Source organism: Coenobita brevimanus, chromosome 92 (genome assembly GCF_032717465.1).
Source record: "Coenobita brevimanus isolate Jiangsu-jjx chromosome 92, ASM3271746v2, whole genome shotgun sequence".
Taxonomy (NCBI): domain Eukaryota; kingdom Metazoa; phylum Arthropoda; class Malacostraca; order Decapoda; family Coenobitidae; genus Coenobita; species Coenobita brevimanus.
This window is the reverse complement of record NC_137045.1, coordinates 29654968-29799146: the sequence shown is the minus strand read 5'-3', so window position 1 is coordinate 29799146 and position 144179 is coordinate 29654968. Positions and strand designations below refer to the sequence as shown.

The following is a 144179-nucleotide window of genomic DNA, read 5'->3' as shown; positions in this document are numbered from 1 at the left end:
AATAGGAACCAATACCATTACCATAAACGGAAAGCACCAACACAAAAGAGGCACTGTCAGAAAGCTATCACCAGCCCAAACATAAACCTCAACAATCACCAAAAACACAGCACGACCAACATAAACCAATCACACACACACACACACACACACACACACACACAACCACCATCACCACCGAAAACAACACGACCACGAGAAGAGACCATCATAAACACACAAATCAACATAATAACACCGTCACAAAACAACAACCACCATAACAACCTCCTGCTTCTGCCTACGTAACCTACACACTTTCATTACTGCAAGTTCAGGGTCGAACAGGCTCGTAATTCCACCAACATTATACTACAGCCTAACTCAGTGCGGAAGCAGGCGAATTAAAACTTTGGCAGCTTTAATGAGAACTTACTGGGAGTTTTATCACGTGTACGACAATTCATTCCCGTTATAGCTTTAATTCCTTGCTAATCATACGTATTAGAGGAATTCGACTATGATGAATTTTAGTAATCATGTTGAAATAAAGAGAAAAAAATGTAGATAATGGGGATAGAGAAGGGGTTAACAGATGAAGGGGAGGAGATGATGGAGACATGAGGGAGGGCCTAATGGAGAAAGGAACGAGGCTGGTAAAAGATGGAAAGAATAGAGTAAAAATAAAAGGTCAGTAGAGAAAGGGAAGAGTTTATATAAGAAAGGAATGAAAGTTAATGGAAACAATGGAGAGCTTAATAGAAAATAGGGGCTGGAAGTGTTTTCGTAGAATGGGGATGGGCGGATGGAGGGTGGAGAGAGACTGGTGAAAGAAGAGGGAAACACCTCTGGGGATATGGTGTGTATGCCTGGTATAGTCCCTCTTCATACTATTCTGCCCTGCAGTTAAAAGTTTGATTTAGATAAAGTGATATTCTATACTCTGTTCGCTTTACCTCAGCGTAAAATTGTCATCCCTTTATCTTCAGTGCTGAGTTACAACAACAGAGTAACACTAATATATGATGCTAGTTACGAAGTAGTTCTAAAGAAAGGATGTATAGTCACATCAGCGTACTTTTCTGCCGATGGGCTGGGTGAAATAACCTGAAAAAAGATGAAAATTTGATCCAAGATAAGGTGAATAGACTATAAAGATTCGACAAGACTACATTCTAGTACTCAGTATGAGGGTTGGTGGACGGTGAGGAAGGCACTGGTGGAAATTGGAAAGTGTTAAATTAAGAGCGTGAACGAGTTTGTGGAGGAAGGACAGGGGTTGATGGAGAAAGTCGATGAGCTGGTGAAGACAGGGCAAAAGTTAGTAGAGGACAAAGATATGATTGGTGGAGAAGGAGGAAAGGGAAAGGGCAGAGTGATGAGTGGGAAAAGGAGATGAGAGAGAGAGAGAGAGAGAGAGAGAGAGAGAGAGAGAGAGAGAGAGAGAGAGAGAGACAGACAGACAGACAGACAGACAGACAGACAGACAGACAGACAGACAGAGACAGAGACAGACAGACACCCAAAGAGGGAGGAGGGGGACAACCAAGAAAAACAAGGAGAAAAGTGAGTGAGCAGCGGATCGACATCAAGTGAATTTTACCATTAACTTCTGATTGGTCAAGTTTGAGGGTTCAAATAAGAGACGCTAGAGAATATGGAGGAGGGGGTGACGTTAATGGAAGAAGCTGAAAAATTTTTCAGTTAATGATATAAGGTTGAAACTCAGCTGCTATACTCACCTTCCATCCCTTCAGTCCGATGGCGTTTTATGTATTTTATTCTAGCTACTACTGAACAGTTATATTCAGCTTATGGGTGACTTTTCTAACTGGAGGGGTTAGATACAGCTTTCATTAACTCCTTCACTGTTGGGTCTAATGTCAAAGTCGAAAAAAATTGTCGGAGCGTAGCAAGAATAAAAAAGAATCATACGTTACCATTGTGCAGAGGTTAACACTCCACAGCAAAGACGCCCTTTTCATGAAATTCCTCCAACCATCAACACTGTTCTTTAGTTCTGGGCAGACCGTCCTTCCAAGGACCTTCTTATAGCAATCGCAGGATTAGCTAAGCCTCGAAGTTCAGAAAATATGTAATGGATTATTGTGTATCTGCTCCCTTAATTACGTACCTCTTAGCTCAAACTACGAGTAAAATACACTTCATTTGTGCGTGATCCACAGGAAAAGATATTTAAGCAAACCATCAGTGAGTAAATGGATAGTACAGTTATGCAGACCTATGACCCAAAAGAAAAAATCACATATTCCATTTAATTAAAGCCATAAGTAAATACAACACCTGCATTACCTTACGACACAACAAAGAATCTCTCTCTCTCTCTCTCTCTCTCTCTCTCTGTACGTATGTCTCAGTCTATATGTAGATCTGTCTCTCTAGCGACCTACCTATCCGCCATTTCTCTCTATATATCGTTCACCCATCAACCAATCTATCTATCCTCTCTATCTCTGTCTCTTTATCTATCTATAAGATATTCCATGACACTGCATCCTGCGAGAAAGCAGACACAATAGTAAAAAAAAAAAAAAAAAATAGCAATAGCACTCCAACCCCAGACATAAGCTTCTATATGTTACTTTGTGTGGCTCCTCCATAGCCGCTGCCTATAATTACACCCTCATGCACCACTTAAACACACGGCTGCCTCATCATGTCCTCATCCCCACTAATTACCCTGTATTAGGCCTGCCACGATGATAATTACAATAGGCCACACCACGAACATATTTATTTTTTCAGTTTTATCCATGCTCCGTCCCTTCCATCTCGCGCCCCTCACCATCTCTTCCAACTTCGCCTCTCCTCGCCTCACTTCTCGTCTCTCCTTATTCACTCGTACAATCATCTCTTCTTTCCACTCCATCACAATTTTGTCTATCTTAAACTGACTTTTTATTACAGTTCTATACTCTCTCTCTCTCTCTCTCTCTCTCTCTCTCTCTCTCTCTCTCTCTCTCTCTCTCTCTCTCTCTCGCTGCCTTTACAGTAAGTTCTACACTTCGAGTATATTTTCATCGTCTGTTAACTTTTCTTATTTCATTCCCGTTTTAACTCTATCCCCTTTTGATTTGACTTCGATTTTACACTTTCATATTTCCAGACTATGCACACACACACACACACACACACACACACACACACACACACACACACACACACACACACACACACACACACACACACACACACACACACACACACACATACACACACACACTCATCTATCTTTCTATTTATGTATACATACTGTATATATATATATATATATATATATATATATATATATATATATATATATATATATATATATATATATATATATATATATATATATATATATATATATATATATATATATTGTTCTCATTTCTATGTCTCTGTCCTTTCCTGTTTGTCAGTAATTATATTTTTCTTCGTTCACTTTTCACTCCCACTACTCTTGCTTACTGTGTCACTAATTTTTGTGTAATCGTAAGAATGCTGACACTGTTTTAGCCTTTAATAATACCCCTTTTCTAGTTTCTGGTGTTATTATGTTTTCTTAGGTCTTCACTTTCCAATTACATTCGCTATTAATATAACGTCATATATTCTTATACCGAATGTGAAAACCAAAATATACCTTCTGACACATTCCCGCTGTTCCATTGTTTTCCTTCTCTTTTCCCACTCTTCAAAATTTGCCTTTATAACTCTCAACATTCCCAGCTTTTTCCAATATCTCCGTTGTTTACGGCGTTCCTTGCCCATTTTTTTTTTTTTCACCTAATTTTATTGTATACGTGTAATGAAGTCTGCACTTTCTTTTACTCTTCCATTCTTCCCATTCCCATTTACTTTCTTTCCTCCTTCCTGGTTTTACCCCGTAACTACATTTTACCGACTCTCTTGCTCATGGTCTGTTTTTCTATATCCGAATCTGAATTCAAAATGCCTTACCTTTTTTTTTAATGATTTTCCTTTGTTTTCTAGTTCACATTAAGCGAATTCCAGCCTTTACATTACACCCTTACTTTCTTTTAAAACAATTCTACTCTGTTCTTTCAACTAGTTACACTGCCGTCCTTTTCATCTCCTAAATCCAAAAAATTTTGCGTTTCACCTTTCTCTAAGTTACTTATTAAGCTACTTTAACTCTAGTTACGTTTATGCTTTTTTCTCTAAATTTCTTCTACGCTTCTTCTTCCTCTATTACCTCTGCTTTACCATTTCACAGTTTTTTCTTCTTCACGTCCTCCTCCCCCTCCTCCTCCTCCTTTTCCCTCTACTTCTTCGTCCCTCACTCACGCATTCTTCATCCTGTGATCCGTCGTCATGCTGCCATTCTCATTTCTCTTCATTGCCTCCATTTTCAGTTACCAATCTTCATTTCTTACCGCGTCATTTATCCTTTGCCATACCTCCGTTTATGATCCCTACCCAGTGTTGAAGAATGACTCAGGATGTTTTGAAGGAAGACTGCAGGATACTATTATGTTTCTCCTAACCAGAGAAGGATTAGATTGGTTTTATTTGCCTACCCCTTACTGAAGGTGAATTATAATGATTTATTTCTCCATTTGCTTTACTTCCCTATATCATTTCTTATAAAAATTCCATTTATTTCCGTCTTTTTCTCAAAATAATTGTCTCCATTCCTTTCCTTCATTTAATTCTCTTCAGCTATGCTCGATAATTTAAGTTCTCCCTTCCTCTGCCCTTTTTTCCCCTTCATATTTACAGTAGGTGTCCACACCAAAGTATGGAGAGATACTGTATTTCCTCAGTTTCTTTTTCTTCCAAACGCTGTAACACTTTGGCGCCATTCCTTTATTTCTTCATCAATTCGCTTCAAACTTGGAAGTGTTTTTTTTTTTTTCTCTCTCTCTGTTGTTGTTTTTCTTCCTAAAGCCTTTATATCAGGATTTATGAGATCAATCATCAAACCATATAAAGAATTTTAATCCTGTCGTCTTGTATGTCTGTTAATGATAGTGGTAATTTCCACAGAAGCGTACCGGTGTACTGTATCTGTTTGCAGACTATCTTTCATTTCCCGGGAATATGAGTATTTCTCTTATTTTAATTTTGTATTTTACATAATTTTTTCCTGCACTATTACGATCTGCATGTTCTTATCTGACTTATTTTGTTCATCATGCTTCCAGTTCAATTCCCTGCATTTTTCTGTCATTTTCATTCTCTGTATTTTTCAGCATAATCCTCTCCACCTTTCTTTTTTCATTTTCATTCTCTACATCTTTCATTATATTTGCCTGCATTTTTCATTTTAAATCTTTTCCATATTCACTTAATCAGACTAACGATAAGCCAGACGACTTGTAATTTCCTGCTCGTGTAATTAGTTTGACGAGAGAGAGAGAGAGAGAGAGAGAGAGAGAGAGAGAGAGAGAGAGAATTATTTCTGTACCGTAAATCTTGCTAGCAGGCGTAACTACTTATTTACTGCAAAAGATCAGTAAGACCAACCTATACTCTACTACACTGTAAAATTTACTATGTACCACCACATTACTTCATTTCATCAATAGAGTTACAATGCTTGTATGCTATAAATATTGTTCGTATTGCTTCAGCTGTTAAATGGTAATGACAAAATAAGTAAATATATTCTTTCATCACTATTTCCTTTCACATGTTATCATCATAATAATCTTTTTTCTCTACAGTTACGGCGTTCGATATGACCTTCATTGAGCCTTTTAGTACAACAAGTTCTTACCTGAACCTAAATGTGCGAAGATAACATAGGCAACGCTACGCTGTTGCAACGCTCTTTCTGACCAAGCACATACCCTTCACCTCCCTGCACACCTAACCAAGCGCATAACGGCTCTCATTCCCTCCCCTCAGCTTTTCTTTTAAAGGTGGGCGTATGGAGAAGACCTTGAGGACACATAACTTGGGTCTTTCAGATTCCTGGTGCAGGTTGCATTGAAATCTCCGGATTTTTTACTTTTCATTATAAAAAAAACAAAAATACTGAAGACAGTATTCTACCAATCAAAAGACACCAGTTCACCATAAGACACATAATCATGTGAAATTTGATGACTATAGCGAAAATTGTCTGAGTTCTGGCCTGGAAACGAAATCTCTATGCCTGTCCAGCCGCCCTGCCGCCCACCTGTACGGAAGGACACCTATTGACCCCAGTGATGACACTATCCTCTGGGTTTGTCAGGTGGAGGTTAAAAAGTCCTTGTGGTGACGGGGTCCACTACAAATACTTACTCAATATTTTACATACCAGGCAATCTCCAGTTCCAGAGCATCTTCAGTCCCTTCAGTAGGGTTACATTTTTTTTTTTTTTTTTGAGGGGGGTTACCGTCAGATTATAGGATTGAGATTACAAAAGACGTTTCAAATTATACGGCTAGATATAGCTTCCCTTTGATTACAGAAAATCTTTTAACTTGAATGAAATCGTCTGGAAATATCAAAATAAAAAAATAACATAATCATCTTCGTCAAAGTGTTAACGTTCGCACCATATTCCAGCTTCCTGATGATTTCATCCCCTTACATGCATTGCAGAAACTATGAAACTAAAGCAGAATCCAAAACCAAATAATGATGACGAATGAAAAGTATCCTAAATATCCACAACACGTCACGTGGTATGTTCAGAAAATATTTGACGTGGGTTATGATCTTCTAGGAAAATTAACATGGGAGAGATGTGTACAGTCAAGACAATAATGATAATAATACGAGTAAAACATACTGTCATCACAAGGTTACGGACACACGGTCTGCTTGTTACTTCGCAAGTCTCAAGTTTGTGTTACCTAGGTGGCGGTTGTGAGTCAAGGGGTAAGGTAATGGACTGCTTTTTAAATGGGGGATGAGGAACCTTTGGGGGTTTTAAGTTTCTTGGAAAAAAAAAAAAACTCAACCGATCTTGCACAAGGCCCATCAACACGTCATAAAAAAGGTTCCCATAATACCTTACGTAGTCCTCAACTGAGGCAGCCCGAACACACAATCAGTATGAACTGTATGGTTCTGGAGCCAACAGTGGCAACTGAAGGTGTATGATGCCATTTGTTGCGAGCAGAACTGCTGGGTCTCAGGAACGGACTGTCTAGTTTATTCCTCGGGTCTGACACATAAAAGAAACTAACTCCACCTGCTTCTTCGACGTCCGTAATTGCGTTTAAAGACATTCTAAACACAACTGTTACACGTCAGAATAAATAATGGAACTCCTGCGAGACCATAGTAAAAACAGTATTTGTTACTACTAAATAAAGTCAGTTAAGGTATTCCATTGTAATCAAAAATGTGTGAACTGATCTAAATTTGTGTGTACTTGAGACAGGCGTCCATAGCCCTGATGTCGTATTTACATAAGATCCTAATTTTTACGATAAACAGTCTCCATAACATAACAGTAAACTAGTATCACACATCGCTTGTGCTCGTATTTTCTCACTTATATATCCACTCCAATTTGAGTATGAAGTGCATGGTGGCTTTATGAGAAGGTACACAAATTAGCAAGCTATGTTATACTTGATTTACGCTTACAAAGTTATAAAATAGGGGCCTGAGACGTGTACAGTACACGTATCACTCTCAGGCATGGGTCAGTGTGAGTCGTGAACCAACAGGCTGTGTGGGTATTGGCAGGCTGTGGCTGTGGTGAGGATAAACACCAGGGGCAATACTCCGGGTCCCCAGTCAGCGTCAGTCAGAGAAGAAATGGTAGGGGTGTGAGGCAAGCAATGACAGGGCCGGGATGGAGCCAACACCCATCCTTCTCTTGACACCACAGTGCCAGGGGAAAGGGAAGCAGGAAGAGGGGCAGACAGAAAGTGAGAGGGAGGAGATAATATATGAGGCTGAAGGAGACAGAGAAGAATGAGTGGGAGAGGAGATGGAGATGAAGACGTAGAGCGGGAGGAAGAGGAGGAGGAGGAGGAGGAAGTAAAAGGAGGGAGAAGGAAAAGGAGAAAAGAGGAGGGTGAGATGAAGAAGGAGAGGGAGGTGGACGGAGATGGTAACATGGAGAACTGATAAGGAGTGAAGAGGAAAGCGATAGGAGAGGGAGCTGGGGACGAAGAGGAAGGAGAGTGAGTAAGAGTAAAGACAGGAGGGACAGGGAAAGGAGAGGAAACCGCGACAGTGAGAGGGCTGGAGCGAGTAGGGAGGGGATGGGTGGCAGGCGGAGGGAAGAGACGGGGGTGGGTGCCAGGTGGAGGGAAGGGATAAGAGGGAAAGTGATGGTAAGGGAAGAGTAATGAAGGGGATATAAGAATGGGATGAAGAGGATGGAAGCACTAAATACTGGTCTTGGCAAAACGAATGGGATATGGGAAGGGGGAAGAAGACGAAAGTGGAGAAAAAGGAAAGAGGTGGTGGTGGAGATGGGGGACGTAAGGACGAGGAAACAAGATTGAGAGACAGAGAGGGAGTGACTACGGAGAAGAGGCAGAGGGGAGAAAGAGGAGGGTAAGTGATGGGGAGAGAGGGCGATGAGAATGGGAGAGGGAGCAACGGGATAGTTAAGAAAGACTTAGAAGAGACGAGACGTAGGATGATGTGAAATGAAAATAAGAGGGTTAAATATGGAAAAAGGGAGAGATGAATGATGGGCAGGGAAAGAGGGAAAGAGGAATAAGAGTGTGTGAAAGAGAAAAAGAAGGGGACGATGTAAACGAGGAGACAAAGATAATAAACGAATGATGGTAAAAATCGTTTATGGAGGAATATTAGCCTCTACTGTATGGTGACTTCTTTTGGTCCTGCCACCACCTGACGGTTTTCTTCACACTGAGAAAATTTCCGAACCGGGGGGATTATCTGTAACGTTTATTAATTCCTTTCACAACCCGTTAACCACATTAAATCGACTGTTCGAAAGCCACTAGCCAAGAGACAACACACCATCGTAGCGAAAGGGTTAAAGTCAAGAGAATGGGAACGAAGGAATAGAGGGAGATGGGAGCAGAAGGCGAGGATAAAGCTAAAAAAAAAAAAAAATAGAGAGAATCGTATGTATGGAGAAATGAGGAACTATAAACTGGTCTGATGCGAAGAAAAACAGAATGGGGAAAAGATTGGAAGGAGCGGGATAACGAAAGAAGGAAAGAAATGATGAATCGGAGTGAAAAGGTAGGTCAGGAGGCAGGAATAAAGAGAAAAGAAAGCTAAATGAAATAAGAATGAAAGAACGATGAAGAGAGAACGAAAATGGCAGGAAAGGAAAAGAAAGGAGAGAGAGAGAGAGAGAGAGAGAGAGAGAGAGAGAGAGAGAGAGAGAGAGAGGTGCATTCAATTATGCACGCTTAGTATACACAGTAGGGAGAAGGAGGAGGAGGAAGTCTGATCGAGACACTCTGGGAGGAGGGAGGGAGGAGAGAAGGAGGCGTGGATAAATCGGAGGAGCCTGGACGGAAGGAAGGATCGACGGAGACTGCAATACATCCAGTGTGTGCGTACACTACATGCAGCGTGTGCATGAAAGGGAGGGAGAGAAGGAGGGAGGGGGAAGAAAGGAAAGTGAGAAGGTACGAGATGAGGAGGTAGAAGTAGTACGAGAGAGGTTTGATCATTTATATACATGTAAGAAAAGAGAGAGAGGAAGGAAAGAGGAGGACGAAGAGGAAGGAGTAAGAGATCTGATCTAAAGTGATGTACGTGTAGGGAAGATTAAAAGGGAATAGAGAAGTAGAGACAGGAACTGGCTGGAGAAGGAGGAGGAGGAGGAGGAGGAGGAGAAGGAAGTTACGGCTGAAGATGAGAACGAAAGAAGAATGAAGAAATTGGAGAGTATGAGTCGAAGAAAATGTCGAAATGGAGAAAATTAATGAAGTTAATGAAGATAATTTAGGAACTGGACATTAAAAGAAGAGGAAGAGACTACAAAAGAATTTGGCAACTAAATGAAGGTCCACATTCATGTCATACAATGTTGTAAAACATAAACAAATAATAAACACTGTACAGTACTCTCGTTCCAGGTAATTCAGAGAGAGAGAGAACAACCTGAGACTGTTTACCCAACTCAGAAATTAATTTTGCTAAAACCGTCATCATGGTCTACCAAAGCCCACCGAATGTAACTATAAAAACCATCTTTATGCCTCCGCCCACCAATGGTGGAGGAGGAAAAAAGTGAATGGTCTGTCCGTCCGTGCGTGCGTGGGTACCTGCTTGCTTGGGTCCGTGCTTCGGTGCATCCGTAACACTATTGCAGGCGCTATGTCTCCTGAACCCATTGACAGATTTTGACCAAACTTTGGTCAGTGATGCAGAATGCGGAGACGATGAACTGATATAGGTCAGATAGGTCAGAGGGTTAAAGGTCAAGGACTTATGGGTGTGGGCGCGATATCTCCTGAACCCGTTGATGAATTTCGACCAAACTTTTGTCAGTAATACAGTATGAAGGGATGATGAACTGATTAGGTCAGGAAGGTCAATGGGTCAAAGGTCAAGGTCATATGATGTAGACTTAGTTCATCATTGTGGACACGATATCTCCTGAACCCCACGACGTATTTCGACCAAACTTTTGTCAGTGACACATAATGAAGGGACGATGGTCTTGGAGGTTTTATGGGCAGCTTGTGCACAAGGCTTGGCAGAGGCATACCAAGCAACGATTTGCGTCGATAGCTCGAGACCAGAGTTCTCTGAGTTTCATTCCTAATACAGTCACACCATTACTTTCAGTGTGCAGTCCACCGGGTTCTCATTCAGGCGAGCCTGGGGTCGTAACAACAGCACTTAATGGGGTAGCCCAAGCATGTCTCAGTGTAAATGGTAGAGTGAGAGTCCCAAGTTGTTGGCATGTGAAGGGGTTTGAAGCCATATGTTGGTTCCTGGTGGAATGCTGGCCTAAGTCAACTAACTGCCAAGACTACATCATGCATCAGTGGCAATAGAATACAAGGTGACCCAGAAAAACCTTCCACATTTCAAAGGTAAATGAAAAAAAAATGGTTAAAGATAATCAAAATATTATTTGCACACATGAAACTTCATTCAGTACAGTTTTTATTCATCATGTTTTAAAGATGACATCCTCCAAATGGTGGCCGTCATTGTCAATACACGTTTGGAGGCGATTTCTGAAGGCTGCCATGGCTTGACGGGTCATGTCGGGTGGAACAGTGGCTATCTCCTGCTGAATAGCAACCTTAAGGGCTTCAAGAGTTTGGGGTCGATGAGTATATACTCGTGATTTAAGGTAGCCCCACAGAAAAAAATCACAAGGGGCAAGGTCAGGGAAATGGGCCGGCCACCCAACATCGCCACCAATGAGATCACCCAGTCCGGAAACATTTCCCTCAGCACTTGCAATGATCTTCGAGCTGTGTGTGTCATAGCTCCATCTTGCTGAAACCACACATCGAGTTCTTCAAGCTCAAGGTGTTCGACTTGTGGCCTTAGAAAGTTTTCGAGCATATCAATGTAATGGTCAGAAGTTAAGGTAACAGTTACACCACCCTCTTCAAAGAAATAAGGACCCATGATGCCAATATCAGCAACAGCGCACCACACAGTCACTCGATCGGAATGCAATGGTCTTTCATGTAGCATGCAAGGGTTGTTTTCAGACCAATAGCGAAAATTTTGTTTGTTTACAGAGCCACTCAAATGAATATAAGCATCACTGCACAAGAGAACAGCATCTTCTGGAACACGTTATAGAATGTTCTCACATAACTCCCTGCAGCTTGTCCAGTCTTTCGCATTGAGTTCTTGCACAACCATCACTTTGTATCGATGGAAGTGAAGGTCTTTGTGTAAGATCCTCCTTGCAGTTTCCCGGGATATCCCTACAGCTAAAGCATGCTTCTGCGCAGAAATTCTCGGAGATCGCCTCAATGGTTCAATATTCTTAGGCCCACGAGCGCTCCTAGGTCAACCAGATGATTTTCTTTTTAAAGCTGAACCTGTTGCCCTGAAATTCTCAACCCACTGCAAGATGGTTTTCCGATCTGGAACGTTTTGGTTCCGTGGAATATTGAAACGTCTTCGAAAGGCCCTCTGCACGGTGATCACGGAACGGTTGTTGGTGAAGAACGCTTCGACAGCAAACGGACGGTGTGCTCCCGACCACGTCATGTTGGCGACTGAGGACGGTTGAGGTTGGGCTACCAACAGACCCTAGCCCCGCCCCTCCCGCCTCATTACTGCCAGTGCTACAGCCTTTCGAAATGTGGGAGTATTTTGGGGGGTCACCCTGTAAATTACTTATGATCCTATTGATCACACACAACACACAAGAGCATCCAAAATATGACAGTCTCAAGCACAAAATCAAGATGGCATCACTGCTGCACCTTTGTCATGTCAAGAGACTACGGGACATCAGGGATACAAATTTGCCACATTCTAGATTCACTGGCACATGATAGATTCAGTTAGTCAAAGTTCAGAATGAGGAGTGTATGTCGGATATAGGGATCTAATTTCTCCCACATATTTCGCCTCTGCACAAAGAACTCCCACGCGCTAGTACCGCTCATCTCTCTCTCTCTCTCTCTCTCTCTCTCTCTCACACACACACACACACATATACCAAACCAATCAGCAGTAAACAAGGGTGCATAAAAGTGTGGTGTGTGTGTTGTCTCAATGATCGGGGAGTGAGGGGGTGGTGAGTCAGGGCGGCAGGAAGTAAAGCTTCTTGTGTTGGTAGTGGGAAAAACATGGGAGAGAGAGAAAGTGTGGAAGAGATGGAGGGATAGGCAAGAGGAGGATGGGGAGATGGTAGGATGCAGGAGAGAGAGAGAGGGGGGGGCGGGGGGAGGCGGAATATGCATGTAGCCAACCAAAATAAGCGGAGACAGGGAGACATTGTCGTATGATGGATGACAATAATATTTATGGGTGAAGGAGAGAAAAGATGAGGAGGAACAGATGAAAAGAAGAGTGAGGTAAGTGAAATAAAGAAGTCGGAAGACAAACGAAGGACAGAGCACAGCTTAGGAGAACGGAAATAAAAAGAAAATGGGGGAAGCAAGCAAGAAGGAAGAATGTTTAAGACGGCAATAAAATAACTCAAAGGATTGAGGAAGGCACGAGGGTAAATGCTAAGGGGAATGAAAAAATGTGGCAGTGATAAGAAGGATGATATGGAGGCCAGAGGAGTGAAAGAGGAGGGGTGGAAAGACTGGAGGAGGAGAGGAAACAACGAGAGAAGGGAGAAAGGGATGAGGGAAAAGGAAAAATGAACGATATGAAGGTAGGAACAGGAGGGACAGGAGGAGCGATAGGAGAGGGGGGGAGGTGGAAAGGAGGAAGGAGAGAGTAAAGTAATGCAATAGAGGAGGAGAAAAGCAAAGGCGAAGGGAGGGGAGGAGAGGGGGGAAATGAAAAACAACGTAGAAGCAGTATGGATAGATGAAAAAAGGGAGAAAGGACAGACAAAGAGGAGAAAGACATGACGAAGGGGAGAAAGGCAAGACTGGGCAGAGGAAAGACACTTAAAATTTCGCCGTGACATGGACAGAGGAAGGAGAATAGGATGTGAGGAGGGTGGGAAAGAAAAAGAAAGATGTTGAGAGTATGGAGGCATGTGATGGAGACGGCAAGAAAGAGGAAGGGGAAGGGGAAATATGAGGGGAAAAGAGCAGAGTGACAGTAATGGATGAAGGAAGAATAAGAACGTACAGGAAGGAAGAACCGAAGAAAAAAAAGGAAGCAAGTAGAGAGAGAACAGGAAGGAATGGATGAAAACAACAATGAACCGTAAAGAACGATACTGAATTAAAGGAGAGAGAGAGAGAGAGAGAGAGAGAGAGAGAGAGTAAAAAAGCAGACAAGCAAACACGTGAACGAGTGAAAAAATGGAAGAGTAAAAGCAGTCACCTGGGCGAAAATGTTTCAGAGAGAGGGAAGTGTTGATGAAAGACGAAAAAAAAAAAAAAATGATGCAGAAGAAAATGAAGAAACGTTGGATACTGGGACGAAAATGAGGAAGAAAAGAAGTGGTACTCAACTACAAGAGCCTTCCTTCAAGCCGAATAAAACTGCCTGTTACTACAACGAGTAAACTGATTCATCTCGTTCGTTGACTTCACACCTACGCATTGCCAGTATAACAGTCAGCGAGCAAAACATTCAGAAAAAATATTTATATAAACAATTCAGTGGGAGCAAAACTGAGTTGGGCGAATGGAGAACTAAGGGCATGAGGGACTGAGTTAATTGATGGTGGGACATGGTGCAAGGAGTATAGCCTACCATGTGAAAACGGGAGCTGTATGTGGGACTGCGTTGTCGGTGGTAACAAGAGTTCTACTTTATATACAAGCACACACGTGCATATATATATATATATATATATATATATATATATATATATATATATATATATATATATAGATAGATAGATAGATATATATATATATATACACACACACACACACACCAGTACCTACTTATGTTTGAATAGTCTGTGATAGGCGGATAGTGGTGGAATGATTATGGGTGGTGGGGAAGGGCGAGGGCAGTACACCCAATGAATACTGCAGCTACTGGTTTCTCAATACGGACGCGGCGCTGGTTCATTTCAAAGCTTTTTCTTAACAAGAACGTGTAAGAACGCGTCACAGTGATATACTTGGTGTCATTCAACGAAGTTCTAATCCCTTCACTTAAGATGAGTAGGCCTACAGTTCATTCGTCTGATGACAGGAACACTGGAATACTGAGGCTGTCACTGTACTGAAAGAGTTATCACAACATGTTCTTCAAACAAGGTGTCATGTATAACGTATTCGAATATATGAGTGAAGGAGGTCATAACTCTGTAAATCCGAGACTTCCGATAAAGTTGGTTGCGTGTACCAAATCCATCCTAAACAGTACACTGGACTCCTGGCCGTACCCACAACATTTGCAGTTCGCAGATCTGGGTCTCTATTCTCGTCAGTAATGGATAGAGGGATCCGGACATAAGAAGAGAAGGATGTAGATGGGAGGAAAAGCGTGTGAGTGGGACCGTATGGAGAGAGAGAGAGAGAGAGAGAGAGAGAGAGAGAGAGAGAGTCACATCGTAGAACCAAACACTCTATCCAACAATATTATTACAAACTTCGTCATATGCCAGCATCATCAAAATGTAATATCCTCTTCAACAACAAAGGCACCCCGGCATATAATAATAAAAATTAAAATTTTCAACACCTACACAGTCTAGAAGTTCGAAGTTCCTATAACATAACCTCAGTTTTGAACCTCATAGGAATTAACCCTAAAAATAGAATTTTTCGAAATGTAAAATGCCAAATCCACAGTCCTTTTCTACTTCTAATAAATTTCATTGTCTTATTGTTTTATTTTTTTGCACTTCTGTTCCAACATTTTCCAAAATGGGAAAGTATGTAGCTACAATTACCCTTGCAGCTAATAACTCCGGTGCTCCAGTTCCAAGTTAGACAAATTAGGTTGCAGCAAATACTCCTAAATGTTAAAATCAATTACTCTACTTCAGATTCAGTTTCTAAGTTTAACAGTTCTTCATGCAAAGACGTGCAATGCTGAAGTTTCAGTTCCTTCACTATAATCCTTCAGTTATCTGGCTGGGCAAATAAATAGCACAAACATATGAGTGTTCCATAGAAAAAAAAATCATTGCTCGAAAGGATCATTAACTTTCATTTAACGTTTCATCTAAGCTGGACAACTTATTCCACAACAAATAACATCAAGAAAACAACTAACTGCTCCATAGTTTTAGTTTTCTCCAGCTATCAGTTGAATTATTTTATAGCAACACATTGTTCATAATATCTATATCTATCTATCTATATGAAGACAGACAGATAGATACAAATATATATAAAGATAGATGGATAGATAGATATAGATTCAGTCTTTTATGCGAGGAAGAAGGAACCAAAGGCTGAGCCCACAAGACAGTTCCTTCCAGGAAAAAACAAAAACAATACGAAACAGAGCCAAATTCAAGATCCGTTCATTTCGACATGCCTGGAAACACTGCGTTTGAAAGACTGGAGATCATAGGAAGTAGGAAATACAGACAGAGGGAGACAGTTCCAGAGCTGACCTGTTGCATAAATGAATGACTGGGAGTAACGATTAACTCTTGCATTAGAGAGTTGGACAGAAAAGGAATGAGAGTTTGTTGCTAGACGGTTGCTACGCACCCGTCGTAGAGGTGGAGGGATGCAAAGAGACAGTTCAGAGGAGCAGTGACCATTGAAGTAGCGACAGAAAAGAGATAAAGAGGCAACAGTGCAGCAAAGAGACAGAGGTTGAAGGGAGCCAGTAAGAGGAGGAGAGTTGATGAGACGAAAAGTCTTTGACTCCACCCAATTGAGAAGAACTGTATGTGGGAAGCCTCCCCACACATGAGAGTTGTACTCTAAACAGGGGCGGATAAAACCCGTGTATAAAGTCAACAACTGTGCAGGGGTAAAGAAGGCACGGAGTCGGCTTAGCACACCAAATCTCTTGGAAGCAGATTTTACAAGAGATGCAATATAATCTTTCCAAGATGAGTCCCGAGTGAATGAAACCCCAAGCATGTTCTAGGATGATGCAGGATTGAGCTGGATATTATTAAACATTAGTGGGTATTCCAGTGGAAGATTTTGACAGGTTGATAGGTGTAAAAACTGAGTCTTTGATGCATTAAAGACAACAAGATTATTTTTACCCTAGTCAGAGATATGAGCCAAGTGAGACATTAGGTGTGCCATAGCCTCATCTCTTGTTTGTTGAAGTAACTGCTGAGATGGACGTTACAGAAACCGAATGGAAAGGTGAAAGGTGGAATCATCAGCGTACGAGTGAATAGGGTTAGATGTACAGCTTAGAAGATCATGGATGAATAAAAGGAAGAGTTGGTGATAGGACAGAGCCCTGAGGAACACCACTGTTGATAGATCTAGGAGAAGAACGATGGCCGTCTACAACAGTGGCTATAGAATGACCAGAAAGGAAGCTATAGATGAAGGCACAGATAGAAGAATAGAAACCATAAGGGGACAGTTTCAAAATTAAAGATTTATGTCAGACTCGGTCAAAAGCCTTTGAGATGTCAAGTGCAATGGCAAAGCTTTCGCCAAAGTCCCAAAAGGAGGATAACCAGGAGTCAGAAAGGTAGGTGAGAAGACAGCCAGTGGAACGTCTCTGACGGAACCCATACTGACGATCAGAAAGATGGTTGTGATAGGAGAGATGCTTTAAAATTTTTCTGTTAAGAATAGACTCGAAAACTTTTGAGACACAGGATGTTAAAGCAATTGGACGATAGTTAGAGGGTTGGGAATGGTCACTTTTGGGACTGGCTGAATGAGACCAAACTTCCAGCAAGAAGGAAAGGTACAAGTTGACAGAGAAAATAAAAGAGTTTACCTAGGCAGGGCGTAAGCACAGAAACACAGTTCTTGAGGACAACAGGAGGGACTCCAAGAGGCCTATATGCCTTGTCAGTACTGAGGCCAGTGATGGCAGAAAATACATCAGCTGAAGAAATTTTTATGTCAGCCATGAGGAAGTCAGAAGGGGGAAGTGATGGAGGAACAGCACTGGAAAATCTGAGTGAAGAGATCTGCTTTATCAGTAGAAGAAATAGCTACAGAGCCATCAGAGTAGAAAATAGGAGGGAAGAATGATGAGGTAAAGTTGTTAGGAAGTTTTTTGGCAAGGTGCCAGAAGGAGCAGGAAGAATTCGAGTTGAAGAGATGAGAGGATTTAGTAATGATGAAATTATTTTTAGTACAACGAAGAACAGACTTAGCACGATTCCGGGCAGAAACATAAAAAAGATGTGATTCAGGGGTGGGTTGGCTCTGGTACCTTTTATAGACCCTCTCCTTGTTGTGGACAGCATTAGAACAAGCATGATTAAACCAAGGTTTTCTTGCATTAGTCGAAGGATATGAGAAGGGAATGTATGCTTCCATGCCTGAGAGAATAACCTCCATAATGCGCAAGGCACACTCAGATGGCTCCTGGCAATGGAAGCAATAATTATTCCATGGAAAATCAAAGAAGTACTGCCTGAAGGCTTCCCAATCCACGGCTCTAAAGTACCAGAGACGACGTTTCTTTGGAGGGTCCACAGGCCGTACTGGAGTGATAGGACAGATTAAGGTAATAAGGTTGTGATCAGAGGAGCTCAACGAAGAGAAAAGATTAACAGTGTAAGCAGAAGGATTATTGTAAGGAAGAGGTCAAGTATGTTGGAGCTCTCTTCAAGGCGATCAGGGATACGAGTAGGGTGCTGTACAAACTGCTCTAGGTCATTAAGGAGAGAAAAGATGTAGGCTTGTTCACCAGGTGGATCAGTGAAAGGAGAGGAGAGCCAAAGGTAGTGGTGAACATTGAAATCTTCTAGAATGGAGATTTTAGAGAAAGGAGAGATGAACAGAATGTGTTCCATCTTAGAAGTAAGATAGTTGAAGAATTTTTGATAGTCATTAGAATTGGGAGATAAGTAAACAGAGCAGATATATTTAGTCAGAGAAAGACAGGAGAGCCGAAGCCAGAGAGTAGAGAATTCAGAAGAATCAAGTTCAGGAACACGAGAGCAAGATAGGTCACTGCATACATATACACAACAGCCCCTTTTGGCTTTGCACTAAGTATAGAGGAAGTAGGAGGATACAGAAAAGGGTTTCTGTTAGTTGCCTCAGACAGCTGAGTCTCAGTTAAGAAGAGGTGAGGTTTAGAGGAGGAGAGGTCGTGTTCAACAGATACAGAGTTAGAGGAAAGGCAGCGAATGTTGCAGAAATGAAGAAGAGGTGAGTCAGACAGTGCTTCCAGGCACATCGAGTCATCACCGGGAGAAGGGCGGATGGTGGGGGCGTTTATGGTCCTCCCTTCCCCCTTGGGGGGGAAGTAGTGCGCCATTTTTCTTTTTTTCTCTCTCTTTTAGAGCGAAAGATGTAGATTTACACATAGATCTATTGATATACATATTTGGAACCATGAATTTCTAATTTTTATCTTGGACAATATAATTATTAGTAACAATAAACATCCAACGCAAAACTTCAACTTTCTGGTTTTATTAACCTGCCCCTCAGAGCTTTCCAGTGTCCTCTCCAGGTAGTTTTATATAGCGAATTACAAACACTACTCTCTTCAAGGTGATAACTACTCTGGTTTAATTTTCTTGCAGTTTCTAAGCTGTACAGTTTAAAAAGCAACAAAAAACTATTAGTGTGACAACTTTAATCTTATAAAGTTTCAACATCCGACCTTCCTAATTCCTTCAAGGTTGATAATCTACATAAGAACTAATACTCTTTGATGGTATGGTTAAATATGCTCTAGTTTCAGTCTCCTGCACCTCAAAGTTCCACCGGTTTCCAGGTCGTATAGCAAGAAGTATTGGAAGCTCCCTTTCATAATTCTGGAGCCATTCTGACGCTTACACTCACCTTTCGCTTCATAGGTCCAGTTAATTCCCTGTTCTCCGTACAAGGAAGTCTCTCTCTCTCTCTCTCTCTCTCTCTCTCTCTCAGATCTTCTATATGAGGGTGAAACTCTCTCTCTCTCTCAGATCTTCTATATGAGGGTGAAACTTTAGCTAGGGCCTCCATCGAGGTTATTGCAACACTGAATATACCATAATGGAAGGTTGTGCTAATGCTACACATAACACTGCTAAAGAACACAAACATCTGTGCTAGACTTAAGGCTTTAGCTCAGTTGTACTGTATTAGGGCTACGTCCGCGTCGCTGTGAAAATCCAGGCAAACCTTTCAGTACATTAAGCTTTATATTTTGTTTGTTACATACATATTTAATAGGCAAAGGAGAGACTTCTCGTAATGAAGGGGTTGGATATAACCTACAATAATCCATCCACTTCGATGAGGCTGTCATAATCTGAATAAAATCATCTGGCAGCAGTTAAAACTAAATAAGAGACGTCCAACTGGTGAAGGAATGAAAGAAAAGGCTATAGACTACCCAGTGTCCTTTACATTCTAAAATACCTGAAGAAAAGCTTGGACAGATTTTAATGTATACCTGTACTTCATTATATTGTTATAACAATAGTTTAAGTAAAGTTATCTGGCAATTAAACAATCTTTTTTTAACACACACACACACACACACACACACACACACACACACACACACACACACACACACACTACTGAAGTACAGCTTCATCGACCACACGAGTCGCGATTCACCATTTGTTACCCGTGCTGAAACAGACTCAGTAGATCATATTATTCCCGTGAATTAACCCTTCAGCCCAGTGACTCTTTGTCTATTTTGTTCTCGCTGCCTCCAGACGATTTTATCCAGCTGTGGAGAGACCTACTGTAGTGAAAGAGTAAATGAAGTTCTACGAGTACCTAACCTTTCCAGTTCGATGTGTAAAATAGTCTATTATGCATAATGAAAAAAAAAAAAAAATAAAAGGATTAATTCAGCTATCTAGCACCACTTCCTTACCAAATTATTTCTGTGCATGGCATGTACGATGATGCCTTGTATTTTAGTCGTGTTATGTCGAAAGGGTCTGATGTTACATGTTACCTGGGAAGGATCTTTTGAATTGATGGGGTTATCGAGGGCTATATCTGTAGTTCGGAAAGTCTCCTCTAAACTGAATAAAATCGCCTGGATATCTCACATACTTGTTATTTATGTAAACAATGTCGATATTAAAATGACATACACAACACAAAAGAGAACAATAAGGTGTGGTGGAGGTTGTGTTGTGGTGGTGGCCCAAGCAGTGGTATCAGCTCCTTGGTATGCTGCAACAGTAGGCTATGTTGTTGCCCCATCACTGTGCTTTACCCGTTTGTCTGGTGTTCACATCGTCGTCTTCTCACCGAGCACCAAATTCCAAAACTGCATACTCAGTTTGGCCACTTCAGCTTTTCTACGTTGGGTTTTATCTCTTAGGTTACGTTAGATTAGGTTAGTCTGTTGAGAGGTGGATACTGGGTTAAAATAGGTTAGCATAGTAAAGTTACATTCGATTCCGGTTTAGATTAGGTGGTCACGTTATGCCATGGCAGCCTGTCGACCATTTTATTGGTTTAGTTTGGTTAATTTAGGTCAGGATGAGCTATGATGCTACACTTCGGTTCGGTTAGGTTAGATAAATATACCAATAAATGGAGCAGAAGCGCTCATCTTGGAAAGGGAAAATTTATGGCGCCGTGGTAAAGAGGCTCATAGTATGGAATATGCGTTTTCTATCACTCGAATTTTTCTCATCCCTCCTCCTTGCCTACCTTTTCGGCTTTGACAACGGTCATAGATATTCAGCTATTTTTTTCTTGTCCTCTCCCCGCCTGTTAGCTTGGCTTGCCTGCTTTCCTTTCCTGTCCCACCATCTAGGTAGTTTCTCTCATCCTCTCTTTAATCACGTCAGCTCATCCTCCTGCATGCTTCTCATCATAAAATCTCATCTTACCGTGCCTAATTCATCCAGCCCCTCCTGGCTTGTTTGCTTTCCTACATAAGTCGCCTATTTGTCCACCTCTCCACCCGAGTTACCTACCTCGTTTGCATCCTGATTAACCATCTCGCCTGCCTGCCAGTCTCCCATTACCAAAACTTACATTATCTCTCTCACAGAAAAACCTACAATGCATGCAGTGGTTTCTACAGACTCTCTCACCAGGTCGAGGCATCCACTCCTGGAGATGGGACTAACAGTGGGGTGAGGAGAAAGGGTATGAAAGGACGAATGGATGTGAGGGAAGGGGATAGGGGAGGTGAGGAAAATCGTCAGGGAAGGGGGATGGTTTGAGAGACCATACAGTCGAGAGGGAAGAGAGTGCAGGGGAACCTGGGAGAGGGGAAAGTAGTGGTAGACAATGGAGAGAGGAGGGGAGTGAATTGGTGAGCTGCGAGTACAGACGGAGATGGGGGGACAGAAACGATAGGGATCGAGTGGGAAGACAAAAGAGCAGTGCCCAACGGTGAGAGGGTGCGTGGACAAGAACAGTATGAATAAAAGCAATAATGTGTATGGAAAAAAATGAGGCAATGTGGACAAGGGTGAAAGAAAGATATGAAAATAGCAGTAAGGGTGTGTATGGCAAGGCCAAGTGGATATGAATAAAATATATATATATATATATATATATATATATATCTATATATATATATATATATATATATATATATATATGTGTGTGTGTGTGTGTGTGTGTGTGTGTGTGTGTGTGTGTAAGGCAACGGGTGAATTCCAAGAACTGATACAAGCGAAGTGAATGTGTACGAGGAAGAGTACCATACTTAAGTAAAGTGAGGTGAGGGAGCGATAAGAGGAAGCCTTGTCTCCCTGGGGGCCGATAAGTGTGGCCTATCTGTGCTGAGAGGCCAGGATTATCATAGTGTTACTTCTCAACCTTCCAATAGAGCATACGGTTTTGTGAGTGTGTGTGTGTGTGTGTGTGTGTGTGTGTGTGTGTGTGTGTGTGTGTGTGTGTGTGTGTGTGTGTGTGTGTGTGTGTGTGTGTGTGTATCTTCTTTCTATACTACAGATACAAGAACAAGTGAATATACCGTGTTATAATAAGGTCTCTCTCTCTCTCTCTCTCTCTCTCTCTCTCTCTCTTTCAGGCTAACCTGCTTCCAGTTCAGCAAAATTTTCCACGTCTTTTCCGACACGCCTCGCTGCACAGCGATATGAATGGTCCTGCGAAAAACACGGCCAAGTGGCAACAACTTAGATGAACTTGGGAGACAGAATAATCCTTGCTTTTAGATCCTCATAACGATGAAGTCTTCAATATTTGCATATGTTATCCTCAGCTGATATTATCGAGTTTAAGAGAGTGTTTCAGAACTGGAGGGGAAAGAAAAACAAAAGCCTTCACTGTCCTTATCAAAACTAGAACGTGACTCATGATTATTATCATACTAAATTTGGCCACCTCAGCTTTTATACATCGAGTTGCGTTAATTTTGTTAGGTTACGTTAAATTAGGTTAGTCTGTTGAGAGCTGGATACTGGGTTAGATTAGGTTAGCCTGGTAAAATTACATTCGGTTCAGGTCAAGTTAAATTAGGTTAGTTACGTTATGCCAAGGTAGTCTCTCAAGCATTTTCTTTGGTTTACTTTGCTTAATTTAAGTCAGGATGAATTATTATGTTACACTTCGGTTCGGTTAGGTTAGACAAATTTACCAATAACTGGAGCAGGAGCGCTCATCCTGGAAAGAGAAAACTTATGGCAGTGGTAAAGAGGCTCATAGTATGGAATACGCCTTCGCCATCACTCGAATTATTCTCACCCCTCCTGCTTGCTTACCTTTTCGGCTTTGACAACGATCAAAAATTTTCAGTTTATTTTTCTTTTCCTCTCCCCGCCTGTTCACTTAGCTTGTCTGCTTTTCTTTCTTCTCCCACCATCTATGTAGGTTCTTTCATCCTCTTTTAATCACGTCAGTTCATCCTCCTGCATGCTTCTCACCATACAGTCTCCTCTTAACCTGCCTTCTTCACCCAGCCCCTCCTCGTTTGTTTGTTTTCCTGCCTATCTCGCCTATTTGCCTACCTCTCCACCCAACTAACCTACCTCGTTTCCTCCTGCCTACTCACCTCGTTTGCCTGCCAGTCTACCATTACCAAAATTTGCATTATCGCTCACTTAGAACAACCTTTAATGCATCCAGTGGTGTGACTTATGCCCCCACTTAACCACAGACTCACCAGCTCGAGGCATCCACTCCGGGAGATGGGACTAACAGTGGGGAGGTGAAGATGGGTATACGGGAGGAGGAATGGAGGGGAGGAAAGGGGGATGTAGGGGGAGTGGAAAGAAAATGGACTGGGGTGGTGAAGTGAGATGGTGGGGGGGCCCAGACAGCCAGAAGGAAGAGGGTGCAGGGGAACCTGGGAGCAAGGGAAGTAGTGGGAGGACAGTGGAGAAGGGAGGAGAGAAGGGGGAGTGACGCGATGAGCTGGGGTACAGAAGGAGACGGGGCAACAACAAAGAGAGAGAGAGAGAGAGAGAGAGAGAGAGAGAGAAATAGTGAGTGGGTATGTGGACAAGGACAGTCGTGAATAAGAGCAAGTGTGAATGGAAAAGAATGGGGGTATGTGTACAAGGGCGATAGGAGGGTGTGACAATAACAGTAAGGATGTGTATGGCAAGGACGTGTGTGTGTGTGTGTGTGTGTAGCCTACGTTGTATCTTCTTTCCATCCTACAGATACAAGAACAAGTGAATATATATTATATAGGTCTCTCTCTCTCTCTCTCTCTCTCTCTCTCTCTCTCTCTCTCTCTCTCTAAGGCTAACCTGTTTCCAATTCAGCTAAGTTTTCCACGTTTTTTTCGACACTGTTCGCTGCCAAGTGACATCATTGGTCCTGCGAAACACACGGGCCAGTAGCAACAACCTAGATGAACTTGAGAGACATCGAATAAACCTTTCTTTAACATCTTCATTACGATGAAGTCTTTAATATTTTCTTTTATCCTCAGTTTATATTATCGTGTTTAAGACAGTGTTTCAGAAATGGAAAGCAAAGGAAAACAAAAGCCTTCACTGTCCTAATCATAACCAGAGCTCCAACCCAAGGTTATTATAATCATCTGACTCAAAATAATAAACTACAGATGTCATCGTACTGAAACGGTTAATGATGGTCTGCCTGGGTATTTCATGAAGGCTAACACCAGATTATTTTGTTCCGGAAAGAGAGAGAGTCCAGCAGTAACAGGGTTACAGTGACTCATCCAGCAGTCACAGGGTTACAGTGACTCATCCAGCAGTCACAGGGTTACAGTGACTCATCCAGCAGTCACAGGGTTACAGTGACTCATCCAGCAGTCACAGGGTTACAGTGACTCATCCAGCAGTCACAGGGTTACAGTGACTCATCTATCAGTCGGAGGGTTAGTGACTCATCCAGCAGTCACAGGGTTACAGTGACTCATCTATCAGTCGGAGGGTTAGTGACTCATCCAGCAGTCACAGGGTTACAGTGACTCATCTATCAGTCAGAGGGTTAGTGACTCATCCAGCAGTCACAGGGTTACAGTGACTCATCCAGCAGTCACGGTTACAGTGACTCATCCAGCAGTCACAGGGTTACAGTGACTCATCCAGCAGTCACAGGGTTACAGTGACTCATCTATCAGTCACAGGGTTACAGTGACTCATCCAGCAGTCACAGGGTTACAGTGACTCATCCAGCAGTCACAGGGTTACAGTGACTCATCTATCAGTCACAGGGTTACAGTGACTCATCCAGCAGAAACCATGGCCACCTCACCCAAAATTTCCCTGGCTTAGAGTCGTCCAAAAAGCAGGGATTTCTAAGACGGTAATTTAGATGGCAGAAGAGGCTTCGTTACATATTTTTAAAGCGATTTTTTTTCTTCCACAGTAGGCTACATCCAAAATTCTTTAGTTCGTTATTCATATCGCTTTAATATCGGCAGAGCGTCGATAGCATACAAGGGGATACCGAGGTGTAATAGTCAGAATAAATCGCTCAGGAAGAGGTGCTACGGAACTTCCAGAGTCACCTGAATCAATATCCCTAGTCTGAAATAGATTACCGCTGACAAGAAAATATGATGACAAACTGCATATTTTAACTATATCATTCTTCATCTTCACTCTCTTTTTCAACTAAATATGGGGTGAGGCAGAAAGAAGAAACAAAGAAAGAGAACGTACAAAGTTGGAAGACAAGCTCAGGAGACTGGACAATCATCAATATATTATTCAAGCCCTCGGAATCCTTGATCCATCTCTCACCAGCCTAACCATCTGCACGTATCTATGAGATTTTTTTGTTATTCATATTCATTATAACTCTGTTTCTCGCTCACGAAAAAAAAGAGAACGTTTAATTTATTAGCGTTATCGGAATGATGGGGTTTACTTGTGGATTATATGAATAGGTTCACGGTACTGCAACGAACAGTGCCTGAGATTTAAGGAAGGAATTTGTGTATTGTGTATTATCGGTCATCATCCTCCACACTGCAGCACGGAGGAGGCAGATTCTCTCTGAAGATGAATATGGTAATCCCTTCTTTGCATTACTTAGCCTATTCTGTTTCTGCTATTGTGTTTCCTTTACGCCTTCACATGCCTCACTAAAGTTGTCAAAGCAGATTCACAGAGGACTATAAACTTCGTATGAATCCATGGGCCGTATTCTAGATGGCATAGGAGGCTTTGTAGCACCTTCTTTGCGATTACACTTTAACAGTCACTGTATACCGCCTCCTTAACAATGTAATATACATACCGGTATTAAACCTTTACTGTAATATTCTCTTGTTGTGTTATTAATATCACTATAAAATGGACCAACTTTGCATGAATAATACGCAAGAGCATACTGAGGCTTAATATGAAGAACCTATTGTTAATGAAAGGTGCTATGCAATCTCCGAATGCATTCAGACGACCACCCCGCGTCTAAGGTGTTGGTGGCTAGGGGTGAGGCTAGTGATACAGATGTACGGTGGACATTGGTGGTGGGGATGTCATCAGTGGCTAATACGTGTGGTTAGGGAAATGGACCATGTGTGTGCTAAATGACCGTCCAACCTGCACAAAGACCCGCACCCTGATGTAAATACCAGAGTCGCTTAACCCTGCTAACATACACCAAACCACTACTTATATTAGCCTATAGGTTCCATGTGAATTCAACCCCTGGTGAACTCTACCCCAGTCGACCCAACCCCAGTCAACCCAACCCCAGTCAACCCAACCCTTGTCAACTCAACCCCAGTCAACTTAACCAATTGTCAACTCAACCCCAGTCAACTCAACCCATGGTCAACTCAGCCACAGTCAACCCAACCCCGGTCAACTCAACCCATGGTCAACTCAATCTCAGTCAACTCAATCCATGGTCAACTCAACCTAAGTCAACTTAACTCCAGTCAACTCAACCCCAGTCAACTGAACCCCAGTCAACTCAACCCCAGTCATCTTAACCCATCGTCAACTCAACACATGGTCAACTCAACCCATGGTCAATTTAATCTGGGTCAACTCAACCCCAGTCAACTCAATTCATGGTTAACTCAACCCATGGTCAGCATAACCCATGGTCAACTCAATCCCAGTCACCTCAACCCCAGACACCTCAACCTCAGCCATCTCAACCCAAGGTCTACTCGCCCCATGGTTAGCTCAATCCTTGACCAACTCAACCCCAGTCCACCCAATCCCAGTCAATTCAGCCTGTGGTCAACTGAACCCCAGTCAACCAAACGCAGTTCAACTCAACCCATGTAAGTTCAACTCCGGTCAACTCAACCCATGATAAGCTCAACCACTCATACTGTATGCCAAATATCGAACGTATGATTGATCTACTGTATAATATTTTTTGTAATATTTCATATATGTTTAATCTACAATATTTTTGTAATATTAAACACTCAACATGCTCAAATCTTTAAATATACTTAATACTAACAGTAGTATGAAAAGTAAGTGAAGTAAGCAGAAAGTCCATTCTTTGCGAAAACAACATTAGCACCGTTTAGTTGTCCAAATAAAGCATGAAATTGTCTCATTATTAGTTCTCCTTTGTGGAAGTGATGAGTTTTTAAAGCCATTTTTATTGCACACACGAGAGCTGCAAGGCTTGGTGGATGAGTTTGGGAGTGTGTGTAAGAAATGGAATTTAAAGGTGACTGTAGGGAAGAGTAAAGTAATGGTCTTCGAGAAAGGTGAATCCAGTGAATATACGGTGAGGTTGGATGGTGAGGAAGTGGAAAATGTGAGTACGTTTAAGTACTTCGGTAGTGTGAGGAGTAAGATGGAAGTCTGGAGGGTGAAGTGCTTGAAAGGGTACAACAAGGAAGAAAGGTTGCTGGTTCCTTGAAGGCAGTGATAAGAAAGAAGGGAAGTGGGCATGGAAGTGAAAAAGTTATTACATGACAGTATTGTGATACCAACTCTGACGTATGGAAGTGAAGCCTGGACGTTGTTGGAAGGACACAAGTCAAGAGTGAGAGCAGTGGAAATGAGTCATTTAAGGAGAGTCTGTGGAGTCACATGAAGAGACAGACTGACAAATGAGGAGGTGAAGGAGCGTTGTGGTGTGGACGTGGATGGGATAGGAAGAATTAGGAGAAACACACTGAGGCGGTTGGGCCATGTTGAGAGGATGGAGAGTGAGAGACTGACGAGGAGAGTGTATGTGAGTGAGGTGGAGGAGGAGAGAGGGAGGAGAAGGCCAAGGATGAGATCGAGGGATGGAGTGGAGAGGTATATGAGAGAGGGGTGTGTGAACTGGGACAAGGGCAGTGAAATGGCAGGGGACAGGGTGACGTGGAGGCGATTTGTTTGTGGCCACCCTGTATAAGGGATTAAGGCGTCTGGCAATGGATAGATAGATAGATAGATTTTAATTTTTCCCGCTAGTGCCTAATTTTGATTGCCCACTAATCATTCAAAATAGATGTAAGCACGGCTTTAGAAAAATTCATAATTAATGTTAATTGTTTTGTTTTGATTTTCGGAATCCACCATTTATATGTCCAGATAAACAATGATATGTTCTCATTTAGAAGTATTAGTTCTGGTTTGTGGATGTACTGAATTTTGATAGCCATTTTTGTTCATACGCCGTTATCGGTATTCCAGAAAGTGCCTTAATTTTGATTGCATACCAACCCTTCAAAATGGATGTAAGCATGACTTAATAATTTCCAATAGTTTGTTTTGATTTTCGGAATGAATGTATATGATTAAAATCACCATTTCTCATACATAATTATATGGATTAGAACCCTATGATAAAAACATTAGCTTTGCATCTGATTTTCAAATTTATCAACGACACTATTTTTTTTTTCTCAAAGACCTATCGTCTTCTTGGCCCTTCCCCTTCCTTAAAAAAAAAAGAAAGAAAAAAAAAACATAAAAGGTCCGCCAAGCACTCCGACTCCACGTGTCGCAGGACTGGGGATGGTAAGAACCGGTGCTAATATTACAAAAAATATTACAAAAAATATTATACGAGTAGATCAAACACGTTCGATATTTGGAATACGGTATGAAAGGTTAAGTTTATCATGGGTTGAGTTGACCGGGGTTTGGTTGACTTGGGTTCAGTTGGCCATGGGCTGAGTTGACCATAGGTCGAGTTGACCATGGGCTGAGCTGACCATGGGTTGAGTTGACCATGGGTTGAGTCGATTGGGGTTGAGTTTACCATAGGTAGAGCTGACCATGGGTTGAGTTGACTCGGGTTGAGCTGACCATAAGTTGCGTTGACAATAGGTTGAGTTGACCATGGGTTGAGTTGACCATGGGTTAAGTTGACCATGGTTGAGTTGACTGGGGTTGAGTTGACCAGGGTTGAGTTGACCATGGGTTGAGTTGACTGGGATTGAGTTGACTGGAGTTGAGTTGACCATGGGTTGAGTTAACTGGGGTTGAGTTGACCATGGGTTGAGTTGACAGTGGGTTGAGTTGACAGTGGGTTGAGTTGACTGGGGTTGAGTTGACCATGGGCTGAGTTGACCATGGGTTGAGTTGACAATGGGTTGAGTTGACTGGGGCTGAGTTTACCATGGTTTGAGTTGACCAGGGTTGAGTTGACCAGGGTTGAGTTGACTGGGGCTGAGTTGACCATGGGTTGAGTTGACCAGGGTTGAGTTGACCATGAGTTGAGTTGACTGGAGTTGAGTTGACTGGAGTTGAGTTGACTGGGATTGAGTTGACTGGGGTTGAGTTGACTGGGCTTGAGTTGACCATGGGTGAGTTGACCATGAGTTGAGTTGACTGGAGTTGAGTTGACCATGGGCTGAGTTGACCATGGGTTGAGTTGGCCATGGGTTGAGTTGGCCATGGGTTGAGTTGATCATGGATTGAGTTGACCATGGGTTGAGTTAAACATTGGTTGAGTTGACTGGGGTTGAGTTGACTGGGGTTGAGTTGACTGGGGTTGAGTTGACTGGGGTTGAGTTGACTGGGGTTGAGTTGACTGGGATTGAGTTGACTGGGGTTGAGTTGACTGGGGTTGAGTTGACTTGGGATGAGTTGACAGGGGTTGAGTTGACTGGGGTTGAGTTGACTGAGATTGAGTTGACTGGGGTTGAGTTGACTGGGGTTGAGTTGACTTGGGTTGAGTTGACAGGGGTTGAGTTGACTGGGGTTGAGTTGACTGAGATTGAGTTGACTGGGGTTGAGTTGACCATGGTTGAGTTGATCATGGTTGAGTTGACTGGGGTTGGGTTGACTAGGGTTGACTTGACTAGGGTTTGGTTGACTGAGGTTGAGTTCACCAGGGGTTGAACTGACCGGCCACCTAGCTTATATTTTCCAGTAACTCTATTAGTATGGTGACATTTTGTGCATTTTATTCACTTACCTCCAAGGAGACATGGGACCACATTATTTTGCATTTGTTTTTTATATCATTCGTGATTTTTTTTTTTTTCTGGGTGCGTCTTTTAGCTTCGACGTTACTTACTGTTTCTAAATATCGCTTATGATGCAGGCTTTGTATGCGGTGTCGAAGACAGACTGACGCCATCTTATGCATGAAAACTGACAGTCAATCTTAGAATGCCATTTCAGCATGAATCTACCTTCATCAGTGCCGATTTTTCCAAACCTATCCCAAATTATCCTGTTTTAACCAGCCTCATTAATTCTAGCCTAACCATACCTATTTCATAGCTTTACCTAGCCTAATTTATCCAGAGAAAACCTCATCTAACCTACTGTATTTATCCTAACCTAACCAAACTTGGCCTGCATTCATCTATACTAATCATGATAGCTTTGCTAATCCAAAAGCGAAGCTGTACTTGCTAGCCAAGATAAAACAAGAACGAACATTCACTTCCATCACTCTTCTCCTGTCAAAACAATCACAACTAAAATGGCGGATGCTGAATCAGATGCTGAATACGGTGCTACATTAGAATGATGGCTGAAAGAGATGACGAAACCTTAACCCCTTAACCACAGGGCGTCACTTTCGTGATGCTTGGGAGCAAGGGATCATACCGCGGGGCATCACTTTTGTGATTCTGTGTCATTTTGAATTCGCCTGGGCTTTCAAGTGGTGCTTGTATCATCTATCAGTACTGCCAATGTCCAACACTAGTCAGCACTCCTAATCTCATCTGTACTCCCATCCATTGTTGACAATTTAGCCATTTCTCCCCGTTCTTGACTCCCCTCCCTACCTCCCCTCCATTACCCTCTCCTCTAGCCTGCCCGGCTGTGCTACGCTAAGTAAATCTTCCCTGGAATTTTCCACTGATTTCATCCATTGCAATAAGCCCTATGTCCTATTCTTATACCAAATGATATATAAAAAAAAGAAATAAGGTAAGTGATAGTGCCATACACCTGGAATTGGCTAATAATCACCTGACAACACCTCACGTGCACTCGTTCGCTAATTTTCGCTGTTTATTTCCCCTTGAAATATGCCGTATAATCTATTCTCGTAATAAAAATATATATAAGAAAGGAAAGGAGAAGCCTAAGTGATATTTATATTCACCTGGAACTACCTAATTTATTATGTATTGTCTAGATTTCCTGCCAATCATTTCATAGCGTATATATTAGCAGCTTTCATCCCGCTGACATTGGCAGCATTCCACTTCCCCGTAGGCAGGCCACCACACTGTATTCAGTTTACTGTCGTCTTTCAAGGTGAGAGCATGTCGGATTCGCGCCTGCCCAATTCCACAGCTTTTTAGCCCCATGCAAAGGGCCCTGTGACCTCTAACCCCTACTAAACCTCGTATGGAAAGCGGTAAAGAGCTAAGTGACTGCTGTGGTACGTGAACTGGCTAATTTGTCAATGAAAATGATAGACAGTGACTACAATCTATCTGGCGAGTAAAACAGTGCAAGTGGAAATGTAAATACTGTAATGTGTAAATAATGTGTAAACAGCAAGTGAAAGCAATGAATGTAAATATAAGTGAACAGTGGAAAATAGTTTTATAAGTTACTGCAAGTGACTGCATAACACAGTGTAAATAAAATAGAAATGTAAATAATATAAATAAAATAGAGAATGTAAATAGAAATGTAAATGAGTAGTAATATAAGAATACGAGTATATATACTAGGAGTAATGAAAGTGAAAGTTTCACTCTAGCATGTATGAATACTATGAGTTATGAAAGTGAAAATGAAAGTGACAGATTCACTCTCAACGCTAGTATACAGGACGAGAAAGTGAATGCTATGTATTTTACTGAAACAGAAATTGAATGCCTACAGTGACAATAAACTACTATTACTGTAGGAAACTTATGGATAAAGACTGTAGATATATATAAGAGTTATATAGTAATAGCAATATAAATCGCGAGTGTTTTTATGAATAATAAATGACAGAACACCAGCGGCGAACGATCACAAGTGGGAAGGTCATACGCGCTCGTAATTTTCATTGCTTTCGTTTTTTTTTTTTTTTTGGAGTATGGATTCCAAACTATTTGAGAATCATAGCATAATGTTTCTAGTGATAATATCAGGCTGTGGTAATCATATTACGGGTTGTCGTTAAGTGTAAAGTGGAGACTTCGTTACCCAACTTCAGAGGTCTCCACAAGTCCTACGGTACTCGACGAAGGCTCAACAAACATCCCAGGAGAAAGCTGAAGGTATGTGCCATAAGCTTATTTAATTATAATATTCTAGGACTAATAACTGATTTTTGGCAAATATTTTTAGAGAGTCTGTCGGAGCGTGAATATGCCCGTGAGACATGCAAGTCAGGCAAAAACAACCCCGCGGTTTAGGGGTTAATGGGAACATACTCGTCTTTATGAATAAATGACGCTTGAAACCTTTTATCCATGACATCGATGAATTTTAAATAATACTGGAAACCAACCTATCTTTAGCATTAATGATCACGGTAGAAGAATGGTTGTTTGTGATAAAAATGATGAGAGTAATGGAAGAAGAGCGGACACGAAATTGCGTACAGACACACTGACATACTATGGTCCTTTCACCGCAAGAAGTCCGTTCAGGGTGGGGCCCACCTGGTGAATCACCTATAGCGATGCTGCCAATTCAACCGTAGTACATGCCTCTCTCTCTCTTATTTCCTATCTATGTGCTATTTGAAATTGTTTTTTATATTCTGTATATAGTAAAGGAAGCTATATAGTACACTGAGTATCACTTTTTAGAATTATAACAACGATTTGAATGAATTCTATGACACGTGGCAGTGCTTTTTTCCCATGTTGCCACGCCGTAGAATTGCCAATTTGACCACCAATTATCGGATTATCACCTACCCCCATCCCACCTGTTTCTCTCTCCCTCTCCCTCTCTCTTTCTCTCTCTCTCTCTCTCTCTCTCGTCAATATAACAGAAAGTTCTGATGACGAAGAAAATTATGATTGAAGATCAGAGAGAGGATTAGGCCGACAGGGGAAACCTCTTAAAAATAAAACACGCCTAGACTTTTACCTCATAAGTGGTGTGGAAAAAAAATTGGAAATAAATAATATATATACAATATATATATATATATATATATATATATATATATATATATATATATATATATATATATAGAGAGAGAGAGAGAGAGAGAGAGAGAGAGAAACAGGTGTGATAGGGGTAGGTAGTGATAATCCGATAATTGGTGGTCAAATTGGCAACGTCGCACTCGGGGGAATTCCAAATTCTGCCACACCCTGAACGGACTTCTTGCAGTGAAAGGACCATAACGGAACAGCGCAAACCTATAGTCCCCGACCTGTTTGACCAGTAGAGTACAAATAAACAGAATATGCGATGGGACAACGTGTGACACATCTGAAAACGGTGTACATTTGTCTCTGTAATGGTCATAGCTGACTGATTATTAAACCAGTTCTGAGGAACAACTCAAGCAGTCTGAACAGATGTGGAAAAAAAACCTTCTTAGCGTTGCAATAGACTGTTGTTGTATACAATATGTGTAAACAACGCACTTTTGTGCAACTGTATGAATTTTGGTTTTCTGTTGCTGAAGGCATTGAATAAGTTATTCCGTCTGGTATTGAAATAATATCTATTTGTAATGTCAACAGTGAAATGTTCTCTCAAGAGAAAAGCACGAATGTTTATTGTGCAGTGGTGGACATAAATGATGCACTTTTATATTTATATAACGAGGAAGTGAACTGTGACATTCCATGCCCACTAAATCAGTCTTCGTAGTCCAGCAAACCTATCAGAATATTGTGTATGAGTCCTGATTGCTTAACTAAAAATTGGAGCAAAATTCTTGCCTGCAACTGTTCATGTGTTAATCTCATTTGTGGTAAGGTGCATGCGTACTAATCCAGGGTGTGTCAGTACAGAAATAATGCTATGTTAGTGGATAGTGTGTAACAGTAACAGGTGGGCTTGGCTGGGCTGGGCTGGGCTGACCTGAGCTGGGCTAACCTGAGCTGGGCTAACCTGGCCTGGCCTTACTAACCACCCGGCACTGCAGAGGATAAAATTCCTGTCTGACCCCCCTCCAACTAGACCCTGCCGTTCATTACCACAGCACAGCCTCGTTACCGGCAAGAACTACACCCTCTGTTTACATATCCTTGTGTCAGAACCACCTACCACCGGGGTTCTGGTACATTGTTAGAGGCTGGACCCAGGCAAATGGAAGATGGAAAATAAATCTGTCAATTGGAAGGAATAATGATACGAGGGAATACAACCCTGCCATGATGATATTTGAATATGGTTGAGAGAAAGTGGCAGAAAATTTATTTTAAAACAGTTACAGGAAAATTAAGTCAAGAAAAGCAGCAAAATTTTGTTTCAAACCATTTGGATGATAATAAACAGAGATAAACAAAATTACAAGGGTAACTGGAAATTTATCAGCACACTGCAGCACTCATGTGTATAGTCCATGAGGATGAGTGTTCCGGGAATATTTTATCAGAGAATATTATTGGGTCATCCCATACCAAATCACCCAAATCTTGAAAAGTGCCCCAGGTCACCATCTAAGAAAATTTGGAAAGAAATGACATATATAGTACCATAAAAGTTGTCCATATATCCCACCAAGTTAAGGTGAACGAAGAAAACTCGCTAGGAAGGTTATGGACAGGATGCACAGCCGTAATACTGTCTTAGTCTCTCAGTGAATTACGAGAAATAAATCTGCGAAAGGAAAAAAACTCCGTCAGCTTTAGGTGGGCGGACTACATCACAGCTTCATCCTCAACCTGGTCAAATACTGGGCAGTTGCGAGAAGCGTGTGTGTAGGCCAGTCATAAGCCGTGGCGATAATGACACGTCCGCCTCCTCACACCAGAAGGTCTCCTTGGTTTGCAAATTCCTCCCCAGCGCCTCCTTCACGCTCCCCCAAACCGCTGATTCACAAACTCGTAAACCCGTCCAGCGAATATACAGTATACCTTGCTTCCACGATCTCAGTTTTTTCGTCCCTTCCCCCCCCGGTATATATATTTCATGAGTCGCAAATTTTTACAGCAAGGCTTCTCGGGAAAACATGGATTCCTTGCAGAGGGAAAAATGTCCTCCTGCTGCTCATGATTCTGCAGTGTGAAGGTGCAAGATCCTTCGAACTAAATGTACGATGGTAAAAGAAGAAAGTAAAACAAAATAAAGTCACGTCATAAATATTTTAGTTTGTGGTGGTTTTCCTCAAGTCACTCAGCATACGGGAAAACTGACGAGTAATACCGGAACATGAACATCATTTATCAGACGTATTCCCATTGAAATACATTAGTTAATAAGAACATAGTGAAAAATATATCACAATATTAGCTATGTAGCAAATGAAAAAACTCATGACTACACGTCGCCTTACAAGGCCCCGAAATTTCTGTGAGAATGCAGATAAAGGTGTATAGGATGGTGACGATGAAGGATATGACAGTGCAGAAAATTATGAATGACATATGGAAATACAGGAGGATGCAGATAATAATATACTATACAGTACTGCAAGAAATTTTACGTTATGATACACTGAAGAAGGCGAGTGTTCGTATACTGAAGTTTGAGAGAGTGTGTGTGTGTGTGTGTGTGTGTGTGTGTGTGTGTGTGCAAATAATGCAACAAACATTGAGGCGAGTCCAAGCTACTTTGAAGGAGAGAATGCATGCAGTATTGACTGTGTGACTATGCAATAATGAAGGAAGGAAGTTAGATAAATCGTGCAACCCTGAATGTGGCGAGAGTGTAGTCCTGCGCAATATATAAAGGTTGTGAGACTATGCAATACCGAAAGAAATGAGGGTCTTGTTGCAATATTCCAGGAGGTGTGTAAAATACTGAGGAAGATGAGTGTTTATGCAATATTGAAAGAGTGACTGCAATACTGAAGTGTTTGAGGACGTTGGTGCAGTTCCTGTGTGGTTCTGTGGTCCGTCCTGACATCATCCCTGCACCACCATATATTAAACATTTATATTCCTGCTGCCTCATCATTTTTTAACCACCTTGCCCTTCTGCCTCGCCCTCACCTACCCTTCCCTCTCCAAGCTCATCCCTTTGCGCCACCCTTTCCTGGCTCCCCCCTTCTTCCTCCATCGCCTGCACACTCCTCTGCTCGTCCTTTCCTGCTTCTCCCTCACCTGCCTCACCCCTCTGTCTTTTCCTCACTGGCCTCCCCCTAATCTGTATCACCCCTGCTTAACTTCTTTTCCTCTCCCTCACCTGCCTCACCTCTCTGCTTTACCTTCGCTTACCTCACCTTTCTGCCTCACTCTACCCTTCCATATCTCCCTCTCACTCTCACCTACCTCACTTCTCTTTCTCACCCCACCTGCTTCAACTCTGCTCCTCCTGCCTCACCTCTGGATCTACAAGAGAACACATTCCCTACGGTAGCTTAAATGATCTGCTGCTCAGTGGTGCAGATCGCTGAACATACCGTGTACTTTTAATATTAACTGGTTTTCTTAACACTAACAAATTTGTTCACTTTTTATACGTGCTTACTTACTGTACTTGCAGCTAACAGATCCCTGTGTGAGGGGGAGGGAGGAGTCTTGCAACATATAGCTCTTCTATACAGTGTAATGCCAAAGACTTTTCGTTCAATGAATTGGGCTTGAAAAAGTCAGCCAGCACGAAAGCATGAATGCCACAAAATTTGGGGCAGTCATCCAGTTCTCGAACACATTTTCGAAGAAACAGAAGGCAAAGATATATTTAGCACAATATTTTACTTTCAATAACCATCTGTGATTTTTAAAAATTCACCTGCAAAATTACCCTGAATGTGACTTTTGTTTTTTGTAAGTCTGATTTCTTAAACCCTTCGTTGTGAAACAATCAAAACGACAGTACAGCTGCGGACTCTTAGAAAGAAGTATTTTGGGTGTGAAAACAATAGCAGGCAAGGAGGAAAATACTTCAAGCCCCGCGCATCACCTCCCCTGCCACAAACTTACACCACAGATTCAGTCTCACATCATTACACCCGTGCCACATCCCGCAGCTACATCTATACCCATAACTACACAGATCCATCTAGGTCACAACACCTCCAGACCTGCCCAGGTCGCCTAATAGTAATACAACGCTTGTCACCCACCACATGCACCTTCCTCCTTCCCCCAACATCCCTCCCCTAACCCTCCCCAACACCCTCCCGCATTTCCACGTCACATTTACACAATGGATTCGTCCACATTTTTTTTTTTTTCCTGCGAAATACCTACTGTTCACTTTATTTAGACTGAAGACAAAAGATTTTACAGTACTCAGAAGAAAGCTTGACCACCAACACTGATTAAAATATTGCATCAACAAACGATTTTACTGAGCTCGAATGAAACATAATCACCAAAAGTGCTAATAATATCATAATTAGCATTCTGGCTATGAGTAAAGAACTTTGCATTTTATTTTAACCTACAACGAACAATTTAGGTCAGCTCACAAAAACTCACCGCAATCAAAGGAGTTGCCAGCCCGAGATAATTTATTTCTTCCCAGCTTATCTCCTGTAGTTCAGTGCCAGAATAAGAAACACTAGGGCTCTACAGGCTTTCCAGTACAATTTTTCGTTATCTGCACTATACTTATTTAATTTCTTGTTACAATTCAGCACTTAAGATGTCGAGGTACTAACTTCAGGCCAAGTTAAAGTGGAAACAGTATAGCAAAATGCCCTGCTTCTAACCAAAACATTTGGTCCCTGGCAGCTGTCAAATTCTAAATGGATTACAAAATATAAATAAGAGCGAATATGATAATTACTTTGGGTCCAGCTGGCACCCGTGTCAGTGACAAGACCAACAGCCAAAGAAATGAAACAGGACGAGGGACTATTTAACTTTCCCGTGGTCTCGTCTTACCTTGCAGTTTACTACAGCTTCCGCCAAACGATCACATTCAGTTGAGTGAGTCATAACAGACAGAATACTAATACTGTCACCACTAACCCTCTCAAGGTCAGGACAACTTTAACACTGTATTCTATTCCGGATAGCGCCGAACGATTCTCATCAGCTAAGTCTATAAAACCCTAAATGGTAATACGCTCAAAATACTGCAAATCTATCTCTACCTATTGCCAGACACCTAAATCCCGTAATGGGTGGCCATAAACAAATCGCCTCCATGTCGCCCTGTCCCAAGTCTACGGACAAAAAATTAAATATTTCAAATGTTTCATTGCAAACTGACAAAAACAATGAGGAGAAGAAACAAACAATGACAAATTTTATTGGAAGCTGCCCACCATAAACTTATAGTGCTTTAATTTGCAAATATAGCAGCAAAAACCTATGGACCTATATCTGATGACCAGGCAATGAAGTCAGAGGCGATGGCGAACGAAACACAAACAGGAAAAAACATCACCACAAAAATGAGTATATATTTTTTATGTTCCACCTCAGAAAGCCCAACTCGAGTAAACAGTTTGCCTGTTTTGCTCTGATCCCGCAAACTCTAAAATTGCGTACTTGTGCAGGGAAAGTTTATGAAGGTTACATCAGCTGAAAATATGTCTTCATTAGTGCGATCAAAACAGATTTTTACACAGATCACCGTATTCAAGAACTACTTTAACCTGACATAGAAATCTACAGCAGTAAAAATGAGTTTCAAAATCAAATAATTCGTTCACTACACATGGTATATCTTGTGCTAGTGACCGAAAATAACTACCACTTAGGAATAGGTTGGTAAACATGAACAAAGTTTAAATAATTGCACATATAAATATATAAACAACCCATGAATAATGACCAATATAAACAGGCATTAGAGATATCAATACACACACACACACACACACACACACACACACACAGGGATTCAATCTAGGCGGACGTGTGACACCGGCGCTCCGTACCAAATCATCACGGCCAGTGGCATTACCTAAATAGTATCTTTGTATGAGTCAAGCTCAGTGCCAGGTTAGACTAAATGATTGTTCATTAGAAAAAGGAAAAAAATAATAAGTTTAAACAAGACTTGTAAAAACAGGAAATAGAACCAAGACGAAAGAATACGCTGAGTCATCTCTGAGGTTTGTTTAGACTACAACAACACGGAGATTGTAAGTACATGCATTGCACTTTAAGTATTGCAAAATGGATACATACTTCAGTAAAATAAATTTGGAAAAGAAAAGGGATAAAGGTAAAAAGCAAAATGATTTCTACCAAGAACTGGTTGAAGTAGAGACCCACAATAGACTGGTTGAACGTGTAAACAAACTAGAAATGGCTTTCAAAAATGAAATTGATGAAATAAAGAAGCAGATGCACTTGCAAAAGGAAGAAATAGAAAAACTAGGAAGGGAGGCCAATAAGAAAGACACAACTATCAGTGAACTAACAGTGGAATTGAGTACACTTAGGAAGAAAATGAGTGAAATGGCAAGTACAGTAGTCAATCACGAGAGTGTTATGGAAGAGTTCAAAAATGACACAGAGACAATTAGGCAAGTTAGCAGTCTTATTGACCAGAGCAGTGATATTGAGGAGAAGATAACACAAGTGAATGAAGCTGTGCAAAGCTACAAAAATGATGTAGAAACCACGTATGCTGAAATGGTGAAAGTAAAGAAAGACTTAGAAACAAGGGTGGAGGAAAAAAGCATTAAAAAGGAGGTGAAAAGAATAATCCAAAACAATCCAAAGTTAGTCAGAGATTCAGTAGAGATAAACAAATCAATAATAATCACTGGTATAGAAGAGGAAAAAGTTAAAAACAAGATCACAAGAGACAAAAAGGAGATGGCAAATGTAATGAGCTTACTGAAAGAAGTATCAGAGGAAATCTGTAGTAAAGACATAGAGGAACACAAAAGGTTAGGGAAATACGAGAAAAGCAAGACAAGACCTCTAAAGGTGACTTTCCAGAGTGTAAACACTGTGGAAGAGATACTAAAAAATGCAAAGAATCTTAAGGAAAAAGAGGAGTTCAAAAATGTATGGATAAAAAGATGCCTAACACAAGAGGAACTGGAATTACTGAAAGAGAAAAGGGAGGAAGCAAAAACAAAAAATGAGGGAAGATCAGAAGAGGAGAAGAAGAATTTTTTTTTTTTACAAAGTAATAGGATTGCAGGTACGAAAGTGGTACACAAATAGGAAAAAGGAGGAAGGTAGTAGAACCATGTCATGACAAGTATATAAACAAGATGATAAAGTTGATGTACTCAAATGTGGATGGAATGGTATCTAAATTACTAGAGATGAATGATTATGTCAGAGAAAATGAACCACAAATAATATGCCTAACTGAAACAAAATTAATACCAAGGATATCAAATGACATACTAAACTTAGAGGAATACAATATATGGAGAGGAGACAATTATTTAAAAAAAGGAGGAGGAATTATAATATTAACTAAGAAAAATCTAAAAGTCAAGGAAATAAAACTAGATATACCATCACAAGTAGAACTGATTGCAGTAGAGATCGACACATCTGAAGGTAAAGTAATTGTAGCCAATTTGTACATGCCACCCAGATCAAACACATGGGAAAGAGACGAATATGAGGACCTGGCAGAGAGTACAATTCAGAGTGTAAGATCATTGCTACATAAAATGGAAGAGAAATCGGAAAGAATTATACTAACTGGGGACTTCAATACAAATATAAATTGGAATACTCTAGATATAAATAGCCAAGAAAGCTGTTGGGACCAAAAGCTCCCGGATCTCGTACAAGAGTTTTTCTTAACGCAACATGTGAGGGAAACCACCAGAAAAAGAGGACTTGATGTACCTTCAGTGCTAGATCTAATATTTACAAGGCAAGAAAATGATATTGACAGTTTAATATATCACCCTCCACTCGGCAAAAGCGATCATGCAGTACTAAATTATAACTTCAGGATAGCATATGACATAGTAAACAGCAATGATAGTTACAAAAAGAGCCTAATCTATAAAAAGGGAAATTATCAAGACCTAAAGAAATATTTCTTAGAAGTTGATTGGGAAAATGAGCTTAGAGGACAAGATTTAAATGCTGTATATAAAATTTTTGTGAATTTTATGAAATAGGAGTCCAGAAGTACATCCCACAGCACAAAGAAGCAGATAAGAAAATACAGAAATGGTTCAATACAGAATGTAAAAAATCAAAAGAAAGAAGAGATTTGTTGTGGAATAGATACAGAAGACACAATAGTGAAAGGGCGTATAGTAATTACAAACAGGCAAGAAACGACTATACAAGAATAAGGAGGGAAGCCCAAAAACAGTTTGAGGAGGATATAATAAATAAAAGTAGTGATCAACCAAAGCTATTTTACAGCTATATCAGAAGCAAAACTAAAGTAAAAGATATAATACAATCCATTACGGACGAGGGAATTACTTATACACAAGAGAAAGATATTTGTGAAACACAAAATAAGAATTTCCAATTAGTTTTTACAGAAGAAAAAAATTTTGAGAGGGACTATGTGGAACACGCATGTCCACACATACTACCAGATATACAAATAGCAGAAAAAGTAATACAGGAGGAGTTAAGTAGATTAGACAGAGGAAAAGCAAGTGGTCCTGATGAAATTTCATGTTGGGTATTACGAGAATGTGCAAAGAAGTTATGTAAACCATTATTTTTAATTTTCAAGAAATCCTTGAGTCAAGGTAAACTACCTGATATTTGGAAAAAAAGCAAATATTGTCCCCTTATTCAAGAAAGGAAATAGACAAAATCCACTCAACTACCGACCAGTATCACTGACCAGTGTTGTAAGCAAGGTATTAGAAAAACTTATAAGAAAAGCTTGGGTAAATCATCTAGAAGAACACAGTATGATAACAGAGAGACAGTTTGGTTTCAGAAAAGGAAAATCATGTGTTACTAATCTGTTGAGCTACTATGACAGAGTAACAAACACAATACAGGAAAGGGAAGGATGGGTGGACAACATCTATTTAGATTTCAAGAAAGCTTTTGACACAGTACCACACCAAAGACTTTTATGGAAACTGTACCATCAAGGAGGAATTCGAGGCAAACTGTTTTGTTGGATGCAAGACTTTCTCATAAAAAGAGAAATGAGGACAGTACTAAGAGGAAACTACTCATCATGGAAAGAAGTGACTAGTGGAGTACCACAGGGTTCAGTGCTGGCACCAATCATGTTTTTAGTGTATATAAATGATATAAACAGTAACACTGGAAATGAGAGCTATCTGAATATGTTTGCAGATGATGCAAAAATACAAAGGAGAATTACTAACACAGACTCTTGTAAAGAGCTACAAGAAGAATTAAATAAACTTCATGAATGGAGTAGTACATGGCAAATGGAATTCAATGTGGACAAGTGTCATGTAATCAAGTTTGGTAAAAGTGGAAAAAGACCTGATTGGGATTATAAGTTAGGAAATAAAACCCTATACACATCAGAAAGAGAGAAAGACCTAGGTGTGATTATCAATAACAGACTATCTCCGGCTGACCACATCAGCGAGAAGGTACGGAACATGTATACACTGCTTGCAAATATGAGAATAGCATTCACATACATAAATGAAGACATGTTAAGAAGGATAATAACATCATTCATTAGACCAACCCTGGAATATGCATCAGTAGTCTGGAGTCCTCATCTCAAAAAGCACATAGACAAGATTGAAAAAGTACAAAGGGCTGCTACAAGATGGATACCAAGCTTAAGGGACCTAAGCTACGAAGAAAGACTAAATAAACTGAATCTACCAACACTACAGGAGAGAAGGAAAAGAGGTGACATGATAATGCATATCAGGAAAGGAGAAAATAGACATAAATGATTACTTAACATATGGAGAAGCATCAGCAAGAGGACACTGCAAAAAATTTGCATAAGAAGAGAGGTGATAAAGATGTAAGGAAATTCAGTTTCCCAAACAGAGCAATTGATCAGTGGAATGCACTACCGAATGAAATAGTGTGTGCCAAAACAATTCACAAATTTAAGGATATGTACGATAAATACGGTTTAAGACACGGGACAGTACGAGCTTGACTCATTCCTGTAAAGATACAATTAGGTAAGAACAATTAGGTAAGGTAAGAACACACAGGCGAATATACAGTATTATCGCCTCGCTAGATGGACGATAACAACTGGCAGGTTTGACCTTTCACTTGAAGGCCTGCTTCGATGTGTGTGTGTGTGTGTGTGTGTGTGTGTGTGTGTGTGTGTGTGAAACAGAGAGAGAGAGAGAGAGAGAGGGAGAGAGAGAGAGAGGAGCCATGAGATGTATGATAGAAGAAACAAAAAAGAGGGACAACAAAAGGGAAAGAGAAGCGAACTGAAAAGACGTGTAAAGAGAAAGAAACGGGAGGTGAGGAGAGGAGCGAGGCAGAAGTGAGAGGCGCAGAGTGAGGCAGTATAGGTCGAACATCACAACAGTCTGCACTAACGGTGGTTCCAGCATCCACCAGTGTCACGGTTAGCAGGGAAGGAGCAGAGGGAAGGAAGAGGGAAAGAAGGAAGACATGGAAGGAGAGTTAGAAGCAGGCAGGGGAGGTAGGGGAACGACAGGCTAGGTGAGAGGAATACAGGTTAGGTGGGAGGAAGACAGGAAAGGTGGGGGGAAGGAAGAGAAGGTGGGAGAAAGGCAGGGAAGGTGGAAGGAAGACAGGGAAGGTGGAAGGAAGGCAAGGATGGTGGGAGAAAGGTAGGGAAGGTGGAAGGAAGGCAAGAAATGTGGGAGGAAGAGGGAAGTACCCTAGAAGGTTGACTGGCAAGGAGAGATGGGAGTAGAGGAAGGAGGTAGGGGGGAAGGAAGAGAAGGGAAGTAGTGAGAAGACAGGGAAGGAGAGAGTGGGCTACAAAATGGATATGGGATAAGGCAACAGGAGGAGAAGGAGAGATGCAAGAAAGAAATTAAACTGAACAGTATAATGGAAGTCCAAGAATTAGGAAAGGAGAAGGGTAAGGCATGAAGACAGCATGAAAGAATTATTGCTTGGAAGAAGGGAAGGAAGGAGGGTAGTTAGAGGGAAGGAAAATGAGAAAACGACGAAAAGGACGCAAAACGGGAAAAATAAGCTGCAGGATGGAAGGACGGAGAGGAAGGAGCAGGGTAAGATGGAAATGAGGTCAGGAAAGACAACAGGAAGAGAGTAGAAGGATGAAACGAGAAGGGTAGGAAGACTAAAGTGAGGAAAGGGAAGAAAGGAGAGATTAAAGTTATGAGAAAATGAGGCAGGCAGCAAGGGTGGAGGGACGAAAGACGACGAAAAATAGGAGAGACGATGAGGAAGATTGAGGAAGAGAGGTTTGATAGAGGAGGAAGAAGTTAAGAAGAACTAAAGAGAAAATGATGGAAGGAAGACTGGAAGTAAGAGGGCTGGAAGGGGATACGATGAACGGCAAGAGAGACGGGGGTAAGTTGGGAAGGTGAAAAGTTGCAATGAAGGAAAAAAAGACTATCTATCTATCTATTGCCAGACGCCTCAATCCCGTTTGGGGTGGTCATAAACAAATCGCCTCCAAGTCGCCCTGTCCCCCGCCATTTCACTGCCCTGCTCCCAACCCACACCCGTCTCTCTCATATACGTCTCCACCCCATCCCTCCATCTCATCCTCAGCCTCCCCCTCTCTCTTCCCCCTTCCACCTCACTCACAAACACTCTCTTCGTCAGTCTTTTACCCTCTATCCTCTCCACATGGCCAAACCACCTCAGTGTGTTCCTCATAACGCTTCCTATCACATCCACATCCACACCACAACGCTCCTTTATATCCTCATTCGTCAGCCTGTCTCTCCATGTGACTCCACAGGATCCTCTTAAATAACTCATTTCCACTGCTCTCACTCTTGACTTGTGTCCTTCCAACAACGTCCAAGCTTCACTTCCGTACGTTAGAGTTGGTATCACAATACTGTCATGTAGTAACTTTTTCACTTCCATGTTCACTTCCCTGTTTCTTATCACTGCTTTCAAAGAACCAGCAACCTTTCTTCCCTGCTGTACCCTTTCTCGCACTTCACCCTCCAAACCTCCATCTTTACTCATCACACTACCCAAGTACTTAAACGTACTCACATTTTCTAATTCCTCACCATCCAACCTCGCTGTACATTCACTGACTTCACCTCTCTCAAAGACCATCACTTTACTCTTCCCTACATTCACCTTTAGATTCCGTTTCTTACACACTCTCCCTGACTCATCCACCAAGCCTTGCAGCTCCCCTTCGTCTTCACTCAACAACACAGTATCATCTGCAAACAACAGTACAGGGAGTTTCCAAACACTATCCTCTCTCACCAGGGCCACTCCAACATCCAATACCCTACCTTGTACCACTTTTATTACCCCATCCATGTAAAGATTGAACAACCATGGAGACATGACACATCCCTGTTTCAACCCAACTTTCAAAGAGAAAAATTCACTTAGTTCACCATCCACAGGCACTGCAGCCTTCGCACCATCGTACATACTCTTCACAGCATTCAACAACTTCCATCTACTCCATATATTCTTAACACTTTCCACAATCCTTGTCTATTCACCCTGTCATATGCTTTCTCCAAATCCATGAAAGCCGCATACAACTTCTTTCCCTTCTCTAGAAACTTTTCCACTAAAGATCTAAGAATGAATATCTGATCTACACAACCTCTTCCCTTCCTAAAGCCTCCCTGTTCTTCTCCAACTAATTTCTCTGTTCTTTCTCTAACTCTGTCAATAAGTATCCTACCATACACTTTTCCTATTATACTAAGAAGACAAATGCCCCTATGATTACCACACACTTCTTTTTCCCCTTTTCCTTTGTACAAGGGAATAATTATACCTGACTTCCAATCCTCCGGGACTCTACCTTCCTCCCAGGCCAATCTGCACATCGTCCACATCCATTCTACTACTATCTCTCCCCCATGCTTCAGCATTTCACCACACACTCCATCAATTCCTGGGGCTTTCCCCGATTTAACTTTCTTCATTGCTTCCACAACTTCTATCCTACTAATTTCTTCTGTCTTCTCACCTCCCTCCTTCTCCCAGCCATTCCCCAGCCACTTATACTCGCATTACTTCCATCCTCTATGTTCAACAATTCCTTAAAGTGTTATCTCCATCTGCTCACTTTTTCTCCCTTCTCCACTAGTAATCTACCATTTTTATCTTTCACTCCCCTGCTAACTTCACTTCCACCCTGTCTTACTCTTTTCACCTCTTTCCAGAACATTTTCTTAAAGTCCCTCCACTTTACACTCAGATTCCTTCCAAATTCCTCATCCACTCTCTTCTTACTCTCTCTTACTAATCTTTTCACCTCTCTCTTTCTTTCTACATATAACTCTCTCTTCCGCCTCTCAACCTCTTCCACGCCCCTATTTCTCATCCATTCATTGTATGCTGTCTTCTTTTGTGCCACAGCCTGTCTCACCTCTTCAGTCCACCACGCTGTTCCTTGCACCCCCCTCCGTCTTCTCTTCCTTCCACACACCACATCACATGCCGCACATATTTCTTCTGTAAATATCCTACACACACCTTCCACGTCTCCCATCTGCTCCAATTCATATTTGCCCAATCGTTCCTCCACTTCTCTCTTATACTCTGCCTTTTTCTCATCCTCTTGTAACCTTTCCACTCTCCTTGCAACTACTCCTTCCTCTCGTCTTTCCCTTCTTCTATTTCTCCATCTTACTTGAATTCTAATTCTGGCCACCACCAAGTAGTGGTCAGAAAGTCCACTCCCCCAACCTCTATGAGCTCTTGCATCCATTACACATCTTCGCATCCTTTCATCCACACACACATAATCAATCATTGCCTTCCTTTTATTTAGTTCACCACCCACCCTTCTCATCACTCGCCATGTATACCTGTGGATTATTTTATGCCTGAAGAGGATATTGGCTATCACCAACCCCCTCCCAGCACAAATGTCCACTAACGCACTCCCATTCTCATCTATCTCAGCAGGCACACCCCTCTCACCAACTATTCCATCCACCTTCACATTCCCAACTTTACCATTCATATCACCAATCAAAAACACTCTCTCATTCCTTCCAAACTTTTCCTTGCACACTTCTACATTTGTCCAGAACTCTTCTCTCACTCTTCTAGCACGATCTTGCATTGGCGCATACACACACACACAATCGCCCACATTTGTATTCCAACTTTCAACTTTACCCACACAATCCTTGACCCAACTGATCCATACTGTCTTATGCTCTTCTTCCATCTTTTACTCACAACTATACATACTCCTTCCTTTGCCCTCTCATTCTCACCTACTCCTGCACATATACCCCATCCATACTCCCATTGTCTCACAGTTTCTCCTCTCCATTTTGTTTCAGTTATTCCACATACATCCACTTTCGCACCCTCAGGCACCTGGACAATCTCTCTCTCTTTCACTTCATCATTCGCTCCCCTTACATTCCACGTTCCGATAACCATGTTATTTGTCCAGTCCTTGGTCGTCATCGTTTGGTCAGTCCTTGTCCCTGTGGTGGGGGGGACACAACCTGGCCGCACTATGGGGTGGTACTACTACTCTGCGGCCAGGTTGTGTTAGGAAGAATACTGCCACCGTATTCCCTGCGTGTCGTAAAAGGCGACTAAAAGGGGCGGGGTGAGGGGACTAGGGACCCCCTCCTCTGTTTTTTAGTTCCTAAAAAGAGACAGGCCAGAGAAAGGGATGGGGGATGGAGTTATCCCCGTACCCTGAAGATTGGGTCTATGAATGTGCGTGGATGTAGTACGATTGAGGCTAAAAGGGAGGAGATTGGGAGAATGTTTGTGAGAAGAAAGTTGGATGTGTTAGCTTTGAGTGAAACGAAGATGAAAGGGAAGGGGGAATCTATGTTTGGAAGTGTGAATGGAAGATTGTCAGGTGTTGATAGAGGAAGGGCAAGAGAAGGTGTGGCCTTGTTAGTGAGTCCGGAAGTTCAGCAAGGTGTGATTGAATGGAAGGAGGTGTCATCGAGACTGATGTGGGTGAAAGCGAAATTTGAACGTGAGTTGTGGGTGTTTGTGAGTGCATATGGGCCTGGTAGTGAAAGGGATGAACAAGAGAGGGAGTCTTTCTGGAATGATGTTGATGAGTGTCTGCAGAGTTTTGAAGCGAATGTGAATGTGGTAATGATGGGAGATCTGAATGCTAGAGTGGGAAATGTAGCAGTTGAAGGCGTAGTTGGTATGCATGGTGTGCCTGGAAGAAATGAAAATGGGGAACGAATGATAGCGATGTGTGTTGAGCGAGAGATGGTGATTGGGAATACGCTGTTTGAGAAGAAAGATATTTATAAGTATACATGGGTGAGACAGGAGGGTGGAAGGGTTGTTGATAGAGCCTTGATGGACTATGTGGTTGTGTCTAGGAATGTAATAGGAAGATTGTTGGATGTGAGAGTTCTGAGAGGGGAGGGTGGAGGTATGTCTGACCACTACCTGGTGGAGGGAAAGTTAAGAGTAGGTAAGAGATGGATGAGAGCTAGGAGGGTTAGGTGTGGCAGGGAGGTTTTGAAAGTGAGTGAGTTGGATAAAAGAGAGAAAAAGATAGAGTATCAGGAGAAATTGAAAGATGAGTGGAACGCAGTGAAAGATCGGGAAAATGGCAGCGTGGAGGAGGAATGGCAGTTGTTTAAGAGTGCTGTGGTGGGGCATGCAGAAGAGGTGTGTGGTGTGAGACGTGTGGGTGGTGGTGTAAGAAAAGGAAGTGAATGGTGGTGCGAGGAAGTAAGTATGGCTGTCGCTGAGAAGAGACGTGCATATGAAGTGTGGCTGCAGAGGAAGGATGAGATGTCATATGAAAGGTATAAGGAGAAGAGGAATAGAGCGAGAAGGGCTGTGCGTGATGCTAAAGTGGCAGCAGATGAGAGGTGGGGTAGGCGGCTGACAGAGAATTTTCAGCAGAATAAGAAAATGTTTTGGAAGGAGGTGAAAAGGGTGCGAAAGGGAGAGTCTGGGAAGGAAGAACGAGTAAAAGCAGAGGATGGAAGGATGTTAATTGAGATGGATGCAGTAAGGAAGAGATGGGCAGAGTATTTTGAAAGATTGTTAAATGTAGAGGAGGAAAGGGTGGCTGAGATTGTGGCGGATGGAAGGGTGCAAGGAATAAATGTGTTGGGAGAGTTGAATGATTCTTTGATCACGAAGGAGGAAGTGGAGAAGGCAGTAAAGGAGATGAAAGCAGGGAAAGCTGCAGGTATGGATGGGTGTGCTGTGGAATGCCTGAAGGGTGGTGGAGTGACTATTGTTGACTGGTTAGTAAGATTGTTGAATGTGTGCTTTGAGAAAGGTATGGTGCCAATTGACTGGGCAAGTGCTTGTGTGGTCCCGTTGTATAAAGGCAAGGGTGATAAGTATGAATGTACTAGCTTTAGGGGTATAAGTCTGTTGAGTGTTGTAGGTAAGGTGTATGGTAGAGTGTTAATTATGAGAGTTAGAGAGGGTACAGAGGGAGTAATTAGTGATGAGCAGTGTGGCTTTAGGAGAGGGAGGGGATGCGTTGATCAGGTGTTTGCTGTGAGACAAGTGTGTGAAAAGTATTTAGCGAAAGGCAAGGATGTGTTTTGGGCATTTATGGATTTAGAGAAAGCGTATGATAGAATTGATAGGGAGGCTTTGTGGACTGTTTTAAGATTGTATGGACTTGATGGTAGGTTACTAAAAGGGGTGAAAAGTTTTTATGTAAATAGTAGAGCGTGTGTAAGAGTGGGAAATGCTGTGAGTGATTGGTTTCCCGTGAGAGTGGGGCTGCGACAGGGATGTGTGATGTCGCCTTGGTTGTTTAATATTTACATGGATGGTGTTGTAAGGGGAGGTGAATGCAAGAGTTTTAGGTGGTCTGAGTCTGGTAAATGTTGATGGAGGAGAGTGGAATCTGAAGCAGCTGCTGTTTGCAGATGATACTGCACTGGTGACTGATTCAGAGGAGAGATTGAGAGAGTTGGTAGAGGAGTTTGGAAGGGTGTGTGAAAGGAGGAAATTGAAAGTAAATGAGAATAAGAGTAAAGTGATGAAGTGTACGAGGTTGATAGATGGTAGGGGGATGAATATAGTTTTGAATGGTGAGTTGCTTGAGGAGGTAGATTGTTTTAAATATCTAGGGTCACATGTTGCTGTGGATGGAAGAATAGATGCAGAAGTGAAGTTTAGAATAAATGAAGTAGGAAAGGTGCTGGGAGGAATGAAAAAAGTGTTTAAATGTCGTTCGCTTAGAATGGATGTAAAGAGAAGGCTGTATGAGGGTGTTGTGGTACCGACTGCATTATATGGGTCTGAAACATGGAATATGGGTGTAGCAGAGAGGAAAAGTTTGAATGTAATGGAGATGAGATGTCTGAGGAGTATGTGTGGAGTGACACGTATGGATCGGGTGCGAAATGATGAAGTGCGAAGGAGAACTGGAGTTGTTCGGGAGATGGCTGGTAGAGTTGAGCAGAGGGTGTTGCAATGGTTTGGGCATATGGAGAGAATGGATAATGAGCGATTGGTGAAAAAGATAACTAGATCTGATGTGAGAGGTGTAAGGCTGAGAGGAAGACCACGAATAGGATGGATGGACAGTGTGAAGAGAGCGCTGGATGCGAGAGGGATGTCTGTTGAGCAAGGAAGAGTGGCTGTGCGTGACAGAAGTAAATGGAGAGAAATTGTGAATGAATAAGTGATGACGCAGCCCTGAGGGGATATTCTCCCGCATTTGGTCTGATCAGCTAGTCAGGTCAGGTGCGGGTAAGGGGATGGGTCTGTTATGATGTGGCAGGGGTAAACCAGTTCTGCTGTCGGGCCCTGCTGCGGATGTCACTGATTGCATTGCCCAGTTGACCCTTGTGCGGTGTGGTGCGGTGAGGATCTGTCCGTTCTCCCCTTTGGGGCTAAGATGCGAATGAATGTGTTTGAATGGATGAGTAAATGGAGAGTGAGTCGTCCTGTCTCGGCTACCTCCCTTTCCTTGGGGGAAGCAGCCTAGGTATATAGATAGATAGATAGATAGTTTTCCGGGGAGGGGCACTAACCCTCCGCCAACCCTTTTAGTCGCCTTTTACGACAAGCAGGGATACTGGGGGAGTATTCTTGAAAAACCCCCCTACCCCCAGGGACGAGGGAGAGAAATATGTTACAGAGAGTAAAAAGGGAATGAAAAATGATAACTGGGAACCAAAATGGAAAAGAACAAAAGAAATGAAAGAAGTAACAGGGGGAAATAGTGCAAAGGAAGGAGAATGTGAGAACGAGGGGAGAAAAGCAAAGAGTTGAGGAGGGGAAGAAATAATTGGAAAAATAAATGGGAAGGTATGTATTTAATGGAAGTGGGGGTGAAGAATGGAACGAGAGAGGGAAGGACGCAATGGGTGCAAGGAGAGGGAGAAGGAGGATGCAGATGGTAAGAAGAAAGAATGAATGACAAACAAAAAGAAAAGCATAAAGAAGCAAGAAAGAGAAGAGAGGAGACTATAAGAAAACGCGAATGAATATGCCGAACATTAAGGGAGACTGGGAAGGAAAGTCAGCCTTATAAGAGGAATAGAAACAGAAAATAGAAGCTTAAAAATGTTAAGTAGGACTATTTATCCCTTCAGTACGATATCTTTTTCGTGTTTGCTGCTGCTGGGCGTACATTTTCAGCTTGAGGGAAATCTGTCGTGAAGGGAGTAATACAGCCACATCTAACCCTTCTGGTGCGAATTGTCTGTCCTAAACTGATTAAAAAGAGAAAGTTGGCATCCGGAATATAAAAAGATGTCATGGTACTGAAAAGGTTAGAAGAATGATAAAATGGAAGACTAGGAGTTGTATTCCACTCGGTAAACCCATCCAGGCAGAGGACGCCATTTTGTATTATATTCCTGCTGCCACCAGGTTACTGTACTCAGCTTTAGCAGAGCACCCTGGTAGTGAAGGAGTTAATGAAGGCTGTATCTAGCCCTTCGTCTCTAACCCCTCCAGTCTGATAAGTCTCTCCTAACTTGAATAAATTCATTTGTAAATAAGAAAAGTAAACTTAAAAAGACATCATCTGGTTCAAGGGGTTAATGAGACTCACCTGCATCTCTTCCTTACCAGTTTATTTGTACACATGACACGTTAATATTCTCGTAGTGTTATTTGTTTAGCACATCGATACAGAAATAATAATAAACAACAAGGAGGAGAATAATGCGTTGTAATATGCATAACAAATCGATAACTGTACTTTCAGCTGAATAAAACTACACCACGTTAGTTGGAATGGAATACTAGAGTTGTTCCAAAAATGCAAGTGTTTAGGGTGACATTATTAATTTCATCAGGTCACCATGACTCACTTTCAATTAAATGAAATTGTCTGACATTAGCAAATTTAAAATACTAGTGCTGTTCTGACCATGAGAGGTCTAATCTGTTCTTATACTGTATATGCAATATACTGATGAAAAATAAAACGAGAATAAATCATCAAGGGAGAGATATTAGCTTTCTAAGCTGACGAGAATACGGTCGAAGGACAGAAAACGAAGAACAGAAAACAAAGCAAGTCAAAGGCAAGAAAAATGTGTGTGACGTTTTTTTCAAACTTTTGTATAAACTTAAACGAAATAAACCAGACAAAATAAAAATTTTCGAGGAGATATTGACAGAACTGAACTATCGGGGAATATAGATTTAAGTGATTATAAGCTTCAGTGAACAGAAATCGGGGAAAATATGAACTCAGGGAACATGAAATGTAGGGGTGGGCAATATGGCGAGGGTGGTGGAGCAGGGCAGGATGACTACTCGTACATCCTGTGAAGGTGGTCGTTGTGTGAGGGACTATGTTGGTGGTGGGAACATTACTACTGGCAGGGGGATGTAGGAGGGGTGGTGACATAAAAATGGTGGACTGACGGGAGAGGGACTGAGCAGGACGGGTGGGAATGGTGTTGGCAGGCTAATAATACTCCCTGTGAAAATGTGCGTGGTAGGTTGGCCAGTATGAGCGTGGCGATGGTTATATTTCAAACTTTCTCCAAGCAAGACAACAACAACAACAACAACAACAACAACAAAGTAAGCAGGCACCAATCTTGTATACTAGGTGTCTCGTACGCCAGGTAAAACCACTCATTTCTATTTGCGTATGCAAGTACAAGACTGTAAATACGGCAACTCCAACAGTGCCACGTTACCGACGATGATGATATTAGACAGGAGTAATATTTAAGGCCCACCCACGACCCAATATTTATAGGGTCAGTCTCGTCATTACCTTCACGCAATGTACGTTGGTCGCTGGGAAACATATTAATTTCGTCTATTTAGCTTCCAAGTACTCCCTTTCCTTAACTTCTGCTTGACGGCAATTTATCCAGGACTTCTACCTGATCCATACCCTGCATGAAACTTAAATCCCTTTTGACAATGACCTCTATTTAACCCTGGCATCTATTTTACCGACATTTATTGGACCCATCCAACTGGTCTTGACATCTAACTGAGCCTGACCTCTGATTGACGTCAACCTCTCTCTGAGCCTCGCATCTATAGGAGGGATGGATGACTAGGACACCACAGTAAAGCAAGTGGGAGAACACGGAATGTGGATGTAAGGGCAAGATAGATGAAAAAGTGGAGAGAGAGAGAGAGAGAGAGAGAGAGAGAGAGAGAGAGTTGACGAGAATAATAACGAATATGCGAGAAATATGAGGCATTTAAAGATTACATTGCAAAATTCCCTGTCTCCGCTGTATAAAGGTAAGGGTGATAAGTATGAATGTACTAGCTTTAGGGGTATAAGTCTGTTGAGTGTTGTAGGTAAAGTGTATGGCAGTGTTGATCAAGAGAGTTAGAGAGGGTACAGAGGGAGTGATTGGTGATGAGCAGTGTGGCTTTAGGAGAGGGAGGGGATGCATGGATCAGGTGTTTGCAGTGAGACAGGTGTGTGGAAAGTACTTAGCGAAAGTAAGGATGTGTTTTGGGAATTCATGGATTTTGAGAAAGCATATGATAGAACTGATAGGGAGGCTTTGTGGACTGTTTTAAGTTTGTATGGACTTGATGGTAGGTTACTAAAAGGAGCGAAAAGTTTTTATGTAAACAGTAGAGCGTGTGTAAGAGTGGGACATACTGTGAGTGATTGGTTTCCCGTGAGAGTGGGGCTGAGGCAGGGATGTGTGATGTAGCCTTGGTTGTACCCGTTAACTGCTCTATACAGCCTATGCTGTTCCGAGTGCGACTGCTCAATATTTTTTTGTTTTTTTATGCGAGGAAGAAGGAACCAAAGGCCATGAGCCCGCAGTAAAACAGATCCCTCCAAGAGAAAAACAAAATACAATAGAGAGCCAAATTCAAGATCCGATCATTTTGAGATGCCTGGACACACTGCGTTTGAAAGACTGGAGATCATAGGCAGCAGGAAATACAGACAGAGGGAGACAGTTCCAGAGCTGACCTGTTGCATAAATGAAAGACTGGGAGTAACGGTTAACTCTTGCATTAGAGAGTTGGACAGAAAAGGGAGGAGAGTTTGCTGCCAGACGGGTGCTACGTGCCCGTCGTAGAGGTGGAGGAATGCAAGCAGACAGTTCAGAGGAGCAGTGACCATTAAAGTAGCGATAGAAAAGAGATAAAGATGCAACAGTGCGGCGAAGAGACAGGTTGAAGGGAGTCAGTAAGAGGAGGAGAGTTAATGAGACGAAAAGCCTTTGACTCCACCCTATTAAGAAGAGCTGTATGTGGAGAGCCTCTCCACACACGAGAGTTGTACTCCACACAGGGGCAGATAAAACCCCTGTATAGAGTCAACAATTGTGCAGGGGTAAAGAAAGAGCGGAGTCGGCTTAGCACACCCAATCTCTTGGAAGCAGATTTTACAAGAGATGTAATATGATCATTCCAAGATAAGTCCCGAGTAAATGAAACCCCAAGCATGTTCAAGGATGATGCAGGATTAAGTTGAATATTATTAAACATTAGTGGGTATACCTGTGGAAGATTTTGTCGGGTTGATAGGTGTAAGAACTGAGTCTTAGATGCATTAAAAACAACCATATTATTTTTACCCCAGTCAGAGATACGAGCCAAGTCAGACATTAGGTGTGCCATAGCCTCATCCCTTGTTTGTTGAAGTAACTGTTGAGATGGGCGTTGCAGGAACCAAATGGAAAGGTGAAGGGTGGAGTCATCAGCGTATGAGTGGATAGGGTTAGTTGTACAGCTTAGAAGATCATTGATGAATAAAAGGAAGAGAGTTGGTGATAGGACAGAGCCCTGAGGAACACCACTGTTGATAGATCTAGGAGAAGAACAATGGCCGTCTACAACAGCGGCTATAGAACGACCAGAAAGGAAGCTAGCGATGAAGGCACAGATAGAAGGATAGAAACCGTAGGAGGGCAGCTTGGAAATTAAAGATTTATGCCAGACTCGATCGAAAGCCTTTGAGATGTCAAGTGCAATGGCAAAGCTTTCACCAAAGTCCTGAAAGGAGGATGACCAGGTGTCTGAAAGGTAGGTGAGAAGATCGCCAGTGAAGCGTCCTTGACGGAACCCGTACTGACGATCGGAAAGAAGGTTGTGATAGGAAAGATGCTTTAAAATTTTTCTATTGAGGATTGACTCGAAAACTTTTGAAATACAGGACGTTAAAGCAATTGGACGATAGTTGGAGGGTTGGGAGTGGTCACCCTTCTTTGGGACTGGCTGAATGAGAGCAAACTTCCAGCAAGAAGGAAAGGTACAAGGTGACAGATAAAGACGAAAGAGTTTGCCTAGGCAGGGTGTAAGCACAGAAGCACAGTTCTTGAGAACAACAGGAGGGACCCCATCAGGCCCATATGCCTTGTTAGTACTGAGGCCAGTGATGGCAGAAAATACGTCAACTGAAGAAATTTTAATGTTAGCCATGAGGAAGTCAGAGGGGGGAAGTGATGGAGGAACAGCACCGGAATCGTCTAAGGTGGAATTGGAGGAGAAAGTCTGTGCGAAGAGATCTGCTTTATCAGTAGGAGAAATAGCTACAGAACCATCAGAGTAGAAAAGAGGAGGGAAGGATGATGAGGTAAAGCTGTTAGACAGATTTTTGGCAAGGTGCCAGAAGGAGCAGGAAGAATTCGAGTTGGAGAGTTGAGAGCATTTAGTATGGATGAAATTATTTTTAGTAGAGTGAAGAACAGACTTAGCACGATTCCGGGCAGAAACGTAAAGATGATATGATTCAGGGGTGGGTTGGCTCCGGTACCTTTTGTAGGCCCTTTCCTTGTTGCGGACAGCATTAGAACAAGCGTAATTAAACCAAGGCCCTGGCTGCGCAGGTGTGGGTCAAATATAGCTCCACGGTGACCAAGGCTGACGCATGCAAGCATGTTGGAGCTTTAAAAAATGAAAACGAAAACGAAAACGAAAACTATACATTCCAATATGGTTTCAGGCACTTCTATGTTCTTCCACGGCTTTACCAAGGTAAATATTAAGCTAATATTTCGTTACTATATGCATCAGCATGTATTCTCTCAATTCCTAAAACAAAATTGGGCCTTTGGGAAAGTTCAGTTTTACTGCTATGTGTGAGCACCACGGACACCCCCAAAAAACAGCCATTAGCAGTTAATGGGTTAATATTTATATGGATGGTGTTGTAAGGGAGGTGAATGCAAGAGTGTTAGATGGAGGCATAAGTCTGGTGAATGCTGATGGTAGAGAGTGGAATCTGAATCAGCTGCTGGTTGCGGATGATACTGCACCGGTGACTGATCCAGAGGACAGATTGAGACAGTCGGTAGGGGACTTTGGAAGGGTGTGTGAAAGGAGGAAACTGAGAGTAAATGAGAATAAGAGTAAAGTGATGAAGTGTACGAGGTTGGTAGATGGTAGGAGGATGAATATAATTATGAATGATGAGTTGCTTGAGGAGGTAGTGTTTTAAGTATTTAGGGTCACATGTTGCTGTGGATGCAAGAATAGATGTAGCAGTGAAGTTTGGAATGAATGAAGTAGGAAAGGTGCTGGGAGGAATGAAGAAAGTGTTTAGATGTTGTTTGCTTAAATTGGGTGTAAAGAGACGGCTGAATGAGGGTGCTGTGGTATCGACTGCATTATATGGGACTGAAACATGAAATATGGGTGTAGCAGAGAGGAAAAGTTTGAATGTAATGGAGATGAGGTGTCTGAAGTGTATGTGTGGAGTGACGCGTATGGATCAGGTGAGAAATGATGAAGTGCGAAGGAGAACTGGAGTTGTGCGGGAGATGGGTGATCGAGTTGAGCAGAGCGATTGGTGAAAAAGATTACTGGATCGAATGTGAAAGGTGTAAGACTGAGAGGAAGACCACGAATAGGATGGATGGACAATGTGAAGAGAGCGTTGGATGCGAGAGGGATGTCTGTTGAGCAAGGAAGAGTGGCTTCATGTGAAAGGAATGGGAAACTGTGAATGAATATATGATGATGCAGGCCTGAGGGAATATTTTCCCACATTTGGTCTGATCAGCTGATCAGGTCAGGTGCGGGCAAGAGGTTGGGTCCAATATGATGTGGCAGGGGTAAACCAGCTCTGCCGTCGGGCCCTGCTGCGGATGTCGCTGATTACACTGCGCAGTTGACCCTCGTGCACTAGTGCGGTGAGGATCTGTCCCTTCTCCCCTTAGGGCTAAGATGCGAATGAATTGTGTGTGTGTGTGTGTGTGTGTGTGTGTGTGTGTGTGGAGGAATATATTAGGAATGTGTCGTCCTGTCTCGGCTACCTCCCTTTCTTTGGCGGAAGCAGCCTAGGTATATAGAAAGACATTGCAAAATAAAAAATGCAATTAAAACACAAAAACTCTACATAATGCCAAACACCAAGAGATTATTCATTTAAAATTAATTATTCAGTTTCAATTATCTGGCATTGCGAAACCACTGCAAATACTTGAGAGGAAGAAAAAAGTGGCAAAATGCAATAGATTACAAACTAAAAAAAGAAAAAAAAAACAATAAAAAACTGTATCAGCTCACGAGTTATATTTATCATATGTGAGAATTGTTACCTAGTTGCTATAGTAGTTATATCATAAATGCTCAAGTAATTTATACCGTATTATCATCCTGATTTAATAATGGCTAATTCTGTGCATCTGCAGGTCAGTATACGATAAACTTCTAAAAAATAAGTGAAAATGCTGTTATTGTTAAGCAAAGATAACATCCAGTACAACCGACTTTGGTACTGTACTGGGTGTACTGTCAAGTGATTTTACCCAACAGAGGACTACCAGGTAAAGGGCTAATTATGTAATAGCTCAACCCATAACCAAAGCACGAAAGGCTTTTGCACGACTGACAGAAAGACAGCCTGAATAACTGCACTACAATAATATGCTGTGAACCGTAAAAAGAATACCTATGGGCAATAAACTGCCGCAGAACTGACAAGCAGCCATTAGGCCAGCTGTTCACTACAATTAATGAGAAGCAAGATCAAGGTGTGAGAACCATGTAAACCTTGTGTACAGTATGCCATATCCGAAACTAGGACAAAGCCAATGTGAAGTGAAAGTCCAGTTACACTGCACCATTCGTGAGGAACAACTACCGGTTCTTGGCCGTTTCAGTTAATAATTGACAACTCCATTCAATCCTGTCACTGCCACCAATAACATGTGAATACACGAGTCAAGGCCGCCACGTGTATCAGAAGCTTAACCTCTCCTACACACTGGTGCTGCCAAGAATCAAATGAGAATCACTTCGACAGAATAATGATATCACCTACTTCCAGAAACTTAGAGTCCTAAATACTTTCAAAAAAATATTATGACATACTGAAATACCTCTTGTGATAGTATGTGTTACCTTATACGGTTCCGGATTAGAGCAATGTCTTGAAATGAATGACACTAAGTTTCATAAGATTTTATATGTAGCCTATGTCATTTATAATTGACTTCACCTTTTACAATATACAAAATTTTAATGACAGACGACCTATGTACATTTAATGGACGGAATTATAATAATCTGTACGCACAATATTGAACAGTACTGTCCACTGATCAGTTACACTTCTCAGGCTGATGAAGCTATGGCTGCGTCGAGTGCGTGTGTAGTAATTGTTGTAACAGTAGTAGTAGTAGTAGTAGTAGTAGTAGTAGTAGTAGTAGTAATAATAATAATAATAATAATAATAATAATAAAAATAATAATAATAAATCTACTCATGGATTCAACTAGTGTCGGTTCCCATTTCCGACAGCATAAGAAGCTCCACCAACGTATGGGAAAAGCGCCACAATTCGTTAGTGCAAATAAAATTAAAGCTTGCATAACATGAAACAAAAAATTGTACCCATATACTCAGTTTTGGCATTACGGGAATTGAGAGAGAGAGAGAGAGAGAGAGAGAGAGAATCTGATACAGACGGAAACTGAAGAGATAACTAGCACAGCAAAGTTGAAGAGATGGGAATGAGACAAAGGACAGATACACAGCGTAGTTGTGGTGGTGGAACACTGAATATATATGGTTCTCTGTGAAAAAAAAAACACACACACACACAAAGAAGCTCCGAAATTGATAAAGGAAAGTAATGAAGGGAAAAGACAAAACAGTGAGAAACGGAAAAGAATTAAAATGAAGGAAAAATAAATGTAAAGAATGCCACACACAGAGCAAAAGAGAAATAGAATGTGCAAGAAAAATAATAAAAAAAGGAAGAGAAAATAAACGCAAGTTGATGGTAATAGCTAAAAAACTATGATAAAGAAATGAATGATCGTGAAAGACAAAAAACAATAAAGAGAAACAGCAGTTGAAAAATATAGCAAGAAATATGGAAAAAAGAAATATAAAAAGAAAGCATAGCCAACCCTACGCTGTTGCAACCCTCCGTCTGACTAAGCACATACCCCCCACCTCCCTGCAAATCTAACCAAGGCATAACGGCCCTCACCCCCCTCCCCTCCATATATAACACAAAAACGGCAGGTAGCACTGAAATCTGAGAATTTTTATTTCTACGTTTTTTTTATTTTCCAAAATAATGCCAAACAGCATGGGACCAAAATATAGGTTAGGTTAGATCAGGTGCAGCCTAAACGTCTACAGCCTAACGGGATCACGGCCGAAATGACATTCTACCTATCAAAAGGCACAGGTTAACTAAAATACACATAAGTATGTGAAATTTCATGACACTATAGTGAATACTTTCTGAATTCTGGTTATAAATCCCATGCACAGTTTTTTTTTTTATTTTATTTTTTTTTTTTTTAGAGAGAAACTACTTAAGGCACAGCATTCTACCTATCAAAAGGCATCATATCACTATAAGATACATAACAATGTGAATTTTCTTGATTCTATAGTTAATACTTTCTCAGGTTTGCTCTGGAAATATAATCTCTACATCACCTATTCTTGTTTGGTCCTGGTCGTTTCGGCCGTAAGTCATTTAGGACGTAATGTCCAAACTGGCAAACGGCCGAATTACCTCACGGCCAAAACAGCATGCGACCAAAATATAGGTTAGGTTAGATCAGGTGCAGCCTAAACGTCTACAGCCTAACGGGATCACGGCCGAAATGACACGGATGCCTCTTGTTGATCCCAGTCATAACAATACCCTCCTCTGCCTTCGTCAAGTGGATGGTAAAAAGAGGGAAATGGAAAACTATCAGAAGTCTGTCCATTGAGAAACTAAAAAAATATATTGGGCCATTCAGATTACTTCCGCAGACAGCATTGAAATCACTGAGATTTCTTTTTTTCTTTTTTTCAGAAAAAATTACTTCAGACACAGAATTCCACCTGTCAACATGCACTAGTTCACTATAAGACACATACTATGCGATATTTCGTGACTCTATAGTGAATACATTCTGAGATGTGCACCGGAAATGAAATTTCTTTCCCAGCCACCAAACTCTACAGACGGACATCAGTGATAACAATACCCTACTCTGACAATGTCAGGCGGAAGATGAAAACCACCACCACCACCACAATCATCATCATCATCATCATCATCATCATCACTACCACCACTACCATCATCACTACCACCACCACCATCATCACCAAAACCATTATCACCAACACTACCATCATCATCATCAATGTTTCTCTGCTGCAACCCTCCGTCTGATCAAGCACATACCCCCCCACCACCCTGCACACCTAACCCAGTGTATAACGGCCCTCACCCCCCCTCTCATCTGTATAACACAGAGACAGCAGGCTACATTGAAATCTCTGAGAGAATTGATTTATTTTACATTATCATTAAAAAAAAAAAAAAACTACTTAAGACACAGCATTCTACCTATCAAAAGGCACCAATTCACTATAAGACACATAAGAATTTGAAATTTCATGACTCTATACTGAATACATTTTTTATTTCTGGCAGATTACTTGCTCAGGTCGCAATAAAATCTCTGAGAAAAAATATGATTTTAATTAAAAAATCACTTAATACACAGCATTCTACTTATCAAAAAGCACCAGTTCACCATAAGACAAGTAACTATGTGAAATATCATAACTTTGTACTTAATGTTTTCTGAGATTTACTCCAGAAACTAAAGTTTTTGCACTCAGCCCCCTAATTCTGTAGACGGACACCAGGGATGACAATACTCTCCTCTGACTTTGTCATGAGGAGGATAATAAATCAAATCTGCTGAAAACCAGACAACATTACCATGACAATGTTCATTCTACACACACACACACACACACACACACACACACACACACACACACACGTATGAGAGAGAGAGAGAGAGAGAGAGAGAGAGAGAGAGAGAGAGAGAGAGAGAGAGAGAGAGAGAATGCAAGGGAAAGATATAAAAAGCAAGAGCAAAAATAAAACGTCAAGTGATACATGAAAAGAATGTGGTGTGATAGGAAAGGCAGTAAGATGGGGTGACACGAGATATATGAAGGAAAAAGTTAGGAGAAAAATAGGAAACAATAACTAGAAAGAAATGGCAAGAGAACAATGACAAGGGAAAGCAAAACGAAGAAAGAAACGATAGGTTGAATAGAAAACGTACATAAAAAGGAAACTATATAAAATAAGCTAAAGAAAAAGATAAAACTAAATCTTCAAAATGGGAAGGAGACCAATCAATTGAAAAATAATGACATGAAACGAAAACGGCAAATTTTTAGAATTAAGATATACCAAATTGAATATAGGTGAAATGACAAAAATAAAAGTAACACAAGAATTTAAGAGAAAATAATCAAGTGTGAAAGTATCAGACAAAGGAAAGGCAACTACAACTGACAACAGATGCGAAAAGGACAAAAAAAAAGAAAAAGAAAATGCAAAGGGAGATTGTAAGTAATCCAAAAAGAATTAAAAACGAGAGAGAGAGAGAGAGAGAGAGGTTGAGAGGTTGTTGGTGGGGTTTGGGGTTTGTGGGTAGGTTGGAAAGGGGGAGAGTGTTGAGGTGTGGAGAAGGGGAGGATGGAAAGGGAAGGGATTAGATAAAAGATGCTGTGGGAAAAATGCATTAAAAAAAGAAGTAATCCCGGTAAAATTAGCACAGAAACAGAACAAGTCAGAGCGTAGCTCAGTCGGTAGAGAGGTGGCTTGCAGCCCTACAGGACCCATGTTCAAATCCCCGCTGGGGCAGGGAACAGTTTAAGGATTTGAATTTAATTAAAGCAGACTCTACTGATCTACCAGAAAACCCGCCGACATGTCGCAAAAATACCCCTGCCAATACCAATGCACCAATCCTGTATGAGACAGCCCTAGCATATATTCAATATGGACGGTGGGTGTTGGCGCCGAAGTGGTGACATGTAGAGGTGTATGGTATGTAGAAGGACTACTGGGCCTTGAGAGCAGGCTGTGATGCCTATATCCAGAGTCGGACACATAACAAAGAAAAAGAAGAGTAGGAGGGTACGGAGGCGATGAGGGAGAGGGAGTAGGGAAGCATGGCTTTAGTTCAAATGTCCAACCATATGTACATATTCTGTTTTTGTATTTTTCTTCCCAGGTTCGCTTTCTATAGACAAACCAGCTAGTTATTCTGTTGATTATCAAGTAAACAGGTGTGCCACACCCTGGTCTTGTGTTTCTCCGCACATTCATTCAACCACCTTGATCTGTCAATTCACGAGCCTCCTCGAGTTGTATACCTCACTTTTTCTCGTTGTCTTTATTATATCCATTTTTCTTCTTCTTCTTAGCCTTTCACGCCGGCCAGCATTTTTATCATCCACTATGTGACCAAAAGAACACTCTCTGCTGTTTTAGTGATAATTGACTTTCTTTTCACCAAAGAAAATTTTTATCTCATCCGCACACCGCACTCAGCACAACCATATTTCTCTATATTACTCTTCCCATTGACCTTTGTTGTACACCTCATGTTATACCCAGATTTCACACCACATGAAAATGTGAAAACTACTACGCCATGGAGTTCTCCTACAGTCTCCACTGTTAGAACTCCGTTTCGTCACAGGGCCTTCATAGCACCAGCTGCCTTTCCTCCCAAAGCCATTGTTTTGTTTCTCTTAATTTCCTATGAACATTAACCTCTTTGTACTATTACTGCACCGAGGTACTTAACCCTCTGACTGTCAGGACTTCTCCCAGCGGAATAATCTTATGGTGTATGCCTAAACAGACTTCATAAGTGCACGAGTAACAACGACTCTAAAAGATTTAATGGGATAGCTTTCAAACTTTTGACAACTTGGATTTCTAGCAGATGAATATAACCCTTTGTTCTCAGCCTGAATTAAATGCCTGCGTACAACAAGGTAAGCTAAAGAAATAGACTCATTCACCAGTTCAAAATTTTTATCCGTTAATAAGCACATCACACTGGAGGCACAACACGAAAATACAAGAGAACAAAACACCCAAAAAGTATCTTAGCTTACAGAGAGATTGGAGGACAAAACATTGCAAGGAGCGAGGAAGAAAGAGAGGAAGGAGAAAGAAGACAGGGGGAGAAAGGTGGGAAGGGGAGAAGGAGGGGAAGGCAGGAGGATAGGATGGGGAGAGGGGATAGAAGGTTTGGTGGGACGGGGGAGCTTTCCTGCTTGTCTAACACTACCTTTAACCCATAAACTAGTTATGCTCGGCATAACAAACAGCCTCGAAAGGACCAACAGGCCTGTTGCTGTTTGCTTTCTTTTGTTATGAGCAAACATAGAGATGCGATGTTTACTTTCAGCTGAGAAATGAGCGGCTCGACACGACCCAATCAGGCCCTACACGACATGCCCGGCCGCGATGATTTTCAGAGGCTAATAGCTTTTCTACTATGTGAGATAGAGAAGAGATTCTTTCAGCAGGTAATAGTTACATTCAATAAATCTTGTTTTTAGCTATATATTTATTCACGAGACCAGAGAAACCCCTTGAAATCGCAGCTGTCCAAGGGAATGTTCCAAGGGCAATTGACATGCACCAGTATGATATCGAATTAAAAAAGATTTCCCTTGCTACACTGTGTTTTCTTGCATGAATTCTAACAATTAAATAAAAAAAATATCATGACAGACGTATGTACAAATGCTAGCTCCCTCGTCGCGTGCTGAGAAATCACACTTTACTGGTACTTTGTACTCCTTTGATGGGCACAAGAAATAGAGAGGTAAAGAAAATGCAACAGAATTAAAGAGCAAAATACAGAGAAAGAAGCACCCGCAAAGAGCGAGTAGGTCTGATGAAAATGAAGAGGGAGAATGAGGAAATGCAAAAGAGAAAAAAAAGAGAACGCCAGAGAAAGTGACACACACACAGACAGAACAGCAGCACACTGGAGGCCCCGTCTGCATGCAAACTCGCCCGTAAGGGTAAATATAATGTACGGAACACACTTCGTCCTCGGTTCCATCTGCCAATCCCTCTCACAACGCTCGGGCACAGGAAACAAACAATCTGGTTTTTACTCCTATGAACACACACACACACACACACACACAACGCTCGCTGCCAGGAAACACAGCATCTGATTTTGCAATAAAAATACACACACGAGCACTTGTATGTGTGTGTGTGTGTGTGTGTGTGTGTGTGTGTGTGTGTGTGTGTGTGTGTGTGTGTGTGTGTAACTGAACTAATAGAATGAGATAAGGATAACAAAGAAGAAGGCTCTCCCCCGCCCTCCAAACCCTCCAGCGAAATCGGCAGGAAAAAGTCAGAAAGAACACTACGCAGCATAGAAAAACTGGCATGGACATTTTACAGGAAAGTGTGAAAGGAGAATAGAGACTATCATAGTGTAACCCGAAAAGGAAAAATTATGAATTAGTATTAGTTATAAGATTTTATTTTCTATACCCACCCCTTATTTGTCATATGCTTATCTAGCCTATGCTTGAAACTCTCATTGGAAGAGGCAGCAACTACTTTACTAGGTAGCTTATTCCATTCGTCTACTACTCTATTACCGAACCAGTTTCTACCTATTTCCTTACTGAAATGGAATTTTTCTAGTTTGAAACCATTACTTCTAGTTCTATCCTGTATGCTCACTTTAAGTACCTTGCTAATATCTCCCTTATTTATACCCTTCATCCACTTAAACACCTCAATTAAGTTTCTCCATACTCTACGCCTCTCTAGCGAATGCAGACTTAGTCTTTTCAGTCTGTCTTTATGTGATAGGTTCCAAACATCATGTATCATTTTTGTCATTCTTCTCTGTACATTTTCTAACTAATTAATATCCATTCTATAGTAAGGACACCAAAATTGTACTGTGTAGTCTAAATGTGGCCTTACTAATGCTAGATACAGTTGCAGTATTACTTTTGATGATCTATTGCTCACGCTTCTCGAAATAAATCCTAGGACCCTATTTGCTTTATGTCTCGCATTAATACACTGTTGCGTTGGTTTAAGGTCGTTACTAACCATAACTCCTAGATCCCTCTCGCATTCCGATTTGCTAATTTCTTTGTTATCTAAGCTGTATTTAGTGTCTCCAATGGTCTTGCCTACGTTAGGTACTTTACATTTTTCAACGTTAATTTCCATTTGTCAAGTTTTAGACCATTTGGACAATGTATCGAGGTCTTTTTGTAAGTTATAGCAATCATCAAAACACCTGCTTCTATTTGAAATTTTGCCGCTCATCTATTTGAAGTGGTGACCGAAGGGAATGGAAATTTCCACCTTTCTCTGAAATATTTGTAACCTTTTGGGCTTAAACTACGTAGAGTAATTGCCACGCTAAAATCATCTTCAGCCCAGTGATTTATTGGCTTCTCAGAGAAAAGAAACTCTACTTGGGATGAAAAATACTGAGACAAAGTACTCTTCACATTATCTGTTTCACTGGCAAGAGCTGTGTGGAGCCGGTCAAGTACTGCATTTTTCTCCTTCTCCCACTCAGGACATTCAGTCTCCTGTTCTTTCTTCATATTATCCAACTGGCACAGCAACACTTCTCTCTCCTTTTTCAAATCATCTACTTGGCATTGCAAATCCTTAAAAGATGGAAGTTATTGTCCCTCTTCATATACTGATTCTCACCCTGGTATCTTAATTTCCGTTTCTAAAATATCTTGCACAAGTCGTTTCTGTCCTCTTCTTACAGCTTTTGCCTCTCTTTCGGTGCAGGCATCAGTAACTGTGGGAGTATACAGTATTGCTCGTCTGAGATAAATTAATTTATGCATCAGGAGATTTGTCTCACAATCGATTATCAGGATGTGCCATTCACTTCGATTAACCCCCTTCTGACTAATGTTATTTAATTTCTGGAGCATCCAGATTTTTTTTTTTTAACATAATTTCTTTATTTATACAGTATGGTAATACCCCTATATTTTCTCATCTTGTGTTGTCGGTATCTGTTGTGTTGGAATTGCACCTTCCTTTATCCTCACAATGTGTTTGGGAACAGGCTGACCAAGGAGCTCATATTTGAGATTTCCTTCATACGAACTTAAGTCGAAATGTAAGCTACATATCACTCCCCTGTTTGCATTAATTGGGTCTTGCCTTTTACACAGACTAATCCATTTCTTCTTCACCTCTTCATTCTTTGAGAATCTGTGAAAAGTAATTCCACCTTTGTTTCTGTAATATGAAAAGCACCCATACACTGAACAATAAGTGGGCATTATAGTTAACTTCACTTCCTTTTGTCTGTGTGCGCGAACTGTGGAGGAGGGAGGTGAACTGTATGTGTGTGGTCGGGTCATGGCGGGCTGAGGGGCGCCTGACGTCAATCCTCAGGAATGTACTCTGCTTCCGGTCAAGCGTGGTTAGACATTCTACTTCTTTAGGCCTTGGCCGTACGTGTCTCATTCGTGTTTGCGAGGCGTGAGGAGGATGTAAAGGCCATGCTTAGGCCTCTGCTGGAAGGGTGGTGAGCTTGTCAGTTCGATGTCTTCGTGACCTGGCGGTATCCTGAGGTCAGCTGCCAGGATCAGCTTGGCCAGAGCTACCTTGATCTCCATCAGGGCGAACCGCATGGCTGGAGAAGAAAGATCGTGTAATTAACAACTGAAATGCTGTGTAAAGGAACCAAGGGCCGTACTTATAAAACCTACATCGTAGTTGGGTGAAAGTCAGAAATGTGAGACTTAAGGAGTAGTTCATCATAACAAAGTCGAGACTTTGTTAGGTCAAAATCATAAGCTGCTGAGACAGCGATTTGCTTTATGTTGCACTTGCGAGTTTTGAATACTGACGAAAAAAAAAAAAAAAAGCAGAAAAGAGACGTACAGTAACAAAAAATCTAAATTACTACAATATTGTTCTTAAATGTTTTGGGTGAAAGGTCAACTGATTAATATCAAGTTTTAGAAATTATTTCTTTACCACTTTGTTTTACTGTGGACAAGGACATGTTGCCTCACCATCAGAACAACACCACCTCCACCAGCAGCACGGAGAACTCTAACAGTACGATTGAGAAACGGACTGTACTGGTTGGAAATTGTCAGTAATATTTTTGCACCATGCCCTGTAATATCCCATGTTGTTAAACATTTTTACGATTATGTTGGGTATTATCTACATCGATTCGGTATTTATTTTTTTTCAGTTGAACGATGGCACTTGAGGCTAATGTGTTACCAGTGAGTTCCTATATATTTTGTGATATTTATCCACATTTCCGAAAGAAAATATCATAGGCAGTTTAAAAGTTCATATATAGTAAGGATCCCTAAGGGGAGATTTGGCAACACTGGAGGGGAGAATGAGGCACAAGGTCTTTTCTGTTTTGGTTTCTGAGCAGGGAGGACCGCTGCCTCCTGCCTGGAGCTTTTCTTTCATCTAGCTCCAGTATGAGTTAGAGCATCGACTTCTATTCCCCTAAGAGGTAACTTTATTGTATTTTGCCTATGTTAGTAATGTTTTGAAAGTGAAATCTGCCCTGGAAATTGTTAGATATGAGAAGAGTACAGAGCATATCTCTGTGTGTGAGACAGAAATCAGTTGATGTCAGCAGCTCGACGCCCTTGGGTAAGGCTAGGTAGTCACGTACACCACTGTGATACTACTGTATAATCTGTTTTATAATTGTGAATTATGGTGAATTCTTATCCCATGCAGTATCATCCTAACACCTAGAGGTTAGGGTGGTTTAAGGGCAGCTGCAATGATTAATTCCTTGAAATATTCCTATGAAAAGTTTTATTTTTTCACAGTATACTTTCCTTGTTACTTTGCTTGAAACTACCTGAAAGTTCTAACACTTTCATAGGAAGCAGTCTTGGAGCAAGTTTTGGATATAAGTCTGGGAGTGGAGTTTAGCTAAGTCCTGACAGATTTTTTTATTTCTGACACTGGGTCCAGCATGGCCATTGTCTGGTTTTTATGCAGTTTTCAAGTTTTGCCCAGACCTGGTAACAAGTCCAACCTCCCTGTTGTCATCTACCATGAATGGAGAAGCTATACATAAATGAAGGATCAACGCCTAAAGTGAGGGTGTTTCGTCAACCTTCTGCATTACCTTATTCTCCATCCCAGGAAAACTGAAGGGTCAATGCTACCCACTTTACCAATTATATCTTATACCCTTCTTCACCCCTTTAAGTTAGGTCCATTTATTATTTTATTTCAATATATAATTAATAACAGTTCCTCAAATATTTCATTATTAAACTTTCTTTAATTTAAATGTATTGGGCACTCATTTTTATTTGTAAGTAGGTTTTGGTGGTTATTTTCCCATCAGTAAATAATGGTGGCCAGTACAGCACAAGCGGTTGTCACCACTACAAAGTTGCATTTTTCCAGTTGCAGAGTAAAGCAATGTTAAAATAACTTTCATTTCTGGCGTGAGCGCCTTGCTTCTTGCCGTTGGTCTTGTTAGGGTCTCCCGCACCAAATGTCACAAAAATTATACCTGCACTGTTGAAGCGGTAACACTTTACTAGTTCTGCATCACCTAGCTCATTAAGCACATCTTTCCTGTCACGAGAACGTCTTGGTTGACGATGGCAAATTTGTTGTTGCTGTGGTGCGGCGGCCATGTTTACCGTTATGATTAAGTCATTAGCCATGTCCGAAGTGCTATACCATCTCGGGAGGTGTCTTAAGCCATGACTCAAAGGTATTATTTTACAAGTTGCCAATATGCATTTCTGGGATATTACCACCATAAATGTATAGTAAATTACCTAAGAATGCTGATGACCCCCATAACCCCATTCAGAAATTAATATTTACTGAGATAATGAATTTAAAATTCCTCCAAAAAACATACCATGGCTCTTGACTGCCAGTCTGTGTAAAAAATGTGTGCGTTCGTACGTGTGTTCCTCCTTCCACTGACTGCGCATGTGTCTGCTAGGTCTGTTTCACTCACTCGTGGGCATACTTTGTCACGTGATGGTATTCTACCAATAAGTTTGAAGCATAGTCTTTGATTCCCCTGGGTGGAAAATTTAAATCCTTCTTTCTATGGCTTTCGACGAAGAAGGACGTGATCTGAGCACTAGGTGTAATATCGATTATTTACACGTTCTTAAGCGTTTCCACTCAGAACCGGAGGAAGCTGTTGAGTTATAAAGAGAATACAGTGTATTTTTCTGCTAGTTTTTAATGAGGTTTGAGTGATTTTGATCTTCATTTCGGAAATGCTTCATTTTGCCCCTTTTCCAATCATGAACTTTGACTGAATGAGAAAGTAAAATGAAGCATTTTCGACAGAAAACGAAGGCAAAAAATCACTCAATTTGCATAAAAAATCACCAGATAAATATACTTCACAGCCTGGACCATCGTCTTTCTAAGGTAAGCATTCCGCTGCAGCACGTTAGGTTAGGTTAGGGTAGGTCTGGTTAGTTTAGGTCTCTGGTTTGGTTAACCAATTATGCAGTATACTTTTCTGGTGTTTTTTTTATCCGATTTGAGTAATTTTTGACTTCGTTTTCTGTCGGTCAGGTTACATCTGTTTGATTAGGTTAACCGGTTGTGCAGTCTATTTTTCTCGTGGTCTTTGATGCGATTTCAGTGATTTTTTGTTTCATTTTCTATCGGTTAGGTTAGGTTAGGTTTGTTTGGTTAGGTTAACCGGGTGTGCAGTATATTTTTCTGGTGGTTTTTGATGCGATTTCATTAATTTTTAACTTCGTTTTATGTCGAAAATGCGTCATCTCACCTCCTCATCCAGTCAAAGTTCGTGATTGGAAAAGAGGAAAAATGAAGCATTTCCAACAATTATGAAGATCAAAATAACTCAAATCTCATCAAGAACTACCAGAAAAATATACTGCACAACCTAGGGGGTGTATTGGCAACTTGTAAAATTTTACCGGCTCAGGTTAGGTCGAACAAAAGGAGTTATGACTTGCAGTTGTGAATTTAGGACAGACTTCCGCCTTATGACACGATCTTAGTGTTTTATAAGTACAAACCCAGCCCCATATCCTATTGTCCCCATGTCCGATTCTGACTCCATGTCCTATTCTGACCCCATATCCTATTCAGACCCCATGTCCTATTCTCACCTCACATGACCTCACCTAGACAGTTCCGTGGCCCCATTCCAAAGGGCATGTAGGTGAAACGCTTAATGTTGACCTTGTTCTCGGGCAGGAAGCGGTCAGGCCAGAACTGCTCAGGGTTGGGCCAGTAGCAAGGGTCGTGGTGAAAACTCCACACTGGGACCTGCACCAGGTCCCCCTCCTTCAGGTGTAAATTAGTTCCAGGGATGCTGGAGGAAAGGTAAATGTCTTGAAAACACCTGTGGTTGTCTTTGAGATTTAATTAGTTATCTATCTACCTGTCTATCTATATCTTTCTGTCTGTCTACACATCTACATGTTTATCTATCACCTGTATGTCTACTACTACTACTACTACTACTACAAACACTAATACTAGTACTAATACTACAGCCGCACACTATGATTTTACATATATATTGTTCTTGCATGTTCATCTTTAAATATTCTGTGCTCAGTCTTATGTCTTCATTTTTATCTGTTCATCTCTAAGTGGTCCTACGTGTTTACCTTTAAGTGTTCACTGTTCCGTGTTCTTTGCGTGTGCCTGTTTACGTGTTCATATTATTTATTTCTTGTGCACCTTGTTTTAAAATGTTCTCCTTTTCTCATCCCACACACTCTTCACCATCTGCCCTCTTGTTCACCATCTGCACCTCTTGTTCACCATTTGCACCTCTTGTTCATCATGTACACCATTCCTCACCTGTAATCCTTGGTACATATCCGCTCTACAAACAGCGTTGGGTATAGCCTTAGGGACTCTGTAAAGGTTAGAGAAAATCCAATGTAAACTGCCATGACTGCCTTAATATACTATCTGTCACTCAATCTATCTATCTAACTATCTATCATCTATTTATCTATCTCAGCAGTCAACAAGCCAATTCCAATATTATCAACACTCCCTGGGATTTTGATTTAGATAAAACTGAATGACTGCCTCGCCAACCAAATCAAACGTTACCCTCTTCATTCGAGACAGGCGTAAATTTCAAACACACACACAGTTTCACTCTTCAATCAACTACTCCCATTGCAAAGACCCCGAGTATTATAAGAATTTAATTTGGACACACACATGACCTCTTCTGGGCCTAGAAGTTACGTCAAAGGCATCTTTTAAACTCGATATCTTGAAGACACCAATTGTCACACACTTCTTTCAGCTGATTCGTAAGAGGGAGGGATGAGTTAATTCAACCCAACCCTGCCTGTGATAGAGTTAAGTAAGATAATGATTCAGTGTTGATGGGAGAGCCGAAGATGAAACAGTATGACAATCTGAAGGTCAATGAGTCAAGAAAATGCAGTGGAAATTTAATACACGATAAAATACAGCACAAATTTAACCCTCCCTGTCCCGACCGATTTTGCACCACTGCCCCCTCATCCCGAGAAATTTTGGAAAATACAATTTTTGGCCTAAACCTCCGATTCTGGTGAGAAACATCGAAAATTCAAAGAGAAATCGCTCACCTGAAGTTTGAAATACTGGATGCAGGTATCAGTACCCCTTACCTTACTGTGTTTTCTATGAGGCAGGCTCCAGACAAAACGAGTTCTATGTGAGGGGTTACTATTCCACACCACTCATAAACAGTATTTATTTATTTTAGTACGAATTTATATGTATTACAAGAGTATATTGGTTTTCACACAGTAATATAGGTGATGTAAGCATTGTTTCACTCACCAAAAACATCAACATACCTCACCTTTTTTGGCGACACTACTTGATTGTCATTTTTGACTGTTTCTTCCTCTAGTGCAACATAAACTTTTTCCTCCACACTGTCATCAATTGGGGAATCACTCTGGCCTTGAATTTTGTACTGTGGCGCGATGTGTCTACTGGCCAGGTCACTGGTAACAGGTGAATTGCCGAGACAATGGCGTGTGGGGGGGGCGAGGTCATGCAGGGTAAGGCATTGTCCCTGTCTGGCATCTGGTAGAGGAAAGTGTCCCGTGTATACGTACCAAAAATCATGCACAAAATTTGAAAAATGTGCATATGATGGACTTTGCAATTGCAGCGCGTTTATATACATCAACGGGAGTCATAGTGACAAAACGTTCGGACGTATATACACGTCAGCAGGAGTCGACAGATTAAAATGCATCACAAATTTCTTACACACCCATAACGCAGGCATCGAGAAACTTGGCCTCCATGACCCCCTGGTAGGTTAGCTCCCCCTCCTCCTTCACCAGTTGCTCAAGTTCCTGATGAAGGCGCTGCTGGGGCTCTGGGTTCTTGGCAAGGAGGTGTGAAGAGAAGGCCACAGCAGAGGTGGTGGCTTCATAGCCACCCACCAGGAACATGATGCACTGCGCCACCATCACTTTGTCGGTGAGGACTGCCAGTGGGAGAGATCAGAATATAATCCAGTTTTGAATGAATTAATATAGTCCTAAGTCAATATGGGGCATGAAATTTAGCAAGACATTATTTCGGAATCTTGGTAAAATTTTTCCCCAAATTAACTTTAAGATTATTCTGAGATCAAAAATAGTTTAGCTTGTATTTTTCCAGTACAGGTATTTCTGTAAGTCCTAAGGTATTAATTCTAAGCTATGAACCTCCCTGTCTTAATTACCTGTAGCATAATATAGCAGGTGTCAAGAGTGAGGTAAACATGGTTTCTCATTATGCTGCTGTTCCTCCTTACAATATTATCATTTCTTCCCATCCTTCCCCTGCCTTCATGTTCCTGCCTGGGTCTCATCTCTTGCTGTGTCCACTCACCCGAATCTAAAACAGTTCTCTTCTTCCCCTCTTCCCCATCAATGCCTCCTCAGTATCGTTTTGCTCTCTCTCTCTCTCTCTCTCTCTCTCTCTCTCTCTAACACACGGTGCCTTGATTTTTCTCACTTTCACTCTTCATTTGCTATCTCAAATTATTCCAGTCTCACCCACTGTCTGCTAAATATTTTTTTTTATGCAAGTAACACCTGGTTAAATTCCAGTGTTCTCTCTCTACTTCCCTTAGCTTTGCCACATCCCAGTACACTTACACCTCCCAGTACATTTACACCCACCTACCTCATCACCCTATGCATGTGTAAATACCAAACTGAAACTTAACAAATTAATCACACTGTCCTGGCCGAGATTCGATCTCAGGCCCTCGACCTTGATATGCTAACACATTAACATTGAGCCAAAGAAAGGATCCACGCTTTGCCTCTAGGCAAAGGAACTAAGGCAACTGGCAATAGATAGATTGACAGAAAATACAATTAGGTGTAAAAAACGGACATGATGTAAAGAGGTGAGAGAGACAGACAGATGGACAGACAGAAGCATCAACGATTTTGGGAAAGATTAATGTGTGCAAAAACTTAGTAATTCAAAGTTTGTCTTGGGATGGTTAGATTGTGAACATGAAAGCGGAGTGACTTTTGGCAACTGGAGGGCCATTAAAACAGTCATTCACATTTATCAAGTCCTAATTTTCCCCAGACTACAAAACGCAATAGTCAAATTTACCATCCAGGTCCCGATATGGTACCTATTTCAGCACTATATACAAATAGGAAAGGATAAAATAGACCTTGGCCAAAGATCACAGAACTGGCCTGGAATCGAACCCAGGACCTCACTTTCATGGTCCTTCTGTACTCCCAATTACATCACTTGCACCGCAGATGAAACTATTACAGATATGGTATAATAGAAAGACCTATGAGGAGATAGTGTAGTAATAAAGGGCAATGGTCAATCACCATGCTTAGGGGAGGCAGTGGTGGTGTCAGAGTCTTCAGCCCGTGCTTCCAGTAAAAGGTCAAGGTAGTCCCCCCTCTTTTCTCCAGCTTGGCGGGCCCTGATGGTCTCCTCTGCTACACTCCGGAAGAACTCAGTTTCCTCTAAGTCGTCCTTGAAGCCCAAAGCGTTGAAGAGTCGCGGCCAGGTTCTAATCATGAGAAACCTCAATGTCATTTTTGGAGTTGCAGCAAAAAAAGAGTCTGCTTTTTGAGCAAAAAGAGGGTTTTCCTGTGTGAGAGAGTTGCACTCGATGCCAAAAGCACAAGATGCGATAGTATCCATGGTGAACCGTCCAGCTTGGTTCATCATGTTAACAGATGGATTCTTTTGTGCAACCTTAAGGCAGGAAGATACAAATGTGTCAGCAATATTGCACACAAGTGGGAACATCCTTCGCATCTTCCCGGTCGAGAATGTTTGGGACAGGATAGCACGCAAGTCTTTCCACTCCTGACCCCTCTTATTTCCCAGCATGTCATTCAAGTAGCTGTCAGGTTGGTTCGTACCAAGGGGTCGGCTGTTCACGAAATGATCAAAGTCCTTTACGAATATGTTCTTGACTATGTTGGGATCACGCACAGTCAGCACGGGAATGAAGCCCTCATACAGGCCAAAGTAGGGACTGTTCTTGTAGGTATGGTACATCTGAAATGAAGAATAATATAATAGTTTCTAATCCAGTAAAGTATGATAGTTACTTATGCGCACAAAAGTATTTATATAACATCCCATACACCAGAAGCTTCCCTGGTATAAGAACAAAACATCTTGGTTAGTCTCTGAAAATAAGCAACTGTGATTAGTAAATTCCTTTTCAGCTAAGACACTTATTATCACTTTTAAATACAATTTCTTAACATAGGCACTATAAAATATGCATTTTGTAATAGACAGAGATACTACAAGGACCTGACAGAAGAGATGTGCTGTCACTGAAAGCAGGCAGGATACAAAAGAGATATTAAGGAATGAGGTAAACATAAATCAGAGCTGATCACCTCCACAATCACTTCTGCAATCAACAATTTCCACAATAGTGGACCGCATGAGTTCAGTTGCGGAATTGCGATTGTCGCAAACTCGTCCGAAACTTGCGTTATTACAATGCGGAAATACTTCCGCAATCGCAATCCTGTCCGCAATCTCCCACTTGGCGGTCGGTGTCAGTTAGTACAGGCTACAGCATGACTCATGAATATCAAGCTTGAACAGTGGCCGTGGGCGAGGCGTCGCTGCATCAGTTAGAAGTAAGGATGGGCGATACCAAGAGAAATGATTTGATACGATATGATAAGATACATTATAAGCCAGCATGGGAGCAAATTTTTTGGCACGCATAGCTAATCATGCACAGTTGTTCCACAATTTGACATATGACGATCTTAAGGGCTAATGTAATGGTGATCACTGAAAATACTTTTTTTTTTTATGGTCTTACTGAGTTATTATCTACAAGAGTAACCACATTTCTATGAATTATCTATTTAAGTTCTATGGACTGCATTCTGCTGCTGATCAAATTGATTTTTCCTGATAGGTACAAAGGCTATTTCTTTTCCAAGTAATATTATTTTTGTAATAAAGGATATGGGTATGTTAATATATTAGTACTGTGAGATTTTTATGGTATGCCCTAACTCTGATACAAAACAAAAAAGGATAATATACACCTGAGGACAGTATACGTCAGTACCTTACAAAATTACGGTTCTGAGGAAGATAGTTGTAATGGGTAAGTTTTCAGTAAATACACCAAGGTATCGGCAACAGTTTTAAGTGCATCATAAATGTCATAAATAAATTATAAATACAATGATTCACTACATTACCAATCGATTTACCCCCTGCTTGTGCACTTTGTAATGAAAATTGTGAAACTGGATTACGGTTGCGGTATTGAGGTAGTAGAACTGCACATTCCAAGTTTATTGCACAATTGCGATAGTTGAAGGTAAGGGTCAGAGGTTCTGGAATTGCGATTGCAGAGTTGAATTTTGGATTGCAGTGCCCTGCTCTGCAATAAATACATTTTGTAAACCCTGTCTTACACACTTTTCTCAACTCTGAAGAGGTAGTCAGCTGGTTAATTTAAGAAGTTTCGTGATTCAGGTAAGTACTGTGAAAGACCAGTATGTTGTTGGTATGGAAACAGGTCAGCTCAACCAAACACTGTATTGCCAAAAACCGGATGATTTTCTGAAAATTAAAGCTAGAAAAAAGAGAGAGGGAGATAAGAAAGAAAGGAATGTAGGCATTAATATAATACAATATATAATCATTATAGGCATAGAATAGTTATAGGCATTATTATGTCATAGCACAATATGTAACAATAGCACACAATTAATGTCTGGTGTTCAGGAAGAGATGTACACATCCTCTAGCCCAGAATGCAAGTACATAATATATGACAGATGATCAAGAATTTCACAATGTATCAAAGACATGGGGTAACTGATGAAAGCCAGTTAGTTCACGTGATGGAAATGTACCAGACAATACACACATACATACTCAAATGTGGATGGAATGGTATCTAAATTACTAGAGATGAATGATTAAAAACAAGATCACAAGAGACAAAAAGGAGATGGCAAATGTAATGAGCTTACTGAAAGAAGTATCAGAGGAAATCTGTAGTAAAGACATAGAGGAACACAAAAGGTTAGGGAAATACGAGAAAAGCAAGACAAGACCTCTAAAGGTGACTTTCCAGAGTGTAAACACTGTGGAAGAGATACTAAAAAATGCAAAGAATCTTAAGGAAAAAGAGGAGTTCAAAAATGTATGGATAAAAAGATGCCTAACACAAGAGGAACTGGAATTACTGAAAGAGAAAAGGGAGGAAGCAAAAACAAAAAATGAGGGAAGATCAGAAGAGGAGAAGAAGATTTTTTTTTTTTACAAAGTAATAGGATTGCAGGTACGAAAGTGGTACACAAACAGGAAAAAGGAGGAAGGTAGTAGAACCATGTCATGACAAGTATATAAACAAGATGATAAAGTTGATGTACTCAAATGTGGATGGAATGGTATCTAAATTACTAGAGATGAATGATTATGTCAGAGAAAATGAACCACAAATAATATGCCTAACTGAGACAAAATTAACACCAAGGATATCCAATGACATACTAAACTTAGAGGAATACAATATATGGAGAAGAGACAGAAATTTAAAAAAAGGAGGAGGAATTATAATATTAACTAAGAAAAATCTAAAAGTCAAGGAAATAAACCTAGATATACCATCACAAGTAGAACTGATTGCAGTAGAGATCGACATATCTGAAGGTAAAGTAATTGTAGCCAATTTGTACATGCCACCCAGATCAAACACATGGGAAAGAGACGAATATGAGGACCTGGCAGAGAGTACAATTCAGAGTGTAAGATCATTGCTACATAAAATGGAAGAGAAATCGGAAAGAATTATACTAACTGGGGACTTCAATACAAATATAAATTGGAATACTCTAGATATAAATAGCCAAGAAAGCTGTTGGGACCAAAAGCTCCCGGATCTCGTACAAGAGTTTTTCTTAACGCAACATGTGAGGGAAACCACCAGAAAAAGAGGACTTGATGTACCTTCAGTGCTAGATCTAATATTTACAAGGCAAGAAAATGATATTGACAGTTTAATATATCACCCTCCACTCGGCAAAAGCGATCATGCAGTACTAAATTATAACTTCAGGATAGCATATGACATAGTAAACAGCAATGATAGTTACAAAAAGAGCCTAAACTATAAAAAGGGAAATTATCAAGACCTAAAGAAATATTTCTTAGAAGTTGATTGGGAAAATGAGCTTAGAGGACAAGATTTAAATGCTGTATATAAAAATTTTTGTGAATTTTATGAAATAGGAGTCCAGAAGTACATCCCACAGCACAAAGAAGCAGATAAGAAAATACAGAAATGGTTCAATACAGAATGTAAAAAATCAAAAGAAAGAAGAGATTTGTTGTGGAATAGATACAGAAGACACAATAGTGAAAGGGCGTATAATAATTACAAACAGGCAAGAAACGACTATACAAGAATAAGGAGGGAAGCCCAAAAACAGTTTGAGGAGGATATAATAAATAAAAGTAGTGATCAACCAAAGCTGTTTTACAGCTATATCAGAAGCAAAACCAAAGTAAAAGATATAATACAATCCATCACGGACGAGGGAATCACTTATACACAAGAGAAAGATATTTGTGAAGCACTAAATAAGAATTTCCAATTAGTTTTTACAGAAGAAAATTATTTTGAGAGGGAATATGTGGAACACGCATGTCCACACATACTACCAGATATACAAATAGCAGAAAAAGTAATACAAGAGGAGTTAAGTAGATTAGACAGAGGAAAAGCAAGTGGTCCTGATGAAATTTCATGTTGGGTGTTACGAGAATGTGCAAAGGAGTTAAGTAAACCATTATTTTTAATTTTCAAGAAATCCTTGAGTGAAGGGAAACTACCTGATATTTGGAAAAAAGCAAATATAGTCCCCTTATTCAAGAAAGGAAATAGACAAAATCCTCTCAACTACCGACCAGTATCACTGACCAGTGTTGTAAGCAAGCTATTAGAAAAACTTATAAGAAAAGCTTGGGTAAATCATATAGAAGAACACAGTATGATAACAGAAAGACAGTTTGGTTTCAGAAAAGGAAAATCATGTGTTACTACTCTATTGAGCTACTATGACAGAGTAACAAACACAATACAGGAAAGGGAAGGATGGGTGGACAGTATGTATTTAGATTTCAAGAAAGCTTTTGACATAGTACCACACCAAAGACTTTTATGGAAGCTGTACCATCAAGGAGGAATTCGAGGCAAACTGTTTTGTTGGATGCAAGACTTTCTCATAAAAAGAGAAATGAGGACAGTACTAAGAGGAAACTACTCATCATGGAAAGAAGTGACTAGTGGAGTACCACAGGGTTCGGTGCTGGCACCAATCATGTTTCTAGTGTACATAAATGATATAAACAGTAACACTTGAAATGAGAGCTATCTGAATATGTTTGCAGATGATGCAAAAATACAAAGGAGAATTACTAGCACAGACTCTTGTAGGGAGCTACAAGAAGAATTAAATAAACTTCATGAATGGAGTAGTACATGGCAAATGGAATTCAATGTGGACAAGTGTCATGTAATCAAGTTTGGTAAAAGTGGAAAAAGACCTGATTGGGATTATAAGTTAGGAAATAAAACCCTATACACATCAGAAAGAGAGAAAGACCTAGGTGTGATTATCAACAACAGACTATCTCCGGCTGACCACATCAGCGAGAAGGTACGGAACATGTATACACTGCTTGCAAATATGAGAATAGCATTCACATACATAAATGAAGACATGCTAAGAAGGATAATAACATCATTCATTAGACCAAGCCTGGAATATGCATCAATAGTCTGGAGTCCTCATCTCAAAAAGCATATTGACAAGATTGAAAAAGTTCAAAGGGCCGCTACAAGATGGATACCAAGCTTAAGGGACCTAAGCTACGAAGAAAGACTAAATAAACTGAATCTACCAACACTACAGGAGAGAAGGAAAAGAGGTGACATGATAATGCTATATAAATGCATATCAGGAAAGGAGAAAATAGACATAAATGATTACTTAACATATGGAGAAGCATCAGCAAGAGGACACTGCAAAAAAATGCATAAGAAGAGAGGTGATAAAGACGTAAGGAAATTCAGTTTCCCAAACAGAGCAATTGATCAATGGAATGCACTACCGAATGAAATAGTGTGTGCCAAAACAATTCACAAATTTAAGGATATGTACGATAAATATGGTCTAAGACACGGGACAATACGAGCTTGACTCATTCCTGTAAAGATACAATTAGGTAAGAACAATTAGGTAGGTAAGAACATGTCACCCAGCCGGAAACCAGCCAGTAATATATCTTGAGAAATCTGAGGTGAGAGTCAGAGCCATAGAAAAACAGAGAAGGCAGAAGGGGATTGGAGAGATGAGAGAAGGAAGCTTAGGAGATAGGGTAGAGCAGAAGATTCACTGTCATGCTGAGAATAGATCGTTTCCACGTGACATCATGAATCATGTGACTTTTGTTTATGGCGCCATATTGGACGGCAAATTGTCGGACATCTAAAGAGAGAGAACTGCAGAATCCACAATGGTATTCCACTGTTGTGCCTTCGGCTGTAAGACAAGGCAAAAAACTGAGAGTGGGGTAAACTTCTACTGGTTTCTAGCCAATGAGGAAATGTGAGAGAAGTGGATAGCCTAGCTGCCATGAAGAGGGAGAATTGGTAGCTAACGGCCTACTCCCAGCTCTGTTGCAAGCATTTCATACCAGGTGAGCCGATGATGTGTGAGTAGATACGGGCATATTTATCATTCTTGGCAGTTGCAGGTGTCGTGGGATATCCTAATGGTGCTATTATCAGAGCACAAGACCCACATGGCCATAAGTGGGCGTGGGAAAAGAGGGCTAGGGTCCACGTCACAGGCATTGCTTTGATATTATTCCAGAGTTTCACCCAAACCAAATCTGACACAACAGTGATGATTAAGAATGTTAGATGCGTAAGTAAAACCCATTAAATTACAGGTTAGATCATACTTGAAGTTAGGTTAGGTTAGGTTTGGTTAGGTTAAAGCTTATTTTTATTTTTTCAGTGTTTTTCACTGTGATTCATTTGAAACTGATATTTGTGTCATGGTGGATGATTTCAGTAATAGTGCAATACAGAATACTGTGGGCTTGTGTGCTAAAAAAATGTTGCAATAGAAGCAAAATTATTAGTATTACTACTTATATATCAATCAATCAATCATTTCCTGTGGCACCCTCGGGGATGCATAGGGCCTCGATGAACTCACACCACCACATCCTATCTTGTGCTAACTCCTCAAGATCTCCCCAACATTCATCTCCAGCTTCCCGTCTCATTGTCCTCACCCACGTCTCTTTTGGCCTTCCTCTACCTCTCCTACCAAGTGCCACCCACCCTGGTGTACCTCGTACTATTCCCTGTCTCCTATACACATGTCCTAGCCACTTCCATCGTGAGAATCTAACATATTCATCGACCGGCTGCACTCCCGTTATTTCTCTAATTCTACTATTTGGTATCCTTTCCCACCACTTAACTCCTAATATTCTTCTAAGTGCTTTATTTTCAAACACCAAGGATTTATTTTCCATAGTCACTGTGCTGTACCAAGACTCGTGTCCATAAATTAAGATACTCCTAACCATTACCTTATAAAGTTTGATTTTTGTATGCACAGAGAAATTGTTATTATTCCAAATATTTTTAAGCATTCCCATTGTCTGATTAGCCTTCTTTAACCATTCCTCGAATTCAAAGTTCAAAGAACCATCCTTGGCTAAATAAGTACCTAAATATTTAAACCTATCAACTTGCTTTACAACCATACCTCCAATTACACATTCCTGCGCATTATCCATATTCATATTGATTATTTCAGTTTTTCCACAATTAATAACCAAACCCACCTTGCGACCATCACTCATCAAACAGTCCAACACTCTCTGCATCTCTTCTGGGCCATCACAAATCAAAACTATATCATCTGCATAATCTAAATCCAAAAGTTTCCTGTTCTCTCCCCAAAGTATACCTGCACCGGTTTCTGTTCCAACGCGTTTCATAATGTAATCAATGACCAATGTAAATAGTAAAGGCGATAGAACACCACCTTGAATTACTCCGGACTTGACTTCAAACGAATCACTCAGACAACCATCAACCATCACTTTACAAAATGTGTCCTCATGCATGTTCATAATGACCCTCACAAACTCCTCTGGTATTCCATAATGTCTCATGATCTTCCCCATAGTCTCTCTCGAAACACTATCAAAAGCCTTTTCAAAATCAACAAAACAAAGACTTAACGGTACTCTCATTTCATTAACTTGCTGCATCAAATGCCTAACTATAAAGATCTGATCATTGCAACCACGTCCCTTTCTAAAACCAGCCTGTTCATCCCTCAGAATACCCTCAACCACTGGCTCCAACCTATTTAACAACACTCTACTGAAAACTTTCAAAGCTATCGGTGACAAAGAGATTCCCCTCCAATTACCACATTCACTCAGGTCTCCCTTCTTCGGAACTTTAACAATCACACCATTCTTCCAAACTGATGGTAGTAACCCCGTCACCCATATCTTATTGAATAGCTTGGTCAAGATCATTATTAATCTATCCCCCTCCACTTTAAACATTTCCGGAAATAAACCATCCTCCCCTGGTGCCTTATTATTCTTTAACTGTTTTACTGCTTTCTCCACTTCTGCAAGCTTCAACTCTCCTGCTTCTATATTTAAATCTTCCTGAGCAGACGGTATATCCTCTTCTGGTGGTATTGGTCTATTAAGAACTGTCTCAAAATGCTCTTTCCATCTATTTTTAATATCTCCATCTTTGGTCAATAAATTTCCTTCCCTGTCTCTAACTGGTATTTCCTTGCGTTTACCTGCATTACCACTCAGTTCTCTAATCGATTCATATGCTATTCTTTGACTCTGTCCATCATTTTTGTTTATTAAGATTTCAGTCTCTGCAACCTTTTCATCCACACATCTTCTTTTATCTCTCCTAGCTAACCTTCTTACTTCTGAATTCAAACTCCAGTACGCAGCTCTTGCTAATTCAATCTCTTGTTCATCAACGCATTGCATCTCACTCCTCAATTTAGCCTCACCTCTCTTTTATTTATCATATCCCACGTTTCCTCTGATATCCATTTCTTTTTCCTGAAGCTATGTCTCCTTCTAATCGTACATTCAGCAGTCTCATGCAAAACTTTGTTCACATCCTCCCACATCTCATCTACACTTCTCTCCCCCTCTTCCAACGTTTCCAACACCAAAAACCTATTTCTGCATTCTAATCTGAATTCCTCCTTTTCTTCTCCTTCCCTTCTAAGCTTAACAATATCGTATCTACCAACACCAGATTTTTCCTTCTTCTGATTTTTAAGTTTAAACCTTATTTTTGCAATGCTGAGTTGATGGTCACTACCAATATCCGCTCCCCGTTTAACATGAACATCTAGCAGAGAACTTCTATGCCTCCTACTGATAGCGATGTGATCAATCTGATTTTAATATTTTCCACACGGCGACACCCAAGTTGTCTTGTGTATATTGCAATGCTGAAAGAGTGTGCCCCCGATGACTAAGTCATTTGCTAGACAGAAGCTTCCAAACCTCACTCCGTTTTCACTCATCCAACTACCAACTCCCATCTTACCCATACATGCCTCAAATCCCTCATTTGAACAGCCCATTACTGCATTAAAGTCTCCAACGCAGATCAAAACATCATGTCTAGGTACCCTTCCCACTCCTTCTTGCAACTTTTCATAAAATGTGTCTTTCCTTTCATCGAGTGCATCATTAGTAGGTGCATAACACACAAACGGACTGATGTTGCCATGATTTGATTTAAACCGTGCGTATAACAATCGCTCATCTATAGGATCCCACTCACATAAAGCCTTATTTGCCTTACAACCCAGCAACAATCCTATTCCCTGATAATGCATTCCGTCCCGTCGACCAGATATCAATAAACGTATACCATCCTCCAAATCCAACTTATCGACTCCAGTTAATCTAGTTTCTGTCAGAGCACAAATATCAAGTCCGTAATTTTGAAAAACCTTCACTAACTCATCGATTTTACCGTCATGATTTAGCGTTCTCACATTCCAGTTACCAATCTTAATTGTATTTTTTGCATTGACAAAGGAATTAGATTGTAATTGAGGCAACCGTGAGATTCTTAGCACCCCCTGCCCATTTAAGGGCTGCACGGGACTGGGGGCCATTATTGTTCTTTCAGAGTCCATCAAGGTTTCTTTGGCTAACTTCCTGAACACCTCGCCATTGTGTTGCAGTCGCAGTAGGCAGCTAACTTGCCTGATTACCCACACCCGAAAGACCCAGCTATGCTGTAGCCAGTCACGTGCCGGCATGCTTCCCAGCCATTTCACTCTCAAGGAGTTCCTCTGCTTGAGAAAGCAACCACCCCCCTGCTCCCGAGGGCTTTTGATCTGTGTAGGTAGAGGGCGATCACTCCCTCACTAGCCATATACAGTGTATATACAGTGTATAGGCTACACTCACCATATATATATTTTTTTTATTTAGAAAAGACTGTTGCTCCACAGAAAGCAAAACTGTCAGTACATGTCCCAATTAAATGTACAATTTCCACTTAGTACAAAAATACTTTAATAACAAATAAGAGGATAAATAAGGTACTTATATCAACGGCTCCCCCTATATTTTTCTTTTACCAAGTATGTAGCTATTAAGATTTATTTTTGTTAATATAAAATGTAAAATCATAAAAACTATATTGTTGAAGTCTTTTAGTTTTATGTTGTGCTACTGATCAGCATGAAATAAATAACCTTAATTTGTGCCAGTGTTATGTTTCAGTCGTAATGTAAAAGTTAACTTCAAGAGTAGATTTGACAGTTTTGACCTACCGGTATACTATCAATTATGCAATTTACGTAAAACTATTCAAAAGATCAGTATATAGGCTATGTGCATGTTTCTAGGTCTATAATTACTGAAATTTCCAAAATAATAAATTTTCTTTGTAAATTTCCAGAATTACACCCAACTCACCTTGAAGCTTAAATTTTTCATTTTTGTATGTGTTTGTATGTGCTATAGTGTGATATTTATTTCTGTCGGAAATTACTTTTTTTTTTTTTTTTTAATTCCAAACCAAGCTAACCCAACCAACTTAACCTAACCTGACCTAACTCAGGACCTAAGAAGAGAAGATAACTGCAGTAGGCCAATAGCTCCGTGCTAGACAACTCCCAGAAGAGTATAACTAATTTACCCTGCCTGCAATAGCCCATGCAGGCCCATGCCAGGCAGCTGTCACAGGAGTGTGACCACAAGAATGACAAATTTTGTATGCAACCCATACCTGTCATTCGCTTATCTAGCCTGTGCTTGCAACTCTCTAAATAGAGGGCAGCAACTAAGGTACATCACTGGGAAACCAATTCATCAACTACTCGATTCCCAGTCAGTGTGATACAATCCCTACCCCCTTGTCCACACGTCAATAATTTACTGATTACCAAGTCGATTTACAAGTACCATATGTCTGTTCCAGCTATCTACATTGCATATATACAATATGATATGTTTGTTTACCTTGACGGATGCCCGGTGAACTTTGATGGAGTGTTTACCAAACAGTGATAGCGATCGCCATATATGAGATCTGGTTTGGGTCCCCAATCCTTGAAACTGGTGAATTTCTCCCTAGATACGGTGTAAGGATCTAGCCCCAAACAATTTATCTTCTTCCTGTACAAATCTTGGTGACGTTGATTCGGATTTCTGCATATATCTGAGTTTCATCTCTGACAGCCCTGTCTGTACAGCCATTACTGTGAGGAGTTTGCGTCCAATATGGAGTCGTAAACAAAATCACATTACTTCTGTGACATCATTGGAAAAGGTCTATACACGGGTTACGTCACTCTTTCCGTCACATACCTGTAACTGCGTCACTATAAAAAGAAACCTTAACCACAGAGTGTGTATACCTCATCTTCACTTACGATACGAGACAGACGAAGGGGTAAGGGAGACAGAGAAATACCTACCTCAAGATAAAACCCCCAACGAGCTGTCCAGCATCTCACGACTTTTTACTGGTAGCAGCCCACACTACTGGTGACAGAGCTGCCTCACCAATCTACGACTACAATCCCAACTTCTGGTTACGATTATTATCTACACACACACACACACACACACACACACACACACACACACACACACACACACACACCAGTGGATTTGTGTACTCTTTATACTGTACCGCCGTGTCTTTGCATCTATGTCTTAATATTGGGACACTCAAGCGTTGTGTCAGTATATGGTATTTAAGACAGAGAGGCTGTTGATAGGTGGTGGTAGCCATCATCCGCTCACTTGATGTGGTGCTGCCTCCTTCTTCCTACAACTTCACCATTCTTTTCCTTGTGTTCCCGCCTCTCTTCTTATTCTTCCTTCATTCCTGCCACTTTTTATCACTCTTCTTTCCCCTCCAGGTGGCTCAGCACTGAGTGACAACCCTGATGGTTTCATGAAACCTAGGAAACAATTTAAAGTGTTGGGTGGTAACCATATAACGACATAATGGAGCGATGTGGAGTCTACTGGTGCCCCTGTTAACTGGGTGGAGTAACGCAAATGCGACATCCATCCGGGAACCAAACCTCCATACTCTTCCCCATACCTTACTGTGGTGAAATGCTGTCTACTGCAGGGGAAGATCAGTTCACTACACAGGATGGCTCTGTAAAGGTGGTTGCTTGCCTGCTTCCCTATGGTTGATGAGTTTGCTCAGCTAGACAGACTGGGGTTACTTAGCAGTGGTTTATGAGAGGTTTAAGCCAAAATAACCCCACTTGTAGAGAGATAACAAGTGTTTCTAGTTAATGTCTCACTTTGTCGAAGGCCAGCCAACGATATTTCAAGGGTGACATGGTCTGGTGGAGGTTGCCGATGAAGGGGAGGGTGGGTGGGGATGGGACGCCTCTGCTGGCCCAGTAGTTGTGACGCCATCTTGAGTACAACCACGCCGTCACCACCACCAGCATCAACATTACCCACGTCACCAACATCCTGATCCCTTTACCTGGCAAGAAAAATGCTTGAATTAAAAGCCAGTTGAATACACAGTGGTCATTTAAAACAGGCTGTCAGTATTTCCTAGTCCCATCTGCCTCAAGTTTCTCACACACACACACACACACACACACACAGTCATTGAATTTACATGCCACAAGGTGAAGAAAATTAGAAGACAGCAGCTCGTACTTATGTGTATCGAGTACACGAGGAGAATCATTGAAGTTCCAGTCCTGTCCTAGACTACGAGAGCCCACTGTTTAAATTACACGCCACGTCTCTTTTTAATTTACGATCCACGTCTCTGTTTAATATACTTGTCACTTCTCTGTTTAAATTATGCGCCACTTGTATTTTTAAGTTACGCGCCACGGCTCACGCACCATTTCTTTGTTTAAATTATGCGCCACTTGTATGTTTAAGTAACGCGCCACCTCTCTGTTTAAGTTATGCCCCATTTCTCTGCTTACCACGCCACTGCTCTGTTTAAATTACGGCTATGTCTCTGTCTCAGGTTTAGGTAAAGAACAAAATTAAAGGAATAATGTGCAGGTTTAGCCTAGCAATTGTAGGAAGGTCATTAAGGTGGTGGATTTTAGAGTGCATAATTCTGAAATCACCACACTGTTGCCACTACCTCTACCGACACTGCCCGTGTCCCAGCACTGTGATGTTTTTATGTGCCAGAGAGCAGAGAGAGAGGTGCATTTGTCACACAGTGACAGCACCAATAAAGAAGTAATAGAGTACCAGGGCCTTGGGAAAAGAAATACTTTAGAATGTACTGAAGGAAATTGATGACCAACAAGGAAATTTAGTAGTGACAGGAAAAGTACAATCTTAAAGCATGTAGTTGACATGATAAAGCAGTGGAGTGTACTATCTAAGGTTCCATTCCACACCACAGCTATTAAATCTGATTTCTTTAATATGGGTACGAGAAAATTATGCACTGAGGTGGTTTGGCCATCTGGTGAGGATGGAGAGCAAGAGTCTAACGAGGAGTGTTGTGAGTGAGGTGGGGGGAGGGGGAAGGATGGAGAAGACAGAGGATAAGTTGGAGGGATGGAGTGGAGAGGTATATGAGAGAGGGGGCGTGAGCTGGCGGGAGGGCAGCGAAAAGGCAGGGCGATGTGGAGGCGAGTTGTTAGTGGCCACTCCTTACGGGATTAAGGCATCTGGCTATATATAGATAGACAGAGGGTATTGGTTACAAAATTGCCAGTTAATTATGTCAAGCATTTCTTCAGGGATACTGTAAACAGGGAACTAATTACCAAGGAATATAGGTAAAATGCTGAATAGTCTTACTTAGGGCAGCCCAACACCCCCAGAAGGAGCCTATGGAGAGGCGAATAGACTCCTGGTGACAGGGACATAAGTCCACCTGGGCCGCATGCCCCTATGACCCAGAACTTGCCTGCCACCACCATAGCAGGAAAAAGAGACTACCTTCTGGGTGAGCTAACCACCAACAGGATCGGGGTGGAGCAATTACTCTTGCTCCATACAGCACCCCTAAGACGGCTGGTAGCCACTCAACCCTCCTACAGGAGACAGCCTGCAGCCGCTCTGCAGGTAATCAGGAGACTGCTGGTAGCCGTTCTTGCCTTCGTCAGGAGATGGTCAGAAGCCGCTCTGAAGGTCCCCTAAAAGAGATGGCCGGTAGCTGCTCTGGAGGTAATCAGGAGACGGCCGGTAGACGCTCTGAAGGTGCCCTAAAAGAGATGTCCGGTAGCCGCTCGACCCTCCTACAGGAGACGGCCGGTAGACGCTCTGAAGGTGCCCTAAAAGAGATGTCCGGTAGCCGCTCGACCCTCCTACAGGAGACGGCCGGTAGCCGCTCCTGCCTTTGTCAGGAGACAGTCAGAAGCCGCTCCAAAGGTGCCCTAGAGACGGCCGGTAGCCACTCGACCCTGCTACAGGAGATGACCGGTAGCTGCTCCAGAGGTAATCAGGAGACAGCCAGTAGTCGCTCCCGCCTTGGTCAGGAGATGGCCGGTAGCCGCTCCGAGGGTGCCTTTGAGTCGGCCTGCAGCCACTCCCCTGCACAGGCCACGGCCAGTAGCCTGGCCTTGAGAAGGCCAGTAGTCGCGCCCCTAGAAGGCCATGGCAAGTAGCCGGGCCCCACGAGAGGAGACGGTCAGTAGCCACTCCTCCATCAGGTGCTGACTCCCATCCACGAGACTACTACCCAGAAGGAGGCCCCAGCCTGGAGGACTACTGGAGAGGCCCTGTGACCACCACTGAGCTCTTCTTATTATAACTGGTCCCTGAGAGGCCTCACCTGATGGACCCCGATGAAGACCGATGCCGCAGCCCACTCCTGATGGTGTCCCCTAACACCGGAGACCGCAGCCTGCAGGACCTCCAGACCGCCCCCAGGACCCTCGGGCGGGACATCCCCACACCCCGACTCCAAAGACCATCGTCCTCTGTCAGGTGCGTGAGTGAACGATTCAGGTAGCTGTTCGGCTCCAACCCAGAGGGCCAGACTCCAGCCCCGAGCCCTGAGAGCGTGGGGCCCTTTGCCACCCACAGCCCCTGACGAGAGAGGACGCCCTTACACGTGATCACGTGGCCCCTGAATATGGAGGCCCCAGGGGGAGCTCAGCCCCGTCAGTAGTCAGGCTGAGTTGTTCCCGCCACCATTGTACCTGACTGCTACCACACCCAGTCCCGATAGTGAGTGACAGTGAGAGCACAGTGAAAGTGATACAGTGAAGCGAGGGCAGAACAGTGAATTACTAGAACACGGGAAGTCAGAAATGTCAGTGTTAGTACAAAAGAAAGGTGGAATAGATAAAGTGACCGTGAGACAGTGAACATGGCCGGGCAGCGAGTAAAGTGTCTGTCTGAGTGAACGTAATACCATCATAGTGACATGGCCTCACTCTGAGATCAAGCAGAGACTCCCAGTGCCATAGTAATAAATAATAACGTGACAGACAAACGAAGTAGACTGACAACAGTGATTAACAGAGCCACAGCCCCAGTGAATGGAACTCCACATGACAGATAAAGCCTGGACTTCCCCAGAGTGACCGTATTTGGTTTCGCTGCCCAAGGACTCCTAATCTTAGTTAACGTGCTATTCACTTTACCTGATCTTGTCTCAAACAGTATCCTGCATGATACTAATATGCACAATCTAGACCTAAGGTTTATAATTGCTCAGAATAATTACTCTTTTGACATCTTCCCGTTCCACTTGTAAAATTTAGCAATACACGTATGAGGTTGTTGCTTTGAGTTTTTGTGTCCTGCCTCTCCCTTATTTGTCTAAGCACAGGTCTAGAAAGAGAACCCAGCTACACAATAGGCGTTAGAGGGATGGGAAGCCGACCCTAAAACACCTAGCATTACACTGGTGGACAGCAGTGGTTCTTGACCTGGGGATATGAGAGAGGTCATCAGGAAATACCAGCAAAATGGCAATCAAACCTTATGTGCAATTGCACAAATTTGACCCCAAACAGTATGATGTTGATACATACCTGGCAATCATAAAAGCTTTGCTAGACATCAGGTTCAAGACAAGAGAAAAGTTACAGTTACGCTTCCGCTGCTGGGTGAAACGGCAGCCAATATCGCACCAAAAATTGCCCCGGGGCTCACCTGGCAGAATATTACGAAGCTCGTGATTCAGGCCATCACCCCATCACTAGGTAAAGTGGTGACACTATCCCAGTTGGATAGACTAACTTTTGATGGCAACATAGATGACACCTTAATCCAGGCTAGACACCTGGTCACTACTGCCTACCCGGAGGCAGATGATGAAACCCGGGAGCAACACACTTTTAATACTCTCCTCAGAGTTCTCCCTAGCGTGGTCAAGGAGAATTTTACAATCCACGACCCAACAGGAGACATGGATAAGGATATCCAACTCATACGCCACCTCCTGACCTCCCGCCCCACACCCCAGGAAATCAACATGGTGAAAAAGTTCCCCACGAACATCCCGGCTCCTCCAGTCAAGCCACATCCGCCTATGCCCCACACAATCCCCACCCCAGCACCCAGCCTGCCTAGGGTGCACCCCAGCCACCGGAGCCCCAGTCACAAGGAGAACCCCAACTTCATTCTGGAAAATCCCTGGGAGTTCTCCGCTTGCAGCTCCAGGTGCCCACTGCATGACATTAGGGACCAATTGAAAGCGGCCAGGCACAAGACAACCACCCCAGGCCGACTTAAAGTGTCCTCCCTAGGGAATGAGGAGCTGCAGGACGAACCCGCACCCACGGAAGATACTGAACCCAGGGACCAGAGCCAGAGGAAGAAGGCGGCCCCCGGCAGTTGGATTTGTAGGACTGCCCCCGCACCTTCCCACAGTAGCAGGGGCCACTTCCTCCAAATACCGCCCCCCAGTTTACCACAAGATGAAGCTGAATGGGGTGAAAGCCAGACTTCTGGTTGACACGGGAGGGGCCAGATCCTGCCTGTATGATCACTACTTCTCCCGTCATAAGTCAACTTTCGGCCCACTATTCCTGACAGCTATTCATTTTGTGGACGCGGGGGATGGCCCCCTGCTGATCCTTGGGGAAACTCGGGCCATGTGTGTCGACACTCACCAACCGGCATCGACACACCATAAATTCACCATATTTGACTCTTCCTGCCACAACTACGATGGATATCTGGGACTGGACCTGCTATAGAAGCTAGGAGCCACCACCCATTACTGCAACAGACAGCTTCAGTTCCAGAAATCCCCCTCCCCCCCGGGCCATTTGCACCTGCATGCCCTGGCCCCATCTGGAAGAATCCATTTCCTTCCCATCTCCCCCCGATCCCACTCTTCCCCCCTCCCCTCCCCTCCCTCCCTCATTCCCCGCCACCACCTCCTCCACAGTGACAATCCTTCCTTGCCACGAAGCCTGGGTTCCCCTCAACCCGCCCTCGGGTACATCCATCCTATTCTCCGCACACCTGCCAACCAGAACCCTCTCGGCCTGCCTCCTGTCTCCAACCTTCCTTCTCCTTCATCACGCAGCAGTCTGAATTGCCGATCTCTTCCCATCCCCTCTCACCCTCTCTCAAGGGCTCGTCATCGAAGAGATGGAGGAAGCTGAGCCCTGCACCCCCTCCTCCTCCAGCTCCCCCACCTCCCTGCCCCCCATTCCCGACCATCTCTCCACATACCAATCAGACACCCTCCCCTGCCTCCTGGATTTCCAGGACCTTTTTGCGGAGGGACTTACCGATATTGGACATATCACCTACCTGGCTCATGAGATCCACATGACGGGCCCACCGATCCAACAGCCATCCCGGCGGAAAAATCCCAAGCAGCAGGAAGAGGAACACCACCAGGTTCAAGAGATGATCGAGGCCAGAGTCATCTCCCCCTTCACCAGCCCCTGGTCCTCCCCTGTCCTCGTGGAGAAGAAGGATGGCACAATACGGTTCTGCATGGATTACCGCCGACTCAATGACGTAACCACCAAGGACGCTACTGCATTCCCATGGATAGACAACTCCCCAGATTCCCCGTCCGGCGCCTCCTGGTTCTCCACCTTTGACCTCCAGTCAGGGTATTGGCAGGTCCCAGAGTGACCGGAAGACGGGAGAAACTGCTTTCTCGACCAGCAACAGGAAACATTATGAATTTAATGTCTTATCCTTCGGCCTCTGTAACGCCCCCGCCATCTTCTCGAGACTAATGGAATCTGTCCTCAGCAGCCTCACCTGGGAGATCTGTCTAGCCTACTTAGACGACGTCATTGTATTTAGCAAGACCTGGGCCGATCACCTTCAGAGCCTTTGCAAGGTCTTCGCATGGATACGACAAGCGGGCCTCAAACTCTGGCCCCCCAAGTGTGTCCTGGCCATCAGAACCGTCTCATTCCTGGGACATGTCATCTCCCAGGCTGGCATATCTCCTGACCCAGACAAGCTCCACACCATCACGGACATCCCCTCACCACTAGATGTCCACAGGATTCGGGCTTTCCTTGGCCTGACGTCCTATTACTGACGTTTCGTGAAGGGGTTCGCACACATTGCTAAACCACTCCACGACCTGACCCGGAAGGGATAACCGTTCTTCTGAATGGATGATAGATGAGCTGCCTTTCAACAACTCAAGGACAAACTCGTTTCCCCCCCAGTTGTGGCCTTCCCCGACTATTCCCTCCCGTTCCAACTCAACACTGATGTCTCCTTGATTCTAGCCCGAGTCCATGAGGGATGCGAGTGCATCATCGCCTGTGCCAGCCACACCCTCAACCAGGCAGAAAAAATTATGCCACCGCAAAGAGGGATTGCCTATGCATCATCTTGGTATTAGAGCATTTCTGGGCATACCTGACAGGGACCCAAGTCACCATCATTACCGATCATCAGTCCCTCCAATGGCTGCAGCAGTCTGAGACCTACAATGCCCAGCTCATCAGATGCCACGAGACACTGTAGGAGTTCAACCGTGAAATCCACCCCGGCAAACTCCATACCAACGCAGATGCTGTCTCCCTGCTCCCCATCAGTGCCGTACAACCGGAGCCAGATCTCCTCCAACAGTGGCATTGTAAGGAATGAACCCCAGGATTCCTCAACATCTCTTCAGAAGGCTGTATCGCCAGGGCGACCACCTGCTCACTCTGTCCAGGCATATCATCCTAGCCCCCGACACCACCCTCGAAGCCCTCCAGCACCTGCATACCCCCAGCGGAATCCACCTGGGCATGAAAAAACTCCTGCAGGTCTTTAACAAAACTTACTGGGTGATCAATCCCTCCACCCTAGCCAAGGAGATTAACCAATCCGGCCAGGCGTGCGCCTTGAGCAAAGACATCACCTGCACCACCAGTCCATCGTGGCACATTACCACCCACAAACCTTGGCAGTTATTGGCGATTGATGTAGTGGGACCTCTACCCCCGAAATCGGGCTATTGGTACGTCATCACGTTCGTTGGTAGGTATTCAAAATTCGTTATAGCCAGCCCGGCAAAAGAGCACCATGCTGTCCCAGTTGCTGATGCCCTGATTCAGCATATTTTTCCCTTCTTTGGTATCCCACAGACAATCCACTCCGACAACACACCAGAGGCTCCCACATATCACACTTGTCCCCTTACTGACGCCAGGGAAATGCTATCGCGAATGAAGCCATCATACACTAATGAACCAAATTCGCACCTGGATAGGAACCACCAAAGACAACAACTGGCTCGCCCATGTCAAAATTGTACAATGGGGCATAAACTTCCCCCCCTCTGAGAGGATGGCATTTCACCATACGAACGAGTGTTTGGGGAAACACCTCTCCTCCGACCCCTGCAACAACACTTACAGCCCTCCACCTCTTCTCCCACATCTGACCCCCTTCACCACATCAAGCGGTGACTATTACACCTTCAGAATAACCTCGACCTTTGCCCCGACACTGCCTCCAACCCCTACAAGCCGGGCGACACCATCATGGTAGCGCAGCTTCCCACCCCCCACAAGCTTGCAATGTGGTTCATGGGACCCCAAACCATCATCCACGTCCCTAACCCTTACCAAGTGACGGTTAAATATCACAGCACCCCTCGCTTTCTCAGAAACCGTTGTGTATGCCTATTTCACGCCCCCACATCCCCCTCCCCCGCCCCACACCCTGCCCCACCTGCTGCCCCCACTCCACTCCCCTCTACCTCCTATGACTGCTACATCTCCTTCTCACCATCTCTCTCCCCCTCCCCCTCCCCCATCACCTCCACCTCACCCCCCGCCACGCTGCCTCACACCTCACCTGAAGGTTCACCAACACCACCAAATCCAGACCTCTCCCCCACCTCCTCGCCACCAACCACCCCATCCCCCACACCCAGCACCACGTGTCCTGCCCATGCTCCGGCACCCCCTTCAACCACCACATCCTGCCCCAACCATCTTCTCAGTACAGCCAGTCCCTGAGAGGCCTCGCCCGACGGACACTTCACTTGAACTTGTCTCAAATGGTATCCTGCGGAATACTAATACCCACAATCTAGACCTAAGGTTTATAATTGCTCAGAGTAAATACTCTTGTGACATCTACCCGTTCCACTTGTAGAATTTAGCAATACATGTATGAGGTTGCCTTGAGTTTTTGTGTTCTGGCTCTCTCTTATTTGTCTAAGCTCCGGTCTAGAAAGAGAACCCAGCTACACACTAGGCGTTAGAGGGACTGGAAGCTGACCCTAAAATGCCTAGCATTACAGTAGGAGACTAAGTTACAGTAATAATATTTAAAAGTAACCGCGTTATGTATCCGCCTTATACATCTCAACCGGTGATCGAAAAATCTAAGGATTTTCCATCCATATAGGTCGGGAAGAACACAGCCAAGACTTCAACATCATTGTGATATTAGTGTTGCACCTTTATATCAATGTCACACCTTTATATTAGTGTCACATTTATATCAGAATCACACCTTTATAGTAGTGTCACATTGAGATCAGTGTCACACCTTTATATTAGTGACACACCTTTATATGAGTGTCATAACGTTATAGTAGTGTCACACCTTTATATCAGTGTCACACCTTTATATCAGTGTCACACCTTTGTATCAGTGTCACACCTTTATATCAGTGCCACACCTTTATATCAGTGTCACACCTTTATACAGCTCTCCATCCTGTGATATTTACATGAAAATTTACACTGTTTCGTGGTCACCAATTTACTTTGTCTTGGCGACCTCGGATGGAAGGACTGGTGGGTGGCGGAACATTCTATATTTCTCTATTTTCAGCTCATGAAAAAGACTCCACAGTCATAGTTTTCTCTGTCATACAAGGATCCGAAGAGACAAGTAGGAGTGTTGCTGATTGCTCTCCTCTTCGATTTTGCAGAGACTCTCTCAGGGGGTTTTGCAGTGACTATAAATTTGTTTGAGTGTCAGGAGGAAGTGGCTGGATGAGGTAGGTGAGGAGGTATGTGTGATGAAGGCTACATCACTTTCTCTTCTTTTCTTGTTCTTGTTCTTTTTGTTGTTGTTCTTCTTATTGAAGTGGCTCCATCTCACAGGAGCTCAGTTTGTGTGGCTCGCTTCTCTTGCGAAATAGACCTAAGAATTTCAGTTTTGTGTTAATATGTTCATGGATGTGCGGCCTGTAATTACCAATCTCTGTGTTGATTGTTCCACCTTTGTGCATTCCAGTTAATGTTTCTGAGCCCCTTCCCTCCATGTAGCAGGGTTGGAGCTTAAGTTGATGCTGTAGTCATAAATACTGTTGCTAAGTGAAATACCCACCCCATGGAGGAGCCACAGACGGGGTGGCACAACACCCACCCCATGGAGGAACCATGGGGTTTATGCAGAATGTGTAGAGGGCCCAGGCCAAACGATCTTATGTCCCTCGTCACCATGCGCCCCTGTTCCTCTCAAGCTGACCCAACGAGAGGTACTGGTATGTATTGCTAGTGCCTTACCCTCTGACCAGGACAGCACCCATCAGACTCGGGGTGGGACTTGTTCTAAGACAGTCCCAAGTAGGCCCTCAGTAGCAGAGTCCACCAGACCTGCCTCCAAAAGAGGAAGAGCAACTTCTGGTCCTCGAAGTCCTACTTTTCCCCAGGGGAACAGCGGCACAGTAGTGTCTATTGGATCTACTGTAGAAGGAGCGTCCACCGGATCTCCTTCTTCTGCTGTCCGCCTTCGGGAGCAGGTGTCTCGGACCGTCAGACAGATGACCTTCACCTGCAGTCCCCAGGAGGGTGGCGGACCCATGATAGAGTCCACCAGACCTGCCACCAGGGGAGAGACCACCGGTTGTCCCCCAGCTGCACTTTTCCCCCGGCAACAAAATGGTGGTAGAGTCCATTGGACCTGCTGCAGAAAGTCTACTGGACTTTCTCCTCTTACTGCCCCCGGGATGAGAGGTCCTCCGACAGTGTCCTCCAGACCTGTTGGCTAGAAGGAGTGTCCCCCAGCCCTCCTTCATCCATTACCCCAGGAGGGAGCCTGGGTAGTGTCCCTTGGACCTGCTAAGTGGAAGGAGTGTCCCCTGTACCTCCTTCCTTTGCCCCAGAGTGGAGGTCTGGTAGGGTCTGTTGGACCTACCAAGCTGAGGGAGAGACCACCGGTCTCCACCATCCTGGAGGCTTCCTACGAGGGCGCAGTCTCTGGCTCAGCCCGCCCCTCCAAAGGCTTAGCGAGACGCCTCTCCTGTTCCCCCTTCTCAACAAAGGGCAGAGACTGCTCCCCAACAGGCTCCCCATTGGAAAGTACCTGGAACGGACCCATTGTGAGCCTGCAGCCCAGTCCCCATTGTCCCCAACAGCTGATGGACTCCCCAAGGGCGAGAGGATGCAGACAACCCCTGACGGCTTTCCCCTTCAGGTGAGACCGCAACCCTTGGACCTCAAGGGGTGCCTCACAGCTAACCCAAGGCCCAGACCAGCCCGGACCCTCCTCCAGGACTCCCACCACGGCGAAGGGCAGGCGCCATGCAGCGCACCTTTTAGCCCTATTTGGCTCCAGTCCCGATGGCCATCACACTCCCAGGGCCCCTGCTGGTAAAGGGCCGCCCACCACACTGCCCTCCAGCTTACGCTGGACTCCTGATCACGCCGCCCGAGACCTGTGCTCCTAATGGGAGCACACCCCTGACAGCCCTGCTCCCACATCGGGCCACCACCTGTGCTTACCTGCAATATAGTCTCTGTGTGCCGCGGTGTCCACCAGTGATGCCGTTGGCTCTGTGCATCCCTCATGTCCCATCCATAATGCTATAGACCCTGTGTGAACCCTCTCCCTCTCCCATCCAGAGTGTTATGCCCCTGTGTAATACTGTGACCCCCTTAACATATCATAGACCCTGTGTGTGTACATCCCCTGTGTAATATTTATATTCTGTCCACACCATCGTGACCTCTGTGTAGGGGAGGGTGGTGATGGTTCGGACATTAAAAAAAAAAAAATATTTATAAAAATTCAGATTTTAGCAGGAGTGTAATCTGGTTTATGTTAAAATGTTGCCACATCATTGGGTAATGGTTGATAATAAGAAATTCTTAGCTCTTTTCAGCTTTAAGATATAGTTAACAAAACCATTCCTGCCAGTGGTGATGGTTTGGACAGTAGGGTGGGATGGTTCGGCCATATGTATCACTCAGCATATTCTTAAAATTACAGTAATCCCTCTACTATCCGATGCAATAGAGCCAAAAGCATGTCCGGAAAGTGGTTCCGTCCAGAAAGTGGGTCCCAGCCTCCTGGACATGTACTTATGGACCCTAACCTACCCTGACTCAGAAAAACACCTATACAACCACCAACTGGACATGCATAGCACCTATTTAAGACCCAAATCACACCAATAAGGGACATAAAAGACTGAAATAAATGCAAAAGAACCAGAGAATGAGGATTTAGAGGAGAGTTTATACATTAGCCCTTTAACCACGGGCATTGTTTTGACCCGACTGGCCTCTAACGCGGGGGTTCCACCAAAATGTAAACAAACCTTTAAACCTTTATAACTCTGCAAAGAATAAAGCTAGAGCAAAAAATAAGGTACCATTAGAAAGTACTAACCTTCAACTTTGCAGTGATGTAGATTTCATGACTTTGTGGACTTTCACTGGACGGGCAGTGCCGTTAGAAGTGAGCGATGTAAAATCACTATTTTTTGCCCCACACACCAGTACCAAATGCCAACCTCTCTCTGATAATAGTACTATAAACATATATGAACACTGCACATACGATAAACACCCACTCTGTGTTCACTGAGGTAGGTAAAAGGCACTGTAATTGCCCGCACGTCACTGCCGCATCACACGCTCACTGATGTTTGGTTAGCGGCGATGTTTTCATTATTTCTAACTTCTATTACTATTTTACATATAATCTGGGCAGTATACATCATATTTACACTGCACTTATTACTATATTGCGTCACTGTCGCATCACAGAATCACAGCAGTGCCGCAGATTTTCTTATTACCATATCACTTATATACTGGCCATATTTACATAATTTTCTAGGTAAAATATCTCTTATTACTATATTATACAATTATTGGTAAAGCACGTCACTGTCGCATCACAAAATCACAGCAGTGCCGCAGATTTTCCTATTACCATATCACTTATATACTGGCCATATTTACATAATTTTCTAGGTAAAATATCTCTTATTACTATATTATACAATTATTGGTAAAGCACGTCACTGTCGCATCACAGAATCACAGCAGTGCTGCAGATTTTCTTATTACCATATCACTTATTATATTGGTCAATATTTACATTGTTTTCTAGGCAAAATATCCCTTATTACTACATTATCCCTTATACAATTATTGGTAAAGCATGTCACTGTCGCATCACTGTATATCACTGTCACTGTCAGTATTTACTCAGAGAGTGGTACTCGGCAAAGCACGGAGTCACACAGAGAGCGACTTGGCATTCCTGGTACTGGTGTGTGCTCATTTTTCTCGCCCGAGGCCTCCATGTGGTGTTATGACACACTCTGCAGCGGCCCTGTGACAACCTGCCGCCTGCGGTGAGAGGCAATTTCACAAGCTGGTGCCGGGTCATGTAATTGCGGCACTCAAGACGGTCAGGTTGTGTGCCAGAGTGTCGCCTCGGGACCAATGCCGTCACCTGACCAAATCTTGCGAGCAGCTGCTGCACGACAGTCTTGGAGAACTGTCTCAGGGATGGTTGCCTTATGCCCCCGACTTGTGTCTTGTAGAGGAGGAAGGCGTTGAGCATGCACATATCGAGCATGTGGAGGCAAGCCTTCCTGTACCATCGGGTAGTTTCTCCTGAGACAATCTATCTCGCCAATCATCATGTCAGACTTATCAACAAGTCTCATGTTTATATTATAGTCAATGACGGGATCTGGGCTCATGATTGGCTCTCCCGTCCTGTAGCTGACCTTCCCAGTTCTCTGCAGTTCCCCCTTGTGGATGGTGCTGAGCATATTCACGGCCTTCTTGTCATGCCACCTGATCGCCAGAAGCTTGTTAGACTTCTTCAGGTGCACATCTCCCTTGGATGAGGATGATGCTTCAGGGAAACTTGGCCACTCTTTCCTGTGGCTCCGTACAGTGCCAACAGTGCCGATGCCGTGTTCAGCCAGGTATTTGGCGAGTTTTCGTGCTGTGTAGTAATTGTCCGTGTACAGCACATGATTCCCACCAAAATGACTCTCCATCAGCAATTTTACTACGGAGCCAGAGAAGCCAAGGGGGTCGTTCCTGTCCATGTCCATTGTGCTAGCAGAGTAGATAACGAAATCAAGGATATACCCCGTCTCACAGTCACACAGCACAAAGAACTTTATTCCAAAACGGTGGCGTTTGCTGGGGATGTACTGCATGAATTTGAGACGTCCTCTGAACAATACCAGGAATTCACCTATGACGACTTTTTGCATAGGATGGAAAAATCGCATAAATCGATCCCTAATCTTGTTAAGGAAATCCCTCGCTTTCCACAAAGGGTCAGTTTGGGACGGGTTTTCATTGTCAGCGAAGTGCAGGTATCCTGGCAGCTTGCCTTCATCGCTAGCTTCCTTTCTGGTCGTTCTATAGCCGCTGTTGTAGACGGCCATCGTTCTTCTAGATCTATCAACAGTGGTGTTCCTCAGGGCTCTGTCCTATCACCAACTCTCTTCCTTTTATTCATCAGTGATCTTCTAAGCTGTACATCTAACCCTATCCACTCATACGCTGATGACTCCACCCTTCACCTTTCCATTCGGTTCCCACAACGCCCATCTCAACAGTTGCTTCAACAAACAAGGGATGAGGCTATGGCACACCTAATGTCTGACTTGGCTCGTATCTCTGACTGGGGTAAAAATAATATGGTTGTTTTTAATGCATCTGAGACTCAGTTCTTACACCTATCAACCTGATAAAATCTTCCACAGGTATACCCATTAATGTTTAATAATATTCAGCTTAATCCTGCATCATCCTTGAACATGCTTGGGGTTTCATTTACTTGGGACTTATCTTGGAAAGATCATATTACATCTCTTGTAAAATCTGCTTCCAAGAGATTGGGTGTGCTAAGCCGACTCCGCTCTTTCTTTACCCCTGCACAATTGTTGACTCTATACAGTGGTTTAACCTGCCCCTGTGTGGAGTACAACTCTCATGTGTGGGGAGGCTCCCCACATACAGCCCTTCTCAATAGGGTGGAGTCAAAGGCTTTTCGTCTCATTAACTCTCCTCCTCTTACTGACTCCCTTCAACCTCTGTCTCTTCACCGCACTGTTGCATGTTTATCTCTTTTCTATTGCTACTTTAATGGTCACTGCTCCTATGAACTGTCTGCTTGCATTCCTCCACCTCTACAACGGGCACGTAGCACCCGTCTGGCAGCAAACTCTCATCCCTTTTCTGTCCAACTCTCTAATGCAAGAGTTAACCGTTACTCCCAGTCTTTCATTTATCCAACAGGTCAGCTCTGGAACTGTCTCCCTCTGTCTGTATTTCCTGCTGCCTATGATCTCCAGTCTTTCAAATGCAGTGTGTCCAGGCATCTCAAAATGATCGGATCTTGAATTTGGCTCTCTATTGTATTTTGTTTTTCTCTTTGAGGGAACTGTTACTGCAGGCTCATGGCCTTTGGTTCCTTCTTCCTCGCATTAAAAAAAAAAAAAAAAAAGCTGTCAGAACCGATCTCGTGACATGTACTTGCCGAATGTTGGGGTTGAAGTGATGTCATCAACCAGCTAGTACTCCTCCAACTCATGTTTCTTGATATGGGGCATCAAGAACATGAGAGCAAAGAACACATACAGCTCTCTGATCCCTACAGGCAACCACGACACTTGCTTTGGTGAGCCAATAGGTCCCAGCCCTTCTGTTGCACACTGAGCTGCATACCTATTGGTCTCATCTCTGACAAATTGCATGATTTTGTCATCCATGAAGGCCAGGAAGTAGTCCACAAAGTCATCTCCTTCGTTGCATGGGAAGGCAGGCTGTATTCCGGCGTTTGTCATGTCAAACGGCGGATTGTGTGGCTGAAAATCAGCACCGTTAGACCACACAAATGCATCCACTTTCCCGGTGCGTGGTTCAGTGTCAGTGTCAGGTCGAATTGCACTCTTTTCCCGGTGAGAAGGAGTTGAGGTGGAGGCAATGGGTGAGGCAGGAGGTGAGGCAGGAGGTGAGCGGGAGGGGGGTGAGTGGGGGGGGTGAGTGGGGTGGTGGTGAGGGGGAGGGAGCTGGGCAGTGGGCAGGCGCGTGGGTTACTGACCTGGTGTGTGGTGAAACGTGACCTCCCTTTCTTCCCCATTTATCACCCCGCTTTGCCCTCCGGCTACCATGCATCCCCTTTGTTCTAGCCCGGCCTGCCCTGCTTACCCTGCCTGCCCGGCCTGCCTTCCCTCGCTGTGCAGGCTCTGGGAATTCATATTCCTCCGATGATGTTGACTGAGGAAAGGGCACGGCAGAAGATGAAGATGATGTGAGGGCAATAGGGCTAGGGGAACGGGAAAGTGGTGGGAAATGCTTGCTAGGGCCGGGTGTAGGAGAGGTAGCTTTCCGCTTCACTCCCTTCCCATGTGCTACACCCATTTTCCCCATGGGCACCTTCCCTTTTCCAGAGTAAGTTGTGGGTGGTAGGGGGGAGACAACATGTATAATTTCATCACTTTTACTGCCCAATTGTTCAACCATAACCGGATCCCCAGCAATAAGTGCATAATCATCACTACTTGCGGTAAGTGCCACAATCCATTGTTGTACTCACAGTTTTATCAAGCTCTGTCCTAATTTCTGGGGTGCTCAACCCCTTCTGCCTTGCTGTTGGGAGTTCCTCCTTCGGTGTAGAGGTCAAAGGCACACTAGCACTAGGAATTTCCGAGGAGGAAGCGAGCGATGATGACTCGGGATGGAGCGCCATTGTCACGCACAGAGCTGGACAGATACTGACTGATGCGTGTCTGGGCAGGGGTGGGGGGGCCCCTGGGGGTGGGAGGAGGGAGGTGTGGGAGGGCTGGCGTGAAAGAACTTGATAGCTACTCTTGCGTGAAACAATTGGCGCACAGAAATAATGCGCGGTGTTCAAAATATTCACGAGCATTCCAGAATGACACCCGCGGTTTGGTCCAGTTTTTTCAAAGTCATTCTGGAATGACACCCACGGTTAAAGGGTTAATAAACTTTCTGGGTACTTACAACAAGTCTCTGGCTCCTGGACTAGTACTTATGGACCCTAACCTAGCCTAACTCAGAAAAACACCTCCCTACTGCACATGCATAGCACCTAAGACCCTATTTACACCAATAAGGGACATGAAAGAGTGAAATGAGGTTTTAGAGGTAAGTATGGAAAATACAGTACAATATGAAACATTCTTGGTACTTAAAACAAGTCCCTGGCCGTCTCAGTGAATAACCCGCCTCCTCTCAGACCCTGACAGTAAAAGAGAGTACCTGAAGCACCTGCAGTACACTGTTCAGGAAATCTTGCACTGAACTTGGTCATTTACAGTCAGAATTCCATTCTCTTAACACTGTGCACTCTAGTCTTGCTTGCGCTTCATTGCACCTTAATGAAATTATTGTTGCACTCTGCACTTAAGTCTTTGCACTCATAAATCCATTTTCTTAACACTACACACTCTAGGCTAATTTGCGCTCCATTGAACGTCGTTAAAATCAGTTTTGCACTCTGTACTTAAGTCTTTGCACTCATAATTCTAATTTCTTAACACTATGCACTGTTTTTTTCATTGCACAACACTGTAAATTCCCATGTGGTCTAGTGGTGAGTTCTTGCTGTTTAATCACTGTCAGAGTCTGAGAGTAGCTGATGAAGGTGGCCTACGGGTGCATCGCTGGGTTGTGGTGATGGACTACCCACTGCAGATGACTCTGAAGACAGGCGCACACTCACATCCAATGGTGACTCCACCGTGCCTGATGTGCTGGGCTGTGGCTCGAAGGATGAGGGCCTGTTTTGTGGAGCCAGGGCTGGGCACAGCGGGGATCGTGGGTCTGAAAAAACTGTCAATGGTTGATTGATGCAAGGAACGACGATTGTGGCGATTAATGATGCGCTGCCTGTAAGCGCACACTTCCTCCACAAGTCCAAAGGGCCCCATCTCCCTGTCGCAGTCCAGGTGTTCCAGGTAGTCGAGAACAAACTCTTCGTGTTCCCGAAGTGCACTCAGCTTGGGGATGGCTGGAGTAGTGTCACGTTGAGAGGAGTCCGCATCATCGTCGCCATCCTCATCGGAATCTTCAAGCTGGGTACTGACACCTGCAACTAAAGATGCGATCTCGATATCAGACATGGTCTGATACCCAGGATCGCCCTCGTCATCATCCAACCACTCACGCACTTCATCCACATCAACATCGTTGCCATGCACATGTGGATGTGCTTGGATGTCATCCACATCAAAACCTATGAAATCGTGCTCCACATCCGTTCTGAGAAGCAGACAAGACCAACCATTTTCTAGAGTCTTGACAGGGACTTCCGTGCGCTGGCCCAGTTGTAGATTGCAGACTTGATGTTGTGGTGGCGAAGGTTTTCCAAAGTCCGCTGGCCTTGGGTGTCCTGTCCCTCCCTGCACTCGTCCTCACACTCGAGAACGACCATCACCTTGTCCTGGAACTTCCTTCGGTACAGCCTCTTCATTGCCACGATCACTCCTTGGTCCATTGGTTGGATGAGACCAGTCGTATTAGGTGGCATAAATATGCACCGAATGTGCCCATTCTTAGCAACCAAGTCCTTGTCGCATGGGTGAGCAGGTGCATTATCGAGGAGAAGGAGGGCCTTTACCTGGTCGTGTGGGATTTCCAGTTTCTACGTCTGGTAATGGATGACCTCCTTGACGAAATGGTGGTGGAACCAGTCTTTGAAGATCTGGGCAGTGAACCATCCCTTCAAAGAATGGTACCAAACGACAGGAAGGACATCCATCATCCCACCAAGACACTGAGGCTGCTTTGCACGGCTAACAATAACAGGCTGAAGCCGGTGCATGCCGTTAACATTGGCACAACACAACGCATCCATTGCTTGGAGAGCTTGTGGCCAGGTACATGCTTCTGCATCTCCTCGGCTAGAGTGTTCATTGGCAAAGAGTGATAGAATAAACCAGTTTCATCAGCGTTGTAGACTTGACCGAGAGTGAGGCCTTCCTTGTCGATCAAGCCCTTCACCTTGTGCCGAAACTCCTCTACTCCATCCTCGTTAGCATCCAAAGCTTTATCATGAGATTTACAGTTGGTAAGGCCACGTCATAACTTGAACGCGAAGAGCCAACCCTCGGATGCCTTGAAGTCTGGGGCGTCGTGAAGCCTTGTGAACTTCTCAGCAGCAGCCTTCAGCTCCATGCCATGCACCAGCACACCAGCGGCATGTTGCTGTCGATACCAAATCATCGTGGAGTGGTCGACTTCAGCATACTGGGGAGTAAACATCATTTTCCTCTCCACGTTGCATGGAGAAGTCAGCCATGTACTGCATGAGTTTGTTGCGGGATCTCTTGATATCAAACAAAGTAGATTGGGCCGGGTTGAATTCATGGAGGATGCGTAAGGTTGACCATCCCGTGTCCACCTTGACCAATATCTCCCTCTTCTCCTCCAGAGTCAAAACCACTCTCTTCCTCTTCTTAGGTGGTGGGGCCATCATCACACACACTAAGAAGAGGCAGGAGAGCAGCAGCAGAGCCTGCAGCATGTAGGGCACCACCACAAGAGCGAGCACATAGGCGGCCATGATGACGAGCGTGCAGCATGAGATGGGCGGTAAGTGGGGAGGATGAAGGGGTGCTCTAGCAGACGGAGGCGGAACTACGCACCAAAACACAGCTGGTCCTCGCTGCACGCGCTGAGTTCAAAGTACGGGGGAAAAAAGTCAGATTTTTTCAAATTTTTTGCGATTTTTGAGCAATTTTGGGAATATTGTATCCCGGGACCAAAATGTCCGGTAAGTGGGGTGTCCAGAAAGTGGGCGTCTGGATAGTATGGGGATTACTGTATGTGAGTTATATTGGATAAAAACAAACATTTATTATTTCAATGATATTTCATTTTCCAAAAATACAATATTAAACTTCAGAATCCAAATGAACGACTTGATATCTGTTAAAAATATACATACAGCATATTTTATAACTGAAATAACTTTCACCAGATTTATTAATAAATGATTTAACCTTATACTTTCTGCTACAAAATTATGTATAATTAGCCTTTCTCTTTTTCTCTCTCTCTCTGGATTATTGACTTCACTTTTCACTTTCTAGGCCTTATTTCAGACAGACTAACTAAAGACTTAATGCATATTGTAGCCTGCAAAACTGAAATAGAAGGTGTAATACCCCTTCCTTCTTTTAACACTTTGAGGAGTAGGTTAACTAAACAAAACTATTAATATATATTCCCTGACAACTGTTAAGAATGGTGTTTCACTTTGTGTTCAAATATAAATGATCAAAAATAGCATTATCATTTGATAAGGTCAGGACTTGGTAGTACTGGAGGGATAGTTCGGACTGTCCGAACCATCCCCCTCCTCAACTGTCCGAATCATCCCGAATCTATGTAAATAACTGACGGGTGCTCTCAAGTTTCACCCGAGAGAGTTTATCATTCGTTTTTCATAGCAATATGTTCTACATACAACACAGATTCACCCTGATAATGCTCAGTTCGATGCTTGGCATATTCATAAAGATAGAGCTTATGATATACACTCAAATTATTACATAGGAGATGCAAAAAAATAAAATAAAATAAACCTGACCTGCATAAATAAGTGAGGCGTTTCTAGCATGGCGGTTCCGTGTGGTCGAAGTAAACAGACTCTCCCACTTTCATGCAAGATCACACGGCCCTAGGTCCCATACGTTTCTCAGGCAATGCACTGTCCGAACCATCCCACTGTCCCAACCATCACCACCCTCCCCTAATACTTGTAACCTCAGTATCGGTCCTGTGCGTGACCTACTTTGTTGTGACCTACTCCCCTGTGTAATACTGTGCCCAGTTGTAATAGCATGACCCCTGTGTAACATCTGTGACCCCTTTATACCATTGTCCCTGTGTGTGTAATATTGTGCCCCACACCCCTGTGTCCCAATTGTAACGTCATGATCCCTGTGTTATACTGTACTTGTCATAATTTACAGCGTCATAGCCCTATGGAATACCTGTCGCCCCATTGATACATAGTGTTGTGAGATATACCATACTTGTGCCATACATAGTGTTGTTCATGTACTTATTGTGTAAAGTCCACTGTATTTGTTTTTAAGGTAATATACGTGTAAGACTGGCTAGCCCGTGTTTGAGCCCTATCCCTTGTTTGCATGCTCTAGCCCGGTCCAGAACAATAGAACCCAAGTCCGTGCCCGTATCTGAGTTCAAGAACTTGGACCCAGAATACGCTGCATAACACTAAGTCATGGCAGTTCAGCAGTCATTCACAAGCGATCATGACATTGTATCAGATTAAAAGTTACATGCACGTCATTTCAGTAGCATTCAGGTGACATCCATACTCCTCTCCCTGACGGTGATGTGGATCTGTAAGTATCACTGTTAATACTGCTCGAGGTTGTACTTACGCTGAGAGCCAGAGGGGGAGGTGGGCACTGTCGCTGGGAGAGTAAGAGAGACACTGACGCGACACGAGAGGTTGGCACTGAGGGTGACTTTGCCTGGCCTGTGACCTTGGCGTGGTGGGGAGTGCCAGAGGGAGAAGTAGGGGGGGGGGATACAGGTTAGGGCACTGGCTTGGGTGTGTAGGGGGGTGTGTGTGTGTGGTGTGGGGGTTGGAGGGGTGAGATGAAGGAGGGGATGGCAAAGGGAGGTGGGTGCAGTGAGAGTGGAAAAGATAAAGTTGTGGGAATGAGGGGGTGAACAGGAGGGAGGAGGGAGAAGTAGGAGGAAGTAAGGGTGCCTGGTGAGGGGGGTGGGTGGGTGGTGGGGGGTGGTGCAAAAGGGTTCAAGCGGGAGGTTGTAGTGGATGAGGGTGAGGAATGGATGTGAAGGTGGAGGTAAGTAGCATGGAAGAAAAATAATGAAGTTAGGGAGAGGTTTTGGAGGGGTGGAAAGGGAAGAATGGGGATTGGGAGATATGATGGGTTGGATGTACAGGTTGGGGGAGGTGGGGGGGGACAGAGGAGGGGAAATGGTGGATGGCGGTGGAGGGGGAGGGAGAGACGATGAAAGTGGGCAAGGGGTTGGGGATGAGAGATGAGGGGTGATGGGAGGGGAGAGTGGAGAGTGAGGGAGAAAATTGGAGTGGATGGGAAGGGGGAGAGAATGAGAGTGAAGGAGGAGGGAGAGTGAATGATAGTGGAGGGGAGGAAAAAAAGGATGACACTGGAGGGACGGGGGAAGGGGAGAGGATGGGTGTGGTGGAGGTGGGAGGGGGGAGTGCAGATTACAAAGCTCCTTTCACAGTGACAAACATTTCATTATCACGCCTCATATCTTTGCATTTTGATTATTAGTGTCACATCTTCAATTGGGAGTTAGAAGATTTTTTTTTTTTTTTTGTATTACAGTATTAATGAAGAAGAACAGCTTGTAATAATAATAACAATAATAATGAAAATAAGAAGAAGAAGAAGAAGAAGAAGAAGAAGAAGAAGAAGAAAAGACAATAATCAGATAAATTCGTCTGCTGTAAAGGTCGGAACGTGGAATTTGGCGCCGCTAGCAAAATACTTTATTTAAAGACCCAAACCTTTTTGTTCAACAGGGCTGTGACCTTTCTTGACCTGTAATACCTGCATGCAAAATTTCAGAAAGACAGGTAAACTCTAACTGCGTTTTTGGAACAAAAAAAAAAAAAAAAAAAGTAAAATTTGTACTCTGCCTCAAAACAGTGCTAAAAACTGTACTCTACCTAGGTGCTGAAAATTGTGCCCTACCTCAAAAAGTGCTAAAAATTGAACTCAACCTCAAAAAGTGCCAAGAAAACTGTGTTCTACCGCAGAGTGCTAAATGTGCTAAAAATTGTACTCTACCACAAAAAGTGCTAAAAATTGTACTCTTCCTCAAAAAGTGCTAAAAATTGTACTCTACCTATGTGCTGAAAATTATACTGTACCTCAGAAAGTGCTAAAACTGTACTCTACCTCAAAAGGTGCTAAAAATATTCTCTACCTCAAAGAGTGCTAAAAATTGTACTCTACCTTAAAAAGTGCTAATAATTATACTCTACCTATGTTCTGAAAATAGTACTCGGCCTCAAAATGTGCTAAAAATTGTACTCTATGTGCTGAAAATTGTACTTGGTCTCAAAAAGTGCTAAAAATTTTACGCTACGTTTGTGCTGAAAATTGTACTTTACTTTGAAAAGTGCTAAAACTGCACTCTGCCGCAAAAACTGCTAAACTTGTACGCTACCTCAAAAAGTGCTAAAAATTGTACTCTACCTCAGAAAAGTGCTAAAAATATTAATCTACCTGAAAATTGCTAAAAGTCCCAAAAGTGCTAAAAATTGTACTGTACCTCAAGAATGCTAAAAATTACACTGTACCTCAAAAGTGCTAAAATGTGTACTCTACCTGAAAATTGCTAAAAGTTCTAAAAGTGCTAAAAATTGTACTGTACCTCAGAAGTGCTAAAAATCCTAAAAGTGCCAAAAATTGTACTCTACCTCCTGTATAACAGACCTGTGGAGAATTTGCCTAGATTTTAATATTTTAAATATCAGAAAAAACATCAGTCAAAATTAGTTTTGCCCTACACTGGTTCTCTACTGGGTTAACAAGGAATGATGTTAAGTAATTCTTTGTTGTATTTCGTCTATTGGTTGGAGCGTCTTAACCCACTAGGCCACCAGGCATCCATTTGGTTATATGGTCACCACCCAGCGTAACAAATGGCTTCCTGACAGTAAGCCATATAGTGTGTCAGTATAGTCACCTGAAGATAGCACTACATCAGGTGAGAGGATGGTGTGTGTCCTCGCCTACCACATCAGCAAAAGCAGTGCTACATCAGATGAATGGATGGTGGGTCGTGTAAAAATTCGTCGTGGGACTATAGCTGCTAAAACAGAAGCAGCAAAGCAGTGGACGAACCCAGTAAAGGAGATAGGGGCAGCAGTGACTCATTTTTTTCTTGGAGTGTAAGAGAGGCACCTCCAATTTTGTGGGAAAGGCGGCAGTCCCTGTTTTGTTTTGGGGATGGAAGGGCAGCCCCTCCTTACACTGTGGGAAAGGAGTGATCGCCTCCCCCGCTTGGGGGGAAAATGCATTTCTGGGGGGAAGGGGGAGTGAAATGAAGGGTAGGACCCTTCTCAAGGGAAAAAATATGGGGGATCTCAATCTTCCATTGCTTTCTGTTGGGGAAGGGTGGGTAGCAGCCCCCTTTCTGTCTGATAAGAAATGGGGCAGCCCTTTCTTATTTTGTGGGGATGAAAGCAGCCCCCCTTTTGGGGGGGAGTAAAGGGAAGGCCAGCACTCTTTTTTCTTTAACAGGATAAAGGGTGCCACTACAACCTGGGGGGGAAAGGTGGGACCAATCGCCCCCCTTATCTGAGTGGGAGGGGTATAATGGAGGTGCCAGCTTCTCACTTGGGGAGAGAGAGGGCCTACTTTGCTTGGCCTGCCCTGCCTGCCATGCTGTCTAAAGATTCCACAAGGAGGATAATTATGGTGGACTGCAGGAAAGAGGCAGCTCCAACCTGCAGTCCATCAGGTTCACATCCACATGAGTCCTGGCCCCCAGTGAAACTCCTGACTCCCCTCCCTCATCTGTGAAGACCCGGCCATGCCACCACTCTGTCGACGATGATGACCACCAGTGTTAAGAACGGGAGAAGGCAATTTGACGTCTGACTAAAGGGAATGGAGTATAACTTGCAGTAGTAACGTATAAGAGGATAATTATTAAGGCGTGGCTTGGAGAGATAAAAGGTTTTAGCTTAGTTAATGATATTAGCAGAGTTATTATGGTATGATGTATTAAAAAATTACTGGGAAAATACCAGGAAATAAAAAACAGTGAGAATAGTTATGTTTGCCTCTTTATTAAACTTGGATAATAATTAGTAAGTGAAAAGGGTACTTATCCATAATCAAATATATATAAAATTCATCATGAAAAAAATAAGGTGTGACGTCACTAAGGAATTATGGGAAATACCATGATGAAGACCGAGGGAGGCAAGGTGAGTAGTGAATTTCGTATTTAAATCATATTTCTGCAAATAATATAACGGCAATTCTCCCATGTATGTATCAACTCTGGAGCTGTCTCCCTCTGTCTGTATTTCCTACTGCCCATCAAGACCTAGGAACGTAAAAGGTCAAACCGCACTGTCTTACCCCACGTACTGCTGACGTCACATAGATAATGAAAGACAATATTAAGAAATTTATACTCAGTTTCAATTTTAACCCTTCGTTAGTCAGGTGGGATGTTTTGGCACCCCAGATTTTTTTAAAGCTCACGTTTCCTAGCGGTAATTCGAATATATCTTTCCGTTCTAGTACTCTCCTGATTCAGTGAGGGAAGGGAGCATGTGGATTGGTTTACTCCTGCCTCTGCTGTAGTGAGAGAGAGGGGTACTTCCCCCCCCCCTCCTTGGGTGTCCAATCATCCCATCAAACTAACCTTCCAGATCATATTGTGATATGGATTGTTTTATTTTTATCTTATTTTTGCATATTGTTTATCATTATACTGATTTTAAGAATCACACACCGTATTTTCCTGTGCTTGTTTACCTGACAAATAAGATGAGTCCATTTGTTATTTTTTTACTGGTATAATTTATTGTATTTTATTATTATAAATTAATAAACACCACCTACAAGGCATTTAATCTTTTCATTAGTGACTGCAGAGATATGCTGAAGTGGCAGTATGAATATATTTCTAAGTTAGTAACACTACATGTATTTTTGTATTGAGGCATTGTAAAACCCCACCGGACTAACCACGTTTGAATACGCCACCAGGACTAACGAAGGGTTAGTTAAGTAAAATGACACTATGGTGAAAGCTGGTTATAAAGTATGAATTTTGCCTTATTTACACATGAATCTTAGCCACATCTACATCATCAGTGTTGTCATTTTGTTCATTACATTTCTTCTATCTATCTATTACCAGACGCCTCAATCACGTTTGGGGTGGCCACAAACAAATCGCCTCCAAGTCGCCCTGTCCCCCGCCATTTCACTGCCCTCTCCCAACTCACACACCCCTCTCTCATATACCTCTCCACCCCATTCCTCCATCTCATCCTCGGCCTCCCCCTTCCTCTTCCCCCCTCCACCTCACTCACATACACTCTCTTCGTCAGTCTTTCACCCTCCATCCTCTTCACATAGCCAAACCACCTCAGTGTGTTTCTCATAACGCATCCTATCACATCCACATCAGCACCACAACGTTCCTTTATATCCTCATTCATCAGCCTGTCTCTCCATGTGACTCCACAGGCTCCTCTTAAATAACTCATTTCCACTGCTCTCACTCTTGACTTGTGTCCTTCCAACAACGTCCAAGCTTCACTTCCGTACGTTAGAGTTGGTATCACAATACTGTCATGTAGTAACTTTTTCACTTCCATGCTCACTTCCCTGTTTCTTAGCATTGCTTTCAAAGAACCAGCAACCTTTCTTCCCTGCTGTACCCTTTCAAGCATTTCACCCTCCAAACCTCCATCCTTACTCATCACACTACCCAAGTACTTAAACGTACTCACAGTTTCCAATTCCTCACCATCCAACCTCGCTGTACTTTCACTGACTTCACCTCTCTCAAAGACCGTCACTTTACTCTTCACTACATTCACCTTTAGAATCTAATTCCGTTTCTTACACACTCTCCCAAACTCATCCACCAAGCCTTGCAGCTCCCCTTCGTCTTCACTCAACAACACAGTATCATCTGCAAACAACAGTACAGAGAGTTTCCAAACACTATCCTCTCTCACCAGGGCCACTCCAACATCCACTACCCTACCTTGTACCTCTTTTATTACCCCATCCATGTACAGATTGAACAACCATGGCGACATGACACATCCCTGTTTCAACCCAACTTTCAAAGAGAAAAATTCACTTAATTCACTATCCACACGCACTGCAGCCTTCGCACCATCGTACCTTTCTTGATAAAGTTAATTCCTGTTCATGATACTAATTTTGAAAAATGTTCTGCAACAAACACAGTATGTGATGACCTCATTAGGTAATGACACAGTCTTGGAAGTATCTGAAGCAAGCCCCTTATCACTCCCCGACCAGGTTTAAGAACCTTTTCTCCATGATAGGAAATGAAGATTTTTTCTATTACTTTTAGCTTTTCAAAGAACTCACATCTGTGCTACACTCATCAATTGACGTGACACAAACGCGGTCTCCTACACTCATTGACTGATTTGTGCTGCGGCAACTTCATTACTGGATGCAAAACACCTGCTTCTATTTGAAATTTTGCCACCCATCTTTTTGAAGTGGTGACCGAAGGGAATGGAAATTTCCACTTTTCTCTGAAATATTTGTAACCTTTTGTGCTTAAACTACGTAGAATTATTGCCTTGCTAAAATCATCTTCAGCCCAGTGATCTACTCGTATTGGCTTCTCAGAGAAAGGAAACTTTACTTGGGATGAACAATACTGAGACAAAGTACTCTTCACATTATTTGTTGCACTGGCAAGAGCTGTGTGGAGCTGGTCAAGTACTACATTTTTCTCCTTCTCCCACTCAGGACATTCAGTCTCCTGTTCTTTCTTCATATTATCCAACTGGCACAGCAACACTTCTCTCTCCTTTTTCAAATCATCTACTTGGCATTGCAAATCCTTAAAAGATGGAAGTTATTGTCCCTCTTCATATACTGATTCTCACCCTGGTATCTCAATTTCCGTTTCTAAAATATCTTGCTCAAGTCGTTTCTGTTCTCTTCTTACAGCTTTTGCCTCTCTTTCGGTGCAGGCATCAGTAACTGTGGGAGTATACAGTATTGGTCGTCTGAGATAAATTAATTTATGCATCAGGAGATTTGTCTCACAGTCGATTATCAGGATGTGCCATTCACTTCGATGAACCCTCTTCTGACTAATGTTATTTAATTTCTGGAGCATCCAGATTTTTTTTTTTTTTTACATAATTTCTTTATTTGTACAGTATGGTAATACCCTTATACTTTCTCATCTTGTGTTGTCGGTATCTGTTGTGTTGGAATTGCACCTTCCTTTATCCTCACAATGTTTGGGAACAGGCTGACGAAGGAGCTCATATTTGAGATTTCCTTCATATGAACTTCAGTCGAAATGTAAGCTACATATCACTCCCCTGTTTACATTAATTGGGTCTTGCCTTTTACACAGACTAATCCATTTCTTCTTCACCTCTTCATTCTTTGAGAATCTGTGAAATGTAATTCCACCTTTGTTTCGGTAATATGAAAAGCACCCATACACTGAACAATAAGTGGGCATTATAGTTAACTTCACTTCCTTTTGTCTGTGTGCGCGAACTGTGGAGGTGGGCGGTGAACTGTATGTGTGTGGTCGGGTCATGGCGGGCTAAGGGGCGCCTGACGTCAATCCTCAGGAATATACTCTGCATACGGTCAAGCGTGGTTAGACATTCTACTTCTTTAGGCCTTGGCCGTACGTGTCTCATTCGTGTTTGCGAGGCGTGAGGAGGATGTAAAGGCCATGCTTAGGCCTCTGCTGGAAGGGTGGTGAGCTTGTCAGTTCGATGTCTTCGTGACCTGGCGGTATCCTGAGGTCAGCCGCCAGAATCAGCTTGGCCAGAGCTACCTTGATCTCCATCAGGGCGAACCGCATGGCTGGAGAAAAAATATCGTGTAATTAACAAATGCGTGTGTAAAGGATTCAAGGGCCGTACTTATAAAACCTACATCGTAGTTGGGTGAAAGTCAGAAATGTGAGACTTAAGGAGCAGTTCATCATAACAAAGTCGAGACTTTGTTAGGTCATAATCATAAGCTGCTGAGACAGCGATTTGCTTTATGTTGCACTTGCGAGTTTTGAATACTGACGAAAAATCCCCCCCCCCAAAAAAAAAAAAAAAAAAAAATAGAAAAGAGACGTAACAAAAAATTTAAAATTACTACAATATTGTTCTTAAATGTTTTTGGTGAAAGGTCAACTGATTAATATCAAGTTTTAGAAATTATTTATTAACCACTTTGTTTTACTGTGGACAAGGACATGTTGCCTCACCATACCATCGCCAGAACAACACCACCGCCACCAGCAGCACGGAGAACTCTAACAGTACGATTGAGAAACGAACTGTACTGGTCGGAAGTTAATGTCAGTAATATTTTTGCACCATGCCCTGTAATATCCCATGTTGTTTAACATTTTTACGATTATGTTGTGTATTATCTACATCGATTCGGTATTTATTTTTCTTCAGTTGAACGATGGCACTTGAGGCTAATGTGTTACCAGTGAGTTCCTATATATTTTGTGATATTTATCCACACTTCTGAAAGAAAATATCATAGGCAGTTTAAAAGTTCATTTATAGTAAGGATCCCTAAGGGGAGATTTGGCAACACAAGAGGGGAGAATGAGGCTGTGCACAAGGTCTTTTCTGTTTTGGTTTCAGAGCAGGCAGGACTGCTGCCTCCTGCCTGGAGCTTTTCTTTCTTTTAGCTCCAGTATGAGTTAGAGCATCGACTTCTATTCCCCTAAAAGGTATCTGTATTGTATTTTGCCTATGTTAGTAATGTTTTGAAAGTGAAATCTGCCCTGGAAATTGTTAGATATGAGAAGAGCAGATGTCTCTGTGTGTGAGAGACAGAAATCGGCTGATGTCAGCAGCTCTACGCCTTTGGGTAAGGCTCGGTAGTCACGTACACCACTGTGATACTATAATCTGTTTTATAATTGTGAATGATGGTGACGAATTCTTATCCTATGCAGTATCATCCTAACACCTAGAGGTTAGGGTCGTCAAAGGGCAGCTGCAATGTCTAATTCCTTGAAATATTCCTATGAAAAGTTTTATTTTTTCACATTAGAGTATACTTTCCTTGTTACTTTGCTTGAAACTACCTGAAAGTTCTAACACTTTCATAGGAAGCAGTCTTGGAGCAAGTTTTGGATATAAGTCTGGGAGTGGACTTTAGCCAAGTCCTGGCAGAGTATTTTATTTCTGACACTGGGTCCAGCATGGCCATTGTCTGGTTTTTATGCAGTTTTCAAGTTTTGCCCAGACCTGGTAACAAGTCCAACCTCCCTGTTGTAATCTAGCATGAATGGAGAAGCAATACATAAATGAAGGATCAACGCCTACAGTGACGGTGTTTCGTCAACCTTCTGCATTGCCTTATTCTCCATCCCAGAAAAACTGAAGGGTCAATGCTACCAACTTTACCAATTATATCTTATACCCTTCTTCACCCCTTTAAGTTAGGTCCATTTATTATTTTATTTCAATATATAATTAATAACAGTTCCTCAAATATTTCATTATTAAACTTTCTTTAATTTAAATGTATTGGGCACTCATTTTTATTTATAAGTAGGTTTTGGTGGTTATTTTCCCATCAGTAAATAATGGTAGCCAGTACAGCACAAGCGGTTGTCACCACTACAAAGTTGCATTTTTCCAGTTGCAGAGTAAAGCAATGTTAAAATAGGATACAAAAACCCACACTGGCAGACGAAAAAAGATGTATTCCAAACAGTTTCAGCGACAGCTGTCGCCCTCTTCAGTGGATCTACAGACCAAGAGTGGTACATACAAATGCTGAGAAGCTGCTCATATGCAGGGTGAGGACACGTTTTCCCAACCACACCTGATGTGACCTCACCTGACCAGCATTGATCTTAATAAATCAATTAGCAACAAAACTGCAGGGGTATACAAAATTCCATGTAGAGACTGTGATTTAGTTTATATTGGTGAAACGGGAAGGGATTTGGACACTCGCATTAAGGAACACAAGTATGCTTGTAAGATAGGCAACATAAATAACGCAGTGTACGTTCACTCTTCGGAAAACGACCATAGAATCGACTGAAATTCTAGTAAGATATTGTACAAATGTAGTAACTATAAGAAACGTAGGATTGTGGAAACTGTATGTATAGAGAGATATAATAATTTTAACCATAGTGAAGGAATGTATAAATTAGATCCAGTGATGAGAGGATTAGTGGCAAGGTCCTTGCCATCCCTTGTAATCCCTCACTCAGGTCGTGGACAGAGTAGAGGGAGAGTCAGGTGAGGTCACATCAGGTGTGGTTGGGAAAACGTGTCCTCACCCTGCATATATGCAGCTTCTCAGCATTTGTATGTACCACTCTTGGTCTGTAGATCCACTGAAGAGGGCGACAGCTGTCGCCGAAACTGTTTGGAATACATCTTTTTTCGTCTGCCAGTGTGGGTTTTTGTATCCTGTTTCATGGTCACGATAGTGTGACTCTTCAGCCGCAATGTTAAAATAACTTTCATTTCTGGCGTGAGAGCCTTGCTTCTTGCCGCTGGTCTTGTTAGGGTCTCCCGCACCAAATTTGTCACAAAAATTATACCTGCACTGTTGAAGCGGTAACACTTTACTAGTTCTGCATCACCTAGCTCATTAAGCACATCTTTCCTGTCACGAGAACGTCTTGGTTGACGGTGGCAAATTTGTTGTTGCTGTGGTGCGGCGGCCATGTTTACCGTTATGATTAAGTCATTAGCCATGTCCGAAGTGCTATACCATCTCGGGAGGTGTCTTAAGCCATGACTCAAAGGTATTATTTTACAAGTTGCCAATATGCAGTTCAGGGATATTACCACCATAAATGCATAGTAAATTACCTAAGAATGCTGATGACCCACATAACCCCATTCAGAAATCAATATTTACTGAAACAATAAATTTAATTAAAATTCCTCCAAAAAACATACCATGGATCTTGACTGCCAGTCTGTGTAAAAAATGTGTCGTTCGTACGTGTGTTTCTCCTTCCATTGACTGCACACGTGTCTGCTAGGTCTGTTTCACCCACTCGTGAGCATCCTTTGTCACGTGATGGTATTCTACCAATCAGTTTGAAGCACAGTCTTTTGATTCCCCTGGGTGGAAAATTTAAATCCTTCTTGCTATGGCTTTCGACGAAGAAGGACGTGATCTGAGCATTAGGTGTAATATCGATTATTTACACGTTCTTAAGCGTTTCCACTCGGAACCGGAGGAAGCTGTTGAGTTATAAAGAGAATACAGTGTATTTTTCTGCTAGTTTTTAATGAGGTTTGAGTGATTCTGACCTTCATTTCGGAAATGCTTTATTTTGCCCCTTTTCCAATCATGAACTTTGACTGGATGAGAATGTAAAATGAAGCATTTTCGACAGAAAACGAAGGCAAAAAATCACTCAATTTGCATAAAAAATCACCAGATAAATATACTTCACAGCCTGGACCATCGTCTTTCTAAGGTAAGCATTCCGCTGCAGCACGTTAGGTTAGGTTAGGGTAGGTCTGGTTAGTTTAGGTCTCTGGTTTGGTTAACCAATTATGCAGTATACTTTTCTGGTGTTTTTTTTATCCGATTTGAGTAATTTTTGACTTCGTTTTCTGTCGGTCAGGTTACATCTGCTTGATTAGGTTAACCGGTTGTGCAGTCTATTTTTCTCGTGATTTTTGATGCGATTTCAGTTATTTTTTGCTTCGTTTTCTGTCAGGTTAGGTTAGGTTTGTTTGGTTAGGTTAATCGGGTGTGCAGTATATTTTTCTGGTGGTTTTTGATGCGATTTCGGTAATTTTTAACTTCGTTTTATGTCGAAAATGCTTCATCTCACCTCCTCATCCAGTCAAAGTTCGTGATTGGAAAAGAGGAAAAATGAAGCATTTCCAACAATTATGAAGATCAAAATCACTCAAATCTCATCAAGAACTACCAGAAAAATATACTTCACAATCTAGGGGGTGTATTGGCAACTTGTAAAATTTTACCGGCTCAGGTTAGGTCGAACAAAAGGAATTATGACTTGCAATTGTGAATTTAAGACAGACTTTCGCCTTGTGACACGATCTTAGTGTTTTATAAGTACAAACCCAGCCCCATATCCTATTGTCCCCATGTCCTATTCTGACTCCATGTCCTATTCTGACCCCATGTCCTATTCTCATCCCATGTCCTACTCTCACCCCATGTCCTATTCTTACCCCACATGACCTCACCTAGACAGTTCCGTGGCCCCATTCCAAAGGGCATATGGGTGAAACGCTTAATGTTGACCTTGTTCTCGGGCAGGAAGCGGTCAGGCCAGAACTGCTCAGGGTCGGGCCAGTAGCAGGGGTCGTGGTGAAAACTCCACACTGGGACCTGCACCAGGTCCCCCTCCTTCAGGTGTAAATTAGTTCCAGGGATGCTGGAGGAAAGGTAAATGTCTTGAAAACACCTGTGGTTGTCTTTGAGATTTAACTAGTTATCTATCTACCTGTCTATCTATCTATCTTTGTCTATCTACACATCTACATGTTTATCTATCACCTGTATGTCTACTACTACTACTACAAACACTAATACTAGTACTAATACTATAGCCGCACACCATGATTTTACATATATATATTGCTCTTGCATGTTCATCTTTAAATATTTTGTTCAGTCTTATGTCTTCATCTTTATCTGTTCATCTCTAAGTGGTCCTACATGTTTACCTTTAAGTGTTCACTGTTCCGTGTTCTTAGCGTGTGCCTGTTTACGTGTTCATATTATTTATTTCATGTGCACCTTGTTTTAAAATGTTCTCCTTTTCTTATCCCACACACTGTTCACCATCTGCCCTCTTGTTTACCATCTGCACCTCTTGTTCATCATGTACACCATTCCTCACCTGTAATCCTTGGTACATATCCGGTCTAAAAACAGCGTTGGCGGGTATAGCCTCAGGGACTCTGTAAAGGTTAGAGAAAATCCAACGTAAACTGCCATGACTGCCTTAATATACTATCTGTCACTCTATCAATCTATCTATCTATCTATCATCTATCTATCTATCTATCTCAGCAGTCAGCAAGCCAATTCCAATAATATCAACACTCCCTGGGATTTTGATTTAGATAAAACTGAATGACTGCCTCACCAACCAAATCAAACGTTACCCTCTTCATTCGAGACAGGCGTAAATTTCAAACACACACACAGTTTCACTCTTCAATCAACTACTCCCATCGTAACGGCTCCGAGTATTATAAAAGAATTTAATTTGGACACACGCATGACCTCTTCTGGGCCTAGGAGTTACGTCAAAGGCATCTTTTAAACTCGATATCTTGAAGACACCAACAGCCACTTCTTCCAGCTGATTCGTAAGAGGGAGGGATGAGTTAATTCAACCCAACCCTGCCTGAGATAGTTAAGCAAGATAATGATTCACAGTGTTGATGGAAGAGCCGAAGATGAAACAGTATGACAATCTGAAGGTCAAGGGGTCAAGAAAATGCAGTGGAAATTTAATACACAATAAAATACAGCACAAATTTAACCCACCCTGTCCCGACTGATTTTGCACCACTGCCCCCCCCCCCCCCATCCCGGGAAATTTTGGAAAAAAATATTTTTGGCCTAAACCCCCGATTTTGGTGAGAAACATCGAAAATTCAAAGAGAAATCGCTCACCAGAAGTTTATAATACTGGATGCAGGTATCAGCACCCTTTACCTTTCTGTGTTTTCTATGAGGCAGGCTCCAGAGAAAATGAATTCTATGTGAGGGGTAACTATTCCACAGCACTCATAAACGGTATTTATTTATAGTACGAATTTATATGTATTACAAGAGTATATTGGTTTTCACACAGTAATATAGGCGATACAAGCATTGTTTCACTTACCAAAAACATCAACATACTTCACCTTTTTTGGCGACACTACTTGTTTGTCATTTTTGACTGTTTCTTCCTCTAGTACTACATAAACTTTTTCCTCCACATTGTCATCAATTGGGGAATCACTCTGGCTTTGAATTTTGTACCGTGGTGCGATGTCTCTTTATTGGTCAGGTCACTGGTAACAGGTGAATTGCCAAGACAAAGGCGTGTGGGGGGGGAGGTCATGCAAGGTAAGGCATTGTCCCTGCCTGGCATCTGGTAGAGGAAAGTGTCCCGTGTATACGTACCAAAAATCATGCACAAAATTTGAAAAATGTGCAAATGACGGACTTTGCAATTGCAGCGTGTTTATATACGTCAACGAGAGTCACAGTGACAAAACGTTTGGACGTATATAAACGTCAGCAGGAGTTGACAGATTAAAATGCATCACAAATTTATTACGCACCCATAATGCAGGCATCGAGGAACTTGGCCTCCATGACCCCCTGGTAGGTCAGCTTCCCCTCCTCCTTCACCAGTTGCTCAAGTTCCTGACGAAGGCGCTGCTGGGGCTCTGGGTTCTTGCCAAGTAGGTGTGAGGAGAAGGCCACAGCAGAGGCGGTGGTGTCGTAGCCAGCCACCAGGAACAGGATGCACTGTGCCACCATCACTTTGTCGGTGAGGACTGCCAGTGGGAGAGAACAGAATATAATCCAATTTTGAATGAATTAATATAGTCCTAAGTCAATATGGGGCATGAAATTTGGCAAGACATTATTTCGGCATCTTGGTAAAATTTTTCCCCAAATTGACTTTAAGATTATCCTGAGATCAAAAATAGTTTAGCTGGTATTTTTCCAGCACAGGTATTTCTGTAAGCCCTAAGGTATTAATTCTAAGCTATGAACCTACCTGTCTTAATTACCTGTAGCATAATATAGCAGGTGTCAAGAGTGAGGTAATTATGCTTTCTCATTTTGCTGCTGTTCCTCCTTACAATATTATCATTTCTTCCCATCCTTCCCCTGCCTTCATGTTCCTGCCTGGGTCTCATCTCCTGCTGTGTCCACTCACCCAAATCTAAAACAGTTCTCTTCTTCCCCTCTTCCCCATCAATGCCTCCTCAGTATCGTTTTGCTCCCTCTCTCTCTCTCTCTCTCTCGCGGTGCCTTGATTTTTCTCACTTTCACTCTTCATTTGCTATCTCAAATTATTCCATACTCACCTACTCTCTGCTAAATATTTTTTTAATGCAAGTAACACCTGGTTAAATTCCAGTGTTCTCTCTCTGCTTCCCTTAGCTTTGCCACATCCCAGTACACTTACACCTCCCATTACACTTACACCTGCCTACCTCACCACTGCCTACCTCACCACCCTATGCATGTGTAAATACCAAACTGAAACTTAACAAATTAATCACACTGTCCTGGCCGAGATTCGATCTCAGGCCCTCGACCTTGATATGCTAACACATTAACACTGAGCCAAAGAAAGGATCCACGCTTTGCCTCTAGGCAAAGGAATTAAGGCAATTGGCAATAGATAGATTGACAGAAAATACAATTAGGTGTAAAAAACGGACATGATGTATAGAAGTGAGAGAGACAGACAGGCGGACAGACAGAAGCATCAACGATTTTGGGAAAGATTAATGTGTGCAAAAACTTAGTAATTCAAAGTTTGTCTTAGGATAATTAGATTGTGAACAAGAATGCGGAGTGACTTTTGGCAACTGGAGGGCCATTAAAACAGTCATTCAGATTTATCATGTCCTAATGTTCCCCAGACTATGAAACGCAATAGTCAAATTTGCCATCCAGGTCCTGATATGGTACCTATTTCAGCTCTATATACGAATAGGACAGGATAAAATAGACCTTGGCCAAAGATCACAGAACTGGCCCGGAATCGAACCCAGGACCTCACTTTCATGATCATTCTGTACTCCTAATTACATCACTTGCACTGCAGATGAAACTATTACAGATATGGTATAATAGAAAGACCTATGAGGAGATAGTGTAGTAATAAAGGGCAATGGTCAATCACCATGCTTAGGGGAGGCAGTGGTGGTGTCAGAGTCTTCAGCCTGTGCTTCCAGTAAAAGGTCAAGGAAGTCCCCCCTCTTTTCTCCGGCTTGGCGGGCCCTGATGGTCTCCTCTGCTACACTCCGGAAGAATCCAGTTTCCTCTAAGTCGTCCTTGAAGCCCAGAGCGTTGAAGAGTCGTGGCCAGGTTCTCATCATGAGAAACCTCAGTGTAATTTTTGGAGTTGCAGCAAAAAAAGAGTCTGCTTTTTGAGCAAAAAGAGGGTTTTCCTGTGTGAGAGAGTTGCACTCGATGCCAAAAGCACAAGTTGCGATAGTATCCATGGTGAACCGTCCAGCTTTGTCCTTCATGTTAACAGATGGATTCTTTTGTGCACCTTCAAGGCAGGAAGATACAAATGTGTCAGCAATATTGCTCACAAGTGGGAACATCCTTCGCATCTTCCCGGTCGAGAATGTTGGGGACAGGACAGCACGCAAGTCTTTCCACTCCTGACCCCTCTTACTTCCCAGCATGTCACTCAAGTAGCTGTCGGGTTGGTTCGTACCAAAGGGTCGCCTGTTCACGAAATGATCAAAGTCCTTTACGAATATGTTCTTGACTATGTTGGGATCACGCAGAGTCAGCACGGGAATGAAGCCCTCATACAGGCCAAAGTAGGGACTGTTCTTGTAGGTATGGTACATCTGAAATGAAGAATAATATAATAGTTTCCGCCCCAGTAAAGTATGATCGTTACTTATGCGCACAAAAGTATTTATATAACATCCCATACACCAGAAGCTTCCCTGGTATGAGAACAAAAAATCTTGGTTAGTCTCCTGAAAATAAGCAACGGTGATTAGTAAATTCTTTTTCAGCTAAGACACTTATTATCACTTTTAAATACAGTTTCTTAACATAGGCACTATAAAACATGCATTTTGTAATAGACAGAGATACTACAAGGACCTGACAGAAGAGATGTGCTGTCACTGAAAGCAGGCAGGATACAAAAGAGATATTAAGGAATGAGGTAACCATAATTCAGAGCTGATCACCTCCACAATCACTTCTTCAGTCTACAATTTCCACAATAGTGGAGCACATGATTTCAGTTGCGGAAATGCGATTATCACAAACTCGTCCGAAACTTGCGGTATTACATTGCGGAAGTACTTCCGCAATCGCAATCCTGTCTGCAATCTCCCACTTGGCGGTCGGTGTCGGTTAGTACAGGCTACAGCATGACTCATGAATATCAAGCTTGAACAGTGGCCACGGGTGAGGCATCGCTGCATTAGAAGTAAGGATGAGCGATGAGCGATACCAAGAGAAATGATTTGATACGATATGATAAGATACATTATAAGCCAGCATGGCAGTAAATTTTTTGGCACACATAGCTAATCATGCACAGTTGTTCCACAATTTGACATGACGATCTTAAGGGCTAATGTAATGGTGATCACTGAAAATACTTTTTTTTTTTTTTTTTTTAATGGTCTTACTGAGTTATTATCTGCAAAAGTAAGCACATTTCTATGAATTATCTATTTAAGTTCTATGGACTGCATTCTGCTGCTGATCAAATTGATTTTTCCTGATGGGCACAAAGGCTGTTTCTTTTCCTTGTAAGATTATTTTTGTAATAAAGGATATGGGTATGTTAATATATTAGTACTGTGAGATTTTTATGGTATGCCCTAACTCTGATACAAAACAAAAAAGGATAATATACACCTGAGGACAGTATACGTCAGTATCTTACAAAATTACGGTTCTGAGGAAGATAGTTGTAATGGGTAAGTTTTCAATAAATACACCAAGGTATCGGCAACAGTTTTAAGTGCATCATAAATGTCATAAATAAATTATAAATACAATGATTCACTACATTACCAATCGCTGTACCCCCTGCTTGTGCCCTTTGTACTGAAAATTGTGAAACTGGATTACGGTTGCGGTACTGAGGTAGTAGAACTGCACATTCCAAGTTTATTGCACAATTGCGATAGTTGAAGGTAAGGGTCAGAGGTTCTGGAATTGCGATTGCAGAGTTGAATTTTGGATTGCGGTGCCCTGCTCTGCAATGAAAACATTTTGTAAACCCTGTCTTACACACTTTTCTCAACTCTGAAGAGGTAGTCAGCTGGTTAATTTAAGAAGTTTCGTGATTCAGGTAAGTACTGTGAAAGACCAATATGTTGTTGGTATGGAAACAGGTCAGCTCAACCAAACACTGTATTGCCAAAAACCGGATGATTTTCTGAAAATTAAAGCTAGAAAAAAGAGAGAGGGAGATAAGAGAGAAAGAAAGGAATATAGGCATTAATATAATACAATATGTAATCATTATAGGCATATAATAGTTACAGGCATTATTATGTCATAGCACAATATGTAACAATAGCACACACTGTAATGTCTGGTGTTCAGGAAGAGATGTACACATCCTCTAGCCCAGAATGCAAGTACATAATATATGACAAACACGTACCAGATGATCAAGAATTTAACGATGTATCAAAGACATGGGGTAACTGATGAAAGCCAGTTAGTTCACGTGATGGAAATGTACCAGACAATACACATACATATGCACACACGTCACCCAGCCGGAAACCAGCCAGTAATATATCTTGAGAAATCTGAGGTGAGAGTCAGAGCCATAGAGAATCAGAGAGGGCAGAAGGGGATTGGAGAGATGAGAGAAGGAAGCTTAGGAGATAGGGTAGAGCAGAAGATTCACTGTCATGCTGGGAATAGATCGTTTCCACGTGACATCATGAATCATGTGACTTTTGTTTATGGGGCCATATTGGACGGGAAATTGTCGGACACCTAAAGAGAGAGAACTGTAGAATCCACAATGATATTCCACTGTTGTGCCTTCGGCTGTAAGATAAGGCAAAAAACTGAGAGTGGGGTAAACTTCTACTGGTTTCTAGCCAATGAGGAAAGGTGAGAGAAGTGGATAGCCTAGCTGCCATGAAGAGGGAGAATTGGTAGCTAACGGCCTACTCCCAGCTCTGTTGCAAGCATTTCATACCAGGTGAGCCGATGATGTGTGAGTAGATACGGGCATATTTATCATTCTTGGCAGTTGCAGGTGTCGTGGGATATCCTAATGGTGTTATTATCAGAGCACAAGACCCACACGGCCATGAGTGGGCGAGGGAAAAGAGGGCTAAGGTCCATGTCACAGGCCTTGCTTTGATATTATTCCAGAGTTTCACCCAAACCAAATCTGACACAGCAGTGATGGTCAAGAATGTTAGATGCGTAAGTAAAACCCATTAAATTACAGGTTAGGTCATACTTGATGTTAGGTTAGGTTAGGTAAGGAGGTTAGGTTAGGTTTGGTTATGTTAAAGTTTATTTTTATTTTTTCACTGTTTTTCACTGTGATTCATTTGAAACTGATATTTGTGTCATGGTGGATGATTTCAGTAATAGTGCAATACAGAATACTGTTCAGGACTTTAGTATAAAATTTATATACCACTGTGAGCCTGTGTGCTAAAAAATGTTGCAATTAAAACTAAAGCAAAATTATTAGTATTACTACTTATAATTTTTTATTTTATTTAGAAGAGAATGTTGCTCCACAAAAAGCAAAACTGTCAGTACATGTTCCAATTAAATGTACAATTTCCACTTAGTACAAAAATACTTTAATAACAAATAAGAGGATAAATAATGTACTTATATCAACAGCCCCTCCTATATTTTTCTTTTACCAAGTATGTAGCTATTAAGATTTATTTTTGTTAATATAAAATGTAAAATCATAAAAACTATATTGTTGAAGTCTTTTAGTTTTATGTTGTGCTACTGATCAGCATGAAATAAATAACCTTAATTTGTGCCAGTGTTATGTTTCAATTGTAATGTAAAAGTTAACTTCAAGAGTAGATTTGACAGTTTTGACCTACCGGTATACTATGAATTATGCATTTTACGTAAAACTATTTAAAAGATCAGTATATAGGCTATGTGCATGTTTCTAGGTGTATAATTACTGAAATTTCCAAAATAATTAATTTTCTTTGTAAATTTCCAGAATTACACCCAACTCACCTTGAAGCTTAAATTTTTCATTTTTGTATGTGTTTGTATGTGTTATAGTGTGATATTTATTTCTGTCGGAAATTTTTTTTTTTTTTTTTTATTCCAAACCAAGCTAACCCAACCAACTTAACCTAGCCTGACCTAACTCAGGACCTAAGAAGAGAAGATAACTGCAGTAGGCCAATAGCTCCGTGCTAGACAACTCCCAGAAGAGTATAACTAATTTACCCTGCCTGCAATAGCCCATGCAGGCCCATGCCAGGCAGCTGTCACAGGAGTGTGACCACAAGAATGACAAATTTTATATGCAACCCATACCTGTCATTCGCTTATCTAGCCTGTGCTTGCAACTCTCTAAATAGGGGGCAGCATCAAAGGTACATCACTGGGAAACCAATTCATCAACTACTCGATTCCCAGTCAGTGTAATACAATCCCTCCTCCCTTGTCCACACGTCAATAATTTACTGATTACCAAGCCGATTTACAAGTACCATATGTCTGTTCCAGCTATCTACATTGCATATATACAATATGATATGTTTGTTTACCTTGACGGATGCCCGGTGAACTTTGATGGAGTGTTTACCAAACAGTGATAGCGATCGCCATATCTGAGATCTGGTTTGGGTCCCCAATCCTTGAAACTGGTGAATTTCTCCTTAGATACGGTGTAAGGATCTAGCCCCAAACAATTTATCTTCTTCATGTACAAATCTTGGTGACCTTGATTCGGATTTCTGCATATAGCTGAGTTTCATCTCTGACAGCCCTGTCTGTACAGCGATTACTGCGAGGAGTTTGTGGTCCAATATGGAGACGTAAACAAAATCACGTGATTTCTGTGACGTCATTGGAAAAGATCTATACATGGGTTACGTCACTCTTTCCGTCACATACCTGTAACTGTGTCACTATAAAAAGAAACCTTAACCCCAGAGTGTGTATACCTCATCTTCACTTACGATACGAGACAGACGAAGGGGCAAGGGAGACAGAGAAATACCTACCTCAAGACAAAACCCACAACGAGCTGTCCAACGTCTCACGACTTTTTATTGGCAGCAGCCCACACTACTGGTGACAGAGGTGCCTCACCAATCTACGACTACAATCCCAACTTCTGGCTACGATTATTATCTACACACACACACACACACACACACACACACACACACACACACCAGTGGATTTAATTTGTGTACCCTTTATACTGTACTGCCGTATCTTTCCTCTATGTCTTAATATTGGGACACTCAAGCGTTGTGTGTCAGTATATGGTATTTAAGACAGAGAGCCTGTTGATAGGTGGTGGCAGCCATCATGCGCTCACTTGATGTGGTGCTGCCTCCTTCTTCCTTCAACTTCACCATTCTTTTCCTTGTATTCCCGCCTCACTTCTTATTCTTCCTTCATTCCTGCCACTTTTTATCACTCTTCTTTCCCCTCCAGGTGGCTCGACACTGAGTGACACCCCTGATGGTTTCATGTAACCTAGGAAACAATTTAAAGTGTTGGATGGTAACCATTTCACAACATAATGGGGCGATGTGGAGTCTACTGGTGCCCCTGTTAACTGGGTGGAGTAACGCAAATGCGCCATCCATCCGGGAACCAAACCTCCATACTCTTCCCCATACCTTACTGTGGTGAGATGCTATCTACTGCAGGGGAAGATCAGTTCACTACACAGGATGGCTCTGTAAAGGTGGTTGCTTGCCTGCTTCCCTATGGTTAATGAGTTTGCTCAGCTAGACAGACTGGGGTTACTTAGCAGTGGTTTATGAGAGGTTTAAGCCAAAATAACCCCACTTGTAGAGAGATAACAAGTGTTTCTAGTTAATGTCTCACTTCGTCGAAGGCCAGCCAACGATATTTCAAGGGTGACATGGTCTGGTGGAGGTTGCCGATGAAGGGGAGGGCGGGTGGGGATGGGACGCCTCTGTTGGCCCAGTAGTTGTGACGCCATCTTGAGTACAACCACGCCGTCACCAGCACCAGCACCAACATTACCCACGTCACCAACATCCTGATCCCTTTACCTGGCAAGAAGAAGGCTTGAATTAAATGCCAGTTGAATACACAATAGTCATTTAAAACAGGCTGTCAGTATTTCCTATTCCCATCTGCCTCAAGTTTCTGACACACACACACACACACACACACACACACACACACACACACACACACACACACAGCCATTGAATTTACATGCCACAAGGTGAAGAAAATTAGAAGACAGCAGCTCGTACTTATGTGTATCGAGTACTTGAGGAGAATCATTGAAGTTCCAGTCCTGTCCTAGACTACGAGAGCCCACTGTTTAAGTTACACGCCACGTCTCTTTTTAAAGTACAACCCATGTCTCTGTTTAATTTACTTGTCACTTCTCTGTTTAAATTACACTCCACTTGTATTTTTAAATTACATGCCACGACTCACGTACCACTTCTTTGTTTAAATTATGCGCCACTTGTATGTTTAAGTGACGCGCCACCTCTATGTTTAAGTTATGCCCTATTTCTCTGCTTACCACGCCACTGCTCTGTTTAAATTACGCGCTACGTCTGTCTCAGTTTTAGGTAAAGATCAAAATTAAAGGAATAATGTGCAGGTTTAGCCTAGCAATTGTAGGAAGGTCATTAAGGTGGTGGATTTTAGAGCGCATAAGTTTGAAATCACCACACCGTTGCCACTACCTTTACCGACACTGCCCGTGCCTCAGCACTGTGATGTTTTAAGTTCCAGAGAGCAGAGAGAGAGGTGCATTTGTGGAGTCCTGCATTCACACACTGACAGCACCAATAAAGAAGTCAAAGAGTACCAGGGCGTTGGGAAAAGAAATACTTTAGAATGTACTGAAGGAAATTGATGACCAACAAGGAAATTTAGTAGTGACAGGAAAAGTACACTCTTAACCCGCCCCATCCCGACGTTTTCTGGGCAGTGGTACGCTCCAGTCTCGACATTTTTGGACCTTTTTTTTTTTTGGCTCAAATATCCGCTTTTGGTGAGAAAGATAGAAAATTCATAGAGAAATCGCTCAACTGAGGTTTAAAATACTCGATTTAGGAACGAGTACTTCCTTACCTGATTGGGTTTTCTAACAGGCTGGCACCAAAGAAAACGAGTTCTATGGGAGGGTAACTATTTTATCCACTCATAAACAGTATTTATTTATTTACTTGGTACGAATTTATATGTAGTACAAGAGTATATTGGTTTTCAAACAGTAATATAGGCATTATAAGCATTGTTTCACTCACTAACTCATCACCATTCATGACCTTTTTTTTCCTACATTACCTGATCATCATTTCTGACTGTTTCTTCCTCTAATGCTATGTAAACTTTGTCCTCCACGTTGTCATCGATTGGGGAATCACTCGCCCTGAATGTCTTTATTGGCCAGGTCACTGGTAACAGGTGAATTGCCGAGACAATGGTGTGCAAGGGGGGGGAGAGGTTATGCGGTGTAAGGCAGTGTCCCTGCTTGGCATCTTGTAGAGGAATAGAGGAAGATGTCCCGTGTATATGTGCCAAAAATTACTCGTGAAATCACTCGCGAAAATTGAAAATTGTGCAAATTAGGGACCTTGCAATGTTGGCGTGTTAATTCACATCGCGGGGACATGAGTGCACATCATGTGCGGACGTTATTTCACGTCGCCGGGACGGTGCGGGTTAAGCAGGTAGTTGACATGATAAAGCAGTGGAGTGTGCTATCTAAGGTTCCATTCCACACCACAGCTATTAAATCTGATTTCTTTAATATGGGTAGGAGAAAATTATACACTGAGGTGATTTGGCCATCTGGTGAGGATGGAGAGCAAGAGTCTAACGAGGAGAGTGTTGTGAGTGAGGTGGGGGGAGGAGGGAGGATGGAGAAGACCGAAGATAAGATGGGGGGATGGAGTGGAGAGGTATATGAGAGAGGGGGCGTGAGCTGGCGGGAGGGCAGCGAAAAGGCAGGGCGACGTGGAGGCGAGTTGTTAGTGGCCAGTCCTTACGGGATAAAGGCATCTGGCTATATATAGATAGACAGAGAGTATTGGTTACAAAATTGCCAGTTAATTATGCCAAGCATTTCTTCAGGGATACTGTAAACAAGGAACTAATTATCAAGGAATATAGGTAAAATTCTGAATAGTCTTACTTAGGGCAGCCAAACACCCCCAGAAGGAGCCTATGGAGAGGCGAATAGACTTCTGGTGACAGGGACATAAGTCCACCCGGGCCGCGTGCCCCTATGACACGGAACTCACCTGCTGCCACCATAGCAGGAAAAAGAGACAACCTTCTGGGTGAGCTAACCACCAACAGGATCGGGGTGGAGCTATTACTCTTGCTCCAGTCAGCACCCCTAAGACGGCTGGTAGCTGCTCAACTCTCCTACAGGAGACAGCCTGCAGCCACTCTGCAGGTAATCAGGAGACGGCCGGTAGCCGTTCCTGCCTTTGTCAGGAGATGGTCAGAAGCCGCTCTGAAGGTGCCCTAAAAGAGGTGGCCAGAAGAGATGGCCAGTAGTCGTTCTGGAGGTAATCAGGAGACGGCCAGTAGCCACTCTGAAGGTGCCCTAAAAGAGACGTCCGGTAGCCAATCAACCCTCCGACAGGAGACGGCCGGTAGCTGCTCTGGAGGTACTCGGGAGACAGCCGGTAGCCGCTCCTGCCTTCGTCAGGAGACGGTCAGTAACCACTCCAAAGGTGCCCTGGAGACGGCCGGTAGCCACTCGACCCTCCTACAGGAGATGGCCAGTAGCTGCTCTGGAGGTAATCAGGAGACAGCCAGTAGTCGCTCCCGTCTTTGTCAGGAGACAGCTGGCAGCCACTCCAAAGGTGCCCTCGAGTCGGCCTGCAGCTGCTCCCCTGCATAGGCCATGGCCAGTAGCCGGGCCTTGCGAAGGCCAGTAGTCGCGCCCCTAGAAGGCCATGGCAAGTAGCTGGGTCCTACAAGAGGAGACAGTCGGTAGCCACTCCTCCATCAGGTGCTGACTCCCATCCACGAGACTACTACCCAGAGGTAGGCCCCAGCCTGGAGGACTACTGGAGAGGCCCCATGACCACCACTGAGCTCTTCATATTATAGGTGGTCCCTGAGAGGCCTCACCTGATGGACCCCGATGAAGACCTATGCCGCAGTCCACTCCTGATGGTGTCCCCTAACACTGGAGACTGCAGCCCGCAGGACCTCCAGACTGCTCCCAGGAGCCCCTGGTGGGACATCGCCACACCTCGACGCCAAAGACCATCGTCCTTCATCAGACTGAACGATTCAGGCAGCTGTTTGGTCCCAGCCCGGAGGGCCAGACTCCAGCCCCGAGCCCTGAAAACGTGGGGCCCTTCGTCACCCACAGCACCGGACGAGAGAGGACATCCCTACGCAGGATCCCCTTGCCCCTGAATATCGGAGGCCTACGGTGGAGCTCAGTCCTGTCAGTGTTCAGGCTGAGTTGTTCCGGCCGCCCTTGTACCTGACCATCACCACACCCAGTCCCGATAGTGAGTGACAGTGAGAGCACAGTGAAAGTGATACAGTGAAGCGAGGGCAGAACAGTGAATTACTAGAACACGGGAAGTCAGAAATAAATCCTGTCAGTGTTAGTACAAAAGAAAGGTGGAATAGATTAAGTGACCGTGAGACAGTGAACATGGCCGGGCAGCAAGTAAAGTGTCTGTCTAAGTGAACGAAATACCATCATTGTGACATTGCCTCACGCTGAGATCGAGCAGAGGCTCCCAGTGCCATAGTAATAAATAATAACGTGACAGACAACAGAAGTAGACTGACAACAGTGATTAACAGTGCCACAGCCCCAGTGAACAGAACTCCACCTGATAGATAAAGCCTGTTCTTCCCCAGAGTGACAGTATTTGGTTTCACTGCCCAAGGACTCCTGATCTTAGTTAACGTGCTATTCACTTTACCTGATCTTGTCTCAAATAGTATCCTGCGCGATACCAATATGCACAATTTAGACCTAAGGTTTATGATTGCTCAATAATTACTCTTTTGACATCTACCCGTTCCACTTCTAAAATTTAGCAAAACACGTATGAGGTTGTTGCCTTGAGTTTTTGTGTCCTGCCTCTCCCTTATTTGTGTAAGCACAGGTCTAGAAAGAGAACCCAGCTACACAATAGGCGTTAGAGGGACGGGAAGCCGACCCTAAAACACCTAGCATTACACTGGTGGACAGCGGTGGTTCTTGACCCGGGCATATGAGAGAGGTAATCAGGAAATACCAGCAAAATGACAACCAAACCTCACATACAGTTGCCCAAATTTGACCCCATACAGTATGATGTTCATACATACCTGGCAATTACTAAAGCTTTGCTAGACATCAGGTTCAATGATGACAAGAGAAAAGTCCCAGTTACACTTCTGCTGCTGGGTGAAGCGGCAGCCAATATCGCACCAAAAATTGCCCCGGGGCTCACCTGGCAGAATTTTACGAAGCTCATGATTCAAGCCATCACCCCATCACTAGGTAAAATGGTGGCACTATGCCAATTGGATAGCCTAACTTTTGATGGCAACGTAGATGACACCTTAATCCAGGCTAGACACCTGGTCACCACTGCCTACCCGGAGGCAGATGATGAAACCCGGGAGCAACACACTTTTAATACTCTCCTCGGAGTTCTCCCTAGCATGGTCAAGGAGCATTTTACAATCCATGACCCAACAGGAGACATGGATAAGGATATCCAACTCATACGCCACCTCCTGACCTCCCGGCCCACACCCCAGCAAATCAACGTGGTGAAAAAGTTCCCCACGAACATCCCGGCTCCTCCAGTCAAGCCACATCCGCCTATGTCCTACACCATCCCCACCCCAGCACCCAGCCTGCCTAGGGTGCACCCAACCCACTGGAGCCCCAGTCACAAGGAGAACCCCAACCTCATTCTGGAAAATCCCTTGGAGTTCGCTTGCAGTTCCAGGTGCCCACTGCATGACATTAGGGACCAATTGAAAGCGGCCAGGCACAAAAAAACCACTCCAGGCCGACGTAAAGTCTCCTCCCTAGGGAATGAGAAGCCGGAGGACGAACCCGCACCCACGGAAGATACCAAACCCAGGGAACCAGAGCCAGAGGAAGAAGGCGGCCCCTGGCAGTTGGATTTTTAGGACTGCCCCCGCACCTTCCCATGGTAGCGGGGTCCACTTCCTCCAAATACCGCCCCCCAGTTTACCACAAGATGAAGCTGAATGAGGTGAAAGCCAGACTTCTGGTTGACACGGGAGGGGCCAGATCCTGCCTGTATGGTCACTACTTATCCCGTCATAAGTCGACTTTCGGCCTGCTATTCCCGACGGCTATTCATTTTGTGGATGCGGGGGATGGCCCCCTGCCGATCCGTGGGGAAACTCGGGCCGTGCGCATCGACACCCACCAACCGGTATCGACACACCATAAGTTCAGCATATTTGACTCTTCCTGCCACAACTACGATGGATATCTTGGACTGGACCTGCTATAGAAGCTAGGGGCAACCACTGATTGCTGCAACAGACAGCTTCAGTTCCAGAAATCCCCCTCCCCCCCGGGCCATTTGCACCTGCATGCCCCGGCCCCGGCTGGAAGAATCTATTTCCTTCCCCCCTCCCCCCGATCCCACTCCTCCCCCTCCCCTCCCCTCCCTCCCTCATTCCCCACCACCACCTCCTCCACAGTGACGATCCTCCCCTGCCACGAAGCCTGGGTGCCCCTCAACCCGCCCTTGGGTACATCCATCCTATTCTCCCCACATATGCCAACCGGAACCCTCTCGGCCTGCCTCCTGCCTCCAACCTTCCTTCTCCCTCATCACGCGGCAGTCTGAATTGCCAATCTCTTCCCATCCTCCCTCACCCTCCCTTAAGGGCTCGTCATCGGAGAGATGGAGGAAGCCGAGCCCTGCACCCCCTCCTCCTCCAGCTCCCCTGCCCCCCTGCCCCCCATTCCCAACCATCTCTCCACATACCAATCAGACACCCTCCCTTGCCTCCTGGATTTCCAGGACCTTTTCGCAGAGAAACCTGCCGATATTGGACATATCACCTACCTGGCTCACGAGATCCACATGACAGGCCCACCGATCCAACAGCCATCCTGGCGGAAAAATCCCATGCAGCAGGAAGAGGAAGACTGCCAGGTTCAAGGGATGATCGAGGCCGGAGTCATCTCCCCCTCCACCAGCCCCTGGACCTCCCCGTCCTCGTGAAGAAGAAGGATGGCACAATGCGGTTCTGGATGGATTACCTCCGACTCAATGACGTAACCACCAAGGACGCTACTCCATTCCTGCGGATAGACAACTCCCTAGATCCCCCGTCCGGTGCCTCCTGGTTCTCCACCTTTGACCTCCAGTCAGGGTATTGGCAGGTCCCATAGCGACCGGAAGACAGGCGAAACTACTTTCTCGACCAGCAACGGGAAACATTATGAATTTAATGTCTTACCCTTCGGCCTCTGTAACACCCCCACCACCTTCTCGAGACTAATGGCATCTCTCCTCAGCAGCCTCACCTGGGAGATCTGTCTAGCCTACTTAGACGACGTCATTGTATTTAGCAAGACCTGGGCCAATCACCTTCAGCGAGGTCTTCGCACGGATGCAGCAAGTGGGCCTCAAACTCTGGCCCTCCAAGTGTGTCCTGGCCGTCAGAACCGTATCATTCCTGGGACATGTCATCTCCCAGGCTGGCATATCTCCTGACCCAGACAAGCTCCACACATTGCAGACATCCCCCCACCACAAGATGTCCACAGGATTCGGGCTTTCCTCGGCCTGACGTCCTATTACCAACGTTTCGTGAAGGGGTTCACACACATTGCTAAACCACTCCATGACCTGACCCTGAAGGGAGAACCGTTCATTTGGACAGATGATAGACTAGCCGCCTTCCAACAACTCAAGGACAAAGGATTTGAATGTCATAAAATCAGACTTTACTGATCTACCAGAAGACCCGCCGACATGTCGTAAAAATACCCTCGCTAATACCAATACATCAGTCCTATATGAGACAGCCCTAGCATGTATTCAGTATGGACGATGGGTGTTAGCGCCGAAGTGGTGACATGTAGAGGTGTGCGGTACGTAGGAGGACTACTGGGTCTTGAAATCAGGCTGTGAAGCCTATACCCAGAGTCGGTCACATAAAAAAAAAAAAAAAAAAACTCGTTTCCCCCCCAGTTGTGGCCTTCCCTGACTATTCACTTCCGTTCCAACTCAACACCGATGTCTCCTTGACTCTAGCCCAAGTCAATGAGGGCTGCGAGCGCCTCATCGCCTGTGCCAGCCACACCCTCAACCAGGCGGAAAAAAATTATGCCACCACAAAGAGGGGCTGCCTATGCGTCATCTTGGTACTAGAGCATTTCCGGGCATACCTGTCAGGGACCCAAGTCACCATCATTACTGATCATCAGTCCCTCCACTGGCTGCAGCAGTCTGACACCCACAACGCCCAGCTCATCAGATGGCGCGAGACACTGTAGGAGTTCAACCGTGTAATCTACCGCCCAGGTAAACTCCATACCAACGCAGATGCTCTCTCCCTGTTCCCCATCAGTGCCATACAACCGGAGCCAGATCTCCTCCAACAGTGGCATTGTAAGGAATGACCTCCCTGGATTCCCCAACATCTCTTCAGAAGGCTATATCGCCAGGGCAACCACATGCTCACTCTGTCCGGGCATATCATCCTAGCCTCCCGACACCACACTCGATGCCCTCCAGCACCTGCATACCCCCAACGGAATCCACCTGGGCACAAAAAAACTCCTGCAGGTCTTTAACAAAACTTACAGGTTGCTCAATCCCTCCATCCTAGCCAAGGAGATTAACCAATCCAGCCAGGCGTGCGCCTTGAGTAAAGACAGCACCCGCACCGCCAGTCAATCGGGGCACATTACCTCCCACAAACCTTGGAAGTTATTGGGGATTGATGTAATGAGACCTCTACCCCTGAAATCGGGCTATTGGTACATCATCACGTTCGTTGATAGGTATTCAAAATTCGTTATAGCCTACCTTGCAAAAGAACACCATGCTGTCACAGTTGCTGACACCCTGATTCGGCATGTTTTTCCCTACTTTGGCATCCCACAGGCAATCCACTCCGAAAACGCACCAGAGTTCACCAGCAAAATCTGGGAGGGGCTAGCCCACTTCTTTGGCTACCACATATCACACTTGTCCCCTTACTGACCCCAGGGAAACACTATCTGTGAATGAAGCCATTGTACACTAATGAACCAACTTCGCACCTGGATAGAAGCCACGAAAGACGACGACAGGCCTGCCCATGTCAAAATCGTACAATGGGGCATAAACTTCTGCCCTCGAGAGGACGGCATTTCACCATACGAACGAGTGTTTGGGGAAACACCTCTCCTCCTACCCCTGCAACAACACTTACAGCCCTCCACCTCTTCTCCCACATCTGACCCCCTTCAGCACCTCAAGAGGTGACTATTACACCTTCAGAATAACCCGGACCTTTGCCCCAACACTGCCTCCAACCCCTACAAGCCGGGTGACACCATGATGGTAGCACAGCTCCCCACTCCCCCACAAGCTCGCGATGTGGTTCATGGGACCCCAAACCATCATCCACGTCGCTAACCCTTACCAAGTGACGGTTAAATATCACAGCACCCCTTGCACTCTCAGAAACCGTTGTGTATGCCCATTTCACGTCCCCACATCCCCCGCCCCCGCCCCGCCCCCTGCCCCACCTGCTGCCCCCACTCTGCTCCCCTCTACCTCCTATGACTGCTACATCTTCTCACCATCTCTCTCCCCCTCCCCCTCCCCCATCACCTCCACCTCACCCCCCGCCACGCTGCCTCACACCTCACCTGAAGGTTCACCGACACCACGAAGTCCAGACCTCTCCCCCACCTCATCGCCACCAACCACCCCATCCCCCACACCGAGCACCATGTGTCCTGCCCACACTCCTGTACCCCCTTCAACCACCACACCCCACCCCAACCATCACCCACCACTGCCCCCAACCCACCCCACCTATCTCTCTCCCGCCCCCTCGGCCCCCCTGCCCCATCCCCCTCACCTGACCCCACCTGCACTGCCCACACACCCACGACACCACTGCTCACCAGGCCTACATCTTGCCCAGCGCCCCGTGCCACCCTCAACCCTGCTGCCACACATCCGCCCCTGCACACCCCACCCATCTCCCAAACACGCTGACACCGCACACCCACATCACCTCCCACACCCACCCTTAAAACTACCATCACATGCTCCGGCTGCCTTTCCTGCCCACCTGCCCGATACACCCACACTCCCACACCACCTACCTCACTGCAAAATCACACTTCACCTCCTACTCTAAATCATCTCACACTCATGCTACACCAGGCCCAAATCCCAGCCACCTACACTCCCCAAGGACTTCGTGCCGCATCGCTCCGACATAAAACCCCACACTTGTCATCCATATCCAGCATTCAGCACACCTCTCTACAAGAGACAACACCTACCAACATGAGGATTCGCTGAGCCATATGGGCACTGCCCTTCGGACGCAAACACCTAGTCCGTGGACTGCTCCACCTCCTATAACTCCGCCCCTCCACCAACTCATCCACCCTCTTTGTCACCTGCGATGCTCAGCTGGGTGAAAATTCTGCCACCATGGCCTGGCGTGCCCTCCTCAAACTCCTGCAGCCAGTGTACCACGCCTACGACACTAAAGTTTACAACCTCCAGTCGCAGGGACGTGACTTTATCCCTGAAAACGGTGGTAAAATGCTGAAAAGTCTTACTGAGGGCAGCCCAACACCCCCAGAAGGAGCCTATGGAGGGGCAAATAGAGCGCGACTTGACTCCAGGCGACAGGGACATAAGTCCGCCCGGGCCGCGCGCCCCTATGACCCGGAACTTGCCCGCCACCACTATAGCAGGAAATAGAGACTACCTTCCAGGGGAGCCGACCACCAACAGGATCAGGGTGGAGCTATTTACTCGAGCTCCAGTCAGCAACCCTGAGATGTCTGGTAGCTGCTCAACCCTCCTACAGGAGACGGCCTGCAGCCACTCTGGGGGTAATCAGGAGACAGCCGGTAGCCGCTCCTGACTTCGTCAGGAGATGGCCAGAAGCTGCTCTGAAGGTGCCCTAAAAGAGACGGCTGGTAGCCGCTCCAGAGGTAATCTGGAGATGGCCGGTAGCCGCTCGAGAGGTAATATGGAGATGGCCGGTAGCTGCTCCCGCCTTCGTCAGGAGACGGCCGGCAGCCGCTCTGAAGGTGCCCTCGAGTCAGCCTGTTGCCGCTCCCCTACACAGGCCATGGCCAGTAGCAGGGCCTTTGTGACGCCGAGTAGCCACGCTCCTAGAAGGCCATGGCCAGTAACCTGGCCCTACGAGAAGAGACAGCCAGTAGCCACTCCTCCATCAGGTGCTGACTCCCCTCCAGGAGACTACTACCCAGAGGGAGTCCCCAGCCTGGAGGACTACTGGAGAGGCTCCGTGACCACAAATGGGCTCTTCTCAGTACAGCCAGTCCCTGAGAGGCCTCACTTGATGGACCCCAACGGAGGCCAACACTGCAGTCCACTCCTGACGCTGTCCCCTAACACCGGAGACTGCATCCTGCAGGACCTCCAGACCGCCCCCAGGACCCCTGGGCGGGACATCCCCACACCCCGACTCCAAAGAGCATCGTCCTCTGTCAGATGCGTGAGTGAACGATTCAGGCAGCTGTTCGGTTCCAGCCCAGAGGGCCAGACTCCAGCCCCGAGGCCTGAGAGAGTGGGGCCCATCGCCACCCACAGCCCCTGACGAGAGAGGACGCCCCTACGTGTGATCCCGTGGCTCCTGAATATGGAGGCCCCCTGTGGAGCTCAGCCCAGTCAGTAGTCAGGCTGAGTTGTTCCTGCCACCGTTGTACCTGACTGCCACCACACCCAGTCCCGACGGTGAGTGACAGTGAAAGCACAGTGAAAGTGATACAGTGAAGCGTGGGCAGAACAGTGAATTACTAGAACACAGGAAGTCAGAAATAAAACCTGTCAGTGTTAGTGCAAATGAAAGGTGGAATAGATAAAGTGACCGTGAGACAGTGAACACGGCCGGGCAGTGAGTAAAGTGTCTGAGTGAACGTAATGCCATCATAGTGACATGGCCTCACGCTGAGATCAATCAGAGGCTCCCAGTGCCATAGTAATAATTAATAACGTGACAGACAAACGAAGTAGACTGACAACAGTGATAATAGTCCCACGGCCCCAGTGAATGGAACTCCACCTGATAGATAAAGCCTGGACTTCCCCAGAGTGACCGTATTTGGTTTCACTGCCCTAGGACTTCTGGTCTTAGTTAACGTGCTATTCACTTTACTTGAACTTGTCTCAAATAGTATCCTGCACAATACTAATACCCACAATCTAGGCCTAAGGTTTATAATTGCTCAGAATAATTACTCTTGTGACATCTACCCGTTCCACTTGTAGAATTTAGCAATACATGTATGAGGTTGTTGCCTTGAGTTTTTGTGTCCTGCCTCTCTCTTATTTGTCTAAGCTCCGGTCTAGAAAGAGAACCCAGCTACACACTAGGCATTAGAGGGACGGAAAGTTGACCCTAAGACACCTAGCATTACAATAGGAGACTAGGTTGCAGTAATAATATTTAAAAGTAACCGTGTTATGTATCCGCCTTATAAATCTCAACCGGCGATCGAAAAATCTAAGTATTTTCCATCCATATAGGTCGGGAACAACACAGCCAAGACCTCAACATCATTGTGATATTAGTGTTGCATCTTTATATCAGTGTCACACCTTTATATTAGTGTCACACATTTATATCAGAATCACACCTTTATAGTAGTGTCACATTGAAATAAGTGTCACATCTTTATATTAGTGACACACCTTTATATGAGTGTCATAACGTTATATTAGTGTCACACCTTTATTCAGGGCCATACCTTTATATCAGTGTCACACCTTTATACCAGTGTCACACCTTTGTATCAGTGTCACACCTTTATATCAGTGTCACACCTTTATATCAGTGTCACACCTTTATATCAGCGTCACACTTGTATATAGCTCTCCATCCTGTGATATTTACATGAAAATTTACAATGTTTCGTGGTCACCAATTTACTTTGTCTTGGCGACCTCGGATGGAAGGACGGGTGGGTGGCGGAACATTCTAAATTTCTATATCTTCAGCTCATGAAAAAGACTCCACAGCCATAGTTTTCTCTGTCATACAAGGATGCGAAGAGACAAGTAGGAGTGTTGCTGTTTGCTCTCCTCTTCGATTTCGCAGAGACTCTCTCAGGGGGTTTTACAGTGACTATAAATCTGTTTGAGAGACAGGAGGAAGTGGCTGGATGAGGTAGGTGAGGAGGTACGCATGACGAAGGCTACATCACTTTCTCTTCCTTTCTTCTTCTTCTTCTTCTTCTTCTTATTATTATTATCATTACTATTATTATTATTGAAGTGGCTCCATCTCACAGCAACTCAGTTTGTGTGGTTCGCTTCTCTTGCGAAATAGACCCAAGAATTTCAGTTTTGTGTTAATATGTTGATGGATGTGCGGACCATAATTACCAATCTCTGTGTTGATAGTTCCACCTTTGTGCTTTCCAGTTAATGTTTCTGAGCCCCTTCCCTCCATGTAGCAGGGTTGGGGCTTAAGTTGATGCTGTAGTCATAAATGCTGTTGCTAAGTGAAATACCCACTCCATGGAGGAGCCACGGACAGGGTGGCACAACACCCACCCCATGGAGGAACCACGGGGCTTACGCAGGGAGCGTGTAGAGGGCCTGGGCCAAACGGTCTTATGTCCTTCGTCACCATGCCCCCCTGTTCCTCTCAAGCGGACCCAACAAGAGGTATGCAGTGCTAGTGCATTACTCTCTGACCAGGACAGCACTCACCAGACTCGGGGTGGGACTTGTTCTAAGACAGTCCCAAGTAGGCCCTCAGTAGCAGAGTCCACCAGACCTGCCTCCAAAAGAGGAAGAGCAACTTCTGGTCCTCAAAGTCCTACTTTTCCCCAGGGGAGCAGCAGCACAGTAGTGTCTATCGGATCTACTGTGGAAGGAGCATCCACCGAATCTCCTTCTTCCACTGTCCACCTTCGGGAGTAGGCGTCTCGGACCGTCAGACAGACGACCTTCACCTGCAGTCCCAGGAGGGTGGTGTACCCATGATAGAGTCCACCAGACCTGCCACCAGGGGAGAGACCACCGGTTGTCCCCCAGGTGCACTTTTCCCCCAGCAGCAGGAGGGTGGTAGAGTCCATTGAACCTACTGCAGAAGCCAGAAAGTCTACTGGACTTTCTCCTCCAACTGCTCCTGGGATGAGAGGTCCTCCGACAGTGTCCTCCAGACCTGTTGGCTCGAAGGAGTGTCCCTCGGCCCTCCTTCGTCCATTACCCCAGGAGGGAGCCTGGGTAGCATCCCTTGGACTTGCCAGGTAGGAGTGTCCCCTGGACCTCCTTCCTCTGCCCCAGAGTGGAGGTCTGGTAGGATCCGTTGGACCTGCCAAGCTGAGGGAAAGACCACTGGTCTCCACCATCCTGGAGGCTTCCTACGAGGGCACAGTCTCTGGCTCAGCCCGCCCCTCCAAAGGCCTAGCGAGACGCCTCTCCTATTCCCCCTTCTCTACAAAGGGTGGAGACTGCTCCCCAACAGGCTCCTCTTTGGAAAGTACCTGGAGTGGACCCATTGTGAGCCTGGGTGTCCTGTCCCTGCAGCCCAGCCCCCAATGTCCCCAGCAGCTGACGGACTCCCCAAGGGCGAGCGGCTGCAGACAACCCGACAGCCTTCCCCTCCCCGCGAGACCGCAGCCCTCGGACCTCAAGGGGCGCCTCACAGCCAACCCCAGGCCCGGACCGTCCTCCAGGACTCCCACCACGGCCAAGGGCAGGCGCCATGCAGCGCACCTCTTAGCCCTGTTTGGCCCCAGTCCCGAGGGCCATGACACTCCAAGGGCCCCTGCCAGAAAAGAGCTGCCCACCACACTGCCCTCCAGCTTACACCGGACTCCTGATCACGCCACCCATGACTTGTACCCCTATCGGAAGCGCACCCCTGACAGCCCTGCTCCCACACCGGGCTGCCACCTGTGCTTACCTGCGACATAGTCTTTGTGTGCCGCAACGCCCACCAGTGATGCCATCGGCTCTGTACATCCCTTGTGTCCATCCATAATGCTATAGACCCTATGTGAACCCCCTCCCCCTCCCATCCAGAGTTTTATGCCCCTGTGTAATACTGTGACCCCCTTAACATATCATAGACCCTGTGTGTGTGCATCCCCTGTGTAATATTTATATTCTGTCCATACCATCGTGGCCTCTGTGTAGAGGAGGGTGGTGATGGTTTGGACATTTAAAAAAATATATTTTTATAAAAATTCAGGTTTTAGCAGGAGTGTAATCTGGTTTATGTTAAAATGTTGCCACAACATTGGGTAAAGGTTGATGATATGAAATTCTTAGCTCTTTTCAGCTTTAAGCTATAGCTAACGAAACACAAGTGGCTAAATCGTCTGAACCATCCCTACCAGTGGTGATGGTTCGGACAGTAGGGTGGG

The 144179-nt window shown here is 43.4% G+C and overlaps 2 protein-coding genes across 2 annotated transcripts; both read right to left on the bottom strand.

Annotated features, from left to right (window-relative positions):
- Nucleotides 1-67595: 67595 nt before the first annotated feature.
- LOC145412179 (cytochrome P450 9e2-like) lies at nucleotides 67596-87722 on the bottom strand. Its single transcript, XM_080282112.1, has 6 exons — nucleotides 87546-87722; nucleotides 74982-75666; nucleotides 73394-73612; nucleotides 71959-72016; nucleotides 71271-71461; nucleotides 67596-67768 (listed from the first exon to the last, which is right to left on the bottom strand). Exons 1-6 carry the CDS (start codon nucleotides 87720-87722, stop codon nucleotides 67596-67598), a joined length of 1503 nt encoding a protein of 500 aa, XP_080138238.1.
- Nucleotides 87723-115319: 27597 nt separating this feature from the next.
- On the bottom strand, nucleotides 115320-129622 carry LOC145412178 (cytochrome P450 9e2-like). Its single transcript, XM_080282110.1, has 7 exons — nucleotides 129446-129622; nucleotides 126118-126171; nucleotides 123543-124227; nucleotides 121957-122175; nucleotides 120513-120573; nucleotides 119854-120044; nucleotides 115320-115492 (listed from the first exon to the last, which is right to left on the bottom strand). Exons 1-7 carry the CDS (start codon nucleotides 129620-129622, stop codon nucleotides 115320-115322), a joined length of 1560 nt encoding a protein of 519 aa, XP_080138236.1.
- Nucleotides 129623-144179: the final 14557 nt, after the last annotated feature.

Excerpts from the sequence above, each read along its gene's own strand:
- LOC145412178 (XM_080282110.1), bottom strand. The coding sequence starts at position 129,622 with ATGTTGGTGACGTGGGTAATGTTGGTGCTGGTGCTGGTGACGGCGTGG. Across the intron at positions 120,574-121,956 it reads CCTCGATGCCTGCATTATGG|AGTCCCTGAGGCTATACCCG; the intron begins GTGCGTAATAAA and ends TAACCTTTACAG. Across the intron at positions 115,493-119,853 it reads GGGGCCACGGAACTGTCTAG|CCATGCGGTTCGCCCTGATG; the intron begins GTGAGGTCATGT and ends TTTTTTCTCCAG.
- LOC145412179 (XM_080282112.1), bottom strand. The coding sequence starts at position 87,722 with ATGTTGGTGACGTGGGTAATGTTGATGCTGGTGGTGGTGACGGCGTGG. Across the intron at positions 75,667-87,545 it reads GTTGGCTGGCCTTCGACAAA|ATGTACCATACCTACAAGAA; the intron begins GTGAGACATTAA and ends TCTTCATTTCAG. Across the intron at positions 67,769-71,270 it reads GGGGCCACGGAACTGTCTAG|CCATGCGGTTCGCCCTGATG; the intron begins GTGAGGTCATGT and ends TTTCTTCTCCAG.